Here is a 144,179-nt window from a genome sequence, read left to right on the forward strand (position 1 = left end):
GAGGGAGCTGGAATGGCCGGACAGTCTAGTGAAGGGGAGAGTGTTGGTCTGGAGGGACAGTCTAGTGAAGGTGAGGGAGTTGGAGTAGAGGGACAGCCTAGTGAAGGTGAGAGAGTTGGAGTAGAGGGACAGTCTAGTGAAGGTGATGGAGGTGGAGAGGAGGAACAGGCTAGTGAAGGGGAGGAAGCTGGGCAGGAGGCACAGTCTAGTGAAGGTGAGGAAGATGGGCTGGAGGAACAGTCTAGTGATGGTGAGGAAGCTGGAGAGGAGGAACAGGCTAGTGAAGGTGAGGGAGCTAGAGTGGAAGGACATTCTATTGAAGGTGAGAGAGATGGAATGGAGGGACAGTCTTGTGAAGGTGAGGACGTTGGGCTGGAAGGACAGTCTAGTGAAGGTGAGGGTGCTGGAGTGGAGGGACAGTCTTGTGAATGTGGGGGAGCTGGAGAGGAGGGACAGTGTAGTGAAGATGAGGGAGCTGGGCTGGAGAGACAGTCTAGTGAAGGTGAGGGAGCTGGGGTAGAGGCAGAGTCTAGTGAAGGTAAGGGAGCTGGAGTGGAGGGACAGTCTTGTGAAGGTGAGGGAGCTGGAGTGGAGGGACAGTCTTGTGAAGGTGAGGGATATGGGCTGGAGAGGCGTTATAGTGAAGGTGAGAGAGATGGGCTGGAGGGACAGTCTAGTGAATGTGAGGGTGTTGGAGTGGAGGGGCAGTCTAGCAAAGGTGAGGAAGATGAAGTGGAGGGAAAGTCTATTGAAGGTGAGGGAGCTGGAGTGGAGAGACAGTCTAGTGAAGGTGAGAGTACTGGTCTGGAGGGACAGTCTAGTGAAGGTGAGGGAACTCGAGTGGAGGGACAGTCTAGTGAAGGTGAGGGAGCTGGATTGGAGGGACAGCCTAGTGAAGGTGAGGGAGTTGGAGTGGAGAGACAGTCTAGTGAAGGTGAGGGAGCTGGAGTGGAGGGACAGTTTTGTGAAGGTGAGGGAGATGGGCTGGAGGGACAGTCTAGTGAAGGTGACGGAGCTCAACTGGAGGGACAGTCTAGTGAAGGTGATGGAGCTGGGCAGGAAGGACAATCTAGTGAAGGTGAGAGAGCTGGAATGGAGGGACGGTCTTGTGAAGGTGAGGGAGATGGGCTGGAGGGGCATTATAGTGAAGGTGAGAGAGATGGGCTGGAGGGACAGTCTAGTGAATGGGAGGGAGCTGGATTGGAGGGACAGTTTAGTGAAGATGAGGGAGTTGGAGTGGACGGAAAGTCTAGTGAAGGGTAGGGAGTTGAAGTGGAGAGACAGTCTAGTGAAGGTGAGAGTGCTGGTCTGGAGGGACAGTCTAGCGTAGGTGCAGCAGCTGGTCTGGAGGGACAGCCTAGTGTAGGTGAGGGAGCTGGAGTGGAGGGACAGTCTAGTGCAGGTGAGAGTGCTGGTCTGGAGGGACAGCCTAGTGTAGGTGAGGGAGCTGGAGTGGAGGGGCAGTCTAGTGCAGGTGAGAGTGCTGGTCTGGAGGGACAGCCTAGTGTAGGTGAGGGAGCTGGTGTGGAGGGACAGTCTAGTGTAGGTGCGGGAGCTGGTGTGGAGGGACAGTCTGGTGAGGGTGAGAGAGTTTGGCTGCAGAATAAGCAGGTGAAGGCGTTAGAGGAGGAGGGCCTGGTGGGTCTGGGTGATGAGGAGACACTACAGCGCCAATTCACAGATGACTGCACTGAGGTAAAATATTTCTTGTAAATATAGGATGATTTGTAAACGCACGCACACAGTGTGTGGAATAGTTGCAGCATCTCAAGGTAATATTCCCTCCTAACAGACCAGATACATGTAGAGACATGTACTGAGTGTGGAATAATACAGGAATAGCTGAGTCCTCACTCTGTGTGTCCACCTGAAGCTCAGAATATGCTAGAAGGGAGGAATAATCAGCTAACAATGAGAACTGATTAAAGCTGTCAGTCAGTCAGTCAGTTCCGTGTTCAGTCACTGATCAGTGACCTTTCCTCTGAGTTTTCAAACAACTGCATATGTGGAACATGTCAAATGAATGAGAAATCCATCCATGTGAGCATGTAGTGAACCCCCACCCCCTCCATGATCCTTTGCATACCACAGCAACTTCTGACATTGGTTAAACAAAGGCCATCACAGCAGAGTCAGACCATAACCAAAAGTAGTTACAGCCTCTGCCAATGAGCAACACCGGCGTTTACCTTTAAAAAATGACTTGTCTTTAGATATGTGCGTATCCAGTCACATTACGAACATATTTGTCAGGTTTCTGAAAGCATCACATTTATTCATATAGAGCGTGTTCTGATTGGCTAAGAGGTAGCCTTTGTTATGTAATCTTATTAATCTGCCACTTGAGTCACTTAAGGATAGGGAACATTTTGGTTCACTTTTTCTGTTTTTTCCAATTTAATGCCAGAGAGGTTTAGTCTCTTAAGAGTGATATTAGCAAAAAGTAAACCCCTCCCCCACCCCAGAAGAGTGTACTTGGAGGCATTGTCAGATCGAAGACACCCATAGTCTCTGTGCTCATTATTTACTGGGCCCCGCATCCTTCCGGTAATCTGCACGAGGACAGGTCGTCTACGTCAGAGGTCAGCGGGGGCGTTGAAGTATGCGTGGATGTCAGTGTGCATGGAAGTGCATTCCACCCTCGTCCAGGCTCCAGCATCCTATTTCTGTAGCCTCAGTGTTCATCACTCTACAGCAGGGGATGGATTTACAATGAAGATGTCTTTTTCACCTTTTCTACTCAAGGTTTTTACGTTTTATTTTAGCTTCCAATGCTGCTCTTCTTTCATGTGGACTACGAGTACTTAAAACCACTAACTGAATTGGATGCAATTATTGAAATATTCAATAAAATAATATATTTCTGTTCACATGAAAGCTTAGATGCAGAATTTTCTCCAATGAAGCATGTTTCTTTTATTTTTCTTTGTCCCAGCCTGAAATGAATGTGAGCGACTCATGGTTTCTGTCAGAGACTCTGCATAGCCTTAGATTTCTGCGGGTCGCTCTTTTATTTCAGCTTGTTTGTACCAACAAAAGTATCTAACCTTGGGGAACCCTCTTCAAGGTCATAAGCATGTGTCTAAAACCCTCTTTGTGTTTATAATCCGAGTCTCCCCATCAGTTTCTGGTTGAGATGGATGCTTGCTGTGCTACAGACGTTTCTCCAGCGTGGGATACTTCACACGTGGTTGCCAGAGCAACCATGGAGAATGATCAAGCAAGGATGAGTTAGGAGTTGGAGTGCGTCACCGGGATTGTAAAACTGTCACCTTATCTACTAAATAACAGCTCGTTCTGTTGTTCATCTCGCTGTAAGTGGGGTACCTCAGATCTATCACTGTAGTGGTTTCATGCTGAGTCTTCAGGTAAAATCCACAGCTGTGTTTTGAACCTTGGGATTTGGGTGCACCGATCAGTGCCAAGAGTTGAGCAAGACACAATAATGGAACTCTGTGGGAGTCAGTGGTTGCTCTGGCAGGGGGGAGGTAGTGGGGACTGACATTAACATCAGTCAGGGCCCGATTCACAAAGGTAGACTTAGTCCTGAAGTGTAATTGAAATCTGAAGTCTAACTTTAGACCTGAAGTCCAAACTTAGACTTCAGATCTAGCCTTTACTTTAGGTCTAGCATTAAACTTAAGGTCTAACATGGACTTCAGGTCTAAAGTTGGATTTCAACTCTAAATGTACCTTGTTGAATCAGGCCCTCCGTGTCTGAGTGGTAGACGCAAGGGTAGGTTTGTTTGTAAATCACAACAATAATTTGTATTGTTTACTTTACAGCATCTTGCACCTGAGGCTCTGGAAGAAGGTAATGGCTGTATCTTCTAGAATTCTTTATATTTGTTATTGAAACAAGCATTCTTTGGGACACATAGGACCATCCTTGCTATACTAAGGTCCCCCTTGGAAGAAAAAAGTGAAGTCTGCCTACCACCCATCAACTTAAACAGGGCATAACCATTCACATTTATATAACCAACAGCAGGATATAATTGATTATCTAATAGACAATATAAAGTCCTTGAACTGTGCATATTTCATAGAAATTGCTCTTTATTGTCACAGATGAATGTTCAGTTTGAGAAATGCATTGTCCCAGATCAGTTTCCAATTTGGCATGGTTCTTCTTACAAAATAATACATGACAACCTGGATTCTTCATACAGAGTAATTTTTAACAGCCAACACATGGTTTGTGAAAAATCGCTTCTTCGGGGCTCACTTATGAATACAAATAGAACTATCTTGAGGGCCTAGCTTGAATTTCTTTATCTCCCTTGATAAGGGTATCTGATCCGACTGCTTCAGTATAAAATTACTCTGTATGAAGAATCATGCTCGCCCTGTAATATATTGTAATAAGGATCAGGTCAAATTGGAAATTCATCTGTGACAATGAAAAGACATTTCTCCACCTAACTGGGCTTTGTAGGACTAGCGGCGATAGCCGTGTAAATCAGTGAGGGTCAAGCCATTTTACCAATCTCCTTCAAGGAGACATAACTATTAGTCTTGCTTGTCTAAAAGATTGAGTCAGTCTCCGTTTACTGTGATATTTTTTCTCTTTCTGTCTGTAGTTGCCGGTCGTCTCTCTTTCTCTTTCCTCATTCTTCTCTTCCTCTTTCTATTTTACTATGTCCTATTGCCTCTCTGTCCCCCTTTTGTAGCTCTCCCGCTCTTTCTCTCTTTTTATATCCCTCCCTTCCTCTACCCAACCAAATGCTCTCTAATTTTATTGTATTTATTTTCTTGTGTAGGCAATGGGAAGCAGACTTATGCAACGCTTTCGTAAGTATGCCTGATAACCTTCTGAACTGTTGATGCTGGTGAAAGTGTAAGAGGGTGAACTGACTGCCACCACTTACCAGCACTCACTCTTTTTAGCTTTCACACCCTGTGTGTCACCACCAAGTTCTCTTTGAGCCATATCCCATGTCACACCTCTCACGTGCAGTGCTGGAGCTGTAGTACAGAAAATCAGAGTAGAAAACTGAAGGGGTCCCTGACTAGATAAGGAGAGAAATCGAGGGAGCAACACTCTGAAGGCGACACATGCGTCTCTCCTACTGTATTCACAATATATCACATCAATAGTTGCTCTACATATTTTTAGAAAAAAATGTTATTTTATTCAACAGATAACTACTTCATTATACAGTTTCCAAGCAGAAAAAAACAAAAATTCCCTAAGCTAACCTGAAATAAAAATAAAGCACATCAACATACTTAAGACAAGACAATAATAAAGAAAAACTCCAATTAGGGACCGACAAACACAAAACCACAATAGCAACAGACCAACATACAACAACAAATATCACATAATGATAACCACACCTATATATCAAGCAAAGAGTTCATTACTCATAATTTATCACAGATAATGGCAAATCCATGTTCTATACCAAAACTACAGTTGTCAGTCTTTTGTCCAACTACTAATAGGGGCACATTCAGTGCCAGCAGATGATTATTAATTTTGAGCGCTGCAGCCCTTTCGTGCGCCACTTGGTGATCCTCGAGATTCGCGTACTAGTGATTATTGAAATAGTTGTCCATAGTGAACACTGTAACTCTTTCATGGGCCACTTAGAGATCCTCCAAGATCATGGTAGGCAACATAGACTTCTTACTGCCACTCAGTAACCTTTCGCCAACTCTTGGCCGTTGCCTAGCCGTTGCTATTGGCGACGCGCATTTCGGCTATTGTGGCTTTGCTGGCCCTTAATTGGAGTATTTCTAGATTATTGTCTTGTCTTATGTATGTTGATATGCTTTGTTTTTATTTCTAGTTAGCTTAGGGAACGTTTGCTTTTTTTCTGCTTGGAAACTGTATAATGAAGTATGTATATGTTGAATAAAATAATATTTTTTTCTAAAAATAGTTATAGCAACTGTTAATGTGATATATTGTGAATACAGTGGGAGAGATACATGTGTCGTGTTCAGAGTATAGAAAATCAGATGCAATTAAAATGCAGGTTATATTAGAGATTAAGGGCCTTGTTTATAATTTGATAGACACGATACTCTGTCACAAAAGTGGTGTATGTCCCTCCACTCCACTGCAAATGTATTAGAGGCACTTGTAATTCAGCAGATGGGATATCTTCCACGGTTTCACAGAGTAACAGTCCAACAAACTCTAATTAATACCAAAATGATTTATTTTACTTACTTTATTTTGGGGTTCTGTGGCTTGTGCAAACTGTTCCATCCACAATGCTTTGCAGGTGAGCAATATATAGTAGTTTGGGCTTGTATAATATATAGTTCTCAATGGAGTCAAGTAAAAACAGTTCAATGAATTGGAAGGGGTACCACTTAATGGTGATAGGGCCAGCTGAGATAAGGTTCCGAAAGAAGCGTCCCATCAGGCAGGTGAGATAGTTACTTTTGAGCGTTTGTCTATTGTGTTCAGCACTGTGCAAAGGGGTACAAGGTAGTGACATTAGTATATAAAATTATAGCAGGACCTCAGTCCCCCATTGTGTTAATCGAGCATCATTCATGAGCACTGACTTGAGAAACATTATAAAAAGCACAAAAAGAGAAAGTCTAGATGCTCCCTTGCTCAGAAGTGGAATCTTATTATTTCTGCGATATGAGAGATGGCGCCCTGCACCCTGGTACTCAGTGGTTAGTACTGTTCTCACCTGAGCAGTGAGAGAGGTATGACAGGAGGAACTTCCTTAACTACTGGATTTCATTTTTATAGGGAGTGTACTCTTTGAGAAAGGTGTGTGTGTCTGTGTGTGTTTCTGATGTATACATCTACCTGTGGATTGCTCACCTTTTGAATACCCCCAATGTGCCACCAGAAAAAGCGTTACGAAGGTGAGAAAATTGTTTGTTGGTATAAGCAAAGCCAAAGTTGAATAAAAACTGCAGCTTCTTTTCACATGTTTTGTTTTATAGATCCAGGGAGACGCTGGCCAGAAGAAAATGGTGGCACAGGTATACAACTAATGTGTTAATTAGTATATATTTTAACTGAAAAGAGAAAATGGCGTAACAAACTAGGAGTTTCTTAATTCCTTGAATATAAGTGAGCACAGACTGAGTCACCAGGATATTATGAAGCACACAAACATACACACAAAGAACACAAAAACAGACATGGGGCCTGAGTCACAAAGGTAAACTTACTTTTGTGTAAGTTTAAATATTTTTTGGTATTCACAAACTACGAGTCAATGTTAAGTTTCTGCTGTGGAGAGTCTGCAGTTGGGGCAGAGAACTTCACACATAAAAATTGAGGATAGGCCTATCTTTTGATGTGCATAGCTCTCCCCCCAACTGTTGAGTTTTTGCAGTTGTAAACTTACTAATAGGCCAGGCCTATATTTTTATGTGTGTAGTTCTCTGCTCTGACTGCGGATCCTCCGCAGTCCCAAATTTAGCATTAACTTGTAGTTCGTGACTACCAAAACATGTAACTTACACAAAAGTTTGTTTACCTTTGTGAATCAGGCTCCATGTTTTCTTGTATACTTATTGAGCTTTAGCAGGACCTCTCACAGCAGTGATGTTCGTAGCATCCCAAGAGTGGAAATAACGGAGTTACTTTCTGGGTAGCTACTTTAGGACAACACATGGAATATGGTGGTTGAGTTGTGCTGTGCAGGACAAACAGTCATGTATGCTATGTAAATGTACATACGGAATGGCAGTGAAGGAGGGTCATTTTGTTGATGGACGGCATTGATTGAATGTTGGATACCTTGAGTCCTTAAGAAAAGGGGGTGTATTTTTATTTATCCACTGAGCTCCACTAGGAGGTCATACACACACCTGCAAACACAAATATACTACCACTCATTGTGCTGTGGTCTGTGCACATAAGAAGCATCTGCTAAAAATAAATAGGTTCATTTTTATAAAGGGACTGTGTATTATAGACTTTTTAAGACCTCTAGTTAATACATGTCACCCATGACGAGTACAGTTCAGTGACACACTGGGTTTTATCTAAGTCATACTTTTCTTTTTCGCTTTACAGATTCTTTTGTTGTTGTTTCCACAAGAAGAAATAGGTGTTAATTGGTAGTGGTGCCTTCAGGTGCGTACCTTTCTTGATTTCCACCCTGGAATGATTTAACCATGAGCTGTAGATGTGAGTGATACCCAATAAGTTTCTGACCGTTTCACACAAACCATCAAGTGAAAATGATGGATTTCCCATTTTGCGGTTTTGTGCATCAGTGCTGTTCCTGTACCACTCCTCTAAGAAGATCATAAATTCTGCAGGTACTAGCCTCACCATGTCACACCTGCTCGAAAAAACCTGTTGTGTCACAAGCTCTTATTTTTCAATAACTGCTTGGTTTGTGTGTGGAACCTGTGCAGGTGTGGAGCATCATCTTTGTGATAGCCCAATTGTGGCACCACAGACAACTGTGTCTACTTTAGTCCTATTTTGTTACTGAGGTTCCTTTCTCTGCACTATGACCCCCTGATCCTGCTATTGCTATGTCAAAAAGCACACAGATACTTGTTAACCTTTGTGGTGCTTAATGTCCTAGGGCTTGTGTACTTTGACAGGTACGCAAAAAAGCAAGAAGCATTTTCTCAGAAGTGGTCCCAACTGAGCCTGACTTTGCAGACGTCCCTTCATATATTTTAGTCTATGGTTTCTTTATCTTGATCAAACAGAGAACAGCCTTCTACAAGGGTCATACACGTGGATTTAAATCTTCTTGGTTAGCATGAACCCTGTGACCCAGTGGATGAAGAAGCTATTGAGAAATTGTCATATCTTGTTGTCTAATTAAACATCAGAAAAGTCTGCTTCAGTGAACCACTAAAAAGGAAACTTATGAGCAACAAGAGAACCACACTTTGAAGTACTATCTTGTGCATAAACACAGGATTAATGACTTAGGGCCTCATTTCAACCTTGGCGGTCTTTAAGCAAGACCGCCGAGGTACTGCTGTGCTGAAGACCGCCAGTGCAGGTGGTTTTCCGCACAGCGTTTCATGACTGCTGGCAGCCCTCCACCCTTTTTCGGACAGAGAGCCGCCAGCAGCCATACTGGCGGTCGGTGGGGAAGTGGAGGCTGCTCCACCTCCACCGCCACGTGATCAGAACACCGCCCACCGAATCACGTCCCATGATTTGGTGTGGCGGTGTTCAGGTGACGGGGAGCTGGCGGAGGATGATCACGGAGGATCACCGGACCAGGTAAGGTGATCGTCTATTAGGGGAGGGGGGTGGGGGGTGTTGTGTGCGTGCATGAGGGTGTGAGTGTGTAGAGGGTGTGTGTGAGTGTGTGTATGCATGTGGGGGGTGTGTTGTGTGTTTGGAAAATGTGTGCGTATCTGTGTGTATGTCTGTGTGTATGTGTGCGTGTATGTGAAGTTGTAGTGTAAGTGTGCGTGTAGGGGGTGTGTGTGTCAATGTTAGGGGGGTCCAACCACCTTTGGGGATGGCATGGGGGTCGTGGGTTTGGGGGGAGGACACTGGGGAGGGGGAGAGGGGTGGGGGAGGCCCCTGTCAATGCAAGGGAACAAACTCCCTGGCACTGATAGTGCCTACCGCCATGGATTTTGTGGCGATACAGAACCCCAAGAACTCCAGGGAGGTATGCGGGGTCGTGATGCTGTGTAGTAACGGCCGCCGAACTGGAGACCGAAGCCTCCAGCCCAGCGGTCATTACCACCCTGGCGGTCGGAGTGGAGAAGTGGCGGTTTTTCATGGCTGTCACCGCCATTCTTGTAATCCCAATTGTTTTACCGCCGGCTTGTTTGTGGTATTACCGCCACTTCTCCACTGACCGCCAGGGTTGTAATGAGGGCCTTAGGCTTTACTGCTACTGATCCACCTAAAGCGTAGGGGGCTTTAAGTCTTGCTAGGTACATTATAAGGTATATCCCCTCCTCAGCAAGCAAGACTGTCATGTCTAGCTACCTAGAATGTTGTGGGTGAGACATGCAATCAAAGAACTATTTCCAGCCATTCCTATAGACGGAGAGCCTGATGAAGCAACAGTGATTTGTTTAGGATTACAGACTGACTAACAAAAGAGTACTTTTCCAATTGGTCTTTATTGAAGTTTGGTAATATACAATGGGAAGGCAATATTTTGAGACATTTAGTAGTCTGACAACACTAAAGAATGCAACCTTTTGTCATTAAATATGTGAGCATTTGGAGTGCACTGTGATCTCGGGTATCCATGTACACTGACGTGAAGTATGGGTGAGTTGGCCTGATATGTGCAATACGTTTCTCTGTGTGAGAGGGCGGCCCTCAGCCATAAGAAGTCTGAGTTCGGACCGATGGCCATGACCAGTGTATTGACTCCAAGCTCTGTGTGCCAACTGCCCGAGCAGCCCCAGGACACAAGCCCTGACCAGCAGTCCTTCAGGGTGGCCGCCTGTCCGGGTCAGGCTCCGATGTAAGCAGTATCAAATCCCATCCAGTGATTTGGTTGGCCGAGCCCGCCTGTACTACCAGTCTAGCGGTGGACTTCGTTCTGTCATGCCACCAGAGGAGACTGAATATCAAAGGCATTACCAAGGGTTTCAACTTACACAACAACTTAGAAGACCTGCCTGATCAGGTCTCTTAGACAAAGATGCTGCCATATTACATATCTGGACACAAAAGCATAGTGGCTCTTTGAGACACCAACCAAGAATGGTGAATATTCAATGCACCAAATTGGGTTACTGGTTTAGGGGGGTGAAACCCTACTCAAGCAGTAACCACAATCTTTGTCAGGGTGAAGTCACAGACAAACCCCAAATTAACCTGTGCTCAACCATCTGGTAGCTTCACACAAGAGCAGTCAGACTTAACTTAGAGGCAACGTGTAAAGTATTTATGCAGCACGTCAAACAGTAATAAAGTCAAATACAACACAAGAAAAATCCCACACAAATTACAAAATACAGTAAAACTTAATAAACAATTTAAGATAAAAATAACAAAAATCCAATCAGTAGAACCGGAGATATGCAATTGTAAAGATTTTAGTGAATTTAGCCCCAAAAAGCACTGAACCAAAACTGTGGTTATCTGATTGTACCTGGCTGGGACAAAGTCATATGTTCAGGCCAACTGAAATGGAGCATGGGCCAGCTGCAGGGACCCAGTTATGCCTGCAAAACAAAGTAGCTTAAATCCTGGATGCAGAGCGTTGCGAGGCCTTGTGCCGAGGATGCATAGCGCAGCCGAAGCGATGTGAGGTCCTGGTATGTAGACGCATCGAGCATCGTCTCTTCCAAGGAGCTTCAAGGCGAGGACCTCCATCATCATCAAGGGGGCTATTGACCAGGGGGTTTGTGATGTGAGGGCCTGCGTTGACAATATGTTGCGCTGCGGGGCTTCTGATGCAGAGTCCTGCATTGGCGTCAAGGATGCCATCGAAGAGGGGCTTACAATCTGAGGACCAGCACCAATGATGCTTCACTCACCGGCTCTGATGCAGACTTTTCCAAAGGCAATGTGTCTGTTCCATTGGGAGCAAAGCTGGGCTGACAGAGCACCTTCAGGCTCACTTCCAATGGTCCAGAACTCAGGAGGCACCACTTGGGAGGGTATCACTCACAGCAGGCAAAGTCCAGTTGTGGTGTTCAAAGTGGCTGGAGCCTTCTCTCCCCGAGGCGGTGGTCAGGAGGACAGCCAACTTTCCAACTTGGCGGTCATGGGTTCAAGAAGCAGGTCAAGTCCTTTGTGCAGGCAACACAGCAGTAGATCGGAAGTCCTTGTTGCAGAGCAACACAACAGGCCTCCTTCTGAGTTCCCCCATAGGTCCAGATGTGTACTGAAGAGCTGGGTCTAACAGTCTAATATTTTTATCTGGTGCCCACTTTGAAGTAGGAGAAGGTTTTGGAGGTTTCCACCCTCCCGCCCCCCACCCCAAGGGGTAAGGCATCCCCTTACTCCTTACCCTGACCCCAGCTTGACTTGGTTCACAAAAGACCAGTGTCAGAACCTTTCTGAAAATGCTCCAGAAGAGCCTTTTTAATGTGCAAGCCTGATAGGTAACAGTTCTTCCCTTTCATCAACCCAGAGTGGCCTATCCTACCAATACATATCTTCTCTTCGTCTCACTCTCAGGGAGCAATACGCAGGGACCAAATGCCAGTTGCAACTAGTCATTAGCTGTGACCCAGGGACAGGCTTCTGCCACCAAATGGATAGGCCAAGAAAATGCCAAATTTTGAAAAAGTGACATTTAAGTATTGTGGCTAAAAATGAAACTTTACTATTAAAGTGGACTTTTAATTACAATTCTTTAGAAGCCAAGTTTGATATTCCCACCTGCTGCCAATTGTTAGTTATCTCTTATTAAATGTAATAAGTTGATCCAATGTTATCCTTAAAGAGAGGTAGGCCTCAAAGCAGCTATTTGACTATCAAAACATGTAAAATCTAAAAGTACATGTCAAAACTTTCAAGTATATTGCAATTTGCCCTCTGGGTTATTTAGGATCTACCATAGAAGTGTCTTCCATGTAATAAAACAGAACAGAGGGGAGGGTTGCGCCTGGCAAGAGTTATATTTTGCCAAGTTGAAAAGGAAGTTTTAAATTGCACGCACAGGCTACAATGGCAGACCTGAGACCTGTTTTAAGAACTACTTAAGTGGGTGGTACAATCAGTGCTGCAAACCCACTAGTACCTTTGAATTTACTGGCCCTGGGTGAATATACTACCAATTTACTAGGGATATCCAAGTAAATTAAATATGTCAATAGGATGTAAGCCAATGTTATAATATTTAAAGGAGAGAGAACAAGCACCATAGCACAGGTTAGCAGTGGTAAAGTATGCAAAATTTTAACACCAGCTAAAAAAGTGAGCAAAAACAGAAGGCTGTACAACAAAAAAGTTTGGGTAAATCCACATCAAGGATGTCAGGATCAACAGCACCTTTTTGGAGGAGGCAAACTGGTGTCAGTTCCCTGCCCCTAGTGAAAATGTTTACTGCAATCCTAAAAGGCAAGCTGGGCTCATCTTCAGTGAAAGACAGAGTTGCATTTTATATCTCTCATCTATGCTCTGTCTCCAATTCAAACACTGGAGAAAATGCATTTATTATTTTATTGGGTGGACCATGCTGTCATAGACATGGTACATCAATATAGTGGACTCATTAAAACCCAGACTGTGTAACCAGTCTATAATTGTTCATATAATGTGTGTCACTTAACATTACTTTGTGTTGAAGTGTTTTCAGGTCATTTTGTGGTTTCTATCTCTCGATCTAATTATATGTACCTTTTGTGTTATTTTTATTCAACAGGCTATAGATGGTTGTCATCAGCAGTGGAGAATTTGTTAAATGCCTAACTGATCAGAGGAATCAGATTTTTAACATATACGAATAGATATATTTTCATTTCTGTATTATGCATTTAGTTAATGTTTAGTTTACAATAGTTTTTAATAGTATTTCCTTCTGTATGCATTAGGTCACTAATAGAATAGAGTAATAGGAATAAAAAATTGAGAATATAAAAACCCAAGAAGCAGGAAAAGCAGCGCTACATGCTAGCCACCTTCAAATTCAGGGATAGTATGAAAAATTTATATTTGAAGGGGGTGTTTGCTGAGCGCTTCCTCACCATTCTTAAGAACATAACAAATAACTAAAAAATATAGTGAATAAAGTGTGATTTTAGTATTCTATGAAATTTTTCTAAATATATTTCTGCTGTTTTCAAAGCAAGTCAATACTTGCAATTCTATTTAGGAATGTTAAAATAAACATAAATAGGTACCTTAATTTACTTATCTTTATCCGAATTTCACTAAACTGGAACTTTCAAGCAAGTTTAATGTACTGACATTTAACTAAAATAAATAGGAAGACATTTTGAAAGTAACAAAAAATTTGTGTATGTCTAGGTTAGGTGATGGGAGGACAGAGCTCTGGGGGATCAAAATGTTAGGGTTTCACCATGTAATTAGATGAAACAATGGTCCTGATGTCATTGAGACTTATAGTCCCCAAAATAACATGTAGCCTATCAACTGTAATGATTATGTAGGCTGTACCCTAACCTTTCTCAATAATTCTGATTATGGTGGGTGATCTCACTATATAAGAAATAAATATTTCCACATAATCGCCATACATTTTGGAAACATTATCTTTGTAAGTCCATAAAATACCAGCTTAACATAGAATTATCTTCACCGGATTCCTTCTTATAGTCATAAAAGGTAGAATATCTCTTCACCCGTGCGAGATCCTAGAACGCAAATTTAAAGACAATATACCAGGTTTATCCCATTCAAGAAGAACTAGGGTAAGGTTATCAAAATATATTTGAGAGTTCCCCTCACCCACAACGTTTTGTGGCATTCTTAATCCTCTGCAACATTTTGTGTGTTTAAGCATCATTTTGAATGATTTTTCAAAACAGATGCTTAATTATGCATGTTTCGAACTCTTTCAGTTCATGGATCTTGCACATGTGAATATACATATATTTACAGTTCTAAATCAGGCCCAAAGTTTGTTAACCAAACTATTTTGAAAATAACAAAAACATTCTTTGCATGTTTGCTAACGTAAGTGCTTAGCGATAATTCAACCTAACATTTGTGAAAGGCAATTCGGTGACACTGTAAAAAACATCAACATAAAAATATATAAAACTTTGATTTAATGTTTCATAAAATAAAATCTAGTAATTGGCAAAATGGAACAGAACAAATTAAGTGCATTTACAATTAGATTAAAACATGATTTTGATGCTTTATTGTCTTTACAGTTTTAAGCAAAGCTTGCTAGCAAAATGAAATAACTGTCTTAAATGTAGACAAATATTTGTATTGTATCTCTTCAAAGTGTGCACTAAGTTGGTCTTGATTTAAATAAACTTTACATTAAATGTATAATATTTCTGTCTCAGTGTTTCTCTGTTACTATCAAAGGTTTGTTATCCTAAAGCGAGGCTGTGAACATTGTAAGTAGGTTTTGGAGGTCAACATCCCCATGGCAGGTAACATAATCTTCACTTTTGTCAATTTTATGGTAGAATAATACAATACTTGCTTTTGAAGCCACAGCTGGCTGTTTAGGGAATATGCTTACAAATACATCTGATCGAATATATAGAATGATAAAGAAACTCTTGATAGTTGCTCTTTACCTTTCTTGTGGCCAAGTGTGGCACAGTGGTTACAGCGGCAGACCCTGATGCAGAGATCTGGCCCTGGACCAGGGCTCAATTCCTGCCTCGTGGGTCTTGAGATCAATTCCCTTGGACCAGATAATTCCTGCCACGGTGCCTAATTTAATTAATGGGTCCCACTCTGTAACTCTGGGCAATAGCTTGCTTAATCTCTACAATGGCCCTGACAGCACTTGGATGTCTGGCTTCACCCTGGGGGTTGCCCAGGGGTGGGTGCCTCACAGGGAAAAGCCAGGAGGGGTTCCACAGCGGTATGCATACAGCACCTTGAGACCCTAATGGGTGAGTAGTGCGCTATATAAGTGCGAAGTTTACATTTTACATGAAATGCTATCATTGAGATAGATTGAAGGGCACAATAAAATATGGAACAGAAATGTATTCCATACATTCCTGAGGTTTGTCTCTCATATTCCCATAAGACTTGGGTGTAAGACCTTTATGGTAAGAGAATATTGGGTACTAAATATTGTGCTATAAACATATTAATGAGCGCTGTATCAATAACTTACTATATCTAACTCCACAGACATGTACATTGACAATATATTAATCTTCAAGGTATATAAATGGTGAGCTACTTTGCTGTCGATCATGGGTGTTAACAAAACCCGTGGCAGTATTTTCTGCTCAACTGAAGGGAGAACAAGGTATATATCTCACATCAGTATAGATTCAGAAGAGCAATTGTATGAAGCCCTTTAAGCAGATAGTTCACTCCCCAGACCATAAACCTCTTTCCAGACCTTTAGGGTCTCATTTCTGCTTTGATGGTCATTATCTTCCCTATGAGGGGAAGAAGCAAACAAAATAGAAAGTCAGTACGTTGTTCCCTTGCAGGAAAACAGCCCCCAGGAAGGCAGGTTATCACAGGAAGAAGGCAGATGAAAAGCTATCCTTAATTCCATACTGCCATATCTGCAAGGTACGTTGATGTGGCCTAAAGAATGGTAAATTTATGCTTATATTTACCATGATGATATAGTGGTAGTTGATATTATAGAGTCCATCTATTATCAGGATGATATTAAAAACTGGATAATACATCAGCTACCTGCTTAGCAATGGCCTTCGGCCCAGTGCCCAGCTCCTTTCATGCGTGGCATGAATGCCCTTCAGTTTTACCTGCATATGGTTCAGATGTTTTCAGTTGTTTATCACCTGTTTTATGACAATAAATCCCTTGTTTATGCAGAGCTGAGGGTACTTCACAGCATTTAAAATAAGCCAAATCGTAACTAGGTTGCTTCCATTAAACGCTGTTATAGATCAGAATTAAACACACTTGAAAACTCTACTCAGCCACATTGGTTGAGTAAGCTGATACCATTCTGAAATGTATTTAAACCTTCAACTCTGCTGATATAATAAATATTAATTAATGTTACTGGCACGTATCTTTGCAAATCAGCCAATTGATTAAATTGCTGTTATTCCTCACAGAATGTGAGGGGAATTGCTGATGGAGTGCTCTTGCATAGACACACAGTCAATAAATGGGGAACGCACACTCAAAGACAATTCCAGGTCAATAGGTTTTTATATAGAAAAATATATTTTCTTAGTTTATTTTAAGAACCACAGGTTCAAGATTTACAATCAATACTTCAAATGAAAGGTACTTCACTTAGGTATCGTAGGAACTTTGAATCAGCAAAATAGCATGTACAGTTTTGGCAAAAATGGAAATAAGCTATTTTAAAACTAGACAGTGCAAATTTCAACAGTTCCTGGGGGAGGTAACTATTTGTTAGTTTTGCAGGTAAGTAAACCACCTACAGGGTTCAAAGTTGGGTCCAAGGTAGCCCACCGTTGGGGGTTCAGGGCATCCCAAAGTTACCACACCAGCAGCTCAGGGCCGGTCAGGTGCAGAGGTCAAAGTGGTGCCCAAAACGCATAGGCTTCAATGGAGAAGGGGGTGCCCCGGTTCCAGTCTGCCAGCAGGTAAGTACCCGCGACTTCGGAGGGCAGACCAGGGGGGTTTTGTAGGGCACCGGGGGGGGGACACAAGTCAGCACAAAAAGTACACCCTCAGCGGCACGGGGTCGGCCATGTGCAGAGTGCAAACAGGCGTTGGGTTTGCAATAGGATTCAATGGGAGACCCAGGGGTCTCTTCAGCGATGCAGGCAGGCAAAGGGGGGCTCCTTGGGGTAGCCACCACCTGGGCAAGGAAGAGGGCCGCCTGGGGGTCGCTTCTGCACTGGAGGTCGGATCTTTCAGGTCCTGGGGGCTGCGGGTGCAGTGTCTTTACCAGGCGTCGGGTTCTTTGAAGCAGGCAGTCGCGATCAGGGGGAGCCTCTGGATTCCCTCTGCAGGCGTCGCTGGGGGCGGCTCAGGGGGGTCAACTCTGGCTACTCACAGGGTCGCAGTAGCCGGGGAGTCCTCCCTGTAGTGTTTCTCTGCAGGTCGAGCCCGGGGCGTCGGGTGCAGAGTGTACACTGTAGGGGCATAGTGCTCATGCACCTATGCCCTCACCTGTGGTATAGTGCACCCTGCCTTAGGGCTGTAAGGCCTGCTAGAGAGGTGACTTACTGATGCCACAGGCAGTGTGAGGTTGGCATGGCACCCTGAGGGGAGTGTCATGTCGGCTTAGTCATTTTCTCCCCACCAGCAGACACAAGCTGGCTAGCAGTGTGTCTGTGCTGAGTGAGGGATCCCTATGGTGGCATAAGACATGCTGCAGCCCTTAGAGACCTTTCCTGGCATCAGGGCCCTTGGTACCAGGGGTACCAGTTACAAGGGGCTTACCTGGGTGCCAAGGTTATGCCAATTGTGGAGACAATGGTACATTTTAGGTGAAAGACACTGGTGCTGGGGCCTGGTTATCAGGGTGCCAGCACACTTCTCAGTCAAGTCAGCATCAGTATCAGGCAAAAAGTGGGGGGGGGTAATTGCAAATGGGAGCCATTTCCTTACAATTACCGAAGGTGCAAAACTATCACAGTTCGAAATTGCAGTGAGTTGTCACTAATGCTGAAAGTTGTTGCTTCTGTAATTGATGGTTGCGGAGTCATGCGCAGATCCGCTTTCTAAAGGAACTGTAGAGCATAGGAGGCTGATTACGTAGGGCAAGAACCTCCACCTTAATTCCTGCCTCTTAGTTTATTGTTCAGTTTGCAGTAACTGAACTTTTTAGAGCTTCCGACCCTCGCTCTGAGTGATGGTCAGGAAAAATTAGAGTCCTTCAAAAGACACATGTGCTAGTTCGCATTTGCATGCTATCACAGTTTTAACGGGGCTCACCAGATTTCAGCCCCAACCCTCAGTGACCTTCAACACTGTGAGGCCATGGGTTTCATAAACCTGTCAGTAAGCCAGGGTACACCATACATTTCAGAACTCATCACAGGGTGGGGTTGGACAAGCAAGCTTCCTTAGTCCCACTCTATCCTGAGAGGAGATGGGAAGTGTGCGAAATGCAAACTAGCCTGATACAAGAGGATATTTTGCACAAGTGCTTCATTACGGGGAAAACCTGGACTATGGGCTACTATATACACCTCCGTAGAATCAATATGAGAACATAATATATATTGTGCGCACAATGTGCAACTCTCACCCCTACAAAAAAAGAGTCGTGACAACTTAAAGTATGTGGATCACCCCGCGTAGCCTTTTCATACCAGTATAACACATTAAAACATCATATAGCAAATTGGTGTATGCCACTTGTAATCAATCGACCAAAATACCCCCTCCCCCCAACAAGGGACAGCAGAATTCGACATACAAACGCTTGAGGTATCAGAGATATGAAAGATATGACTGAGCATTTTCAAAATGTTTACAAGGACGGCAGAAAGCAGATTGGTTACAGCACTCTTGGAAACAGTCTTTTGCCACTACGGCTATAATGCGCATTGTGCCGGCAGGCCTCAATCAGCACCACCACCCGTGCATTTAAGTAGAGTTTATCACCATAACCCCACTGGCTCAACAACTTTTGACATCCCTCCAATCTACAAGGGTGCTCCCATCAAATGATCGGGCGACTTATAGCGAATTGGCCCGCCTATGTATCTGAACAATGGCTTAGCCCCCAATGTTCCAACCAGGCATTTAGGGCTAGATAGTCCAAGGCCATCGGAAGGTAAACCATCCTCTCTCGCCAGCCTATTGCCCACAAAATCACACTCCGTTAAGGGGTCAGTCCAGCCAAGAGTCCATACTCTTTCCACAGGGCAAGGAGCTACCCGGCGGAACCCGCCCTCCCCCCAACAGCACTGGGCATGATCGAGTATGGCCCCCAAAATGGTCTGGATAAATAACTCTTGGCCCCTGATGGACAAATGCACTCCATCAGGAAGGAATAACTTGGGTCTGGTTACATGGATCAAGTTGTGCCGGACCGTGCCCATCGATGAACCAGCTAGGATTCTTTGTATTGAACGATTCAACTTTCTCACCAAATCATTGATTGCCCTGGTGGACACCCCTCCAGGCCGCACCCAATCATGGGATAATCTCGGACTACAGCATGGCTGCTGCCGGTAGCCGAATCTGCACCCTTGACAGGGTGGAGAAGAGAGCCTCCCAACCCCCGCCTACCCAATGGCACCATATTGTTGCTTCCCACATGGATGATGATTATGTCAGGAGGGGGACCCTTCCTTCATTCAGGGCCCTCTCAAGATTGTGAAATAAATCTCTTAACTTGAGGCCTCCAATACCCGCCCAATGATGCTGGAACCCTACCTCCCACTGGGCCTTCTCCAGGCCAGAGTCAGTGAAATATTGGGACGCTCTTTGACTGAAGGAGCATGTGCACCAACACACATGAATTGTACAGCGCCCAACAGCGCCCGAGGACTGGAACAGAGGGTAAAAAAGGAACCTAGGCATTAGAGAAGCCTAAACCAAATGGAGGCACACATAGCATTGCGATTTCCACCTGCCAACCCTCTCGATGGCGTCCCCCGATAGGCCTAGTGAGAAGGCGTGGCTGAATAGACTAAGGCCCATATTTATACTTTGTTAATGCCGCATTTGTGCCTCTTTTTGACGCAAAAGTGGCACAAACTTACAAAATACAATTGTATTTTGTACGTTTGCGCCGCTTTTGCATCAAAAAATGATGCAAATGCGGCGCTTACAAAGTATAACTATAGGCCTAAGTTCATAGGGAGGTCAGCATACCCATTTCAAAACTCCCACAATTTGTGCCAGCCTCGCTGCATCAATAGGTCTCCTGGCATCTTCCTTGGGGGGGGGCATACGTTCCCAACCCATGATAGCCCTCCTCACCCTAGGATCTTTGGTCAGGTCTGTCACCCCTTTGAGCCCAGCAAAGAAGACAAATGCAGACAGCTGTCTCCGTACTAGGTACAGAGACTTGCCACCCTCTCTTTGCTTCACCAGGAACTTTAGGATGCCCTGCACCTCTGCCGCAACAGGGGATTCAAAGGAGGCATTGTATATTTGCCAAGCCGACTCATGCGTACCTTTGGTTTTGCGTGCCAAGGATGATATGATCAAGTCAGAGGCGATGAGGCACCAAGCTTCCATAACTCCTGAGGGAAGAATGGCATTGTCTCGTCTGCTTGTGGCGACAGTGCTCTGAACTCTGCCAACTTGGAATGAAACAAGGCATCAGCCCCTGCGTTATTACCCCCCGGGACATGCTTTGCTGAGAAGAACACATTATGCGTTAAGCAACTGCGGACAAGGGCCTTAAGCAAGAGTAACACAAATGGACACTTTGCATTCTGATTATTTATTGCCATGACTGCCGACAAGCTGTCTGAACAGAATACTATCCTGCTGTTGGCCAAAGTGTCTCCTCAGATCTGCACCGCTACAATAATAAGGAAAAGCTCTAGGAAGGTAAAGTTTTGGATGAGCCCAGAGGCCCTTCATTCTTCTAGCCAATGCTGCATGCACCATCTTGTGCCATATATTGCCCCAAAACCCATGCTGCCCGCTGTATCAGTGAACAGGGCCAGCTCAGTGCTGGACCGCAGCAGCTGTTGCTATAGGAGGGTGCCATTTATGTTATCCAGAAAGCATTTCCAGGTCCTCAATTCCTCCCTGACCTCAAAGGACAGTCTGGTGGGGTGATGCTTGGCCTGAAGGCCTGCCATAACCCTGAAGACATCCTTTGAAAAGGCTCTCCCCATAGGAATCACCCGTAATGCAAAATTCAACTGCCCAATCAACACTTCCAACTGGCGCAAGGCGACCTTCCTGCCCACTAGACAAGTCTGAATGGATGCTTTCAATGCCATAACCTTGTCAGCTGGGAGCCTGCACACACGAGCCACTGACTCAATTTCAATACCCAGAAATGTTATCCGCATAGAGGGGCCCTCCATCTTGTCAGCTACCACTGGCACCCCCAGGGCTTGGGCCAACTGTTGGAAGCCCACCAGGGCCTTCTCACAGTATGTAGAGCCTAAGGGTCCCATTAACCGAAAGTCATCCAGATAGTGCACTTGCTTTCGGGGTGCCCCTGGGACCCACAGAAGGAGCAAATGTGTTTATATTTGTATGCTGGCCCGTTACTGCATTCCTTTTTTATATATTGCCACCGTGCAAGTTTATTGTCCCTCTAACTTTTATCAGACCAAAAGGGCTTCCAAGTGATTGACCCATAGGTGGACATGGTGAATTTGGGGTGCTACAGATTATTCTCCCTTTGATCCTAATCCATTTCTGGCATGACCGCCTTCATCCGACTAAACTTAACTTCGTATAGGAGCCAGGAGGAACCCTGAAATTCTGAGGCTGCTCTAGTAATAAGTGTAAGGAAATACCTCCTTGGCATGGTTACCCCCTGACTTTTTGCCTTTGCTGATGCCAAGTTATGATTTGAAAGTGTGCTGAGGCCTGCTAACCAGGCCCCAGCACCAGTGTTCTTCCCTAACCTGTACCTTTGTCACCACAATTGGCACACCCTGGCATCCAGGTAAGTCCCTTGTACCTGGTACCCCTGGTACCAAGGGCCCTGATGCCAGGGAAGGTCTCTAAGGGCTGCAGCATGTCTTATGCCACCCTGGGGACCCCTCACTCAGCACATACACACTGCTTGCCAGCTTGTGTGTGCTGGTGGGGAGAAAATGACTAAGTCGACATGGCACTCCCCTTAGGGTGCCATGCCAACCTCACACTGCCTATGGCATAGACAAGTCACCCCTTTAGCAGGCCTTACAGCCCTAAGACAGGGTGCACTATACCACACGTGAGGGCATAGGTGCATGAGCACTATGCGCCTACAGTGTCTAAGCAAAACCTTAGACATTGTAAGTGCAGGGTAGCCATAAGAGTATATGGTCTGGGAGTCTGTCATACACGAACTCCACAGCACCATAATGACTACACTGGAAACTGGGAAGTTTGGTGTCAAAATTCTCAGCACAATAAATGCACACTGATGCCAGTGTACATTTTATTGTGAAATACACCCAGAGGGCATCTTAGAGATGCCCCCTGAAAACATACCCGACTTCCAGTGTGGGCTAACTAGTTTTGCCAGCCTGCCACACACCAGACATATTGCTGCCCACATGGGGAGAGTGCCTTTGTCACTCTGTGGCTAGTAACAAAGCCTGTACTGGGTGGAGGTGCTTCTCACCTTCCCCTGCAGCAACTGTAACACCTGGCGGTGAGCCTCAAAGGCTCACCCCCTTTTTTACAGCACCACAGGGCATCCCAGCTAGTGGAGATGTCCCCCCCCCCTCTAGCCACTGCCCCACTTTTGGCGGCAAGGCCGGAGGAGATAATGAGAAAAACAAGGAGGAGTCACTGGCCAGTCAGGACAACCCCTAAGGTGTCCTAAGCTGAGGTGACACTGACTTTTAGAAATCCTCCATCTTGCAGATGGAGGATTCCCCCAATAGGATTAGGGATGTGCCCCCCTCCCCTCAGGGAGGAGGTACAAAGAGGGTGTAGCCACCCTCAGGGCTAGTAGCCATTGGCTACTAACCCCCAGACCTAAACACACCCCTAAATCGAGTATTTAGGGGCTCGCCAGAACCTAGCAAGATAGATTCCTGCAACCTGAAGACGAAGAAGGACTGCTGACCTGAAGACCTGCAGAGAAGACGGAGACACCAACTGCTTTGGCCCAAGCCCTACCGGCCTGTCTCCCCACTTCAAGAAAAACTGCAACAGTGACGCGTCCCCCAGGGTCCAGCGACCTCTGAAGCCACAGAGGACCCCTGCATCTAAAAGGACCAAGAAACTCCCGAGAACAGCGGCCCTGTTCCACAAAGACTGCAACTTTGCAACAAAGAAGCAACTTTTAAAGACCACACATTTCCCGCCGGAAGCGTGAGACTTTCTACTCTGCACCCGACGCCACCGGCTCGACCTGCTGAAAACTAACTCTACAGGGAGGACTCCCTGGCGACTGCGAGCCCGTGAGTAGCCAGAGTTGACCTCCCTAAGCCCCCACAAAGACGTCTGCAGAGGGAATCCAGAGGCTCCCCCTGACCACGACTGCCTTCTTCAAATAACCCGATGCCTGGGAAACACACTGCACCCGCAGCCCGCAGGACCTGAAGGATCCGAACTCCAGTGCAGGAGCGACCACTAGGCAGCCCTCTTCCTAGCCCAGGTGGTGGATACCCCGAGGAGCCCCCCCCTTGCCTGCCTGCAGAACTGAAGAGACCCTCGGTCTCCCATTGAATCCTATTGCAAACTCAACGCCTGTTTGCACTCTGCACCAGGCCGCCCCTGTGCCACTGAGTGTGTACTTTCGGTGCCTGCTTGTGTTCCCCCCAGTGCCCTACAAAACGCCCCTGGTCTGCCCTCCGAAGTCGCGGGTACTTACCTGCTGGCTGACTGGAACCGAGGCACCCCTATTTCCATTGAAGCCTATCTGTTTTGGGCACCACTTTGACCTCTGCACCTGACCGGCCCTGAGCTGCTGGTGTGGTAACTTTGTGGTTGCCTTGAACCCCCAACGGTGGGCTACCTTGGACCCAACTTTGAACCCTGCAAGTGCTTTACTTACCTGTGAACCTAAAAAATACTTACCTCCCCCAGGAACTGTTGATTTTTGCGCTGTGTCCATTTTTAAAATAGCTTATTGCCATTTTTGCCAAAAGTGTACATACTATTGTGATGATTCAAAGTTCCTAAGATACCTGAGTGAAATACCTTTCATTTAAAGTATTGTTTGTAAATCTTGAACCTTTGGTTCTTAAAATAAACTAAGAAAAGGTATTTGTCTATGTAAACACCTATTGGCCTGGAATTGTCTGAGTGTGTGTTCCTCATTAATTGCCTGTGTGTATACAACAAATGCTTAACACTACCCTCTGATAAGCCTAGTGCTCGGCCACACTACCACAAAATAGAGCATTAGAATTATCTCTTTTTGCCACTATCTTACCTCTAAGGGGAACCCTTGGACTCTGTGCATGCTATTTCTTACTTTGAAATAGTACATACAGAGTCAACTTCCTACATTGGTGGATAGGCAGTGCGGTACAAAATTTTGCATTTGCTGGACTGCTCAGCCATTACCTGATCACACGACTACATTCCAAAAATTGTCATTAGAAACTGATTTTTGAAATTTGAGCTATTTTTCAAAATTCCTGCTAGGGCCTTGTGTTAGTCCCTGTTAGCATTTCTTTTAGAGTTTAAAAGTTTTGTAAAAGTTTGAATTAAGTTCTAGAGATAGTTTTAGATTCTTAAAACATATTCCAACTTTTAGAAACAAAATATCTGCTGTAGAAGAGATGGTGGTGGAACTCAACCTCACCCCTTACCTGCATCTTAGGATGTCAGAGTTAAGGTCTCTCTGCAAAATCAAAAAGATAAAAACTGGTTCAAACCCTACCAAAGTACAGCTCCAGGAGCTCTTGGCAGAGTTTGCGAGAGACAACCCCTCTGAAGAGATCCTTACAGAGGGGGAAGCTAGTAAAGTGGAGGATGATTTCCCCCCTCCACTCCTAGTTAGGGAAACCAGGGTTTCTCCAACCCTGACTCCACAAGTGATAGTCAGGGATGCTGCTTCTCCCACAGGGGAGTCCAGCAACTCTGGAAGCATTGAGGGCAGCCTCAATGAAGATGACCTCCTGTTAGCCAGGATGGCCAAAATATTGGCTTTGGAGAGACAGCTCCTAGCCCTAGAAAGGGAAAAACAAGAGATGGGCTTAGGTGCCATCAATGGTGGCAGCAATTTAAATAGGGTCAGAGATTCTCCTGACATGCTAAAAATCCCCAAAGGGATTGTAACTAAATATGAAGATGTTGATGACATCACCAAATGGTTCACAGCTTTTGAGAGGGCTTGTGCAACCAGAAAAGTAAACAGATCTCCCTGGGGTGCTCTCCTTTGGGAAATGTTCACTGGAAAGTGTAGGGATAGACTCCTCACACTCTCTGGAAAAGATGCAGAATCCTATGACCTCATGAAGGCTACCCTGATTGAGGGCTTTGGATTCTCAACTGAGGAGTACAGGATTAGGTTCAGGGGGGCTCATAAATCCTCGAGCCAGACCTGGGTTGAATTTGTTGACTTCTCAGTCAAAACACTGGATAGTTGGATTAATGGCTGTGATGTAAATGATTATGATGGGCAGTACAATCTGTTTATGAAAGAACACCTTTTAAGTAATTGTTTCAATGATAAACTGCATCAGCATCTGGTAGACCTAGGACCAATTTCTCCCCAAGAATTGGGAAAGAAGGCGAACCATTGGGTCAAGACTAGGGTGACCAAGACTTCCACAGGGGGTGACCAAAAGAAAGGGGTCACAAAGACTCCCCAGGGGAAGAGCGTTGAGACATCCAACGGTAAAAGTAAAGAGTCTTCTACAGGGCCCCAAAAACCTGCTCAGGAGGGAGGGTCCAAAGCCTCGTCACAATCCAATTTTGGGTACAAGGGTAAAAACTTTGATCCCAGAAAGGCCTGGAGTCGTAGCTGTAATCAGCAGGGACACCAAACTGGAGACAAGGCCTGTCCCAAGAAAGGTTCCACTTCAAACCCTACTCCAGTTAACACTGGAATAGCCAGTCTCCAGGGGGGATCAACAGTGTGCCCAGAGCAAATCAGGGGTCACACTGAAGGTACATTAGTCTCTGAGGGTGGGGTGGACTTAGCCACACTGGCTGCCTGGCTCCCTAATATGCAAAAATACAGGCAGCAACTCCTAATTAATGGGACTAGCGTAGAAGGCCTGAGGGATACAGGTGCCATTGTCACAATGGTGACAGACAAACTGGTTTCCCCAGGACAATACCTGACTGGACAAACTTATCCAGTCACCAACGCTGACAATCAGACTAAAGTACATCCCATGGCTATGGTAATGTTAGAATGAAACAGGTGGTAGTCTCCTCAAATATCCTTGTAGACTGCTTGCTTGGAAATGACCTGGAGTCCTCAGCATGGGCTGAGGTAGAACTCAAAACCCACGCAGCCATGCTGGGTATCCCTGAACTGGTGTGCGTCAAGACAAGGGCACAGTGCAAGGCTCAGGGTGAAAAAGTGGTGTTGGAGCCTGGAATAATGGCCCAACCGTCCAAGAGAAAAGGAAAGAAGACTGGGGAACCAGCTTCAACACAACAAAAGAAAAAGAACCTCTCTTCCCAGTAAGAAGTTCTGCCCTCTGAGGGAACTGAGCCCATGGAGTTGGAACCTTATCAGGTTGAACTCTTAGGCCCAGGGGGACCCACAAGGGAACAGTTGTGTAAGGGGCAAGAAACCTGCCCCTCTCTTGAAGGCCCTAGGCAGCAAGCTGTTGAAGAGACCAAAGGAAAAAATCACTGGAACACATAGGCCCATATTTTTACTTTTTGACGCAAAACTGCGCCGGCGCAGTTTTGCGTCAAAACTTTTACCGCCGGCTAATGCCATTTTGGTGCACCGTGCCGGCGTCATATTTATACTTTGACCCATGGCGGTGCAAACCACAGGTGGGAGTCATTATTTTTGACGCACACCACAGCGTCAAGTCGTAAAGCAAAATGACGTTAACGCAGCGGAAATGACTGTGGATCAATTTATGACCCCGCAAACCGGATATGCGCCGTTTTTTGACGCAATAGCGTAAAAAAAAAACGCAAACGCCGCCATTACACCAGAGGAGAGCCAAAATGGATCCCAGATGTCACTACAGACCCGAGGAAAATGACAGCAGACCAGGAACCAGCCAGGATGACCCACACAAGAACCAGGACACTTTTAAGAAGAAAAGAAAGTGTCGCTTTAGTGCAGAGGTGCAGGAAATTCTGGTTAAAGAGGTGACGGAACACCAGCACCAACTGTTTGTCACATCAAAGTTGCCAATCAGTAGGAGAGAGGCAATATGGCAACAAATTGTCAACAAGATTAACAGTGTGGCTGAAGTACTCAGAACTGTCATCGAGTGCAAGAAACGCTGGCATGACTGCAAGCGCAGGACCAAGGAAAAGATGGCCAGGAACAGGAAGGCAGCACTGCAGACTGGAGGGGGGAGTCCAGCACAACAGGAGGCCCCGGACCACATGGAGGAGATGGTCGCAGCCTTCATCCCTGAAGAGATCGTCACAGGCATTCAAGGATAGGACAGCGCAGACTACCAGGAGACAACGCACATGCAGGGTAAGTCGCATGGGGAATTATAATGCAATAATGTCAACTGTGAGCAGGGGGGGATACCGACCACCAAATGCATGGAAGTCATCTAATACACGGAGCGGCATGGGTAAAGGGGCACGGCATGGGGGCATGGCCCGTTCTGAGAAGACCTGGGGCACACCATTACACAACACCAACAACAGTCCCATAGGGGCAGGCTGTCATGCCAACAATGGAGCAAAGGGAAAGCCACGCCAGGAGGGAAGGCCACAACGTCAAACTGACATCCCGGCACACGTCAGTCACCATACCGCCTACATTAACTAGGGCCCTCTTAACAACCTCTAGCCATACCGACAACTGGAATGTAACTGCGACAACAGTTGCCACTACCACCTCTGCTCTGTGTGTAGCTCAAGTAGCCAATGGCAGTAACTTCCCCATGGATCATACACACCTAAATTAGGGGGTGAGGATGACAACTTCATCAATCCCCAAAAACAAGACAAGGGCCCCAGTACTCTCAAATGTCAATGCCCATAGTTGTCACAAACATCAGCCAATGTAACCAACAATAGGAGCTACACAGCACTAAGGACACACCCATGCTGCATATGTCTGGGTCCATCCTGTGCCTGGGTAACAATGCAACATCCCAAATGTCATACTGCTCAGACAACAGCATTGAGGGGGGGACACATGTAACTGGTCACTGAAATACACCTGCACAGTCAGAGGAGGAAATAGGACACTGATACGATTATCAGGGCAATCCAAAGTAACACACATTCCCCAACATCAGCAGGACACATTACCAATGTCAACATCCATATCAGATCATAACATTGCCATGCATAGGATATGCCACATGTCAATTACATTTAAGTGGATGTGAAAGATCAGAGATTGGGGCAGGTCCAGATTGTCAAGTGTGCTGCCAGGGCCATCAGTACACCCACAGCCAGTCAAAAGGTCTCACCACGAGAATGGATGTAGACTGAGGCTTGAGTAGGAAAAGAAGGTGGCAAATCTCGATTTGGCATAAACCAACACCTAGAGGCGATAAGGCTGACAAGTCTGATAACTCGATAATATACATGTGACATACAGGTGGGCCATAGGCCTGGAAGAATGCCCATCTGAAGGACTGGAGAAATTATCACAAAACAAGATCACAAAGTGAATTCATCAAAAGGCAGGCACGTCACATCAAAATTGCCACAACACAGACACACTAATTGTACCCTGTTTTATTGCAGAAGAAGATGGATCTCCTGCGGATATGCCTGTCCCAGATTTCCCTGATGACATGGATGACGAGCCGATAAACATTCCCCAGGAGACTATCCAAAAGGTCCTGGACAGCCTCCAGACACCACCTTTAGTCACAAGGAGGAGCACAGAACAAGCAGCCATCGCAGAGGATCCACCCACCACCCCAATTGTAAGACCTGCCAGCTCCAATACAGCTGAGGACTCAGACGACACTGGCTCCAGCTTTGAGAGAACTGTAGTTGGAGTACAGCGGGAGCTGGCCAAGGAGGTGCGGGTGGGGATGCAAAATATGGCAGCCAGCCTTGAGGGGATACGTTCGTGCATGTCATCTGCTGATCAGGCAGCAGCTATGCAAGCCCTAACATCTATACTGCAAGGACTACAAGAAACTGTCAAGGAATTTACCACTGCAGTAAGGGAGTTGCCACAATACCTCGCACCCCAAACCTTCCAGTGCATGCACAAATGCAATCATGACCCCCTCAGGGCAGACCTGGCTGCCTACCATCGTGATGTGGCTGCTATTCTCAAGAACCAGCAGACCCTCCTTGCTGCAGTACTGCCCTTAAGACCTTCACAGGGAGCAGCGACCAGGATGTCTGACTCCATGTCTTCTAACACTGAGGTGTGTGTTGCCCCTTCACAACCAACAACAATTACAAGGACAGAGGAGACAACACACACATCAGAAGAAGAAGACATGGAACAGATCACATTCACAAGGAAAATGACCCGGAAGCACTAGTCCCTGCCACATGGCCCACATTTACCAAGGTCCTGCGCTTTGTATCTTCCCAGTCTTGCAACAACTTTACTCAAACACTGTTCTGCAAACCACTGTATGTCTTGTCACCCAGCCCAGTGATTGTCTCTCTCCTACTCATTGGCAAATCCTGTCCCTCTGCACTGTCTGAAACATCAACCCCAGCATGTCAAAAGCATTTCCGTAACCCCTTGTGTAGGATCACAATGTAAGATGTCACTATAATGGACTCACAATCATGGACAATGTACAGATAGCACTACAGCACTTTTCAATAAATAGCACTTACACAACAAATCTGTCTCTGGGTAATGTGACATATCAACTGTGCAGTAGATAACTGAAATGTGCCTACTGTCAAATTACGTAGCTTGTCAATACAACCGTCCTGATAATATGTAGTCAGAGAATTCTGCACAGTGCCCATGATTGCATCATACTCTGCCCATCCTGAGGGACAAATCTGATGAAGTGAGAAACCATACACCATCATGCTGTGTTGGACAGAAGCATGCTTCCTCAGGGGATAACTAAGTCATGAAACAGTGCCCGGAAAATGTTGTCAACATGGAAAAATAACACAAATAACATGCCACACAAATCTAAGTAAACACTACAAAAACTGCATAAATGAAGGTGTCCGAGTTAACATACAAATAGGTAATCATGCCGAACTGTGTCACAAATGATGTATGAGGGTCATGAAGACAAGAATACAAGATTGCCAATGAGAACTCATCTTATAAGGGTGTGCATGATCATCACACTGCAGTCAGACCTAAAACTGTTTCCCCAATAACAAGTCTGGAATCACTGTTTGTGACTTTGAAAACACACTTATCAACAGAACCACATTGTCATCCATATTAACTGTGATTGGTGGTTGCAACAAAGGGTTGAAACTTTGCAAGGTAGCTCTGGGCTAGCTGCCAATCGTACAGCTCAGTTGGGATTTGTTTGTAGCATAGGACACAGATGTTATAGTACAAAATTGATGTACACTGAATCCAAACCCACGATCAAGTACCATTCAACACATACTATTAAGGGTTAACCAAATATTTATTAAATGCTAATCACAAAGGAGGAAACTGAGGGAAAAATCTTACCTACCCTAATCTACCCTGACTACTCATTACCCACAACTGTCCCTAACTAACCTAAGCTACACTTACTTATCACATGTAACAAAACGTTCTAAACATCTACCCCCCTCCCCCCTTATGAGACGGGACATATGGAGGACAACACATACTAACCTAAACACATACTATACTATCCTATACAAATATCAGTTTTTTAGTTTTTTTTTTGTGTAATTTTGTTTTTGTTTTTTGGAATTTGTTTTTTAAACAAACAAGAACACCAACATAGCCCGCCACCCACCCACCCACACAAGTAATAAGTAAAAATAGAAACAATCAGGACCCCCCACCCACTAACACTAACTAAACTAACAGCCTATACTAACCTAACACTAAGCCCCCTAAGCACACTAACTATAAGAACAAGGAAAGAGGAGGGAGGGGAGGGAATCATGTCCATATCAAAAAGTTTAGAGGTTGGCCTTCCGGAGGGTCCTCTTAATGGACTTAACACGCCAGTTAATGTGGCGCACATCCTGGCTCAGGTGGCTCAACTTGTGCAGCACTTTGTCCATCTTACGGTCCATTTGGTTGAAGGCTGCAGGGTCAACAGATGGAGCAGTGGCAGTCTGGGTACCGGTGGAGGAGGTCTGTGTGGGTGTGGTGCCAGGCCTAGTGGGCTGTCCTGCACCGGTGGCAATGCTGGGGCCTGGAAGTCCAGCAGATGTCGGACCAACAGTGGCAGCTGTGGGTGGGGCCACCTGGCTCGGATTGGTGGTTGTGCTGGCGGTGGCTGTGGTGGGCAAAGTAGGCCCACCCTGTGGGAAGGCTCTCCATGCGCTGGAGGCCCCTTCATGGCGACATCGCCGGGCCATCCTTCGGAACCATGACTCCACCAGAAGGATGTGCTGGTATCGCATGGCCCGGCGCTGAAATTCACGGACCTGGTCTGGAGTCATGTTAGCAGCTGTGAAGACAAATGCAGATATTCTACATTAGTAACTGCATTGTGTGAAATGGCACAGGAAGTTAATCAGACAATACATCTACTGTACTTGTAACAGCTCATATCACAATACAGATCATTGAATGTCCCTGAGGAAGTACATGGCAAGCCAGACTACAAAGGTCACATCACACATAGCACATCCATAACCTACAAGATGGGTAACAACTGGCTTTGACTTGCAATCTGAGTTCTGGCAGTTATCAGCTAAGAATCATGCTGCATTTCCTCCGCCAAGACCTGGGCTACAAATGTCAGTGTAACGGAAAGCAAAACTAAAGCCACATGGTCTGCAAGTTGTAAAAGGACATGTATGGGTAACATACTGGTAGCATCAGTACTTGGTACCCCATTCACAAACCCATGCCCGTGTTTAAGGGGGGGTGGATAAACAACTATAATTTGCCAACAACATGTACACTGAGGAGTGTATAGAAAACTCCACACATTTTTGTCTCTACAGACACACCACAGGTAAGGTCTATCAACAATTAGGAGTCAGCAAACCCTAGAGCACTCATAGGGCCACACATGTCAGGAAATGCAGAACTTGGTACACAACATATACCTCCAGGGAGGCCTGACTTACATCAGACACAGAGTTGCTAGAACACCCATGATCATGAATTGCATGCACACCTAGGCCATTGCACTCAAGTTCAACATACTTGCAGCACTCCATGTGGAAGTACATGCTGCTAGGAGGTTCTACCTACTGTTTCATAATTACGTAGGTAAATAGGGAAGCAGATGTCTATTGGAAAGCAATTTGCTATACCAATCTTAGAGAATGAGGGTCTGACAGGCTGACTTAATCGGATCTGACTTCCAGTGCGACTCTTGGTGATACAAGTGTCATCCACATGACTAACCCCTGTACTCACAGTGGGGCCTACAGGAATGGCCTACAATCCCTACATGATACCACTGGAGACGCATTGGCCAACTCAAAACATGTGAGAAACTGAATTCCCACTCATGGAACACGAGAAAAGCTTGCCCAACGCATCACACCTTGCTATGAGTCCAACTCACACAAGTCCATAACCAGCAAACACAACACATAACAGAACTATCAACACTTACTGGAGTGGTCGGGGTCCTCAAATGTTGCCACCTCTCCCACAGTGTAGGGTGCCGGTCCACCTGTAATGTATGGAAGGAAGAAATGTGCTCAAAATCTGTGCACAGCGCAACAATTTCATAAACATACACAATGTGTAGGCTGAATAAGGAACTGGCAGCCATTCAGACATGACGGTGCTGCATCTGATATATCACGGCCAACATGTACACAGCATGGGTCTCCTGTGACAGTTACACATATATCTGCACACATACATTGGCCCTAACTATCATGTGGTTGAAAACATGCCCCGTAATTGGTGAGCAGAAAAAAATATGGAGTGTAATCGTCTCTTCATGTGCATCCAAGAGAGACATCCAAAGTCTGATTACTTGAGGACTGCATTACCAGTCAAACATGCCTTGTGGCCATGACACACTAATGACACATAGGTCCAATGTACAGAGGGAGGGGCAGGGACTTTTGTAAGCCATCCTGTTACAGTTTATTCAATTGATGTGGCCCAGCTATGGTGATTTGCACCAACCATGGAGATGTGAAGCCATGTGCATACACTTGGACTGCCATACATATTTGGAATGTGGCACAACTAACTCCAGCAAACATTCTAAGATGTTAGCTGAGGGCACCTTACACCTTTTCACAATGTTTTCAAATCCGGATCTGACATGTATCCAAAAAGATCAAGGAACACAATAATCCCACACATTCATAGTACTTCCATGAACGCTTTCCTTCCACACTCACCAGACTCACATGAGACATACGTCTGAGCCACTTTGCTATTATCAATTGACGTGAAGGCAGCACTCATTTTCTGCATCATGTAGTGATTCTAAAGTCAGTCTAGCAATTGCGTCAACAAAGTTGGCCTAAATGTTGGTACATCGGTACTTCTCTGTCAATAGTACCCTATATAGACATCATTGGCTCCTATTTTGTTTGCTTTTCTGACAAAAAGGCTGCACCAATTTCCTTCATGGAAAAGTAACCCGTAAGTTTGCTGAGCACGTGCTACCTGACAGCTAGCAATTGTGATCCTTGCCATAGTGCATCAATTTTCCCTTTATATTTCCCCAGCATTACACACAGTCAGCAAGGTAGCTGGCAGACATTGTACTAATCCCCTTATGTCACTACAGAGCATTTAATCGTGCACATTAACATGATCGTACTCACCAACAGTGCCACCAATCATGATTCCCAGGTGGTCCAAGAGATCCTGCTCCCTGGTGATGAGGTCAGCCCACCGGTGCTTCAGCTGGTGGTCACTCCTCTGGCTGGCACACACACGCTGCAGGTAATGCAGCACCTTTCCCCATCGGATTCTGCGCGCCTCTGTTGGATACCCCTGTATCACCCTGCCTGGATCATGAGCGGCAAGAAATGCAACACAAGCCAGATGAACCCCCCCCCAACCCCTCTCCCCCCATCCTGCCAAGCCGTGGCCTAGCAGACATACTTGGACGTGAAAGGGAATAGGGGTAAAAGAAATAGAAAGGGGAAAAGGGGGAAAGTAGGGGTACAAAGACAGATGGAAAGTAAACTTAACCACTAAAAGAGCCCAACTATCCCCAAACTAACACTACCCACAACAGACTCCCACAAACAACAAAAACACAAGATAAATGGACAAATGTAGACAAAACACAGTAGTACAGTATACAGCAACAATATGTATTTCACAAATTGACAATACAGATAGCACACAGGACAAAAAAGCACAAAATCTCAGGACAACACTCTCTACACAGTCACACAGTCTAGAAGAATCACAGCCTGCAAATTGAAAGTGAAAGTACACCCACTGTACATGATCTGTAAACAGGATATCCTATTACATCACTTCCTGAATAAAATGTCCACCCTTTTTCGCGTTAAGCGTCAGATTTTTTTCATGTATACAGTTTGAGCGTCATTTTTTTTTATGCACAGGAGTGAAAATTAGCCCGCATCCACATATTAGTACATGGCCTGTACAAATATCTGGATGCGGGCTAAGTTTCACTCCTGTGCGTAAAAAAAAATGACGTAAATACAGTTTTGGTAGACAAAAAATGACGCATAACGCTACAAACGTCAAAATTACAGTGCATTAACTGGTTTTGGGCAATTTTTCTTGTTTTTGGGTTATGTTACATTTGGGACACATCAGAGATAGGCTGATTGAAGACAGTATGGTGTTGATGGTGTATGTTCACATGTGTGACATCATACTGCAGCGGACCATGATCCGCTACTCCCTTCACAGTATTTTTACGGTTGGCTGACGCAATAGTTGGTCATAAGTGTGGCCTACATATATGTGTTGCAGAAATTGTGCATGTTTGGCATAAGGAGAGGATAGCAATGTGACACACATATGTACAATACCTAAATGCCTTTGGCTCAAAGTGTGTGTTTGGCAACTAATGTATTTGTTGACCAAGTGTGTGTGTATCACATGAAGCATATTTGTACATATGCTTGTATGAATGTGACATCCATGTGTCCAATCCTTAGATGCAAGTCATTGTGGAAATGAGCGAGGGCATGTGTTAGTCATACATGTAACAACACCCGTAAAGTGGACTTCCAAGATTTAGGGTCAAGTAGACACTACATGTGACATAGCATGCACCAGATGGCTGGCAGAAGCTTGTTCATGTGAATGGTCCACATTTTCTACATCCTATGTCCTAGAGTATTAGTAAGAGCTTCCTAGGCACTAGTTGGTGAATCCCACAGTGAGTCATACACATGCATTGAGGAAGTGGGTACCATGTTGTTTGCACAAACAGACAAGGGTGAATCTCAAATGTATGATGACACCACAGTTGAGGCCATAGAAGTGAGCCCCAACTATCAAGTGGCTGTGGTGGACCAGCATACAAGACAGCACGTGTCCATATATTTCCAGTGATCAATTGCACATAGGTGTCTTGTTCATGTGTGTGGTCCAATGATGATCCTGTATATTGTTTGGGGTGTAATTTGTTACAGTTCGGTCCAGGACTCATCATGAGTCAGTGGCAGCTATTCCTGTATCTACTGAGTATCCTTGGTTGATCAATGTGAGTAAAGTGGATGTGGACATATGAACCAACATTTGGATGGTCCCACCCTGTCACTAAAGACGTGTAATGAGACAGTCAACAGGGCAACCTTGGTGTGCTGAGTGAGATAATTTCTCAGGTGTCATGTTCCGGCAGGTGTCATTACAACATTTGTACACAGGTTGGCTTCTGCACTTCCCACTGCATCTGGGAACATCATAGCCTCTGTGCTGATTATTCTCTCAGCTATTCACCACACACGGCCCATAACTATGTTGTGAGCACTGTGATTTTGTGTGTGAACTATCATGGTCCTGATATTTGTGTATTTTTCATGGACATTATCAGAGGTTGCTGGTTGTGCTGAAAGCCCTGTACCCAATCCCTGCCTACGGCCCTAGGACACTGTCACACTTTGTCATTCATGCATAAATGCAACCCAGACAAGGGCTGGGCCATGAATTTTGCTTTCCCAGAGGACTTAACTCAAATGGTACAGTTAAAAGGCAGATGATGCTATACAATGTATTTGCGTATGCATTGAAAAAGCCCATGCCCAATACCCCCTGATGAATGAGAGGTTTGCTAACGCAAGTGTGGTACTTATGTAGACACAGGGATACTTTAGTGTGACGCACAGACAGTTGCTAGTCAGGCTGACAGAATGCAAGGTGATTCAGGATCCAGCTACTTGACAAGTTACATAATCATTGGTCTGACTAAGACTGTTTGGAGGACAAACTAGAGAGCTGACATGTCAAACTGTGTATGTCCTGTGTTTTTGAAGGTGACAAATGAACCCAATGGCTGTGTTACACGGCTTAATTAGTATCAATGCTTAACGGTGTATTTGACATAATGGCAACTCCTATGCTGTTCCAGGCATCAGCAGGGGCAGTGCTTTTTGAAATGGGTGGTGTGCATGGAGGTGATCACAGGTGTGGGCACCATCTGTTTCTCATCCAGTCCTGTAGGTGAGACTTGCATTCTAAGGGCCAAAAGACATTTTCACAAGGGGAAGCAATCTACATGTGCTAACAGGGCTTTGAAACTAGAAGACAGTGTATAAATTAACCTGATGTCCATGCAGTCAGATATTCTATGACAAAGCCATACCATAGGAAAGGGGGTAGCACACTGGTTTGCTAATGTTGGTCTGTGTGTGTAGAGGAGGGAATATCAGGGAACACATTTTAGTATTCCAGGGACCTCTTCCGACAGGTGGGTTGTGACCAGGTGCATGGGTGTGTCAGGAGTTAGGAAATGGGCTGACATGTACATGGAATGTCATGTGTGCAATGCTGCTCATATGTGTGGCACTTGTGTTGTCTATGTTCTGCTTCTATGGGACTCTGGTCACAGATATTCCTTGCAAATATTGGATGCAGTTGGACTTACTTCTGTCAAGGGTCTGGTCAGGCATTCCTGTTACTGATGCCAAAGCACATTGACTGCCTCATGTATGAGGCTTGTTTTCCCCTTATTGAGTGATGGTGTCTTAGTTGTGTGCCATATGCTGCGTTGGATCTTGATTTCAACATGTATGTGTGAAATAGTTGTGGTCCTCTGCTATTGGCCTTCAAAGGAGAAATGTACATGATATATGCCATTAACCCCTTCTCTGCCAGGCCTTTTCCCCCTCCTGTGCCGAGCCTTTTTTTGGCTATCTGGGGCAGTTCGCGCTTAGGCCCTCATAACTTTGTTCACATAAGCTACCCACACCAAATTTGCGTCCTTTTCTTCCAACATCCTAGGGATTCTAGAGGTACCCAGACTTTGTGGGTTCCCCAGAAGGAGGCCAAGATGTTAGCCAAAATACAGTGAAAATTTTCTTTTTTTCAAACAAATGGGAAAAAGGGGCTGCAGAAGAAGGCTTGTGGTTTTTTCCCTGAAAAGGGCATCAACCAAAGGTTTGCGGTGCTAAAATCACCAGCTTCCCAGCTTTCAGGAACAGGCAGACTTGAATCAGAAAACCCAATTTTTCAACACAATATTGGCATTTTACTGGGACATGCCCCATTTTTACAATTTTTTGTGCTTTCAGCCACCTTCCAGTCAGTGACAGAAATGGGCATGAAACCAATGCTGGATCCAAGAAACCGCAACATTTCTGAAAAGTAGACAACATTTTGAATTCAGCCAGGGGCAATTTGTGTAGAAACAGAAAATAACAACTGAAAAAGAAAAATATTGAAATTGAGGTGAAAAAAACATCAATTTTTCTCTACGTCTTACTCTAACTTTTTCCTGCAATGTCAGATTTTCAAAAGCAATATACCGTTACGTCTGCTGGAGTCTTCTGGTTGCGGGGATATATAGCGCTTCTAGGTTCATCAAGAACCCTAGGTACCCAGAGCCAATAAATGAGCTGCACCCTGCAGTGCATTTTCATTCTATACCGGGTATACAGCAATTAATTTGCTGAAATATAAAGAGTGAAAAATAGCTATCAAGAAAACCTTTGTATTTCCAAAAAGGGCACAAGATAAGGTGTTGAGGAGCAGTGGTTATTTGCACATCTCTGAATTCCGGGGTGACCATACTAGCATGTGAATTACAGGGCATTTCTCAAATAGATGTCTTTTTTACACACTCTCTTATATTTGGAAGAAAAAAATGTAGAGAAAGACAATGGGCAATAACACTTGTTTTGCTAATCTATGTTCCCCCAAGTCTCTCGATAAAAATGATACCTCACTTGTGTGGGTAGGCCTGGCGCCCACGACAGGAAATGCCACAAAATGCAACGTGGACACATCAAATTTTTTTTTTTTTTTAAAAAGGTGTTTTTTGCAAAGTGCCTACCTGTAGATTTTGGCCTCTAGCTCAGCCGGCAACTAGGGAAACCTACCAAACCTGTGCATTTTTGAAAACTAGACACCTAGGGGAATCCAAGATGGGGTGACTTGTGGGGCTCTGACCAGGTTATGTTACCTAGAATCCTTTGCAAACCTTAAAATTTGGCTAAAAAAAAAAACACATTTTCCTCACATTTCAGTGACAGAAAGTTCTGGAATCTGAGAGGAGCCACACATTTCCTTCCACCCAGCGTTCCCCCAAGTCTGCCGATAAAAAAGATACCTCACTTGTGTGGGTAGTCCTAGTGCCGGCGACAGGAAATGTCCCAAAACTTGTAGAGATAGAGGGGATAGCACAGCGAGTTTATAAGGACATATTCTTCTTTTATACATCTTTAGACTGACTCTGCTTTGGGGACCCACATAAGTGAGGTGTCATTTTACTTGGGAGACTGAGGGGAACACGGAGGAGTAAGAATTTTGTGCTGGAGCGGTGATCCTACTAAGAAAAGTCAGGAAAATATGCTTTTTTAAGCAAATTTTGAGGTTTACAGAGGAGTCTGGGTAAGAAAATGTTGGGGGATCCACGCAAGCCACACCTCCCTGGACTCCTTGGGGTGTCTAGTTTTAAAAAATGTCTGGGTTTGGTAGGTTTCCCTAGATGAAGGCCGCACCCAGGACCAAAAACATAGGTGCCCCCTCCCCCCCAAACACAGGTAGTTTTGTAATATATCATTTTGATGTGTCCACATACGTCTGTGATGTGCCAAACACTAAAATTGTGAAAAGAAACACACTTAGGTTATGTGAAAAAGGCCCCTCACCAACCAACCAAGTTGGTGGCATGCTTCATCATCGGGGTCCCACCCGAGGCACCTAGCGTGTCACAGGTGTGCTGCGACGCCTGATTACAGCGGAGCAGGTTTTGTCATTTTTACCACACATACTGGTTGGATTTGGCACGAGGGTGAGTGATGGTTCAGTGGATCAAATTTTATTAACAAGAGATTTCACAAAAATGAAATGCACTGTTAACTGAAAGGCAAAAAACGGAACCAAAGACTCACAGCTCGTGAGCTGTAAAGCCGCGACAAGGCACCAACCGCTTTACAGTCCATTCACACACCTTTCATACATGACACGCACAAGACCATTCACACCGCCAGCCACGGGCCCAGCACATTACAACACTCACATCGACAGACAGCGCCAGTCAAGGGCCCATCACTTACATACGCCCACATGCCTGATACAACAATCACACCAGCTGATGGGAGTGTGTGGACTGGTGTTTGGCTGGCAGTGTGTTGCAGTAGACAACAGCAAGTCAATATGTACACTCTCAGCCAAGACCCACTCCACACACAATGGCATTTTATTTATTTTTTTAAACAGAGGAGCCCCTAACTAAGTAGAAAGAATTACAAAACTACAAACACAAAAGCTCTAACTAAGTACATGACAGAAATGCTAACCATGAAACTGAACACATGAAAATACAAAATAGACATGAGTTTACACTCATGGTTGTTCCCAGAAATTCTTCTGGGTGTGGTAATTCTTAAAACAACCACCCACACACAGCCCAGGCTTTGAAGGACAATCTGGGCAGTACATTCGAGTCTCCCTCCGGATACCTCTTCGAAAACACACTCTACATTTCTTAGCTGGAAAGTCTTTTTTGGGTGTGGGAGGAATGTGCTCAGCAAAGAGGCGATCTTTCAATCTAGCCACATCCTCCACCACTGCTTCTCTAGGAACTCTGGCCTGTTCCACCACAATAAGGCTCCCTATCACTGACTCCTGAAATTTCACAAATGTCATCTTTGACTCTGGAGACCTATCCCTAAACACAATAAAAGCATTAAAGGTTGCTAAGTGGAAGAGGTGAATTGCTAACTTCTTATACCAAACGTAAGACTTACAAATAGCAGTATAAGGTTCCAACCTCTGATCAACTCTATCTACACCTCCCATGTGCCTATTATAATCTAAAATGCACACAGGTTTGCGCACTTCAGCAACCTGGCCCCAAACAGTCACGGGGGAAGTACTCTCATCATGGATGGTACTTAGCATGTAGACATCTCTCTTGTCTGAAAATTTCAAAGCTAACAGCTCATCATTCCGCAAGGCACAGCACTGTCCCCTCTCAAGTTTTTTTTTTTACAAACAAGCTCCCTTGGATAGCCTTTCCGGTTACAACGAATTGTGCCACAAGCAACAGTGTCCACTTTAAACAATTCCTTGAACAACTGCACTCCAGTGTAGAAGTTATCTACATACAAATGGTGACCTTTGTTAAACAGTCGTCTACCAAGATCCCACACAATTTTCTCAGTAACTCCAAAAGTGGGAGGACAACCAGGGGGGTCAATATTGGAATCCCTACCAGTGTAGACACGGAAACTATACACATATCCTGTACTACTTTCAGACAGCATATACAATTTAATTCCATATCGTGCCCTTTTGCTAGGAATGTACTGCCTAAAAAACAAACGACCCTTGAAGAGGACCAAAGACTCATCCACACTTATCTCTTTGCCTGGAACATAGACCTCCGAAAACCGATCTACAAAATGATCAAGGACAGGCCTAATCTTAAAAAGATGGTCAGAATCTGGGTGAACTCGTGGCAAGGCTAATGCATTGTCAACAAAATGCAGCATCCTAAGAAGAAGCAAATACCGATTATGACTCATGGTCGCAGGAAATATAGCTGTTGCCATCAAGGGACTAGTAGACCAATAAAAAGCCAGTGACGGCTTCCTTATCAACCCCATCAAAAAAGTCAAACCCAAAAACTTTTTAATCTCCTCCAAATTTGTGGGAATCCACTGGGCAGCTCTAGAGTGTGGCCTAAGTCTAGCAGCGTTGTCCCTCAAATGCTGCTCCGCATACAAATTAGTCTGCTCAACAATCTCTTCCAAAAACACATCATCCATGAATAACTCAAAGAAATTGACAGGCAAAAAGTTCTCTGTATTGGCGCTACACCCCGGGAGACCAGTAAAGGCAGGCAACTCTGGCTGCTCCATGTTTGGGGCAACCCAGAGATCAGGTCTTATAGCGGGAAACCTTTCAGCCCCAGGTTGCTGCACTAATGGCACATCAGTGTCCTCTAAAACAGGCCCTTCATCTGCACTGAGTGTGGCTTCCTCATCAAAAGATTCCCCTCCAACAGAAACATCACTGCCAGAATCTCTCACTTCCTCCTCTGCCTCAGATGCATAGGCCGTCTCATAATCATGATCAGACAATGACTCAAAAAGCATACCAACCACCTGCTGACCGGTCATCCTGCGGCTAGCCATGATCTTTTCTACTAAAATTAACTGGACAAATTCACCACCAACAACCAGCACTGTGTAAGATAAGTAACAAAATGTAGCTTTGTTAGTAAGAGTTATAAACTCAAAAACTAAACCGCTCACTTGCCTGAAAAAGCTTGATTCACCAGCAACTACTCTGCACAGACACAGCAATCACCAATGATATCCCACTAAAAAGAAAGAAAGAAAGGCAAATTAGAAATAAGACAAAGTAAATATAATTGTGCACAAATCTAAGGACAATTTCACACACAATCCTGCATTTAGTACACCCCCTACAAACATGTCATTCATGCATGGCAACAATACTCCTTTGGAGTGATTTGTTTTTACTTACCTAAAACATGCAACTGTGCAAACCGCAGGTCAACCACCGCCAAAACCGCAAGGAGCCAAAGCAAATAAGCAAAAGCTTTGCACTAGAACAAAAAGGAGGAAAACATTTTTTATCACAAATGCAAATACTTCATCAGTTGACAAACACCCCACCATCAAACATTTAGAAATTGGTGCCAAAGTGGATTCTGTCATAGGGGCCGATGGGCCTACAAACAAAATAGGCCTATCTGCCCCAAGGAGGGCAGAAAATACCTTTAGTAGTGTGTCTCCATGGAGAGCGACCCTTGCCCAAGGGGACAGCCCCCAAACAAAAAAAACAAAACACACACAACACTATCCCTGGTGCCTAAGTGGCTTCTGCTCCCCTTGGGGGCAGATGGACCTATAAAAAAATAGGTCGATCTTCCCCCAAGGGGGGGCAGAAAAGGCCAACAGTTCTATGCCCCCTTGGGGGGGGCGCCCCTTGCCCAAGGGGGCACCCCCCCATTTAAATACACAAAAAAAAACATCCCTGGCGTTCCAGTGGTTTCTACCCCCCTTGGGGGCAGATCAGCCTAAAACCCTTTCCCCTGGTGCCTCTTTTTGCAAACCCCCCCACCCATCGGGAAGAGAAACTCACCTCTTCCTCCCTCGCCGCACAGGAAGCAAATGACTTCCTGTGCGACGGGCACCCTGTAATGAAGTCAGCGCGCGTCTGCGTGCTGACGTCATTATGGGGTGTGGGGGGGTTGGGGGTGGAAGGGAAAGGGCTTCCCCTTCCATCCCTGCCTTTGGGGGGGTGGGGGGAAGCACACAGAGGGAGCGAGAGCGCTCCCTCTGGGCTGTGTGCTGAGGACGTAATGGTTACGTCCTCTGCACAGCAACACTGTGCCACAGGATGTAACCATTACGTCCGCGGCACAGAACCGGTTAAGAGTGTGTGTGTATGTGACCATTGTATGTTAGGCATCACATTAGCTCTGTGATGTTCTGTGTCCCTCTCAGTATATCAGCAATGCTCCATGAGGCAACACTCTTATTCTGATAGTAGAGATGAAGGTGTGCAAAAAGGAATAGCCAGACCATTATATGGTGATTAGAATAGGTATTTATTTAAATTTGTTAACTAAAGTGGTGAAGGTGATCATAATCAAAAGAAATTGTTGACGATCTGTTGCCACCTGCGTATACCAGCGGCCGTGTTCTGTAGTTCCCCCCTCATGTTGCAGGCCAGCATCCTCTCCTTCCTCCTCTTTAGGCATGTGTGGCTCTGGTTCCAGGAGGGGAATGTTTCTTTTGATGCAAATGTTGTGCAATATTGCACATGTTAGGATGATCTTACAGACCATCTCCGGGGAATATAGGAGGCTACCACCAGTGATGTCGAGGCACCGGAACCTTGACTTGAGGATGCCAAAGGTCCTCTCGACAATGCTGCGTGTCCTATGTGCATCGTTGTAGGTACGCTCTGCAGCAGTACTTGGGTTGCCAAGTGGTGTCATAATCCATGGCTGGATGCCATACCCCGGATCAGCTGCACGATATAATGATTGGGATCATGTTGCTATAGCTGGCACTATTGAAATGACCTTTCATGGCAGTAGTTGTCTTGTGTTGTCTGTGACTCTTTTGTGTAATAATGTAGCATCCTATGCCTGTAGGATGTACCATCTGCATTGTGTTGTTTCCTTGGCTGAACGAGTGTGTCTGCTAACCGTTTGTCAGCAGTATGTTTTGGGATTTGCAGTACAGTGTGCCCTCCCTAGCATTGTGACTTGTGATACAGGTGTCCGTGTGTCTTCACTGGGAGTGAGATGATAGTTCCATACACAGTTATAATTGACAGTGTTGTTAACACGTTCATATCAATGTACCCTGGACATCCCATACCTTTTCACTAAGGCAATGGATTAATGTAAAGGTCATTGGGACACTTACATTTTGCAAGGTGACATTTGGGCAACCCACTCCACACGTTGTGATCTTTGACGTCTTAACATTAGGCTGTACAGTAATTTCCGATGTGTGACAGGTTCAATGGTGACCTAAGAAACATGGCTAGCGATGTCACGACCTCAGTATGTTCCTGTTCACATGTTGCTGTTGTGGTGTATGTCCTAGAGGGTTGCTGTGCAGTGTGTATATAAGTAGGTTCTTGTACTTACCAACAAGTAGTCCATTGCCATACGATCCATCCTGGAAGTGTTCATTGATGGTGCAGTGACGGAAGATGAATGAGTCATGTACACTCCCAGGATATTTAGCCACGATGTTGGTGATAAATCCCTGGTGATCGACTATGGCCTGCACGTTGATGGAATGTGTGTGCTTCCTTTTGCGGTAGAGGTGTTCAGTTGCAGCAGGTGGCACAAGGCGTACATGTGTGCAGTCGATTGCACCAAGGACGTGTGAGAAGCCACTGATGAGGTAGAACCCCTGTTTTGTTTCCTGCTGCTTCTGCAGTGTGGTAGGGAAGCAGATGTGGCAGGGTGTCAGTCCAATGATGGCATCCAGTACTTTGGGCAAAAAGGCGGAGAATGATGGTTGTGATATTCCGGCAACCAGGGCAACAGTTGTTTGGAAAGAGCCACTTGCCAGCATATGAAGTACGGAAAGCAGATTGGTTTCTGTTGGGATGGTGCGGGTTGTCACCAAAGTGGGGGCCAGCAGCGGTTCAATGTAGCGCAGCAGCTGCTGAATGGCCTGCCAGTTCAACCGGTACCTCTGGATGATGTCGTGTTCCCTGAGGCCCTAAAGGGTGGTTCTCGGGCGGAATATCCTCTCCTGCCTTCTGTGCTACCTTTGGGGTCCCTGCTGGTGTTGTTGTAGCTGCTGTTGTTGCTGCTGAGCTCTGCGTCTGCGTGCACGCTGGATTAGAATCACCTCCATGGCTCCCTGTTGTTGCTCTGCTGCTTGTTCTGTGTGTTCTGATTAAATACAGGTGTGTTTGCCCCATTTTAATGCCTGCCCTGACCCAGGCTATCATTTTGACGCAAATCGGGCTGTGCGACATTTTCTGGCTACGCATCCCGGCCGTGCGTCATTTTTGCCCGAAAGCATAAATACGACGCACAGCCGTTTAAGCCATTTTTTGGACGGGAACGCCTACCTGGCATATAATTAAGGCAAGGCGGGTTGCCGCATCCAAAAAATAATGCACACGGCTGGATTTTGTCGTCCGCGGGCTCGGGCAAAGTTTAAATACAGGGCAACGTTTGCACGTAAAAAATTTTGATGCACAATCGGCGCAGACGGAGTATAAATATGCCCCATAGGGTCTATTGGGAAGATGGACTCGTCTACACTGAGGCAAGAGATTCCAAACCTGGTGGCACTAGGAGAGTGGTAGTGCCTCAGGAGTTTAGGAAGTTCATTCTGACCTTAGCCCATGACATTCCACTTGCTGGGCATTTGGGACAAACCAAGACTTGGGAGAGGTTAGTCAACCATTTCTATTGGCCTAACATGTCCCAGAAAGTAAAGGGGTTTTGTGTCTCCTGTGCCACCTGTCAAGCCAGTGGTAAGACAGGTGGACACCCAAAGGCCCCACTCATTCCACTTCCAGTGGTGGGGGGGTCCCCTTTGAAAGAGTGGGTGTGGACATAGTGGGTCCACTTAAACCTCCCACAGCCTTAGGGAACCATTATATCCTAGTGGTAGTGGATCATGCCACTAGGTACCCTGAAGCAATTCCCCTTAGGTCCACTACTGCCCCTGCAGTAGCTAGAGCACTCATAGGTATTTTTACCTGAGTGGGATTTCCTAAGGAGGTGGTGTCTGACAGGGGCACCGACTTCATGTCAGCATACCTGAAAAACATATGTGGAATGAGTGTGGGGTGACTTACAAAATCACCACACCATACCATCCACAAACCAATGGTCTTGTAGAAAAATTTAACAAGACATTGAAAGGCATGATCATGGGGCTCCCTGAAAAGCTCAAAAGGAGATGGGATGTCGTCTTGCCATATCTGCTTTTCGCCTACAGAGAGGTGCCGCAGAAGGGAGTAGGGTTTTCCCCCTTCGAACCTCTGTTTGGCCATCCTGTCAGGGGACCACTAGTTCTTGTAAAGTAAGGCTGGGAGAGACCTCTTCATGAGCCTAAGCAAGATATAGTGGAGTATGTACTAGGCCTACGTTCCAGGATGGCAGAGTACACGGAAAAGGCAAATAAAAACCTTGAGGCCAGCCAACAACTCAAGAAGATGTGGTATGACCAAAAGGCTGCTATGGTTGAATTTCAGCCATGGCAGAAAGTCTGGGTTCTGGAGCCTGTGGCTCCCAGGGCACTTCAGGACGGATGGAGTGGCCCTTACCCAGTGCTAGAGAGAAAGAGTCAGGTCACCTACCTGGTAGACCTAGGCACTAGCAGGACCACCAAAAGGGTGATCCATGTGAACCGCCTCAAACTCTTTCATGACAGGGCAGATGTGAATCTGTTGATGGTGACAGATGAGGACCAGGAAGCTGAGAGTGAATCTCTCCCTGATCTCCTCTCCACTGACCCTAAAGATGGCTCAGTAGATGGAGTGATCTATTCAGACACCCTCTCTGGCCAACAGCAAGCTGACTGTAGGAAAGTCCTACAACAGTTTGCTGAGCTCTTTTCCCTAACCCCTGGTCAGACACACCTGTGTACCCATGATGTAGACACAGGAGACAGCATGCCTGTCAAAAACAAAATTTTCAGACAGTCTGACCAAGTTAAGGAAAGCATCAAAGTGGAAGTCCACAAATGCTATCAGGGACTAACACAAGGCCCTAGCAGGACTTTTAAAAATTTAGAAAAATAGCTCAAATTTCATAAATCAGTTTCTAATGACAACTTTTAGAATTTTAGTTGTGTGATCAGGTATTGGCTGAGTAGTCCAGCAAATGCAAAGTCTTGTACCCCATCGCTGATCCACCAATGTAGGAAGTTGGCTCTGTATGTACTATTTCAAAGTAAGAAATAGCATGCACAGAGTCCAAGGGTTCCCCTTAGACGTAAGATAGTGGCAAAAAGAGATAATTCTAATGCTCTATTTTGTTGTAGTGTGGTCAAGCAGTAGGCTTATCAGAGGTTAGTGTTAAGCATTTGTTGTACACACACAGGCAATAAATGAGGAACACACACTCAAAGACAATTCCAGGCCAATAGGTTTTTATATAGAAAAATATATTTTATTAGTTTATTTTAAGAACCACAGGTTCAAGATTTACAAACAATACTTTAAATGAAAGGTATTTCCCTCAGGTATCTTATGGACTTTGAATTATCACAATAGCATGTACGGTTTTGGAAACAATGGCAATAAGCTATATTAAAAATGGACACTGCAAAAATTAGCAGTTCCTGGGGGAGGTAAGTATTTGTTAGTTTCACAGGTAAGTAAAGCACTTACAGGGTTCAAAGTTGGGTCCAAGGTAGCCCACCGTTGGGGGTTCAAGGCAACCCCAAAGTTACCACACCAGCAGCTCAAGGCTGGTGAGGTGCAGAGGTCAAAGTGGTGCCCAAAACACTTAGGCTTCAATGGAAATAGGGGTGCCCCGGTTCCAGTCTGCCAGCAGGTAAGTACCTGCGACTTCGGAGGGCAGACCAGGGGGGTTTTGTAGGGCACCAGGGGGGACACAAGCAGGCACAGAAAGTACACCCTCAGCGGCACAGGGGCGGCCGGGTGCAGAGTGCAAACAGGCATTTGGTTTCCAATAGGATTCAATGGGGAGACCCGGGGGTCTCTTCAGCGATGCAGGAAGGCAAGGGGGGGGCTCCTCAGATAGCCATCACATGGGCTACGAAGAGGGCTACCTGGGGGTCGCTCCTGCACTGGAGTTCGGTTCCTTCAGGTCCTAGGGGCTGCGGGTGCAGTGTGTTTTCCAGGCGTCAGGTTCCTTGAAGCAGGCAGTCACGGTCAGGGGGAGCCTACGGATTCCCTCTGCAGGCGTCGCTGTGGGGCTCAGGGGGGTCAACTCTGGCTACTCACGGGCTCGCAGTCGCCGGGGAGTCCTCCCTGTAGAGTTACTTTTCCGCAGGTCGAGCCGGGGTGTCGGGTGCAGAGTGGAAAGTCTCACGCTTCCGGCGGGAAACATGTGGTCTTTAAAGGTTGCTTCTTTGTTGCAAAGTTGCGGTTTCTGGTGAACAAGGCCGCTGTCCTCGGGATCTTTTTGGTCCTTTTAGACGCAGGGTAGTCCTTAGGTTTCAGAGGTTGCTGGACCCTGGGGGACGCGTCACTGTTGCAGTTTTTCTTGAAGTGGGGAGACAGGCCGGTAGGGCTGGGGCCAAAGCAGTGGGGGTCTCGGTCGTCTCTGCAGGGCTTCAGGTCAGCAGTACTTCTTCATCTTCAGGTTGCAGGAATCTATCTTCCTAGGTTCTGGGGCCCCCTAAATACTCAATTTAGGGGTGTGTTTAGATCCGGGTAGATATTAGCAAATGGCTACCAGCCCTGAGGGTGGCTACACCCTCTTTGTGCCTCCTCCCATTGGGAAGGGGGTCACATCCCTAATCCTATTGGGGGAATCCTCCATCTTCAAGATGGAGGATTTCTATAAGCCAGAGTCACCTCAGCTCAGAACACCTTAGGGGCTGTCCTGACTGGGGAGTGACTCCTCCTTGTTTTTCTCATTATCTCCTAAAGCCTTGCTGCCAAAAGTGGGGGCAGTGGCCGGAGGGGCGGGCATCTCCACCAGCTGGGATGCCCTGTGGCGCTGTAACAAAGGGGGTGAGCCTTTGAGGCTCACCACCAGGTGTTACAGTTCCTGCAGGGGGAGGTGAGAAGCACCTCCACCAAGTACAGGTTTTGTTCCTGGCCACAGAGTGACAAAGGCACTCTCCCCATGTGGCCAGCAACATGTCTGGTGTGTGGCAGGCTGGCAAAATTAGTTAGCCCACACTGGACGTCGGGTATGTTTTCAGGGGGCATCTATAAGATGCCCTCTGGGTGTATTTTTACAGTAAAGTGCACACTGGCATCAGTGTGCATTTATTGTGCTGAAAAGTTTGATACCAAACTTCACAGTTTTCAGTGTAGCCATTATGGTGCTGTGGAGTTCGTGTATGACAGACTCCCAGACCATATACTCTTATGGCTACCCTGCACTTACAATGTCTAAGGTTTTGCTTATACACTGTAGGGGCATAGTGCTCATGCACTTATGCCCTTACCTATGGTATAGTGCACCCTGCCTTAGGGCTGTAAGCCCTACTAGAGGGGTGAGTTATCTATGCCATAGACAGTGTGAGGTTGGCATGGCACCCTGAGGGGAGTGCCATGTCGACTTAGTCATCTTGTCCCCACCAGCACACACAAGCTGGCAAGCAGTGTGTCTGTGCTGAGTGAGATGTCTCCAGGGTGGCATAAGATATGCTGCAGCCCTTAGAGACCTTCCCTGGCATCAGGGCCCTTAGGGGCTTACCTGGATGCCAGGGTGTGCCAATTGTGGAAACAAAGGTACAGGTTAGGGAAAGAAAACTGGTGCTGGGGCCTGGTTAGCAGGCCTCAGCACACTTTCAAATCATAACTTGGCATCAGCAAAGGCAAATAGTCAGGGGGTAACCATGCCAAGGAGGCATTTCCTTACACAACCCCCTCCCCCCCCAAACGAAAGAGGATGAGACTAACCTTTCCCAAGAGAGTCTTCATGTTCTTAGTGGAAGAACCTGGAAAGGCTAACTGCATTGGCATGGGCAGTCCCAGGTCTGTGTTCCACTATAAAGTCCATTCCCTGTAGGGAGATGGACCACCTCAACAGTTTTGGATTTTCACCTTTCATTTGCACTAGCCATCTGAGAGGTCTGTGGTCAGTCTGAACTACAAAGTGAGTACCAAAGAGGTATGGTCTCAGCTTCTTCAGGGACCAAACCACAGCAAAGGCCTCCCTCTCAATGGCACTCCAACGCTGCTCCCTGGGGAGTAACCTCCTGCTAATGAAAGCAACAGGCTGGTCAAGGCCATAATCATTTGTTTGGGACAAAACTGCCCCTATCCCATGTTCAGAGGCATCAGTCAGCACAATGAACTGCTTGGAGTAATCTGGAGCTTTGAGAACTGGTACTGTGCGCATTGCTTGTTTCAGGGTGTCGAAGGCCTGTTGGCATTCTACAGTCCAGTTTACCTTCTTGGGCATTTTCTTGGAGGTAAGTTCTGTGAGGGCTGTCACTATAGATCCATATCCCTTCACAAACCTCCTGTAGTACCCAGTCAAGCCAAGGAATGCCCTGAATTGAGTCTGGGTTTTTGGAGCTGCCCAGTCCAGAATAGTCTAGATCTTGGGCTGGAGTGGCTGAACTTGGCCTCCACCTACAAGGTGTCCCAAGTAAACCACAGTTCCCTGCCCTATCTGACATTTGGATGCCTTGATAGAGAGGCCTGCTGCTTGCAGGGCCTTCAAAACCTTCTTCAGATGGACCAGGTGATCCTGCCAGCTGGAGCTAAAGACAGCAATATCGTCAAGATAAGCTGCACTAAAGGACTCCAAGCCAGCGAGGACTTGATTCACCAACCTTTGGAATGTGGCAGGGGCATTCTTTAAACCGAAGGGCATCACAGTGAACTGATAGTGCCCATTAGGTGTAGAGAATGCTGTCTTTTCTTTTGCTCCTGGTGCCATTTTGATTTGTCAGTACCCTGCTGTCAAGTCAAAGGTAATTAAGTATTTGTCAGCACCTAGTTTGTCAATCAATTCATCTGCCCTTGGAATATGGATGGGCATCTGTCTTGGTGACAGAATTACGTCCTCTGTAGTCCACACAAAACCTCATCTCTCTCTTACCATCTTTGGTGTGAGGTTTGGGGACTAAGACCACTGAGCTTGCCCAGGGTCTGTGAGTGTGCTCAATGAATACAAATCCCAGCATCTTGTGGACTTCCACTTTGATGCTTTCCTTAACTTGGTCAGACTGTCTGAAAATGTTGTTCTTGATAGGCATGCTGTCTCCTGTGTTCACATCATGGGTACACAGGTGTGTCTGACCAGGGGTTAGGGTAAAGAGCTCAGCAAACTGTTGTAAGAGTTTCCCACAGTCAGCTTGCTGTTAGCCAGAGAGGGTGTCTGAATAGATCACTCCATCAACTGAGCCATCTTTAGGGTCTGTGGAGAGGAGATCAGGGAGAGGTTCACTCTCAGCTTCCCGATCCTCATCTGTTACCATCAACAGATTCACATCTGCCCTGTCATGGAAGAGTTTGAGGCGGTTCACATGGATCACCCTTTTGGGGGTCCTGCTAGTGCCTAGGTCTACCAGGTAGGTGACCTGACTCTTCTTCTCTAGCACTGGGTGAGGGCCACTCCATCTGTCCTGAAGTTCCCTGGGAGCCACAGGTTCCAGAACCCAGACTTTCTGCCCTGGCTGAAACTCAACCATAGCAGCCTTTTGGTCATACCACATCTTCTGGAGTTGTTGGCTGGCCTCAAGGTTTTTACTTGCCTGTTCCATATACTCTGCCACCCTTGAACGTAGGCCTAGTACATAGTCCACTATATCTTCTTTAGGCGCATGAAGAGGTCTCTGCCAGCCTTCTTTTACAAGAGTTAGTGGTCCCCTTACAGGATGGCCAAACAGAAGTTCCAAGGGGGAAAACCCTACTCCCTTCTGAGGCACCTCTCTGTAGGCGAAAAGCAGACATGGCAAGAGGACATCCCATTTCCTTTTGAGTTTTTCAGGGAGCCCCATGATCATGCCTTTAAATGTCTTGTTAAATCTTTCTACAAGACCATTGGTTTGTGGATGGTATGGTGTGGTGAATATGTAAGTCACCCCACACTCATTCCACATATGTTTCAGGTATGCTGACATGAAGTTGGTACCTCTGTCAGACACCACCTCCTTAGGAAATCCCACTCTGGTAAAAATACCAATGAGTGCTTTGACTACTGCAGGGGCAGTAGTCGACCTAAAGGGAATTGCTTCAGGGTATCTAGTAGCATGATCCACTACTACTAGTATGTATTGGTTCCCTGAGGCTGTGAGAGGTTCAAGTGGGCTCACTATGTCCACACCCACTCTTTCAAAGGGGACCCCCACCACTGGAAGTGGAATGAGGGGGGCCTTTGGGTGTCCACCTGTCTTACCACTGGCTTGACAGGTGGCACAGGAGACACAAAACTACTTGACCTTCTGGGACATGTTGGGCCAATAGAAGTGGTTGACTAATCTCTCCCACATCTTGGTCTGTCCCAAATGCCCAGCAAGAGGAATATCATAAGGTCAGAATGAACTCCCTAAACTGCTGAGGCACTACCACTCCCCTAGTGGCACCAGGTTTGGGATCTCTTGCCTCAGTGTAAAGGAGTCCTTCTTCCCAATAGACTAGGGGGGTGATTCCAAGTTTGTCTGGCGGCGGGCGCCGCCAGCCAAACGGGAACCGACAGAATACCGCTGCGCGGTCAAAAGACCGCCGCGGTTATTCTGAGTTTCCCGCTGGGCGGGCGGGTGACTGCCAGAAGGCCGCCCGCCCGCCCGCCCAGCGGGAAACCCCTTCCCACGAGGATGCCGGCTCCGAATGGAGCCGGCAGAGTGGGAAGGGTGCGACGGGTGCAGTTGCACCCATCGCGATTTACAGTGTCTGCTATGCAGACACTGAAAATCTTAGTGGGGCCCTGTTAGGGGGCCCCTGCAGTGCCCATGCCATTGGCATGGGCACTGCAGGGGCCCCCAGGGGCCCCACGAAACCCGTTACCGCCTGCCAGGTTCTGGCGGTCAAAACCGCCAGAACCAGGCTGGCGGTAAGGGGGTCGGAATCCCCATGGCGGCGCTGCCTGCAGCTCCGCCATGGAGGATTCCTCAGGGCAGCGGGAAACCGGCGGGACACCGCCGGTTTTCCGTTTCTGACCGCGGCTGTACCGCTGCGTTCAGAATGCCCTGGGATGCACCGCCAGCCTGTTGGCGGTGCATCCGCGGTCCCCTACCCTGGCGGTCTTGGACCGCCAGGGTAGGAATGACCCCCTATGTGTTCCTGTTATTTTTCCTTTGGACTCTTCAGCAGCTTGCTGCCTAAGGCCTTCAAGAGAGGGACAGGTTTCTTTCCCCTTACACAACCGTTCCCTTGAGGGTCCCCCTGGGCCTAGGAGCTCAACCTGATAAGGTTCTAACTCCATGGGCTCATTTCCCTCAGAGGGCAGAACTTCTTCCTGGGAAGAGAGGTTCTCTTTCTCTTGTTGTGTTGAAGCTGGTTCCCCAGTCTTCTTTCTTTTTCTCTTGGAGGGTTGGGCCCTTTTTCCAGGCTCCAACACCACTTTTTCACCCTGAGCTTTGCACTGTGCCCTTGTCTTGACACACACCAGTTCAGGGATACCCAGCATGGCTGCATGGGTTTTGAGTTCTACCTCAGCCCATGCAGAGGACTCCAGGTCATTTCCAAGCAAACAGTCTACAGGGATATTTGAGGAGACCACCACCTGTTTCAGGCCATTGACCCCTCCCCACTCTAAAGTTACCATAGTCATGGGATGTACTTTAGTCTGATTTTCAGCGTTGGTGACTGGATAAGTTTGTCCAGCCAGGTATTGACCAGGGGAAACCAGTTTCTCTGTCACCATGGTGACACTGGCACCTGTATCCCTCAGGCCTTCTACACTTGTCCCATTAATTAAGAGTTGCTGCCTGTATTTTTGCATATTAGGGGGCCAGGCAGTCAGTGTGGCTAAATCCACCCCACCCTCAGAGACTAATATACCTGGGCAAGGGAGAGGGCCACCTTGGGGTCGCTCCTGCACTGCAGGTCGGATCCTTCAGGTCCTGGGGGCTGCGGGCGCAGTGTGTTTCCCAGGCGTCGGGTTCTTAGAAGCAGGCAGTCGCGGTCAGGGGGAGCCTCTAGATTCCCTCTGCAGGCATCGCTGGGGGAGCTAAAGGGGGTCAACTCTCACCCCCTTTGTTACAGCGCCACATGGCATCCCAGCTAGTGGGGATGCCCGCCCCCTCCGACCACGGCCCCACTTTTGGCGGCAAGGCCGGAGGAGATAATGAGAAAAACAAGGAGTAGTCACTCCAGAGTCAGGACAGCCCCTAAGGTGTCCTGAACTGAGGTGACTCTGACTTTTAGAAATCTTCCATCTTGCAGATGAAGGATTCCCCCCAATAGGATTAGGGATGTGACCCCCTCCCCACCGGGAGGAGGCACAAAGAGGGTGTAGCCACCCTCAGGGCTAGTAGCCATTGGCTACTAACTCTCCAGACCTAAACACACCCCTAAAACGAGTATTTAGGGGCTCCCAGAACCTAGGTAACTAGATTCCTGAAACCTAAGACGAAGAAGGACTGCTGAGCTGAAAATCCTGCAGAGAAGACGGAGACATCAACTGCATTGGCCCCAGCCCTACCGGCCAATCTCCCCACTTCAAGAAAAACTGCAACAGCAACGCGTTCCACAGGGTCCAGCGACCTCTGAAGCCTCAGGACTACCTTGCATCTATAAGGACCAAGAACTCCAGAGGACAGCGGCTCTGCTCCAAAGAAGAAACATCTATACAACAAAGAAGCAACTTTTAAAGAACACATGTTTCCCGCCGAAAGCGTGAGACTTTGCACTCTGCACCCGAAGCCCCCGGCTCGACTTGTGGAGAACCAACACTACAGGGAGGACTCCCCAGCGACTGCGAGCCAGTGAGTAGCCTGAGTTGACCCCCCTGATCCCCCACAGCGACACCTGCAGAGGGAATCCAGAGGCTCCCCCTGACCAAGACTGCCTGCTTCCAAGAACCGGAACGCCTGGTAAGGACACTGCACCCGCAGCCCCCAGGACCTGAAGGATCCAACCTCCAGTGCAGGAGCGACCCCCCAGGTGGCCCTATACCTTGCCCAGGTGGTGGCTACCCCGAGGAGCCCCCCCCTTGCCTGCCTGCATCGCTGAAGAGACCCCTAGGTCTCCCTTTGAACTCCATTGCAAACCCTACGCCTGTTTGCACACTGCACCTGACCGCCCCATGCCGTTGAGGGTGTACTTTTTGTGCTGACTTGTGTCCCCCCCCAGTGCCCTACAAAAACCCCCTGGTCTGCTCTCCGAAGATTCAGGTACTTACCTGCTGGCAGGCTGGAACCGGGGCACCCCCTTCGCCATTGAAGCCTATTACTTTTGGGCACAACTTTGACCTCTGCACCTGACCGGCCCTGAGCTGCTGGTGTGGTAACTTTGGGGTTGCCCTGAACCCCCAATGGTGGGCTACCTTGGACTCAACTTTGAGCCCTGTAGGTGGTTCACTTACCTGCAAAACTAACAAACACTTACCTCCCCCAGGAACAGTTGAAAATTGCGGTGTCTAGTTTTAAAATAGCTTATTGCCATGTGTGTGAAGACTGTATATGCTATTTTGCTAATTCAAAGTTCCTAAAGTTCCTAAGTGAAATACCTTTCATTTAAAGTATTGTTTGTAAATCTTGAACCTGTGGTTCTTAAAATAAACTAAGAAAATATATTTTTCTATATAAAAACCTATTGGCCTGGAATTGTCTTTGAGTGTGTGTTCCTCATTTATTGCTTGTGTGTGTACAACAAATGCTTAACACTACCCTCTGATAAGCCTACTGCTCGACTACACTACCACAAAATAGAGCATTAGAATTATCTCTTTCTGCCACTATCTTACCTCTAAGGGGAACCCTTGGACTCTGTGCATACTGTTTCTTACTTTGAAAGAGTACATACAGAGCCAACTTCCTACATTGGTGGATCAGCGGTGGGGTACAAGACTTTGCATTTGCTGGACTACTCAGCCAATACCTGATCACACGACTAAATTCAAAAAATTGTCATTAGAAACTGATTTTTGAAAATTGGAGCTATTTTTCTAAATTTTTAATAGTCCTGCTAGGGCCTTGTGTTAGTCCCTGTTAGCATTTCTTTTAGAGTTTAAACGTTTTGTGAAAGTTTGAATTAAGTTCTAGAGATAGTTTTAGATTCTTAAAAAGTATTCCAACTTTTAGAAACATAATGTCTGCTGCAGAAGAGATTGTGGTGGAACTCAACCTTACCCCTTACCTGCATCTTAGGATGTCAGAGTTAAGGTCTCTCTGCAAAATCAAAAAGATTAAAACTGGTTCAAACCCTACCAAAGTACAGATCCAGGAGCTTTTGGTACTCCTTGCTAAGAACAACCCCTCTGAGGATACCTTCCCAGAGGGGGAAGCTAGTGACGTGGAGGATTTCCCACCCCCACTCCTAGTTAGGGAGAACAGGGTCCCTCAAACCCTGTCTCCACAAGTGATAGTCAGAGATGCTGCTTCTCTCACAGGAGAGTCCAGCAACTCTGGAAGCATTGAGGGCAGCCTCAATGAAGATGACCTCCAGTTAGCCAGGATGGTCAAAAGATTGGCTTTAGAAAGGCAGATCCTAGCCATAGAATGGGAAAGACAAGGTCCCATCAATGGTGGCAGCAACATAAATAGGGTCAGAGATTCTCCTGAAATGTTGAAAATCCCCAAAGGGATTGTAACTAAATATGAAGATGGTGATGACATCACCAAATAGTTCACAGCTTTTGAGAGGGCTTGTGGAACCAGAAAAGTAAAGAGATCTCACTGGGGTGCTCTCCTTTGGGAAATGTTCACTGGAAAGTGTAGGGATAGACTCCTCACACTCTCTGGAAAAGATGCAGAATCCTATGATCTCATGAAGGCTACCCTGATTGAGGGCTTTGGATTCTCCACTGAGGAGTATAGAATTAGGTTTAGGGGGGCTCAAAAATCCTCGAGCCAGACCTGGGTTGATTTTGTTGACTACTCAGTAAAAACCCTGGATGGTTGGATTCAAGGCAGTGGTGTAAATGATTATGATGGGCTGTACACTTTATTTGTGAAAGAACACCTGTTAAGTAATTGTTTCAATGATAAACTGCATCAGCATCTAGTAGACCTAGGTCCAATTTCTCCCCAAGAATTGGGAAAGAAGGTGGACCATTGGGTCAAGACTAGGGTGACCAAGACTTCCACAGGGAGTGACCAAAGGAAAGGGGTCACAAAGACTCCCCAGAGGAAGAGTGTTGAGACATCCAAGGGTAAAAGTAAAGAGTCTTCTACAGGGTCCCAAAAATCTGCTCAGGAGGGAGGGTCCAAAGCCTCTTCACAATCCAATTTTGGGTACAAGGGTAAAGACTTTGATCCCAAAAAGGCCTGGTGTTGTAGCTGTAATCAGCAGACACCAAACTGGACACAAGGCCTGTCCCAAGAAAGGTTCCACTTCTACTACTACTCCAGTTAGCACTGGAATAGCCAGTCTCCAGGTGGGATCAACAGTGTGCCCAGAGCAAATTCAGGGTTCACACTGAAGCTACATTAGTTTCTGAGGGTGGGGTGGATTTAGCCACACTGGCTGCCTGGCCGCCTAATATGCAAAAATATAGGCAGCAGCTCTTATTTAATGGGACTAGTGTAGAAGGCCTGAGGGATACAGGTGCCAGTGTCACCATGGTGACAGAGAAACTGGTTTCCCCTGGTCAATACCTGCCTGGACAAACTTATCCAGTCACCAACGCTGACAATCAAACTAAAGTACATCCCATGGCTATGGTAACTTTAGAGTGGGGAGGGGTCAATGGCCTGAAACAGGTGGTGGTCTCCTCAAATATCCCTGTAGACTGTTTGCTTGGAAAAAACCTGGAGTCCTCAGCATGGGCTGAGGTAGAACTCAAAACCCATGCAGCCATGCTGGGTATCCCTGAACTGGTGTGTGTCAAGACAAGGGCACAGCGCAAAGCTCAGGGTGAAAAAGTGGTGTTGGAGCCTGGAATAATGGCCCAACCCTCCAAGAGGAAAGGAAAGAAGACTGGGGAACCAGCTTCAACACAACAAAAGAAAGGGAACCTCTCTTTCCAGGAAGAAGTTCTGCCCTCTGAGAGAACTGAGCCCATGGAGTTGGAACCTTATCTGGTTCAACGTTTAGGCCCAGGGGGACCCACAAGGGAACAGCTGTGTAAGGGGCAAGAAACATGTCCCTCTTTTGAAGGCCTTAGGCAGCAAGCTGCTGAAGAGACCAAAGGAAAAATCACTGGAACAAATAGAGTCTATTGGGAAGATGGACTCCTCTACACTGAGGCAAGAGATCCCAAACCTGGTGCCACAAGGAGAGTGGTAGTGCCTCAGGGGTTTAGGAAGTTCATTCTGACCTTAGCTCATAATATTCCACTTACACGGAATTTGTGACAGACCAAGACTTGGGAGAGGTTAGTCAACCATTTCTATTGGCCCAACATGTCCCAGAAAGTAAAGGAGTTTTGTGTCTCCTGTGCCACCTGTCAAGTCAGTGGTAAGACAGTTGGACACCCAAAGGCCCCCCTCATTCCACTTACAGTGGTAGGAGTCCCCTTTGAAAGAGTGGGTGTGGACATACTGGTTCCACTTGAACCTCCCACAGCCTCAGGGAACCAGTATATCCTAGTGGTAATGGATCATGCCACTAGGTACCCTGAAGCAATTCCCATTAGGTCCACTACTGCCCCTGCAGTAGCTAAAGCACTCATTGGTATCTTTACCAGAGTGGGATTTCCTAAGGAGGTGGTGTCTGACAGGGGTATCAACTTTATGTCAGCATACCTGAAGCATATGTGGAATGAGTGTGGGGTGACTTACAAATTCATCACACCATACCTTCCATAAACCAATGGTCTTGTAGAAAGATTTAACATGACATTGAAACATGATCATGGGGCTCCCTGAAAAGCTCAAAATGAGATGGGATGTCCTCTTGCCATGTCTGCTTTTCTCCTAGAGAGGTGCCTCAGAAGGGAGTAGGGTTTCCCCCTTTGAACTTCTGTTTGGCCATCCTGTCAGGGGACCACTAGCTCTTGTAAAAGAAGGCTGGGAGAGACCTCTTCATGAGCCTAAACAAGATATAGTGGACTATGTACTAGACCGACGTTCCAGGATGGCAGAGTACATGGAAAAGGCAAATAAAAACCTTGAGGCCAGCCAACAGCTCCAGAAGATGTGGTATGACCAAAAGGCTGCTATGGTTGAATTTCAGCCAGGGCAGACAGTCTGGGTTCTAGAGCCTGTGGCTCCCAGGGCACTTCAGGACAGATGGAGTGGCCCTTACCCACTGCTAGAGAGAAAGAGTCAGGTCACCTTCCTGGCAGTCCTGGGCACTAGCAGGACCCCCAAAAGGGTGATCCATGTGAACCGCCTCAAACTCTTTCATGACAGGGCAGATGTGAACCTCTTGATGGTGACAGATGAGGACCAGGAAGCTGAGAGTGAACCTCTCCCTGATCTCCTCTCCACAGACCCTAAAGATGGCTCAGTTGATGGAGTGATCTATTCAGACACCCTCTCTGGGCAACAGCAATCTGACTGAAGGAAAGTCCTACAACAGTTTGCTGAGCTCTTTTCCTTAACCCCTAGTTAGGCACACCTGTGGACCCATGATGTGGACACAGGAGACAGCATGCCTGTCAAAAACTAAATATTCAGACAGTCTGACCAAGTAAAGGAAAGCATCAAAGTGGAAGTCCACAAGATGCTGGAATTGGGAGTCATTGAGCACTCTGACAGCCCCTGGGCTAGCCCAGTGGTCTTAGTCCCCAAACCTCACACCAAAGATGGAAAGAGAAGGATGAGGTTTTGTGTGGACTACAGAGGACTTAATTCTGTCACCAAGACAGATGCCCATCCCATTCCAAGGGCAGATGAATTAATTGACAAACTAGGTGCTGCCAGATTCTTAAGTACCTTTGACTTGACAGCAGGGTACTGGCAAATCAAAATGGCACCAGGAGCAAAAGAAAAGACAGCATTCTCTACACCTGATGGGCATTATGAGTTTACGGTTATGCCCTTTGGCTTAAAGAATGCCCCTGCCACCTTCCAAAGGTTGGTGAATCAAGTCCTTGCTGGCTTGGAGTCCTTTATTGCAGCTTATCTTGACGATATTGCGGTCTTTAGCTCCAGCTGGCAGAATCACCTGGTCCACCTGAAGAAGGTTTTGAAGGCCCTGCAAGCAGCAGGCCTCTCTATCAAGGCATCCAATTGTCAGATAGGGCAGGGAACTGTGGTTTACTTGGGACACCTTGTACGTGAAGGCCAAGTTAAGCCACTCCAACCCAAGATCCAGACTATTCTGGACTGGGTAGCTCCAAAAACCCAGACTCAAGTCAGGGCATTCCTTGGCTTGACTGGGTACTGCAGGAGGTTTGTGAAGGGATATGGATCAATAATGACACCCCTCACAAAACTTACCTCCAAGAAAATGCCTAAGAAGGTAAACTGGACTATAGAATGCCAACAGGCCTTTGACACCCTGAAACAAGCTATGTGCACAGCACCAGTTCTAAAAGTTCCAGATTACTCCAAGCAGTTCATTGTGCAGAGAGATGCCTCTGAACATGGGATAGGGGCAGTTTTGTCCCAAACAAATGATGATGGCCTTGACCAGCCTGTTGCTTTCATTAGCAGGAGGTTAAACCCCAGGGAACAGCGTTGGAGTGCCATTGAGAGGGAGGCCTTTGCTGTGGTTTGGTCCCTGAAGAAGCTGAGACTATACCTCTTTGGTACTCACTTTGTAGTTCAAACTGACCACAGACCTCTCAGATGGCTAATGCAAATGAAAGATGAAAATCCAAAACTGTTGAGGTGGTCCATCTCCCTACAGGGAATGGACTTTATAGTGGAACACAGACCTGGGACTGCCCATGCAAATGCAGATGGCCTTTCCAGGTTCTTCCACTTAGAAAATGAAGAATCTCTTGGGAAAGGTTAGTCTCATCCTCTTTCGTTTGGGTGGGGGGGGGGTTGTGTAAGGAAATGCCTCCTTGGCATGGTTACCCCCTGACCTTTTGCCTTTGCTGATGCCAAGTTATGATTTGAAAGTGTGCTGAGGCCTGCTGACCAGGCCCCAGTACCAGTGTTCTTTCCCTAACCTGTACCTTTGTCTCCACAATTGGCACACCCTTGCATCCTGATGCCAGGGAAGGTCCCTAAGGGCTGCAGCATGTCTTATGCCACCCTGGGACCACTCACTCAGCACAGACACACTGGGTGCCAGCTTGGGTGTGCTGGTGGGGAGAAAATGACTAAGTCGACATGGCACTCCCCTCAGGGTGCCATGCCAACCTCACACTGCCTATGGCATAGACAAGTCACCCCTCAAGCAGGCCTTACAGTCGTAAGGCAGGGTGCACTATACCACAGGCGAGGGCATAGGTGCATGAGCACTATGCCCCTACAGTGTCTAAGCAAAATCTTAGACATTGTGAGTGCAGGGTAGCCATAAGAGTATATCGTCTGGGAGTCTGTCATACACGAACTCCACAGCACCATAATGGCTACACTGAAAAATGGGAAGTTTGGTATCAAACTTCTCAGCACAATAAATGCACACTGATGCCAGTGTACATTTTATTGTGAAATACACCCAGAGGGCATCTTAGAGATGTCACCTGAAAAAACACATCTGACTTCCAGTGTGGGCTGACTAGTTTTGCCAGCCTGCCACACACCAGACATGTTGCTGGCCACATGGGGAGAGTGCCTTTGTCACTCTGTGGCTACTAACAAAGCCTGTACTGGGTGGAGGTGCTTCTCACCTCCCCCTGCAGGAACTGTAACGCCTGGCGGTGAGCCTCAAAGGCTCACCCCCTTTGTTACAGCGCCACAGGGCATCCCAGCTAGTGGAGATGCCCGTCCCTTCCGGCCACGGCCCCACTTTTGGCGGCAAGGCCGGAGGAGATAATGCGAAAAAACAAGGAGGAGTCACTGGCCAGTCAGGACAGCCTCTAAAGTGTCCTGAGCTGAGGTGACTGATGTAAGGAAATGCCTCCTTGGCATGGTTGCCCCCTGACTTTTTGCCTGTGCTGATGCTATGTTTACAATTGAAAGTGTGCTGTGGCCTGCTAACCAGGCCCCAGCACCAGTGTTCTTTCCCTAACCTGTACTTTTGTATCCACAATTGGCAGACCCTGGCATCCAGATAAGTCCCTTGTAACTGGTACTTCTAGTACCAAGGGCCCTGATGCCAAGGAAGGTCTCTAAGGGCTGCAGCATGTCTTATGCCACCCTGGAGACCTCTCACTCAGCACAGACACACTGCTTGCCAGCTTGTGTGTGCTAGTGAGGACAAAACGAGTAAGTCGACATGGCACTCCCCTCAGGGTGCCATGCCAGCCTCTCACTGCCTATGCAGTATAGGTAAGACACCCCTCTAGCAGGCCTTACAGCCCTAAGGCAGAGTGCACTATACCATAGGTGAGGGTACCAGTGCATGAGCATGGTACCCCTACAGTGTCTAAACAAAACCTTAGACATTGTAAGTGCAGGGTAGCCATAAGAGTATATGGTCTGGGAGTCTGTCAAACACGAACTCCACAGCACCATAATGGCTACACTGAAAACTGGGAAGTTTGGTATCAAACTTCTCAGCACAATAAATGCACACTGATGCCAGTGTACATTTTATTGTAAAATACACCACAGAGGGCACCTTAGAGGTGCCCCCTGAAACTTAACCGACTGTCTGTGTAGGCTGACTAGTTCCAGCAGCCTGCCACACCAGAGACATGTTGCTGGCCCCATGGGGAGAGTGCCTTTGTCACTCTGAGGCCAGTAACAAAGCCTGCACTGGGTGGAGATGCTAACACCTCCCCCAGGCAGGAGCTGTAACACCTGGCGGTGAGCCTCAAAGGCTCACCCCTTTGTCACAGCCCAGCAGGGCACTCCAGCTTAGTGGAGTTGCCCGCCCCCTCCGGCCACGGCCCCCACTTTTGGCGGCAAGGCTGGAGGGAACAAAGAAAGCAACAAGGAGGAGTCACTGGCCAGTCAGGACAGCCCCTAAGGTGTCCTGAGCTGAAGTGACTCTAACTTTTAGAAATCCTCCATCTTGCAGATGGAGGATTCCCCCAATAGGGTTAGGATTGTGACCCCCTCCCCTTGGGAGGAGGCACAAAGAGGGTGTACCCACCCTCAGGGCTAGTAGCCATTGGCTACTAACCCCCCAGACCTAAACACGCCCTTAAATTTAGTATTTAAGGGCTACCCTGAACCCTAGAAAATTAGATTCCTGCAACTACAAGAAGAAGGACTGCCTAGCTGAAAACCCCTGCAGAGGAAGACCAGAAGACGACAACTGCCTTGGCTCCAGAAACTCACCGGCCTGTCTCCTGCCTTCCAAAGATCCTGCTCCAGCGACGCCTTCCAAAGGGACCAGCGACCTCGACATCCTCTGAGGACTGCCCCGGCTTCGAAAAGACAAGAAACTCCCGAGGACAGCGGACCTGCTCCAAGAAAAGCTGCAACTTTGTTTCCAGCAGCTTTAAAGAACCCTGCAAGCTCCCCGCAAGAAGCGTGAGACTTGCAACACTGCACCCGGCGACCCCGACTCGGCTGGTGGCGATCCAACACCTCAGGAGGGACCCCAGGACTACTCTAAGACTGTGAGTACAAAAACCTGTCCCCCCTGAGCCCCCACAGCGCCGCCTGCAGAGGGAATCCCGAGGCTTCCCCTGACCGCGACTCTTTGAATCCTAAGTCCCGACACCTGGCAGAGACCCTGCACCCGCAGCCCCCAGGACCTGAAGGACCGGACTTTCACTGGAGAAGTGACCCCCAGGAGTCCCTCTCCCTTGCCCAAGTGGAGGTTTCCCCGAGGAACCCCCCCCTTGCCTGCCTGCAGCGCTGAAGAGATCCCTAGATCTCCCATTGACTTCCATTACAAACCCAACGCTTGTTTCTACACTGCGCCCGGCCGCCCCCGCGCTGCTGAGGGTGAAATTTCTGTGTGGGCTTGTGTCCCCCCCGGTGCCCTACAAAACCCCCCTGGTCTGCCCTCCGAAGACGCGGGTACTTACCTGCAAGCAGACCGGAACCGGGGCACCCCCTTCTCTCCATTCTAGCCTATGTGTTTTGGGCACCACTTTGAACTCTGCACCTGACCGGCCCTGAGCTGCTGGTGTGGTGACTTTGGGGTTGCTCTGAACCCCCAACGGTGGGCTACCTTGGACCAAGAACTAAGCCCTGTAAGTGTCTTACTTACCTGGTTAACCTAACAAATACTTACCTCCCCTAGGAACTGTGAAAATTGCACTGTGTCCACTTTTAAAACAGCTATTTGTGAATAACTTGAAAAGTATACATGCAATTTTAATGATTTGAAGTTCCTAAAGTACTTACCTGCAATACCTTTCGAATGAGATATTACATGTAGAATTTGAACCTGTGGTTCTTAAAATAAACTAAGAAAAGATATTTTTCTATATAAAAACCTATTGGCTGGATTTGTCTCTGAGTGTGTGTACCTCATTTATTGTCTATGTGTATGTACAACAAATGCTTAACACTACTCCTTGGATAAGCCTACTGCTCGACCACACTACCACAAAATAGAGCATTAGTATTATCTCTTTTTGCCACTATCTTACCTCTAAGGGGAACCCTTGGACTCTGTGCATGCTATTCCTTACTTTGAAATAGCACATACAGAGCCAACTTCCTACATTGGTGGCAGCGGTGGGATACAAGACTTTGCATTTGCTGGACTACTCAGCCAATACCTGATCACACGACAAATTCCAAAATTGTCATTAGAAATTCATTTTTGCAATTTGAAATTTTTCTAAATTCTTAAAAGTCCTGCTAGGGCCTTGTGTGTTAAGTCCCTGTTTAGCATTGTCTTTTTAGAGTTTAAAAAGTTTGTTAAAAGTTTGAATTAGATTCTAGAAACAGTTTTAGATTCTTAAAAAAGTATTCAAACTCTTAGCAGAATAATGTCTGATACAGAGATGCGGTTGGTGGAACTCGACACCACACCTTACCTCCATCTTAAGATGAGGGAGCTAAGGTCTCTCTGTAATATCAAAAAAATAACCATTGGCTCCAGACCTACCAAAAGTCAGCTCCAGGAGCTATTGGCAGAGTTTGAAAAAGCCAACCCCTCTGATGATGACCTCACAGAGGAAGAAATTAGTGACTTGGAGGCCAATGTCCCTCCTCCAGTCCTAAATAGGGAGAACAGGACCCCTCAAGTCCTGTCTCCAACTGTGTTAGTCAGAAATAGTGAGTCCCTCACAGGAGGGTCCCACATTTCTGAAATCACTGAGGATGCTCTCAGTGAAGATGACCTCCTGTTAGCCAGGATGGCCAAAAGATTGGCTTTAGAGAGACAGCTCCTAGCCATAGAAAGGGAAAGACAAGAGATGGGCTAGGACCCATCAATGGTGGCAGCAATATAAATAGGGTCAGAGATTCTCCTGACATGTTAAAAATCCCCAAAGGGATTGTGACAAAATATGAAGATGGTGATGACATCACCAAGTGGTTCACAGCTTTTGAGAGGGCTTGTGTAACCAGAAAAGTGAACAGATCTCACTGGGGTGCTCTCCTTTGGGAAATGTTCACTGGAAAGTGTAGGGATAGACTCCTCACACTCTCTGGAAAAGATGCAGAATCTTATGACCTCATGAAGGGTACCCTGATTGAGGGCTTTGGATTCTCCACTGAGGAGTACAGGATTAGGTTCAGGGGGGCTCAAAAATCCTCGAGCCAGACCTGGGTTGACTTTGTTGACTACTCAGTGAAAACACTAGATGGTTGGATTCAAGGCAGTGGTGTAAGTAATTATGATGGGCTGTACAATTTATTTGTGAAAGAACACCTATTGAGTAATTGTTTCAATGATAAACTGCATCAGCATCTGGTAGACCTAGGACCAATTTCTCCCCAAGAATTGGGAAAGAAGGTGGACCATTGGGTCAAGACAAGGGTGTCCAAGACTTCCACAGGGGGTGACCAAAAGAAAGGGGTCACAAAGACTCCCCAGGGGAAGGGTGATGAGACAACCAAAACTAAAAATAGTAAAGAGTCTTCTACAGGCCCCCAAAAACCTGCACAGGAGGGTGGGCCCAGAGCCTCTTCACAAAACAATGGGTACAAGGGTAAAAACTTTGATCCCAAAAAGGCCTGGTGTCATAGCTGTAAACAGCATGGACACCAAACTGGAGACAAGGCCTGTCCCAAGAAAGGTTCCACTCCAAACTCCCATCCAGGTAACACTGGTATGGCTAGTCTCCAAGTGGGATCAACAGTGTGCCCAGAGCAAATCAGGGTCCACACTGAAGCTACTCTAGTTTCTGAGGGTGGGGTGGATTTAGCCACACTAGCTGTCTGGCCGCCTAACATGCAAAAATACAGACAGCAACTCTTAATTAATGGGACTAGAATAGAGGGCCTGAGGGATACAGGTGCCAGTGTCACCATGGTGACAGAGAAACTGTTTTCCCCTGGCCAATACCTGACTGGAAAAACTTACACAGTCACCAACGCTGACAATCAGAGAAAAGTACATCCCATGGCAATGGTTACTTTAGAATGGGGAGGGGTCAATGGCCTGAAACAGGTGGTGGTCTCCTCAAATATCCCAGTGGACTGTCTGCTTGGAAATGACCTGGAGTCCTCAGCATGGGCTGAGGTAGAGCTAAAAACCCATGCAGCAATGCTGGGTATCCCTGAACTGGTGTGTGTGAAAACAAGAGCACAGTGCAAGGCACAGGGTGAAAAAGTAGAGCTGGAGTCTGGAAAAATGGCCCAGCCTACCAAGAGAACAGGAAAGTCAGTTGGGAAACCAACTGCAACACAGCAAAAGAAAGGGAACCTCTCTTCTCAGGAAGAAGTTCTGCCCTCTGAGGGAACTGAGCCTTTGGGGCTTGAACCTTATCAGGTTGAGCTCTTAGGCCCAGGGGGACCCTCAAGGGAGGAGCTGTGTAAGGGACAAGAAACCTGTCCCTCTCTTGAAGGCCTTAGGCAGCAAGCTGCTGAAGAGTCCAAAGGCAAGAAAAATGGAACACATAGGGTCTATTGGGAAGATGGACTCCTGTACACTGAGGCCAGAGACCCCAAACCTGGTGCCACTAGGAGAGTGGTAGTGCCTCAGCTGTTCAGAGAGTTCATCCTAACATTGGCCCATGACATTCCCCTTGCTGGACATTTGGGACAAACCAAGACGTGAGAGAGGTTAGTTAACCACTTCTACTGGCCCAATATGTCCAACATGGTTAAGGAGTTTTGCCTCTCCTGCCCCACCTGTCAAGCCAGTGGTAAGACAGGTGGGCATCCAAAGGCCCCCCTCATTCCACTTCCAGTGGTGGGGGTTCCCTTTGAAAGAGTGGGTGTGGACATAGTTGGTCCACTAGAACCTCCCACAGCCTCAGGAAATATGTATATCCTGGTAGTAGTGGATCATGCTACCAGGTATCCTGAAGCTATTCCCCTTAGGTCGACTACTGCCCCTGCAGTAGCCAAGGCCCTCATTGGTATCTTTACCAGAGTGGGTTTCCCTAAGGAGGTGGTGTCTGACAGAGGTGCCAACTTCATGTCAGCATACCTAAAGCACATGTGGAATGAGTGTGGAGTGACTTATAAATTCACTACACCATACCATCCACAAACTAATGGCTTGGTTGAGAGATTCAACAAGACATTAAAAGGCATGATCATGGGGCTCCCAGAAAAACTCAAAAGGAGATGGGATGTCCTCTTGCCATGTCTGCTTTTCGCTTACAGAGAGGTGCGACAGAAGGGAGTAGGATTCTCACCCTTTGAACTTCTGTTTGGTCATCCTGTAAGGGGACCACTTGCCCTTGTTAAAGAAGGCTGGGAGAGACCTCTCCATGAGCCTAAACAGGACATAGTGGACTATGTACTTGGCCTTCGCTCTAGAATGGCAGAGTACATGGAAAAGGCAACCAAAAACCTTGAGGCCAGCCAACAGCTCCAGAAGTTTTGGTATGACCAAAAGGCTGCACTGGTTGAGTTCCAACCAGGGCAGAAAGTCTGGGTTCTGGAGCCTGTGGCTCCCAGGGCACTCCAGGACAAATGGAGTGGCCCTTACCCAGTGCTAGAAAGGAAGAGTCAGGTCACCTACCTGGTGGACCTGGGCACAAGCAGGAGCCCCAAGAGGGTGATCCATGTGAACCGCCTTAAGCTCTTCCATGACAGGGCTGATGTGAATCTGTTGATGGTAACAGATGAGGATCGGGAGGCAGAGAGTGAACCTCTCCCTGATCTTCTGTCATCAGACCCAAAAGATGGCACAGTAGATGGAGTGATCTACTCAGACACCCTCTCTGGCCAACAGCAAGCTGATTGTAGGAGAGTCCTACAACAGTTTCCTGAACTCTTCTCCTTAACCCCTGGTCAGACACACCTGTGTACCCATGATGTGGACACAGGAGACAGCATGCCTGTCAAAAACAAAATCTTTAGACAGTCTGACCATGTTAAGGAAAGCATCAAGGTGGAAGTCCACAAGATGCTGGAATTGGGAGTCATTGAGCGCTCTGACAGCCCCTGGGCTAGCCCAGTGGTCTTAGTCCCCAAACCTCACACCAAAGATGGAAAGAAAGAGATGAGGTTTTGTGTGGACTACAGAGGGCTCAATTCTGTCACCAAGACAGATGCTCATCCAATTCCAAGAGCTGATGAGCTCATAGATAAATTAGGTGCTGCCAAATTCTTAAGTACCTTTGACTTGACAGCAGGGTACTGGCAAATAAAAATGGCACCTGGAGCAAAAGAGAAAACAGCATTCTCCACACCTGATGGGCATTATCAGTTTACTGTTATGCCCTTTGGTTTAAAGAATGCCCCTGCCACCTTCCAAAGGTTGGTGAATCAAGTCCTTGCTGGCTTGGAGTCCTTTAGCACAGCCTATCTTGATGATATTGCTGTCTTTAGCTCCACCTGGCAGGATCACCTGGTCCACCTGAAGAAGGTTTTGAAGGCTCTGCAATCTGCAGGCCTCTCTATCAAGGCATCCAAATGCCAGATAGGGCAGGGAACTGTGGTTTACTTGGGCCACCTTGTAGGTGGAGGCCAAGTTCAGCCACTCCAACCCAAGATCCAGACTATTCTGGACTGGGTAGCTCCAAAAACCCATACTCAAGTCAGGGCATTCCTTGGCTTGACTGGGTATTACAGGAGGTTTGTGAAGGGATATGGATCCATTGTGACAGCCCTCACTGAACTCACCTCCAAGAAAATGCCCAAGAAAGTGAACTGGACTGTGGAATGCCAACAGGCCTTTGACACCCTGAAACAAGCAATGTGCTCAGCACCAGTTCTAAAAGCTCCAGATTATTCTAAGCAGTTCATTGTGCAGACTGATGCCTCTGAACATGGGATAGGGGCAGTTTTGTCCCAAACAAATGATGATGGCCTTGACCAGCCTGTTGCTTTCATTAGCAGGAGGTTACTCCCCAGGGAGCAGCGTTGGAGTGCCATTGAGAGGGAGGCCTTTGCTGTGGTTTGGTCCCTGAAGAAGCTGAGACCATACCTCTTTGGGACTCACTTCCTAGTTCAAACTGACCACAGACCTCTCAAATGGCTGATGCAAATGAAAGGTGAAAATCCTAAACTGTTGAGGTGGTCCATCTCCCTACAGGGAATGGACTTTATAGTGGAACACAGACTTGGGACTGCCCATGCCAATGCAGATGGCCTTTCCAGGTTCTTCCACTTAGAAAATGAAGACTCTCTTGGGAAAGGTTAGTCTCATCCTCTTTCGTTTGGGGGGGGTTGTGTAAGGAAATGCCTCCTTGGCATGGTTGCCCCCTGACTTTTTGCCTGTGCTGATGCTATGTTTACAATTGAAAGTGTGCTGTGGCCTGCTAACCAGGCCCCAGCACCAGTGTTCTTTCCCTAACCTGTACTTTTGTATCCACAATTGGCAGACCCTGGCATCCAGATAAGTCCCTTGTAACTGGTACTTCTAGTACCAAGGGCCCTGATGCCAAGGAAGGTCTCTAAGGGCTGCAGCATGTCTTATGCCACCCTGGAGACCTCTCACTCAGCACAGACACACTGCTTGCCAGCTTGTGTGTGCTAGTGAGGACAAAACGAGTAAGTCGACATGGCACTCCCCTCAGGGTGCCATGCCAGCCTCTCACTGCCTATGCAGTATAGGTAAGATACCCCTCTAGCAGGCCTTACAGCCCTAAGGCAGGGTGCACTATACCATAGGTGAGGGTACCAGTGCATGAGCATGGTACCCCTACAGTGTCTAAACAAAACCTTAGACATTGTAAGTGCAGGGTAGCCATAAGAGTATATGGTCTGGGAGTCTGTCAAACACGAACTCCACAGCACCATAATGGCTACACTGAAAACTGGGAAGTTTGGTATCAAACTTCTCAGCACAATAAATGCACACTGATGCCAGTGTACATTTTATTGTAAAATACACCACAGAGGGCACCTTAGAGGTGCCCCCTGAAACTTAACCGACTGTCTGTGTAGGCTGACTAGTTCCAGCAGCCTGCCACACCAGAGACATGTTGCTGGCCCCATGGGGAGAGTGCCTTTGTCACTCTGAGGTCAGTAACAAAGCCTGCACTGGGTGGAGATGCTAACACCTCCCCCAGGCAGGAGCTGTAACACCTGGCGGTGAGCCTCAAAGGCTCACCCCTTTGTCACAGCCCAGCAGGGCACTCCAGCTTAGTGGAGTTGCCCGCCCCCTCCGGCCACGGCCCCCACTTTTGGCGGCAAGGCTGGAGGGAACAAAGAAAGCAACAAGGAGGAGTCACTGGCCAGTCAGGAGAGCCCCTAAGGTGTCCTGAGCTGAAGTGACTCTAACTTTTAGAAATCCTCCATCTTGCAGATGGAGGATTCCCCCAATAGGGTTAGGATTGTGACCCCCTCCCCTTGGGAGGAGGCACAAAGAGGGTGTACCCACCCTCAGGGCTAGTAGCCATTGGCTACTAACCCCCCAGACCTAAACACGCCCTTAAATTTAGTATTTAAGGGCTACCCTGAACCCTAGAAAATTAGATTCCTGCAACTACAAGAAGAAGGACTGCCTAGCTGAAAACCCCTGCAGAGGAAGACCAGAAGACGACAACTGCCTTGGCTCCAGAAACTCACCGGCCTGTCTCCTGCCTTCCAAAGATCCTGCTCCAGCGACGCCTTCCAAAGGGACCAGCGACCTCGACATCCTCTGAGGACTGCCCCGGCTTCGAAAAGACAAGAAACTCCCGAGGACAGCGGACCTGCTCCAAGAAAAGCTGCAACTTTGTTTCCAGCAGCTTTAAAGAACCCTGCAAGCTCCCCGCAAGAAGCGTGAGACTTGCAACACTGCACCCGGCGACCCCGACTCGGCTGGTGGCGATCCAACACCTCAGGAGGGACCCCAGGACTACTCTAAGACTGTGAGTACAAAAACCTGTCCCCCCTGAGCCCCCACAGCGCCGCCTGCAGAGGGAATCCCGAGGCTTCCCCTGACCGCGACTCTTTGAATCCTAAGTCCCGACACCTGGCAGAGACCCTGCACCCGCAGCCCCCAGGACCTGAAGGACCGGACTTTCACTGGAGAAGTGACCCCCAGGAGTCCCTCTCCCTTGCCCAAGTGGAGGTTTCCCCGAGGAACCCCCCCCTTGCCTGCCTGCAGCGCTGAAGAGATCCCTAGATCTCCCATTGACTTCCATTACAAACCCGACGCTTGTTTCTACACTGCACCCGGCCGCCCCCGCGCTGCTGAGGGTGAAATTTCTGTGTGGGCTTGTGTCCCCCCCGGTGCCCTACAAAACCCCCCTGGTCTGCCCTCCGAAGACGCGGGTACTTACCTGCAAGCAGACGGGAACCGGGGCACCCCCTTCTCTCCATTCTAGCCTATGTGTTTTGGGCACCACTTTGAACTCTGCACCTGACCGGCCCTGAGCTGCTGGTGTGGTGACTTTGGGGTTGCTCTGAACCCCCAACGGTGGGCTACCTTGGACCAAGAACTAAGCCCTGTAAGTGTCTTACTTACCTGGTTAACCTAACAAATACTTACCTCCCCTAGGAACTGTGAAAATTGCACTGTGTCCACTTTTAAAACAGCTATTTGTGAATAACTTGAAAAGTATACATGCAATTTTAATGATTTGAAGTTCCTAAAGTACTTACCTGCAATACCTTTCGAATGAGATATTACATGTAGAATTTGAACCTGTGGTTCTTAAAATAAACTAAGAAAAGATATTTTTCTATATAAAAACCTATTGGCTGGATTTGTCTCTGAGTGTGTGTACCTCATTTATTGTCTATGTGTATGTACAACAAATGCTTAACACTACTCCTTGGATAAGCCTACTGCTCGACCACACTACCACAAAATAGAGCATTAGTATTATCTCTTTTTGCCACTATCTTACCTCTAAGGGGAACCCTTGGACTCTGTGCATGCTATTCCTTACTTTGAAATAGCACATACAGAGCCAACTTCCTACAACTGACTTTTATAAATCCTCCATCTTGCAGATGGAGTATTCCCCCAATAGGATTAGCGATGTGCCCCCCTCCCCTCAGGGAGGAGGCACAAAGAGGGTGTATCCACCCTCAGGGCTAGTAGCCATTGGCTACTAACCCTCCAGACCTAAACACACCCCTAAATTGAGTATTTAGCTGCACCCAGAACCTAGGAAGATAGATTCCTGCAACCTGAAGACGAAGAAGGACTGTTGACCTGAAGCCCTGCAGAGAAGACGGAGACACCAACTGCTTTGGAGCCAGCCCTACTGGCCTGTCTCCCCACTTAAAGAAAAACTGCAACAGCGACACGTCCCCTGGGTCCAGCGACCTCTGAAGCCTCAGAGGACTACCCTGCCTCTAAAAGGACCAAGAACTCCAGAGGACAGCGGCCCAGTTCCAAAAAGACTGCAACTTTGCAACAAAGAAGCAACTTTTAAAGCCCACACGTTTCCTGCCGGAAGCGTGAGACTTTCCACTCTACACCAGACACCCCCGGCTCGACCTGCAGAGAACAAACACTACAAGGAGGACTCCCCGGTGACTGTGACCCTGTGAGTAGCCAGAGTTGACCCCCCTGACCACCCCAGCGATGCCTGCAGAGGGAATCCAGAGGCTCCCCCTGACTGCGACTGCCTGCTTCTAAGAACCCGACACCTGGGAAACACACTGCACCCGCAGCCCCCAGGACCTGAAGGATCCGACCTCCAGTGCAGGAGCGACCCCCAGGTGGCCCTCTCCCTTGCCCAGGTGGTGGCTACCCCGAGGAGCCCCCCCCCTTGCCTGCATCGCTGAAAAGACCCCTGGGTCTCCCATTGAAACCTATTGCAAACCCAACGCCTGTTTGCACTCTGCACCCGGCCGCCCCTGTGCCGCTGAGAGTGTACTTTTTGTGCTCACTTGTGTCCCCCCCGGTGCCATACAAACCCCCCTGGTCTGCCCTCCTTAGTAGCAGGTACTTACCTGCTGGCAGACTGGAACCGGGGCACTTCCATCTCCATTGAAGCCTATGCGTTTTGGGTACCACTTTGACCTCTGCACCTGACCAGCCCTGAGCTGCTGGTGTGGTAACTTTGGGGTTGCCCTGAACCCCCAACAGTGGGCTACCTTGGACCCAACTGGAACCCTATAAGTGCTTTACTTACCTGAAAAACTAACAAATACTTACCTCCCCCAGGAACTGTTGAATTGTGCAGTATCCAATTTTAAAATAGCTTATTGCGATTTTTGCCAAAACTGTACATGCTATTGTGATGATTCAAAGTTCCTAAGATACCTGAGTGAAATACCTTTCATTTAAAATATTGTTTGTAAATTTTGAACCTGTGGTTCTTAAAATAAACTAAGAAAATATATTTTTCTATAAAAAAACCTATTGGCCTGGAATTGTCTTTGAGTGTGTATTACTCATTTATTGCCTGTGTGTGTACAACAAATGCTTAACACTACCCTCTCATAAGCCTACTGCTCGATCACACTACCACAAAATAGACCATTAGAATTATCTCTTTTTGCCACTATCTTACCTCTAAGGGGAACCCTTGGACTCTGTGCATGCTATTTCTTACTTTGAAATAGTACATACAGAGGCAACTTCCTACAATGAGATTCCTACCAGTCGGGAAGAGTCAAGATGAGATGAGTTGAGATGAGATTCCTACTTGTCGAGATGAGTCAAGATGAGATGAGATTCCTACCTGTCCAGCAGAATCGAGATGAGATGAGTCGAGATGAGATGAGGCGAGATGAGGTGAGAGTCCTACCTGTCGAGTAGAGCCGAGATGAGTCCAGAGGAGATGAGATCAGTCGAGATCAGACGAGTCGAGATGAGATGAGATTCCTACATGTCCAGTAGAGTCGAGATGAGTTGAGATGAGATTCCTACCTGTCGAGTAGTCGAGATGAGTTGAGTCGAGATGAGTTGAGTCGAGTCGAGTTGAGTCGAGATGAGATTTGTAGGAAGTTGGCTCTGTATGTACTATTTCAAAGTGAAAAATAGCATGCACAGAGTCCAAGGGTTCCCCTTAGAGTCAAGATAGTGGCAAAAAGAGATAATTCTAATGCACTATTTTGCAGTAGGGTGGTCGAGCCGTAGGCTTATCAGAGGGTAATGTTAAGCATTTGTTGTACACACACAGGCAATAAATGGGGAACACACACTCAAAGACAATTCCAGGCCAATAGGTTTTTATATAGAAAAATATATTTTCTTAGATTATTTTAAGAACCACAGGTTCAAGATTTACAATCAATACTTTAAATGAAAGGTATTTCACTCAGGTATCAGGGGAACTTTGAATCAGCAAAATAGCATGTATAGTTTGCACAAAAATGGCGATAAGCTATTTTAAAACTAGACAGTGCAAATTTTCAACAGTTCCTGGGGGAGCTAAGTATTTGTTAATTTTGCTGGTAAGTAAACCACCTACAGGGCTCAAAGTTGGGTCCAAGGTAGCCCACCGTTAGGGGTTCAGGGCAACCCCAAAGTTACCACACCAGCAGCTCAGGGCCGGTCAGGTGCAGAGGTCAAAGAGGTGCCCAAAACGCATAGGCTTCAATGGAGAAGGGGGTGCCCCGGTTCCAGTCTGCCAGCAGGTAAGTACCTGCTACTTTGGAGGGCAGACCAGGGGGGTTTTGTGTGTTGCACCGGGGGGGGGACACAAGTCAGCACAAAAAGTACACCCTCAGCGGCACAGGGGCGGCGTGCAAACAGGTGTCGGGTTTGCACTGGAGTTCAATGGGAGACCCAGGGGTCTCTTCAACAAAGCAGGCAGGCAAGGGGGGGGGCTCCTTGGAGCTGCCATCACCTGGGCAAGGGAGAGGGCCACCTGGGGGTCGCTTCTGCACTGGAGGGGGCTCAGGGGTTCAAATCTGGCTACTCACAGGGTCGCAGTTGCCCGGGAGTCCTCCCTGTAGTGTTGTTTCTCCGCAGGTCGAGCCGGGGGCGTCGGGTACAGAGTGGAAAGTCTCACGCTTCCGGCGGGAAACGTAGAGTCCTTTTAAAGTTGTTGCTTTGTTGCAAGTTGTAGTTTCTTTGGAACAGGGCCGCTGTCCTCGGGAGTTCCTGGTCCTTTTAGATGCAGTGTAGTCCTCTGAGGCATCAGAGGTCGCTGGACCCTGGGGGACGCGTCGTTATTGCAGTTTTTCTTGAAGTGGGGAGACAGGCTGGTAGGGCTGGGGCCGAAGCAGTTGGTGTTGCCGTCTTCTCTGCAGGGCAGCAGTCCTTCTTCGTCTTAGGTTGCAGGAATCTATCTTACTAGGTTCTGGAGGCCCCTAAATACTCAATTTAGGGGTGTGTTTACATCTGAGGGGTTGTAGCCAATGGCTACTAGCCCTGATGGTGGCTATACCCTCTTTGTGCCTCCTCCATGAGGGGAGGGAGGCACATCCCTAATCCTATTGGGGGAATCCTCCATCTGCAAGATGGAGGATTTCTAAAAGTCAGAGTCATCTCAGCTCAGGACACCTTAGGGGTTGTCCTGACTGGCCAGTGACTCCTCCTTGTTTTTCTCATTTTCTCCTCCGGCCTTGCTGCCAAAAGTGGGGCCGTGGCCGGAGGGGGCGGGAATCTCCACTAGCTGGAATGTCCTGTGTTGCTGTAATAAAAGGGTGAGCCTTTGAGGCTCACCGCCAGGTGTTACAGTTCCTGCTGGGGGAGGTGAGAAACACCTCCACCCAATACAGGCTTTGTTACTAGCCACAGAGTGACAAAGGCACTCTCCCCATGAGGCCAGCAACATGTCTGGTGTGTGACAGGCTGGCAAAACTAGTCAGCCCACCCTGGAAGTCGGGTATTTTTTCAGGGCGCATCTCTAAGACGCCCTCTGGGTGTATTTCGCAATAAAAAGTACACTGGCATCAGTGTGTATTTATTGCGCTGAGAAGTTTGATACCAAACTTCCCAGTTTTCAGTGTAGCCATTATGGTGCTGTGGAGTTCATGTATTGGAGACTCCCAGACCATATACTCTTATGGCTACTCTGCACTTACAATGCTTTGCTTAGACACTGTAGGAGCATAGTGCTCATGCACCTATGCCCTCACATGTGGAATAGTGCACCCTGCCTTAGGGCTGTAAGGCCAGCTAGAGGGGTGACTTAGCTATGCCATAGGCAGTGTGAGGCTGGCATGGCACCCTGAGGGGAGTGCCATGTCGACTTAGTCATTTTGTCCCCACCAGCACACACAAGCTGGCAAGCAACGTGTCTGTGCTGAGTGAGGGGTCCCCAGGGTGGCATAAGATATGCTGCAGCCCTTAGAGATCTTCCCTGGCATCAGGGCCCTTGGTACCAGGGGTAGCAGTTACAAGGGGCTTACCTGGATGCCAGGATGTGCCAATTGTGGAAACAAAGGTACAGGTTAGGGAAAGAAAACTGGTGCTGGGGCCTGGTTAGCAGGCCTCAGCACACTCTCAAATCATAACTTGGCATCAGCAAAGGCAAAAAGTCAGGGGGTAACCATGCCAAGGAGGCATTTCCTTACACAACCCCCCCCCCAACCAAACAAAATAGGATGAGACTAACTTTTCCCAAGAGAGTCTTCATTTTCTAAGTGGAAGAACCTGGAAAGGCCATCTGCATTGGCATGGGCAGTCCCAGGTCTGTGTTCCACTATAAAGTCGATTCCCTGTAGGGAGATGGACCACCTCAACAGTTTTGGATTTTCACCTTTCATTTGCATTAGCCATCTGAGAGGTCTGTGGTCAGTCTGAACTACAAAGTGAGTACCGAAGAGGTATGGTCTCAGCTTCTTCAGGGACCAAACCACAGCAAAGGCCTCCCTTTCAATGGCACTCCAACGCTGCTCCCTGGGGAGTAACCTCCTGCTAATGAAAGCAACAGGCTGGTCAAGGTGATCATCATTTGTTTGGGACAAAACTGCCCCTATCCCATGTTCAGAGGCATCAGTCTGCACAATGAACTGCTTGGAGTAATCTGGAGCTTTTAGAACTGGTACTGTGCGCATTGCTTGTTTCAGGGTGTCGAAGGCCTGTTGGCATTCTACCATCCAGTTTACCTTCTTGGGCATTTTCTTGGAGGTATGTTCTGTGAGGGCTGTCACTATAGATCCATATCCCTTCACAAATCTCCTGTAGTACCCAGTCAAGCCAAGGAATGCCCTGAATTGAGTCTGGGTTTTTGGAGCTACCCAGTCCAGAATAGTCTAGATCTTGGGCTGGAGTGGTTGAACTTTGCCTCCACCTACAAGGTGTCCCAAGTAAACCACAGTTCCCTGCCCTATCTGACATTTGGATGCCTTGATAGAGAGGCCTGCTGCTTGCAGGGCCTTCAAACCCTTCTTCAGGTGGACCAAGTGATCCTGCCAGCTGGAGCTAAAGACTGCAATATCGTCAAGATAAGCTGCACTAAAGGACTCCAAGCCAGCAAGGACTTGATTCACCAACCTTTGGAAGGTGGCAGGGGCATTCTTTAAACCAAAGGGCATCACAGTGAACTGATAGTGCCCATCAGGTGTGGAGAATGCTGTCTTTTCTTTTGCTCCTGGAGCCATTTTGATTTGCCAGTATCCTGCTGTCAAGTCAAAGGTAATTAAGTATTTGGCAGCACCTAGTTTGTCAATCAATTTATCTGCCCTTGGAATGGGCATCTGTCTTGGTGACAGAATTAAGTCCTCTGTAGTCCACACAGAACCTCATCTCTCTCTTTCCATCTTTGGTGTGAGGTTTGGGGACTAAGACTACTGGGCAAGCCCAGGGGCTGTCAGAGTACTCAATGACTCCCAATTCCAGCATCTTGTGGACTTCCACCTTGATGCTTTCCTTAACTTGGTCAGACTGTCTGAAAATGTTGTTTTTGACAGGCATGCTGTCTCCTGTGTCCACATCATGGGTACACAGGTGTGTCTGACCAGGGGTTAGGGAAAGGAGCTCAGCAAACTGTTGCAGGACCTTTCTACAGTAAGATTGCTGTTGGCCAGAGAGGGTGTCTGAATAGGTCACTCCATCAACTGAGCCATCTTTAGGGTCTGTGGAGAGGAGATCAGGGAGAGGTTCACTCTCAGCTTCCCGGTCCTCATCTGTTACCATCAACAGATTCACATCTGCCCTGTCATGGAAGAGTCTGAGGCGGTTCACATGGTTCACCCTTTTGGGGGTCCTGCTAGTGCCTAGGTCTACCAGGTAGGTGACCTGACTCTTCTTCTCTAGCACTGGGTAAGGGCCACTCCATCTGTCCTGAAGTGCCCTGGGAGCCACAGGTTCCAGAACCCAGACTTTCTGCCCTGGCTGAAATTCAGCCATAGCAGCCTTTTGGGCATACCACATCTTCTGGAGTTGTTAGCTGGCCTCAAGGTTTTTACTTGCCTTTTCCATATACTCTGCCACCCTTGAACGTAGGCCTAGTACATAGTCCACTATATCTTGTTTAGGCGCATGAACAGGTCTCTCCCAGCCTTCTTTTACAAGAGCTAGTGGTCCCCTTACAGGATGGCCAAACAGAAGTTCAAAGGGGCAAAACCATACTCCCTTCTGAGGCACCTTTCTGTAGGCGAAAAGCAGACATGGCAAGAGGACATCCCATCTCCTTTTGAGTTTTTCAGGGAGCCCCATGATCATACCTTTAAATGTCTTGTTAAATCTTTCTACAAGACCATTGGTTTGTGGATGGTATGGTGTGGTGAATTTGTAAGTCACCCCACACTCATTCCACATATGTTTCAGGTATGCTGACCTGAAGTTGGTACCTCTGTCAGACACCACCTCCTTAGGAAATCCCACTCTGGTAAAAATACCAATGAGTGCTTTGGCTACATGCAGGGGCAGTAGTCGACCTAAGGGGAATTGCTTCAGGGTATCTAGTAGCATGATCCACTACTACTAGTATGTACTGGTTCCCTGAGGCTGTGAGAGGTTCAAGTGGACTCACTATGTCCACACCCACTCTTTCAAAGGGGACCTCCACCACTGGAAGTGGAATGAGGGGGGCCTTTGGGTGTCCACCTGTCTTACCACTGGCTTGACAGGTGGCACAGGAGACACAAAACTACTTGACCTTCTGGGACATGTTGGGCCAATAAAAGTGGTTGACTAATCTCTCCCACGTCTTGGTCTGTCCCAAATGCCCAGCAAGAGGAATATCATAAGGTCAGAATGAACTCCCTAAACTGCTGAGGCACTACCACTCCCCTAGTGGCACCAGGTTTGGGATCTCTTGTCTCAGTGTAAAGGAGTCCTTCTTCCCAATAGACTATGGCCCTCATTCTGACCTTGGCGGGCGGCGGAGGCCGACCGCCAAAGTCCCGCCGTCAGGTTACCGTTCCGCGGTCGAAAGACCGCGGCGGTAATTCTGACTTTCCCGCTGGGCTGGCGGGCGGTCGCCTTCAGACCGCCAGCCAGCCCAGCGGGAAAGAGGCTTCCACGATGAAGCCGGCTCGGAATCGAGCCGGCGGAGTGGAAGCTGTGCGACGGGTGCAGTTGCACCCGTCGCGTATTTCACTGTCTGCGCAGCAGACAGTGAAATACATTTAGGGGCCCTCTTACGGGGGCCCCTGCAATGCCCATGCCAGTGGCATGGGCACTGCAGGGGCCCCCAGGGGCCCCGCGACCCCCCCTACCGCCATCCGGATCTCGGCGGTCCGACCGCCGGGATCTGGATGGCGGTAGGGGGGGTCGGAATCCCCGCGGCGGTGCAGCAAGCTGCGCCGCCGCGGAGGATTCAATGGGGCCGCGGTACACTGGCGGGACCCCGCCAGTGGTGCCGGTCCGACCGCGGCTTTACCGCCGCGGTCGGAATCCCCATTGGAGCACCGCCGGCCTGTCGGCGGTGCTCCCGCGGTCCTCCGCCCTGGCGGTCAAAGACCGCCAGGGTCAGAATGACCACCTATGTGTTCCTGTTATTTTTCCTTTGGACTCTTCAGCAGCTTGCTGCTTAAGGCCTTCAAGAGAGGGACGGGTTTCTTGCTCCTTAAACAACTGTTCCCTTGAGGGTCCCCCTGGGCCAAGGAGTTCAACCTGATCAGGTTCTAACTCCATGGGCTCATTTCCCTCAGAGGGCAGAACTTCTTCCTGGGAAGAGAGGTTCTCTTTCGTTTGTTGTGTTGAAGCTGGTTCCCCAGTCTTCTTTCTTTTTCTCTTGGAGGATTGGGCCCTTTTTCCAGGCTCCAACACCACTTTTTCACCCTGAGCTTTGCACTGTGCCCTTGTCTTGACACACAGCAGTTCAGGGATACCCAGCATGGCTGCATGGGTTTTGAGTTCTACCTCAGCCCATGCAGAGGACTCCAGGTCATTTCCAAGCAAACAGTCTACAGGGATATTTGAGGATACCACCACCTGTTTCAGGCCATTGACCCCTCCACACTCCAAAGTTACCATAGCCATGGGATGTACTTTAGTCTGATTGTCAGCGTTGGTGACTGGATAAGTTTGTCCAGCCAGGTATTGACCAGGGGAAACCAGTTTCTCTGTCACCATGGTGACACTGGCACCTGTATCCCTCAGGCCTTCTACACTTGTCCCATTAATTAAGAGTTGCTGCCTGTATTTTTGCATATTAGGGGGCCAGGCAGTCAGTGTGGCTAAATCCACCCCACCCACAGAGACTAATATACCTTCAGTGTGATCCCTGATTTGATCTGGGCGTACCGTTGATCTCACTTGGAGACTGGCCCTTCCAGTGTGAGCTGGAGTAGAGTTAGAAGTGGAACCTTTCTTGGGACAGGCCTTGTCTCCAGTTTGGTGTCCTTGCTGATTACAGCTACGACACCAGCCCTTTTTGGGATCAAAGGTTTTACCCTTGTACCCAAAATTGGATTGTGAAGAGGCTCTGGACCCTCCCTCCTGAGCATGTTTTTGGGGCCCTGTAGAAGACTCTTTACTTTTTTCCTTGGATGTCTCAATACTCTTCCCCTGGGGAAAATTTGTGACCCCTTTCTTTTGGTCACCCCCTGTGGAAGTCTCGGTCACCCTAGTCTTGACCCAATGGTCCGCCTTCTTTCCCAATTCTTGGGGAGAAATTGGTCCTAGGTCTACCAGATGCTGATGCAGATTATCATTGAAACAATTACTTAACAGGTGTTCTTTCACAAATAAATTGTACAGCCCATCATAATCATTTACACCACTGCCTTGAATCCAACCATCCAGTGTTTTTACTGAGTAGTGAACAAAATCAACCCAGGTCTGGCTCGAGGATTTTTGAGCCCCCCTAAACCTAATTCTATACTCCTCAGTGAAGAATCCAAAGCCCTCAATCAGGGTAGCCTTCATGGGGTCATAGGATTCTGCATCTTTTCCAGAGAGGGTGAGGAGTCTATCCCTACACTTTCCAGTGAACATTTTCCAAAGGAGAGCACCCCAGTGAGATCTGTTTACTTTTCTGGTTGCACAAGCCCTCTCAAAAGCTGTGAACCATTTGGTGATGTCATCACCATCTTCATATTTAGTTACAATCCCTTTGGGGATTTTCAACATGTCAGGAGAATCTCTGACCCTATTTATGTTGCTGCCACCATTGATGGACCTAAGCCCATCTCTTGTCTTTCCCTTTCTATGGCTAGGATCTGCCTTTCCAAAGCCAATCTTTTGACCATCCTGTCTAACTGGAGGTCATCTTCATTGAGACTGCCCTCAATGCTTCCAGAGTTGCTGGACTCTCCTGTGAGAGAAGCAGCATCTCTGACTATCACTTGTGGAGACAGGTTTTGAGGCACCCTGTTCTCCCTAATTTGGAGTGGGGGTGGGAAATCCTCCACATCACTAGCTTCCCCCTCTGGGAAGGTATCCTCAGAGGGGTTGTTCTTAGCAAACTCTACCAAAAGCTCCTGGACCTGTAGTTTGGTAGGGTTTGAACCAGTTTTAATCTTTTTGATTTTGCAGAGAGACCTTAACTCTGACATCCTAAGATGCAGGTAAGGGGTAAGGTTGAGTTCCACCACAATCTCTTCTGCAGCAGACATTATGTTTCTAAAAGTTGGAATACTTTTTAAGAATCTAAAACTATCTCTAGAACTTAATACAAACTTTCACAAAACGTTTAAACTCTAAAAGAAAGGCTAACAGGGACAAACACAAGGACCTAGCAGGACTAATAAAAATTTAGAAAAATAGCTCAAATTTCAAAAATCAGTTTCTAATGACAATTTTTGGAATTTAGTCGTGTGATCAGGTGTTGGCTGAGTAGTCCAGCAAATGCAAAGTCTTGTACCCCACCGCTGATCCACCAATGTAGGAAGTTGGCTCTGTATGTACTATTTCAAAGTAAGAAATAGCATGCACAGAGTCCAAGGGTTCCCCTTAGAGATAAGATAGTGGCAAAAAGAGATAATTCTAATGCACTATTTTGTAGTAGGGTGATCGAGCAGTAGGCTTATCAGAGGGTAGTGTTAAGCATTTGTTGTACACACACAGTCAATAAATGGGGAACACACACTCAAAGACAATTCCAGGCCAATAGGTTTTTATATAGAAAAATATATTTTCTTAGTTTATTTTAAGAACCACAGGTTCAAGATTTACAATCAATACTTTAAATGAAAGGTATTTCACTCAGGTATCAGAGGAACTTTGAATCAGCAAAATAGCATGTACAGTTTTCACAAAAATGGTAATAAGCTATTTTAAAACTAGACAGTGCAATTTTTCAACAGCTCCTGGGGGATCTATGTATTTGTTAATTTTGCAGGTAAGTAAACCACCTACAGGGCTCAAAGTTGGGTCCAAGGTAGCCCGCCGTTAGGGGTTCAGGGCAACCCCAAAGTTACCACACCAGCAGCTCAGGGCCAGTCAGGTACAGAGGTCAAAGTGGTGCCCAAAACGCATAGGCTTCAATGGAGAAGGGGGTGCCCCGGTTCCAGTCTGCCAGCAGGTAAGTACCTGCTACTTCGGAGGGCAGACCAGGGGGGTTTTGTAGGGCACCAGGGGGGACAAAAGTCAGCACAAAAAGTACACCCTCAGCGGCACGGGGGCGGCGGGTGCAGCATGCAAACAGGTGTCGGGTTTGCACTGGAGTTCAATGGGAGACCCAGAAGTCTCTTCAACAAAGCAGGCAAGCAAGGTGGGGGGGGGGGGCTCCTTGGAGCAGCTACCACCTGGGCAAGGGAGAGGGCCACCTGGGGGTCGCTTCTGCACTGGAGGTCAGATCCTTCAGGTCCTGGGGGCTGCTGGTGCAGTGTCTTTACCAGGCATTGGGTTCTTAGAAGCAGGCAGTCGCGGTCAGGGGGAGCCTCTGGATTCCCTCTGCAGGCATCGCTGGGGGGGGCTCAGGGGTTCAACTCTGGCTACTCACAGGGTCGCAGTTGCCAGGGAGTTCTCCCTGTAGTGTTGTTTCTCTGCAGGTCGAGCCGGGGGCGTCGGGTGCAGAGTGGAAAGTCTCACGCTTCCGGCGGAAAACGTAGAGTCCTTTTAAAGTTCTTGCTTTGTTGCAAGTTGTAGTTTCTTTGGAACAGGGCCGCTGTCCTCAGGAGTTCTTGGTCCTTTTAGATGCAGGGTAGTCCTCTGAGGCATCAGAGGTCGCTGGACCCTGGGGGACGCGTCGTTGTTGCAGTTTTTCTTGAAGTGGGGAGACAGGCTGGTAGGGCTGGGGCCGAAGCAGTTGGTGTTGCCGTCTTCTCTGCAGGGCAGCAGTCCTTCTTCGTCTTAGGTTGCAGGAATCTATCTTACTAGTTTCTGGAGGCCCCTAAATACTCAATTTAGGGGTGTGTTTACATCTGAGGGGTTGTAGCCAATGGCTACTAGCCCTGATGGTGGCTATACCCTCTTTGTGCCTCCTCCATGAGGGGAGGGAGGCACATCCCTAATCCTATTGGGGGAATCCTCCATCTGCAAGATGGAGGATTTCTAAAAGTCAGAGTCATCTCAGCTCAGGACACCTTAGGGGTTGTCCTGACTGGCCAGTGACTCCTCCTTGTTTTTCTCATTTTCTCCTCCGGCCTTGCTGCCAAAAGTGGGGCCGTGGCCGGAGGGGGCGGGAATCTCCACTAGCTGGAATGTCCTGTGTTGCTGTAATAAAAGGGTGAGCCTTTGAGGCTCACCGCCAGGTGTTACAGTTCCTGCTGGGGGAGGTGAGAAACACCTCCACCCAATACAGGCTTTGTTACTAGCCACAGAGTGACAAAGGCACTCTCCCCATGAGGCCAGCAACATGTCTGGTGTGTGACAGGCTGGCAAAACTAGTCAGCCCACCCTGGAAGTCGGGTATTTTTTCAGAGCGCATCTCTAAGACGCCCTCTGGGTGTATTTCGCAATAAAAAGTACACTGGCATCAGTGTGTATTTATTGCGCTGAGAAGTTTGATACCAAACTTCCCAGTTTTCAGTGTAGCCATTATGGTGCTGTGGAGTTCATGTATTGGAGACTCCCAGACCATATACTCTTATGGCTACTCTGCACTTACAATGCTTTGCTTAGACACTGTAGGAGCATAGTGCTCATGCACCTATGCCCTCACATGTGGAATAGTGCACCCTGCCTTAGGGCTGTAAGGCCAGCTAGAGGGGTGACTTAGCTATGCCATAGGCAGTGTGAGGCTGGCATGGCACCCTGAGGGGAGTGCCATGTCGACTTAGTCATTTTGTCCCCACCAGCACACACAAGCTGGCAAGCAACGTGTCTGTGCTGAGTGAGGGGTCCCCAGGGTGGCATAAGATATGCTGCAGCCCTTAGAGATCTTCCCTGGCATCAGGGCCCTTGGTACCAGGGGTAGCAGTTACAAGGGGCTTACCTGGATGCCAGGATGTGCCAATTGTGGAAACAAAGGTACAGGTTAGGGAAAGAAAACTGGTGCTGGGGCCTGGTTAGCAGGCCTCAGCACACTCTCAAATCATAACTTGGCATCAGCAAAGGCAAAAAGTCAGGGGGTAACCATGCCAAGGAGGCATTTCCTTACACAACCCCCCCCCAACCAAACAAAATAGGATGAGACTAACTTTTCCCAAGAGAGTCTTCATTTTCTAAGTGGAAGAACCTGGAAAGGCCATCTGCATTGGCATGGGCAGTCCCAGGTCTGTGTTCCACTATAAAGTCGATTCCCTGTAGGGAGATGGACCACCTCAACAGTTTTGGATTTTCACCTTTCATTTGCATTAGCCATCTGAGAGGTCTGTGGTCAGTCTGAACTACAAAGTGAGTACCGAAGAGGTATGGTCTCAGCTTCTTCAGGGACCAAACCACAGCAAAGGCCTCCCTTTCAATGGCACTCCAACGCTGCTCCCTGGGGAGTAACCTCCTGCTAATGAAAGCAACAGGCTGGTCAAGGTGATCATCATTTGTTTGGGACAAAACTGCCCCTATCCCATGTTCAGAGGCATCAGTCTGCACAATGAACTGCTTGGAGTAATCTGGAGCTTTTAGAACTGGTACTGTGCGCATTGCTTGTTTCAGGGTGTCGAAGGCCTGTTGGCATTCTACCATCCAGTTTACCTTCTTGGGCATTTTCTTGGAGGTATGTTCTGTGAGGGCTGTCACTATAGATCCATATCCCTTCACAAATCTCCTGTAGTACCCAGTCAAGCCAAGGAATGCCCTGAATTGAGTCTGGGTTTTTGGAGCTACCCAGTCCAGAATAGTCTAGATCTTGGGCTGGAGTGGCTGAACTTTGCCTCCACCTACAAGGTGTCCCAAGTAAACCACAGTTCCCTGCCCTATCTGACATTTGGATGCCTTGATAGAGAGGCCTGCTGCTTGCAGGGCCTTCAAACCCTTCTTCAGGTGGACCAAGTGATCCTGCCAGCTGGAGCTAAAGACTGCAATATCGTCAAGATAAGCTGCACTAAAGGACTCCAAGCCAGCAAGGACTTGATTCACCAACCTTTGGAAGGTGGCAGGGGCATTCTTTAAACCAAAGGGCATCACAGTGAACTGATAGTGCCCATCAGGTGTGGAGAATGCTGTCTTTTCTTTTGCTCCTGGAGCCATTTTGATTTGCCAGTATCCTGCTGTCAAGTCAAAGGTAATTAAGTATTTGGCAGCACCTAGTTTGTCAATCAATTTATCTGCCCTTGGAATGCGCATCTGTCTTGGTGACAGAATTAAGTCCTCTGTAGTCCACACAGAACCTCATCTCTCTCTTTCCATCTTTGGTGTGAGGTTTGGGGACTAAGACTACTGGGCAAGCCCAGGGGCTGTCAGAGTACTCAATGACTCCCAATTCCAGCATCTTGTGGACTTCCACCTTGATGCTTTCCTTAACTTGGTCAGACTGTCTGAAAATGTTGTTTTTGACAGGCATGCTGTCTCCTGTGTCCACATCATGGGTACACAGGTGTGTCTGACCAGGGGTTAGGGAAAGGAGCTCAGCAAACTGTTGCAGGACCTTTCTACAGTAAGATTGCTGTTGGCCAGAGAGGGTGTCTGAATAGGTCACTCCATCAACTGAGCCATCTTTAGGGTCTGTGGAGAGGAGATCAGGGAGAGGTTCACTCTCAGCTTCCCGGTCCTCATCTGTTACCATCAACAGATTCACATCTGCCCTGTCATGGAAGAGTCTGAGGCGGTTCACATGGTTCACCCTTTTGGGGGTCCTGCTAGTGCCTAGGTCTACCAGGTAGGTGACCTGACTCTTCTTCTCTAGCACTGGGTAAGGGCCACTCCATCTGTCCTGAAGTGCCCTGGGAGCCACAGGTTCCAGAACCCAGACTTTCTGCCCTGGCTGAAATTCAGCCATAGCAGCCTTTTGGGCATACCACATCTTCTGGAGTTGTTAGCTGGCCTCAAGGTTTTTACTTGCCTTTTCCATATACTCTGCCACCCTTGAACGTAGGCCTAGTACATAGTCCACTATATCTTGTTTAGGCGCATGAACAGGTCTCTCCCAGCCTTCTTTTACAAGAGCTAGTGGTCCCCTTACAGGATGGCCAAACAGAAGTTCAAAGGGGCAAAACCATACTCCCTTCTGAGGCACCTTTCTGTAGGCGAAAAGCAGACATGGCAAGAGGACATCCCATCTCCTTTTGAGTTTTTCAGGGAGCCCCATGATCATACCTTTAAATGTCTTGTTAAATCTTTCTACAAGACCATTGGTTTGTGGATGGTATGGTGTGGTGAATTTGTAAGTCACCCCACACTCATTCCACATATGTTTCAGGTATGCTGACCTGAAGTTGGTACCTCTGTCAGACACCACCTCCTTAGGAAATCCCACTCTGGTAAAAATACCAATGAGTGCTTTGGCTACATGCAGGGGCAGTAGTCGACCTAAGGGGAATTGCTTCAGGGTATCTAGTAGCATGATCCACTACTACTAGTATGTACTGGTTCCCTGAGGCTGTGAGAGGTTCAAGTGGACTCACTATGTCCACACCCACTCTTTCAAAGGGGACCTCCACCACTGGAAGTGGAATGAGGGGGGCCTTTGGGTGTCCACCTGTCTTACCACTGGCTTGACAGGTGGCACAGGAGACACAAAACTACTTGACCTTCTGGGACATGTTGGGCCAATAAAAGTGGTTGACTAATCTCTCCCACGTCTTGGTCTGTCCCAAATGCCCAGCAAGAGGAATATCATAAGGTCAGAATGAACTCCCTAAACTGCTGAGGCACTACCACTCCCCTAGTGGCACCAGGTTTGGGATCTCTTGCCTCAGTGTAAGGGAGTCCTTCTTCCCAATAGACTATGTGTTCCTGTTATTTTTCCTTTGGACTCTTCAGCAGCTTGCTGCTTAAGGCCTTCAAGAGAGGGACGGGTTTCTTGCTCCTTAAACAACTGTTCCCTTGAGGGTCCCCCTGGGCCAAGGAGCTCAACCTGATCAGGTTCTAACTCCATGGGCTCATTTCCCTCAGAGGGCAGAACTTCTTCCTGGGAAGAGAGGTTCTCTTTCGTTTGTTGTGTTGAAGCTGGTTCCCCAGTCTTCTTTCTTTTTCTCTTGGAGGATTGGGCCCTTTTTCCAGGCTCCAACACCACTTTTTCACCCTGAGCTTTGCACTGTGCCCTTGTCTTGACACACAGCAGTTCAGGGATACCCAGCATGGCTGCATGGGTTTTGAGTTCTACCTCAGCCCATGCAGAGGACTCCAGGTCATTTCCAAGCAAACAGTCTACAGGGTTTTTTGAGGATACCACCACCTGTTTCAGGCCATTGACCCCTCCACACTCCAAAGTTACCATAGCCATGGGATGTACTTTAGTCTGATTGTCAGCGTTGGTGACTGGATAAGTTTGTCCAGCCAGGTATTGACCAGGGGAAACCAGTTTCTCTGTCACCATGGTGACACTGGCACCTGTATCCCTCAGGCCTTCTACACTTGTCCCATTAATTAAGAGTTGCTGCCTGTATTTTTGCATATTAGGGGGCCAGGCAGTCAGTGTGGCTAAATCCACCCCACCCACAGAGACTAATATACCTTCAGTGTGATCCCTGATTTGATCTGGGCGTACCGTTGATCTCACTTGGAGACTGGCCCTTCCAGTGTGAGCTGGAGTAGAGTTAGAAGTGGAACCTTTCTTGGGACAGGCCTTGTCTCCAGTTTGGTGTCCTTGCTGATTACAGCTACGACACCAGCCCTTTTTGGGATCAAAGGTTTTACCCTTGTACCCAAAATTGGATTGTGAAGAGGCTCTGGACCCTCCCTCCTGAGCATGTTTTTGGGGCCCTGTAGAAGACTCTTTACTTTTTTCCTTGGATGTCTCAATACTCTTCCCCTGGGGAGAATTTGTGACCCCTTTCTTTTGGTCACCCCCTGTGGAAGTCTCGGTCACCCTAGTCTTGACCCAATGGTCCGCCTTCTTTCCCAATTCTTGGGGAGAAATTGGTCCTAGGTCTACCAGATGCTGATGCAGATTATCATTGAAACAATTACTTAACAGGTGTTCTTTCACAAATAAATTGTACAGCCCATCATAATCATTTACACCACTGCCTTGAATCCAACCATCCAGTGTTTTTACTGAGTAGTGAACAAAATCAACCCAGGTCTGGCTCGAGGATTTTTGAGCCCCCCTAAACCTAATTCTATACTCCTCAGTGAAGAATCCAAAGCCCTCAATCAGGGTAGCCTTCATGGGGTCATAGGATTCTGCATCTTTTCCAGAGAGGGTGAGGAGTCTATCCCTACACTTTCCAGTGAACATTTTCCAAAGGAGAGCACCCCAGTGAGATCTGTTTACTTTTCTGGTTGCACAAGCCCTCTCAAAAGCTGTGAACCATTTGGTGATGTCATCACCATCTTCATATTTAGTTACAATCCCTTTGGGGATTTTCAACATGTCAGGAGAATCTCTGACCCTATTTATGTTGCTGCCACCATTGATGGACCTAAGCCCATCTCTTGTCTTTCCCTTTCTATGGCTAGGATCTGCCTTTCCAAAGCCAATCTTTTGACCATCCTGTCTAACTGGAGGTCATCTTCATTGAGACTGCCCTCAATGCTTCCAGAGTTGCTGGACTCTCCTGTGAGAGAAGCAGCATCTCTGACTATCACTTGTGGAGACAGGTTTTGAGGCACCCTGTTCTCCCTAATTTGGAGTGGGGGTGGGAAATCCTCCACATCACTAGCTTCCCCCTCTGGGAAGGTATCCTCAGAGGGGTTGTTCTTAGCAAACTCTACCAAAAGCTCCTGGACCTGTAGTTTGGTAGGGTTTGAACCAGTTTTAATCTTTTTGATTTTGCAGAGAGACCTTAACTCTGACATCCTAAGATGCAGGTAAGGGGTAAGGTTGAGTTCCACCACAATCTCTTCTGCAGCAGACATTATGTTTCTAAAAGTTGGAATACTTTTTAAGAATCTAAAACTATCTCTAGAACTTAATACAAACTTTCACAAAACGTTTAAACTCTAAAAGAAAGGCTAACAGGGACAAACACAAGGACCTAGCAGGACTAATAAAAATTTAGAAAAATAGCTCAAATTTCAAAAATCAGTTTCTAATGACAATTTTTGGAATTTAGTCGTGTGATCAGGTGTTGGCTGAGTAGTCCAGCAAATGCAAAGTCTTGTACCCCACCGCTGATCCACCAATGTAGGAAGTTGGCTCTGTATGTACTATTTCAAAGTAAGAAATAGCATGCACAGAGTCCAAGGGTTCCCCTTAGAGATAAGATAGTGGCAAAAAGAGATAATTCTAATGCACTATTTTGTAGTAGGGTGATCGAGCAGTAGGCTTATCAGAGGGTAGTGTTAAGCATTTGTTGTACACACACAGTCAATAAATGGGGAACACACACTCAAAGACAATTCCAGGCCAATAGGTTTTTATATAGAAAAATATATTTTCTTAGTTTATTTTAAGAACCACAGGTTCAAGATTTACAATCAATACTTTAAATGAAAGGTATTTCACTCAGGTATCAGAGGAACTTTGAATCAGCAAAATAGCATGTACAGTTTTCACAAAAATGGTAATAAGCTATTTTAAAACTAGACAGTGCAATTTTTCAACAGCTCCTGGGGGATCTATGTATTTGTTAATTTTGCAGGTAAGTAAACCACCTACAGGGCTCAAAGTTGGGTCCAAGGTAGCCCGCCGTTAGGGGTTCAGGGCAACCCCAAAGTTACCACACCAGCAGCTCAGGGCCAGTCAGGTGCAGAGGTCAAAGTGGTGCCCAAAACGCATAGGCTTCAATGGAGAAGGGGGTGCCCCGGTTCCAGTCTGCCAGCAGGTAAGTACCTGCTACTTCGGAGGGCAGACCAGGGGGGTTTTGTAGGGCACCAGGGGGGACAAAAGTCAGCACAAAAAGTACACCCTCAGCGGCACGGGGGCGGCGGGTGCAGCATGCAAACAGGTGTCGGGTTTGCACTGGAGTTCAATGGGAGACCCAGAAGTCTCTTCAACAAAGCAGGCAAGCAAGGTGGGGGGGGGCTCCTTGGAGCAGCTACCACCTGGGCAAGGGAGAGGGCCACCTGGGGGTCGCTTCTGCACTGGAGGTCAGATCCTTCAGGTCCTGGGGGCTGCTGGTGCAGTGTCTTTACCAGGCATTGGGTTCTTAGAAGCAGGCAGTCGCGGTCAGGGGGAGCCTCTGGATTCCCTCTGCAGGCATCGCTGGGGGGGCTCAGGGGTTCAACTCTGGCTACTCACAGGGTCGCAGTTGCCAGGGAGTTCTCCCTGTAGTGTTGTTTCTCTGCAGGTCGAGCCGGGGGCGTCGGGTGCAGAGTGGAAAGTCTCACGCTTCCGGCGGAAAACGTAGAGTCCTTTTAAAGTTCTTGCTTTGTTGCAAGTTGTAGTTTCTTTGGAACAGGGCCGCTGTCCTCAGGAGTTCTTGGTCCTTTTAGATGCAGGGTAGTCCTCTGAGGCATCAGAGGTCGCTGGACCCTGGGGGACGCGTCGTTGTTGCAGTTTTTCTTGAAGTGGGGAGACAGGCTGGTAGGGCTGGGGCCGAAGTAGTTGGTGTTGCCGTCTTCTCTGCAGGGCAGCAGTCCTTCTTCGTCTTAGGTTGCAGGAATCTATCTTACTAGGTTCTGGGGAGCCCCTAAATACTCAATTTAGGGGTGTGTTTAGGTCTGGGGGGTGAGTAGCCAATGGCTACTAGCCCTGATGGTGGCTATACCCTCTTTGTGCCTCCTCCATGAGGGGAGGGGGGCACATCCCTAATCCTATTGGGGGAATCCTCCATCTGCAAGATGGAGGATTTCTAAAACTCAGAGTCATCTCAGCTCAGGACACCTTAGGGGTTGTCCTGACTGGCCAATGACTCCTCCTTGTTTTTCTCATTATCTCCTCCGGTCTTGCCGCCAAAAGTGGGGCCGTGGCCGGAGGGGGCGGGCATCTCCACTAGCTGGAATGTCCTGTGGCGCTGTAACAAAGGGGGTGAGCCTTTGAGGCTCACCGCCAGGTGTTACAGTTCCTGCTGGGGGAGGTGAGAAACACCTCCACCCAATACAGGCTTTGTTACTAGCCACAGAGTGACAAAGGCACGCTCCCCATGTGGCCAGCAACATGTCTGGTGTGTGACAGGCTGGCAAAACTAGTCAGCCCACCCTGGAAGTCGGGTATGTTTTCAGGGGGCATCTCTAAGACGCCCTCTGGGTGTATTTCACAATAAAATGTACACTGGCATCAGTGTGTATTTATTGTGCTGAGAAGTTTGATACCAAACTTCCCAGTTTTCAGTGTAGCCATTATGGTGCTGTGGAGTTCGTGTATGACAGACTCCCAGACCATATACTCTTATGGCTACTCTGCACTTACAATGTCTAAGTTTTTGCTTAGACACTGTAGGAGCATAGTGCTCATTCACCTATGTCCTCACCTGTGGCATAGTGCACCCTGCCTTAGGGCTGTAAGGCCTGCTAGAGGGGTGACTTACCTATGCCATAGGCAGTGTGAGGTTGGCAAGGCACCCTGAGGGGAGTGCCATGTCGACTTAGTCATTTTCTCCCCACCAGCACACACAAGCTGGCAAGCAGTGTGTCTGTGCTGAGTGAGGGGTCCCCAGGGTGGCATAAGACATGCTGCAGCCCTTAGAGACCTTCCCTGGTACCAGGGGTACATGTTACAAGGGACTTACCTGGAAGTCAGGGTGTGCCAATTGTGGAGACAATGGTACAGTTTAGGGAAAGAACACTGGTGCTGGGGCCTGGTTAGCAGGCCTCAGCACACTTTCAAATCATAACTTGGCATCAGCAAAGGCAAAAAAGTCAGGGGGTAACCATGCCAAGGAGGCATTTCCTTACAGTTGAGATGAGTCGAGATGAGATGAGTCGAGATGAGATGAGTCAAGATGAGATGAGTCTAGATGAGATGAGTCTAGATGAGATAATATGAGATTCTTACCTGTTGAGTAGAGTCAAGATGAGATGAGTCGAGATGAGAGGAGTCGAGATGAGAGGAGTCGAGATGAGAGGAGTCGAGATGAGTCGAGATCAACCATTGGATTTGTAAAGAGCGCTACGTACCGGTGAGGGTTTCAAGGCGCAGAGGGGTGAGCTGATGGTACTGATCGAAGAGCCAGGTCTAGAGGAGTCTTCTGAAGGTGAGTAGGTCTTGGGTCTGTCGCAGGTTGGTAGGGAGCGTGTTCCAGGTTTTGGGGGCGAGGTATGAGAAGGATCTGCCGCCGGAGGTTTTCAGTTGGATGCGGGGGGACGACGGCGAGGGCGAGGTTTGTGGAGTGGAACTGACGGGTGGGGGTGTAGAAGCTGTGTCTGTTGTTCAGGTAGGTTGGTCCGGTGTCGTGGAGTGCTTTGTGAGCGTGGGTAAGAAGCTTGAAAGTTATCCTCTTGTCCACGGGGAGCCAGTGAAGGTTTCTCAGGTGGTGGGAGATGTGGCTGCAGTGGGGTACGTCAAGGATCAGCCGAGCGGAGGTGTTTTGGATGCGTTGGAGGTGTAGTAGGTCTTTTGCTGGGATGCCTGTGTAGAGTGCGTTGCGGTAGTCTAGCCTGCTGCTGACTAGGGCCTGTGTCACCGTTCTTGTTTCTGTCTGGATCCACGTGAAGATCCTACGGAGCATGCGGAGTGTGTTGTAGCAAGAGGAGGAGACTGCGTTGACCTGTTTAGACATGGTGAGGGAGGAGTCAAGGATGAAGCCCAGGTTGCGTGCGTGGTTGGTTGGTGTCAGTGAGGTTCCTAGTGCGGTAGGCCACCAGGAGTCGTTCCAGGCAGAGGGGGTGGGTACTAGGATGAGGACCTCCGTCTTGTCCGAATTGAGTTTCAGACGGCTGCTATTCAGCCATTCGGCAATGGATTCCATTCCCTCGTGGAGGTTGGTTTTGGCTGTGCGTGGGTGTAAGGAAATGCCTCCTTGGCATGGTTACCCCCTGACTTTTTGCCTTTGCTGATGCCAAGTTATGATTTGAAAGTGTGCTGAGGCCTGCTAACCAGGCCCCAGCACCAGTGTTCTTTCCCTAACCTGTACCTTTGTTTCCACAATTGGCACACCCTGGCATCCAATTAAGACCCTTATAACTGGCACCCCTGGTACCAAGGGCCCTGATGCCAGCGAAGGTCTCTTAGGGCTGCAGCATGTCTTATGCCACCCTGGAGACCCCTCACTCAGCACAGACACACTGCTTACCAGCTTGGGTGTGCTGGTGGGGATAAAATGACTAAGTCGACATGGCACTCCCCTCAGGGTGCCATGCCAACCTCACACTGCCTATAGGTATAGTTAAGTCACCCCTCTAGAAGGCCTTACAGCCCTAAGGCAGGGTGCACTATACCATAGGTGAGGGCATAGGTGCATGAGCACTATGCCCCTACAGTGTCTAAGCAAAACCTTAGACATTGTGAGTGCAGGGTAGCCATAAGAGTATATGGTCTGGGAGTCTGTCATACACGAACCCCACAGCACCATAATGGCTACACTGAAAACTGGGAAGTTTGGTATCAAACTTCTCAGCACAATAAATGCACACTGATGCCAGTGTACATTTTATTGTAAAATACACGCCAGAGGACATCTTAGAGATGCCCCCTGAAACCATACCCGACTACCAGTGTGGGCTGACTAGTTTTAGCAGCCTGCCACACACCAGACATGTTGCTGGCCACATGCAGAGAGTGCCTTGGTCACTCTGTGACTAGTAACAAAGCCTGTACTGGGTGGAGGTGCTTCTCACCTCCTCCTGCAGGAACTGTAACACCTGGCAGTGAGCCTCAAAGGCTCACCCCCTTTGTTACAGCACCCCAGGGCACTCCAGCTAGTGGAGTTGCCCGCCCCCTCCGGCCACGGCCCCACTTTTGGCAGCAAGGCCGGAGGAGATAATGAGAAAAGCAAGGAGGAGTCACTGGCCAGTCAGGACATCCCCTAAGGTGTCCTGAGCTGAGATGACTGACTTTTATTCCCCCAATAGGATTAGGGATGTACCCCCCTCCCCTCAGGGAGGAGGCACAAAGAGGGTGTAGCCACCCTCAGGGCTAGTAGCCATTGGCTACTAACCCCCAGACCTAAACACACCCCTAAATAGAGTATTTAGTGACTCCCAGAACCTAGGTAACTAGATTCCTGCAACCTGAAGACGAAGGACTGCTGGCCTGAAGCCCTGCAGAGAAGATGGAGACACCAACTGCTTTGGCCCCAGCTCTACCGGCCTGTCTCCCCACTTCACAAAAAGTGCTCCAGCGATGCGTTCCACAGTGTCCAGCGACCTCTGAAGCCTCAGAGGACTACCCTGCATCTAAAAGGACCAAGAACTCCTGAGGACAGTGGCTCTGCTGCAAAGAAGAAACATCTTTGCAACAAAGAAGCAACTTTGAAAGAACACACCTTTCCTGCCGGTAGCGTGAGAATTTGCACTCTGCCCCCGACGCCCCTGGCTCGACTTATGGAGAACCAACGCTACAGGTAGGACACCCCAGTGACTGCGAGCACGTGAGTAGCCAGAGTTGACCCCCCTGAGCCCCCACAGCGACGCCTGCAGAGGGAATCCAGAGGCTCCCCCTGACCGCGACTGCCTCCTTCAAAGACCCGACGCCTGGTAAGGACACTGCTTCCGCAGCCCCCAGGACCTGAAGGATTCACCCTCCAGTGCAGGAGCGACCCCCAGGTGGCCCTCTCCCTTGCCCAGTTGGTGGCTACCCCGAGGAGCCCCCTACTTGCCTGCATCGCTGAAGAGACCCCTAGGTCTCCGATTGGACTACATTGCAACCCGACGCCTGTTTGCATACTGCACCCGGCCGCCCCCGTGCCGCTGAGGGTGTACTTTTTGTGCTGACTTGTGTCCCCCCCCCCAGTGCCCTACAAAACCCCCCTGGTCTACTCTCCGAAGACGCGGGTACTTACCTGCTGGCAGACTGGAACCGGGGCACCCCATTCTCCATTTAAGCCTATGCGTTTTGGGCACCACTTTGACCTCTGCACCTGACCGGCCCTGAGCTGCTGGTGTGGTAACTTTGGGGTTGCCCTGAACCCCCAATGGTGGGCTACCTTGGTCCCAACTTTGAACCCTGTAGGTGGTTTACTTACCTGCAAAACTAACAAACACTTACCTACCCCAGAAACAGTTGAAAATTGCACTGGGCCCAGTTTTAAAATAGCTTATTGCCATTTGTGTGACAACTGTATATGCTATTTTGCTAATTCAAAGTTCCTAAAGTTCCTAAGTGAAATACCTTTCATTTAAAGTATTGTTTGTAAATCTTGAACCTGTGGTTCTTAAAATAAACTAAGAAAAGATATTTTTCTATATAAAAACCTATTGGCCTGGAATTGTCTTTGAGTGTGTGTTCCTCATTTATTGCCTGTGTGTGTACAACAAATGCTTAACACTACCCTCTGATAAGCCTACTGCTCGACCACACTACCACAAAATAGAGCATTAGAATTATCTCTTTTTGCCACTATCTTACCTCTAAGGGGAACCCTTGGACTCTGTGCATGCTATTTCTTACTTTGAAATAGTACATACAGAGCCAACTTCCTACAGTGGGTCTTTGGTGAGCGAGAGGATGAGCTGGGTGTCGCAGGCGTAGGTAAGAATGTTGAGGTTGTGTTGATGGGCTACTTGTGCGAGGGGGGCCATGTAGATGTTGAACAGCGTCGGGCTGAGGGATGAGCCTTGGGGTACGCTGCACATGCTGACTTGTGTCCCCCCCCCCCCAGTGCCCTACAAAACCCCCCTGGTCTACTCTCCGAAGACGCGGGTACTTACCTGCTGGCAGATTGGAACCGGGGCACCCCATTCTCCATTAAAGCCTATGCGTTTTGGGCACCACTTTGACCTCTGCACCTGACCGGCCCTGAGCTGCTGGTGTGGTAACTTTGGGGTTGCCCTGAACCCCCAATGGTGGGCTACCTTGGTACCAACTTTGAACCCTGTAGGTGGTTTACTTACCTGCAAAACTAACAAACACTTACCTACCCCAGAAACAGTTGAAAATTGCACTGGGCCCAGTTTTAAAATAGCTTATTGTCATTTGTGTGACAACTGTATATGCTATTTTGCTAATTCAAAGTTCCTAAAGTTCCTAAGTGAAATACCTTTCATTTAAAGTATTGTTTGTAAATCTTGAACCTGTGGTTCTTAAAATAAACTAAGAAAAGATATTTTTCTATATAAAAACCTATTGGCCTGGAATTGTCTTTGAGTGTGTGTTCCTCATTTATTGCCTGTGTGTGTACAACAAATGCTTAACACTACCCTCTGATAAGCCTACTGCTCGACCACACTACCACAAAATAGAGCATTAGAATTATCTCTTTTTGCCACTACCTTACCTCTAAGGGGAACCCTTGGACTCTGTGCATGCTATTTCTTACTTTGAAATAGTACATACAGAGCCAACTTCCTACAGTGGGTCTTTGGTGAGCGAGAGGATGAGCTGGGTGTCGTCGGCGTAGGTAAGAATGTTGAGGTTGTGTTGATGGGCTACTTGTGCGAGGGGGGCCATGTAGATGTTGAACAGCGTCGGGCTGAGGGATGAGCCTTGGGGTACGCTGCACATGATGTCGGTGCCTTCCGAGCGGAAGTGGGGGGTGGACTCTCTGCGTTCTGCCGGAGAGGAATGAGATGATCCAGTTGAGGGCTTTTCCTTGGATTCCGATTTCGTGGAGGCGTGTTTTTAGGGTGCGGTGGCAGACTGTCGAAGGCGGAAGATAGGTCCAGGAGGATGAGGGCTGATGTTTCGCCGTTGTCCATTTGACGTCTGATGTCGTCTGTGGCTGCGAGAAGGGCGATTTCAGTGCTGTGGTTTCGCCTGAAGCCAGATTGGGAGGGAGACAGGATGTTGTTGTCTTCGAGGTGGCTGGTTAGTTGTGTGCTGACTATTTCTCCAATCACCTTCGCTGGGAAGGGGAGTAGGGAGATCGGTCAGAAGTTTTTGAGGTCGTTGGGGTCTGTTTTGGGCTTCCTGAGGAGGGCTCGGATTTCAGCGTGCTTCCAACTTTACGGGAAGGTCGCTGTTTCGAAGGAGATGTTGATGACCTTCCGTAGTTGGGGGGGGGGGCGCGATGGTGGAATCGGCCTTGTATACGTGGTGGGGGCAGGGGTCTGACTGAGATCCTGAGTGGATGGAGTTCATGATCTTGCATGTCTGTGTCGTTGACGTTGGTCCAGGAGGTCAGGCGGTTTGCACAGGTGGAGCTTTCAGGGGTGGGGTCTGGCGTCAGAGTGGCGTTGAAGCTGTCTTGGATGTCGGTGATCTTTCGGTGGAAGAAGGTGGACAGTGCGTTGCAGAGTTCTTGGGATGGAGGGATGTCGTTGACGTTGGCGCTGGGGTTGGAGAGTTCTTTTACGATGCTGAAGAGCTCTTTGCTGTCATGTGCGTTGTCCAGGCGGTCTTTGAAGTGGGATCGTTTGGCTTGTCTGATGAGTTGGTGGTGTCTGCGGGTGGCGTCCTTGTGGGCTGTGAGGCTGTCAGGTGTGCGTTTGAGGAGCCATTCCTTTTTTAGTTTGACAGTCGCGCTTGGAGTTTAGGAGCTCGTCAGTGAACCAGGCGTTTTTTCTTCTGGCTTGGTTGTTGGTGGGTTTCTTGAGTGGCGCGAGGATGTTGGCGCAATCGTTGATCCACAGAGTGAGGTTGTGGGCAGCGGTGTCTGGGTCAGAGGATGGGTTCTGGGCGAGGGTGTTGGTAAGCTGGTCTTCTGTAATTTTGCTCCAGCGTCAGCGGGGTGGTTGTTGGGTGCGATGGTGCTCGGTGTGTTTCTTGTAGGTGAAGTGTATGTGGTGGTGGTCGGTCAATTGGAGTACGGTGGTGTGGTTGAAGGTGACGTGGGCGCTTGAGGAGAAGATGGGAGCAAGCGTGTGGCCGGCGATGTGGGTTGGTGTGTTTACGAGTTGTCTGAGTCCGTGGTTTGTGAGGTTGTCGATCAGAGTAGTAGAGTTGGTGTTGTCGTTCTCCAGCTGGAAATTTAGGTCCCCGCAGAGGATGTAATCTGTTGATTTGAGTGTGTGGGCGCTGGTGAGGTCGGCAATGGATTCGCTGAAGGGTGCTCGTGGTCCGGGAGGTGTGTAGATGAGCATTCCTCTGAGAGTGGTGTTGGGGTCGGTGTGGATGCGGAAGTGTAGGTGTTCGCCGGTCTTGAGGGTGTCGTCAGTGTGGCTGTGGACCTTGAGGGTGGATTTGTGGGCGATGGCTATTCCTCCTCCGATTCAGTTGGTGCGGTCCTTTTGGATGATCTTGTAGCCATTTGGGATGGCTATTGCGATGTCGGGTGCCGAGAAGTCGTTCCACCAGGTCTCGGTCAGGAAGGCTATGTCTGGGGCGGTGGAGTCGAGTAGGTCCCAGAGCTTGATGGCGTGCTTCCGTGCGGAGTGGGTGTTGAGGAGTATGCAGTGGAGGTGGTTTGTTCCGGTCTTTGTAGGTTTCCTTGTTCTGTCGCAGGTGAATTTGCAGGAGCAGCAGGAGAAGGGTCCGTTGGTGTTCATCAGTGAGGACTGGAAGCATGCTGTGATGTGGCCGATGTGGAGATGAGATGAGTCTAGATGAGATGAGTTGAGATAAAATAAGATGAGATTCTCACCTGTTGAGTAGAGATTAGATGAGATGAGTCGAGATGAGATGAGTCGAGACGATATTTCTACCTGTCCACTAGATTCGAGATGAGAAAAGATTCCTACCTGTCGAGTAGATTCGAGATGAGATGAGTCGAGATGAGATAAGATGAGATTCTTACATATTGAGTACAGTCGAGATGAGTTGAGATGAGTTGAGATGAGTCGAAATGAGATGAGTCGAGAATCCGACCTGTTGAGAAGTCAAGAGAAGTTGAGATTCCTACCTGTCGAGTAGAGTTGAGATGAGTCAAGATGAGATGAGTCGAGATGAGATTCTTACCTGTTGAGTAGAGTCGAGTCGAGGTGAGATGAGTCGAGTCGAGTCGAGATTCCTACCTGTCGAATAGTAGAGATGAGATCAGTCGAGTAGAGTCAAGATAAGTTGAGTTGAGATTCTTACCTGTTGAGTAGAGTTGAGACGAGTCGAGGTGAGATGAGTAGAGTCGAGACGAGTCAAGGTGAGATGAGTCGAGGTGAGATGAGTCGAGGTGAGATGAGTCGAGATTCCTACCTGTCGAATAGTAGAGATGAGATCAGTCGAGTAGAGTCAAGATAAGTTGAGTTGAGATTCTTACCTGTTGAGTAGAGTCGAGACGAGTTGAGGTGAGATGAGTCGAGGTGAGATGAGTCGAGTCGAGTCGAGATGAGATTCCTACCTGTCGAATAGTAGAGATGAGATCAGTCGAGAAGAGACAAGATAAGTTGAGATGAGATTCTCACCTGTTGAGTAGAGTTGAGATGAGATGAGATTCCAACCTGTCCAGAAGAATCAAGATGAGTTGCAATTCCCACCTGTCGAGTAGATTCGAGTTAATTTGAGATGAGATTCTTACCTGTTGAGTAGAGTTGAGCTGAGTCAAGATGAGCTGAGTCGAGTTGAGATGAGATTCTTACCTGTTGGGTAGAGTCAAGATGAGTCGAAATGAGATTATTACCTGTTGAGTAGTTGAGATGAGTCGAGATGAGAAGAAATTCCTACCTGTCGAGTAGAGTCGAGATGAGTTGAGATGAGTCGAAATGAGATGAGTCGAGATTCCGACCCGTTGAGTAGTCAAGAGGAGTTTAGATTCCTACCTGTCGAGTAGAGTTGAGATGAGTCAAGATGAGATGAGTCGAGATGAGATTCTTACCTGTTGAGTAGAGTCGAGACGAGTCGAGGTGAGATGAGTCGAGTCAAGTCGAGATTCCTACCTGTCGAATAGTAGAGAGGAGATCAGTCGAGTAGAGTCAAGATAAGTTGAGTTGAGATTCTTACCTGTTGAGTAGAGTCGAGTCGAGGTGAGATCAGTCGAGTCGAGATGAGTCGAGATGAGATTCCTTCCTGTTGAGTAGCGTTGAGATGAGATTCCTACCTGTCCAGTAGAGTCGAGATGAGATGAGTCTAGATGAGGAGTCTAGATGAGATGAGATTCTTACCTGTTGAGTAGAGTCGAGATGAGACGAGATGAGATGAGATGAGATGAGTCTAGTGGAGATGAGATTCTTACTTGTTGAGTAGAGTCGAGATGAGATGAGATGAGTCGAGATGAGATAAGATTCCTACCTGTCAAGTTGAGATGAGTCGAGATGAGGTTCCTATCTGTCCAGTAGAGTCGAGATGAGATGAGATGAGTCGAGATGAGTCGAGATGAGATGAAATTCCTACCTGTCGAGTAGAGTCGAGATGAGTCGAGATGAGTCGAAATGAGATGACTCGAGATTCCGACCTGTTGAGTAGTCAAGAGGAGTTGAGATTCCTACCTGTCGGGTAGAGTTGAGATGAGTCAATATGAGATGAGTCGAGATGAGATGAGTCGAGATGAGATGGGATTCTTACCTGTTGAGTAGAGTCGAGACGAGTTGAGGTGAGTAGAGTCGAGACGAGTCAAGGTGAGATGAGATGAGTCGAGGTGAGATGAGTCGAGGTGAGATGAGTCGAGGTGAGATGAGTCGAGATTCCTACCTGTCGAATAGTAGAGATGAGATCAGTCGAGTAGAGTCAAGATAAGTTGAGTTGAGATTCTTACCTGTTGAGTAGAGTCGAGACGAGTTGAGGTGAGATGAGTCGAGGTGAGATGAGTCGAGGTGAGATGAGTCGAGTCGAGTCGAGATGAGATTCCTACCTGTCGAATAGTAGAGATGAGATCAGTCGAGTAGAGACAAGATAAGTTGAGATGAGATTCTCACCTGTTGAGTAGAGTTGAGATGAGATGAGATTCCAACCTGTCCAGTAGAATCAAGATGAGTTGCAATTCCCACCTGTCGAGTAGATTCGAGTTAATTAGAGATGATATTCTTACCTGTTGAGTAGAGTTGAGCTGAGTCAAGATGAGCTTTGTCGAGTTGAGATGAGATTCTTACCTGTCGGGTAGAGTCAAGATGAGTCGAAATGAGATTATTACCTGTTGAGTAGTTGAGATGAGTCGAGATGAGAAGAAATTCCTACCTGTCGAGTAGAGTCGAGATGAGTTGAGATGAGTCGAAATGAGATGAGTCGAGATTCCGACCTGTTGAGTAGTCAAGAGGAGTTTAGATTCCTACCTGTCGAGTAGAGTTGAGATGAGTCAAGATGAGATGAGTCGAGATGAGATTCTTACCTGTTGAGTAGAGTCGAGACGAGTCGAGGTGAGATGAGTCGAGTCAAGTCGAGATTCCTACCTGTCGAATAGTAGAGAGGAGATCAGTCGAGTAGAGTCAAGATAAGTTGAGTTGAGATTCTTACCTGTTGAGTAGAGTCGAGTCGAGGTGAGATGAGTCGAGTCGAGATGAGTCGAGATGAGATTCCTTCCTGTTGAGTAGCGTTGAGATGAGATTCCTACCTGTCCAGTAGAGTCGAGATGAGACGAGTCTAGATGAGGAGTCTAGATGAGATGAGATTCTTACCTGTTGAGTAGAGTCGAGATGAGATGAGATGAGATGAGTCTAGAGGAGATGAGATTCTTACTTGTTGAGTAGAGTCGAGATGAGATGAGATGAGTCGAGATGAGATGAGATTCCTACCTGTCAAGTTGAGATGAGTCGAGATGAGGTTCCTATCTGTCCAGTAGAGTCGAGATGAGATGACTCGAGATGAGATGAAATTCCTACCTGTCGAGTAGATTCGAGATGAGTCGAGATGAGTCGAAATGAGATGACTCGAGATTCCGACCTGTTGAGTAGTCAAGAGGAGTTGAGATTCCTACCTGTCGGGTAGAGTTGATATGAGTCAATATGAGATGAGTCGAGATGAGATGAGTCGAGATGAGATGAGTCGAGATGAGATGGGATTCTTACCTGTTGAGTAGAGTCGAGACGAGTCGAGGTGAGATGAGCAGAGTCGAGACGAGTCAAGGTGAGATGAGTCGAGGTGAGATGAGTCGAGATTCCTACCTGTCGAATAGTAGAGATGAGATCAGTCGAGTAGAGTCAAGATAAGTTGAGTTGAGATTCTTACCTGTTGAGTAGAGTCGAGACGAGTTGAGGTGAGATGAGTCGAGGTGAGATGAGTCGAGTCGAGTCGAGATGAGATTCCTACCTGTCGAATAGTAGAAATGAGATCAGTCGAGTAGAGACAAGATAAGTTGAGATGAGATTCTCACCTGTTGAGTAGAGTTGAGATGAGATGAGATTCCAACCTGTCCAGTAGAATCAAGATGAGTTGCAATTCCCACCTGTCGAGTAGATTAGAGTTAATTTGAGATGAGATTCTTACCTGTTGAGTAGAGTTGAGCTGAGTCAAGATGAGCTGAGTCGAGTTGAGATGAGATTCTTACCTGTCGGGTAGAGTCAAGATGAGTCGAAATGAGATTATTACCTGTTGAGTAGTTGAGATGAGTCGAGATAAGAAGAAATTCCTACCTGTCGAGTAGAGTCGAGATGAGTTGAGATGAGTCGAAATGAGATGAGTCGAGATTCCGACCTGTTGAGTAGTCAAGAGGAGTTTAGATTCCTACATGTCGAGTAGAGTTGAGATGAGTCAAGATGAGATGAGTCGAGATGAGATTCTTACCTGTTGAGTAGAGTCGAGACGAGTCGAAGTGAGATGAGTCGAGTCAAGTCGAGATTCCTACATGTCGAATAGTAGAGATGAGATCAGTCGAGTAGAGTCAAGATAAGTTGAGTTGAGATTCTTACCTGTTAAGTAGAGTCGAGTCGAGGTGAGATGAGTCGAGATGAGACTCCTTCCTGTTGAGTAGCGTTGAGATGAGATTCCTACCTGTCCAGTAGAGTCGAGATGAGATGAGTCTAGATGAGGAGTCTAGATGAGATGAGATTCTTACCTGTTGAGTAGAGTCGAGATGAGATGAGATGAGATGAGTCTAGAGGAGATGAGATTCTTACTTGTTGAGTAGAGTCGAGATGAGATGAGATGAGTCGAGATGAGATGAGATTCCTACCTGTCAAGTTGAGATGAGTCGAGATGAGGTTCCTATCTGTCCAGTAGAGTCGAGATGAGATGAGATGACTCGAGATGAGTCGAGATGAGATGAAATTCCTACCTGTCGAGTAGAGTCGAGATGAGTCGAGGTGAGTCGAGGTGAGATGAGGTGAGATGAGTCGAGTCAAGTCGAGATTCCTACCTGTCGAATAGTAGAGATGAGATCAGTCGAGTAGAGTCAAGATAAGTTGAGTTGAGATTCTTACCTGTTGAGTAGAGTCGAGGTGAGATGAGTCGAGTCGAGATGAGATTCCTTCCTGTCGAGTAGCGTTGAGATGAGATTCCTACCTGTCCAGTAGAGTCGAGATGAGATGAGTCTAGATGAGGAGTCTAGATGAGATGAGATTCTTACCTGTTGAGTAGAGTCGAGATGAGATGAGTCTAGATGAGATGAGATTCTTACTTGTTGAGTAGAGTCGAGATGAGATGAGTCGAGATGAGATGAGTCGAGATGAGATGAGATTCCTACCTGTCAAGTTGAGATGAGTCGAGATGAGGTTCCTATCTGTCCAGTAGAGTCGAGATGAGATGAGTCGAGATGAGATGAAATTCCTACTTGTCGAGTAGAGTCGAGATGAGTCGAGATGAGTCGAAATGAGATGACTCGAGATTCCGACCTGTTGAGTAGTCAAGAGGAGTTGAGATTCCTACCTGTCGAGTAGAGTTGAGATGAGTCAAGATGAGATGAGTCGAGATGATATTCTTACCTGTTGAGTAGAGTCGAGTCGAGGTGAGATGAGTCGAGTCGAGACGAGTCAAAGTGAGATGAGTCGAGGTGAGATGAGTCGAGATGAGATGAGTCGAGATTCCTACCTGTCGAATAGTAGAGATGAGATCAGTCGAGTAGAGTCAAGATAAGTTGAGTTGAGATTCTTACCTGTTGAGTAGAGTAGAGACGAGTCGAGGTGAGATGAGTCGAGTCGAGATGAGATTCCTACCTGTCGAATAGTAGAGATGAGATCAGTCGAGTAGAGACAAGATAAGTTGAGATGAGATTCTCACCTGTTGAGTAGAGTTGAGATGAGATGAGATTCCAACCTGTCCAGTAGAATCAAGATGAGTTGCAATTCCCACCTGTCGAGTAGATTCGAGTTAAGTTGAGATGAGATTCTTACCTGTTGAGTAGAGTTGAGCTGAGTCAAGATGAGCTGAGTCGAGTTGAGATGAGATTCTTACCTGTCGGGTAGAGTCAAGATGAGTCGAAATGAGATTATTACCTGTTGAGTAGTTGAGATGAGTCGAGATGAGAAGAAATTCCTACCTGTCGAGTAGAGTCGAGATGAGTTGAGATGAGTCGAAATGAGATAAGTCGAGATTCTGACCTGTTGAGTAGTCAAGAGGAGTTTAGATTCCTACCTGTCGAGTAGAGTTGAGATGAGTCAAGATGAGATGAGTCGAGATGAGATTCTTACCTGTTGAGTAGAGTCGAGGTGAGATGAGATGAGTCGAGTCAAGTCGAGATTCCTACCTGTCGAATAGTAGAGATGAGATCAGTCGAGTAGAGTCAAGATAAGTTGAGTTGAGATTCTTACCTGTTGAGTAGAGTCGAGTCGAGGTAAGATGAGTCGAGTCGAGATGAGTCGAGATGAGATTCCTTCCGGTCGAGTAGCGTTGAGAAGAGATTCCTACCTGTCCAGTAGAGTCGAGATGAGATGAGTCTAGATGAGGAGTCTAGATGAGATGAGATTCTTACCTGTTGAGTAGAGTTGAGATGAGATGAGTCGAGATGAGATGAGTCTAGATGAGATGAGATTCTTACTTGTTGAGTAGAGTCGAGATGAGATGAGTCGAGATGAGATGAGATTCCTACCTGTCAAGTTGAGATGAATCGAGATGAGGTTCCTATCTGTCCAGTAGAGTCGAGATGAGATGAGATGAGTTGAGATGAGTCGAGATGAGATGAAATTCCTACCTGTCGAGTAGAGTCGAGATGAGTCGAAATGAGATGAGTCGAGATTCCGACCTGTTGAGTAGTCAAGAGGAGTTGAGATTCCTACCTGTCGGGTAGAGGTGAGATGAGTCAAGATGAGATGAGTTGAGATGAGATTCTTACCTGTTGAGTAGAGTCGAGGTGAGATGAGTCGAGGTGAGATGAGTCGAGTCGAGATTCCTACCTGTCGGATAGTAGAGATGAGATCAGTCGAGTAGAGTCAAGATGAGTTGAGTTGAGATTCTTACCTGTTGAGTAGAGTCGAGACGAGTCGAGATGAGATGAGTAGAGTCGAGACGAGTCAAGGTGAGATGAGTCAAGGTGAGATGAGGCGAAGTGAGATGAGGCGAAGTGAGATGAGGCGAGGTGAGATGAGGCGAGGTGAGATGAGTCGAGATTCCTACCTGTCGAATAGTAGAGATGAGATCAGTCGAGTAGAGTCAAGATAAGTTGAGTTGAGATTCTTACCTGTTGAGTAGAGTCGAGACGAGTCGAGGTGAGATGAGTCGAGGTGAGATGAGTCGAGATGAGATTACTACCTGTCGAATAGTAGAGATGAGATCAGTCGAGTAGAGTCAAGATAATTTGAGATGAGATTCTCACCTGTTGAGTAGAGTTGAGATGAAATGAGATTCCAACCTGTCCAGTAGAATCAAGATGAGTTGCAATTCCCACCTGTCGAGTAGATTCGAGTTAAGTTGAGATGAGATTCTTACCTGTTGAGTAGATTTGAGCTGAGTCAAGATGAGCTGAGTCGAGTTGAGATGAGATTCTTACCTGTCGAATAGTAGAGATGAGATCAGTCGAGTAGAGTCAAGATAAGTTGAGTTGAGATTCTTACCTGTTGAGTAGAGTCGAGACGAGTCGAGGTGAGATGAGTCGAGGGGAGATGAGTCGAGTCGAGATGAGATTCCTACCTGTCGAATAGTAGAGATGAGATCAGTCGAGTAGAGTCAAGATAAGTTGAGATGAGATTCTCACTTGTTGAGTAGAGTTGAGATGAAATGAGATTCCAAACTGTCCAGTAGAATCAAGATGAGTTGCAATTCCCACCTGTCGAGTAGATTCGAGTTAAGTTGAGATGAGATTCTTACCTGTTGAGTAGAGTTGAGCTGAGTCAAGATGAGCTGAGTCGAGTTGAGATGACATTCTTACCTGTCGAGTAGAGTCAAGATGAGTCAAAATGAGATTATTACCTGTTGAGTAGTTGAGATGAGTCGAGATGAGAAGAAATTCCTACGTGTCAAGTAGAGTCGAGATGAGTTGAGATGAGTCGAAATGAGATGAGTCGAGATTCCGACCTGTTGAGTAGTCAAGAGGAGTTTATATTCCTACCTGTCGAGTAGAGTTGAGATGAGTCAAGATGAGATGAGTCGAGATGAGATTCTTACCTGTTGAGTAGAGTCGAGACGAGTCGAGGTGAGATGAGGTGAGATGAGTCGAGTCAAGTCGAGATTCCTACCTGTCGAATAGTAGAGATGAGATCAGTCGAGTAGAGTCAAGATAAGTTGAGTTGAGATTCTTACCTGTTGAGTAGAGTCGAGGTGAGATGAGTCGAGTCGAGATGAGATTCCTTCCTGTCGAGTAGCGTTGAGATGAGATTCCTACCTGTCCAGTAGAGTCGAGATGAGATGAGTCTAGATGAGGAGTCTAGATGAGATGAGATTCTTACCTGTTGAGTAGAGTCGAGATGAGATGAGTCTAGATGAGATGAGATTCTTACTTGTTGAGTAGAGTCGAGATGAGATGAGTCGAGATGAGATGAGTCGAGATGAGATGAGATTCCTACCTGTCAAGTTGAGATGAGTCGAGATGAGGTTCCTATCTGTCCAGTAGAGTCGAGATGAGATGAGTCGAGATGAGATGAAATTCCTACCTGTCGAGTAGAGTCGAGATGAGTCGAGATGAGTCGAAATGAGATGAGTCGAGATTTTGACCTGTTGAGTAGTCAAGAGGAGTTGAGATTCCTACCTGTCGGATAGAGTTGTGATGAGTCAAGATGAGATGAGTCGTGATGAGATGAGTCGAGATGAGATGAGTCGAGATGAGATTCTTACCTGTTGAGTGGTAGAGTCGAGGTGAGATGAGTAGAGATGAGATGAGTCGAGGTGAGATGAGTCGAGTCGAGATTCCTACCTGTCGAATAGTAGAGATGAGATCAGTCGAGTAGAGTCAAGATGAGTCGAGGTGAGATTCTCACCTGCTGAGTAGAGTCGAGTTAAGATGAGATGAGTCGAGATTAGATTCTTACCTGTTGAGTAGAGTCGAGGTGAGATGAGTCGAGGTGAGATGAATCGAGTCGAGATTCCTAACTGTCGAATAGTAGAGATGAGATCAGTCGAGTAGAGTCAAGATAAGTTGAGTTGAGATTCTTACCTGTTGAGTTGAGTTGAGGTGAGATGAGATGAGTCGAGATGAGATGAGTCGAGGTGAGATGAGGTGAGATGAGTCGAGGTGAGATTCCTACCTGTCGAATAGTAGAGATGAGATCAGTCGAGTAGAGTCAAGATAAGTTGAGTTGAGATTCTTACCTGTTGAGTAGAGTCGAGGTGAGATGAGTCGAGGTGAGATGAGTCGAGGTGAGATGAGTCGAGGTGAGATGAGTCGAGATTCCTACGTGTCGAATAGTAGAGATGAGATCAGTCGAGTAGAGTCAAGATAAGCTGAGTTGAGATTCTTACCTGTTGAGCAGAGTTGAGACGAGTCGAGGTGAGATGAGTCGAGGTGAGATGAGTCGAGGTGAGATGAGTCGAGGTGAGATGAGTCGAGGTGAGATGAGTCGAGGTGAGAGTCCTACCTGTCGAATAGTAGAGATGAGATCAGTCGAGTAGAATCAAGATAAGTTGAGTTGAGATTCTTACCTGTTGAGTAGAGTTTTGTCGAGGTGAGATGAGATGAGTCGAGGTGAGATGAGTCGAGGTGAGATGAGTCGAGATGAGATGAGTCGAGATGAGATGAGTCGAGATGAGATTCCTACCTGTCGAATAGTAGAGATGAGATCAGTCGAGTAGAGTCAAGATAAGCTGAGTTGAGATTCTTACCTGTTGAGCAGAGTTGAGACGAGTCGAGGTGAGAGGAGTCGAGGTGAGATGAGTCGAGGTGAGATGAGTCGAGATGAGATGAGTCGAGATGAGATGAGTCGAGATGAGATTCCTACCTGTCGAATAGTAGAAATGAGATCAGTCGAGTAGAGTCAAGATAAGTTGAGATGAGATTCTTACCTTTTGAGAAGAGTTGAGTCGAGATGAGATGAGTCGAGGTGAGATGAGTCGAGGTGAGATGAGTCGAGGTGAGATGAGTCGAGATGAGATTCCTACCTGTCGAATAGTAGAGATGAGATCAGTCGAGTAGAGTCAAGATAAGTTGAGTTGAGATTCTTACCTGTTGAGTATAGTCGAGGTGAGATGAGTCGAGATTCCTATCTGTCGAATAGTAGAGATGAGATCAATCGAGTAGAGTCAAGATAAGCTGAGTTGAGATTATGACCTGTTGAGTAGAGTTGAGAGGAGTCGAGGTGAGATGAGTCGAGGTGAGATGAGTCGAGGTGAGATGAGTCGAGGTGAGATTCCTACCTGTCGAATAGTAGAGATGAGATCAGTCGAGTAGAGTCAAGATAAGTTGAGTTGAGATTCTTACCTGTTGAGTAGAGTTGAGTCGAGCTGAGATGAGATAAGTCGAGATGAGATTCCTACCTGTCGAATAGTAGAGATGAGATCAGTCGAGTAGAGTCAAGATAAGTTAAGTTGAGATTCTTACCTGTTGAGTTGAGGTGAGGTGAGATGAGATGAGTCGAGGTGAGATGAGTCGAGGTGAGATGAAATTCCTACCTGTCGAGTAGAGTCGAGATGAGTCGAGATGAGTCGAAATGAGATGAGTCGAGATTCCGACTTGTTGAGTAGTCAAGAGGAGTTGAGATTCCTACCTTTCGGGTAGAGTTGAGATGAGTCAAGATGAGATGAGTCGAGATGAGATTCTTACCTGTTGAGTAGAGTCGAATCGAGGTGAAATGAGTCGAAGTGAGGTGAGGTGAGTCGAGGTGAGATGAGTCGAGGTGAGATTCCTACCTGTCGAATAGTAGAGATGAGATCAGTCGAGTAGAATCAAGATGAGTTGAGATTCTTACCTGTTGAGTAGAGTTGTGTCGAGGTGAGATGAGATGAGTCGAGGTGAGATGAGTCGAGGTGAGATGAGTCGAGATGAGATGAGTCGAGGTGAGATGAGTCGAGTCGAGATTCCTACCTGTCGAATAGTAGAGATGAGATCAGTCGAGTAGAGTCAAGATGAGTCGAGGTGAGATTCTCACCTGCTGAGTAGAGTCGAGTTAAGATGAGATGAGTCGAGATTAGATTCTTACCTGTTGAGTAGAGTCGAGGTGAGATGAGTCGAGGTGAGATGAGTCGAGTCGAGATTCCTAACTGTCGAATAGTAGAGATGAGATCAGTCGAGTAGAGTCAAGATAAGTTGAGTTGAGATTCTTACCTGTTGAGTTGAGTTGAGGTGAGATGAGATGAGTCGAGATGAGATGAGTCGAGGTGAGATGAGGTGAGATGAGTCGAGGTGAGATTCCTACCTGTCGAATAGTAGAGATGAGATCAGTCGAGTAGAGTCAAGATAAGTTGAGTTGAGATTCTTACCTGTTGATTAGAGTCGAGGTGAGATGAGTCGAGGTGAGAGTCCTACCTGTCGAATAGTAGAGATGAGATCAGTCGAGTAGAATCAAGATAAGTTGAGTTGAGATTCTTACCTGTTGAGTAGAGTTTTGTCGAGGTGAGATGAGATGAGTCGAGGTGAGATGAGTCGAGATGAGATGAGTCGAGATGAGATGAGTCGAGATGAGATTCCTACCTGTCGAATAGTAGAGATGAGATCAGTCGAGTAGAGTCAAGATAAGCTGAGTTGAGATTCTTACCTGTTGAGCAGAGTTGAGACGAGTCGAGGTGAGAGGAGTCGAGGTGAGATGAGTCGAGGTGAGATGAGTCGAGATGAGATGAGTCGAGATGAGATGAGTCGAGATGAGATTCCTACCTGTCGAATAGTAGAAATGAGATCAGTCGAGTAGAGTCAAGATAAGTTGAGATGAGATTCTTACCTTTTGAGAAGAGTTGAGTCGAGATGAGATGAGTCGAGGTGAGATGAGTCGAGGTGAGATGAGTCGAGGTGAGATGAGTCGAGATGAGATTCCTACCTGTCGAATAGTAGAGATGAGATCAGTCGAGTAGAGTCAAGATAAGTTGAGTTGAGATTCTTACCTGTTGAGTATAGTCGAGGTGAGATGAGTCGAGATTCCTATCTGTCGAATAGTAGAGATGAGATCAATCGAGTAGAGTCAAGATAAGCTGAGTTGAGATTATGACCTGTTGAGTAGAGTGGAGAGGAGTCGAGGTGAGATGAGTCGAGGTGAGATGAGTCGAGGTGAGATGAGTCGAGGTGAGATTCCTACCTGTCGAATAGTAGAGATGAGATCAGTCGAGTAGAGTCAAGATAAGTTGAGTTGAGATTCTTACCTGTTGAGTAGAGTTGAGTCGAGCTGAGATGAGATAAGTCGAGATGAGATTCCTACCTGTCGAATAGTAGAGATGAGATCAGTCGAGTAGAGTCAAGATAAGTTAAGTTGAGATTCTTACCTGTTGAGTTGAGGTGAGGTGAGATGAGATGAGTCGAGGTGAGATGAGTCGAGGTGAGATGAAATTCCTACCTGTCGAGTAGAGTCGAGATGAGTCGAGATGAGTCGAAATGAGATGAGTCGAGATTCCGACCTGTTGAGTAGTCAAGAGGAGTTGAGATTCCTACCTTTCGGGTAGAGTTGAGATGAGTCAAGATGAGATGAGTCGAGATGAGATTCTTACCTGTTGAGTAGAGTCGAATCGAGGTGAAATGAGTCGAGGTGAGGTGAGGTGAGTCGAGGTGAGATGAGTCGAGGTGAGATTCCTACCTGTCGAATAGTAGAGATGAGATCAGTCGAGTAGAATCAAGATAAGTTGAGTTGAGATTCTTACCTGTTGAGTAGAGTTGTGTCGAGGTGAGATGAGATGAGTCGAGGTGAGATGAGTCGAGGTGAGATGAGTCGAGATGAGATGAGTCGAGGTGAGATGAGTCGAGTCGAGATTCCTACCTGTCGAATAGTAGAGATGAGATCAGTCGAGTAGAGTCAAGATGAGTCGAGGTGAGATTCTCACCTGCTGAGTAGAGTCGAGTTAAGATGAGATGAGTCGAGATTAGATTCTTACCTGTTGAGTAGAGTCGAGGTGAGATGAGTCGAGGTGAGATGAGTCGAGTCGAGATTCCTAACTGTCGAATAGTAGAGATGAGATCAGTCGAGTAGAGTCAAGATAAGTTGAGTTGAGATTCTTACCTGTTGAGTTGAGTTGAGGTGAGATGAGATGAGTCGAGATGAGATGAGTCGAGGTGAGATGAGGTGAGATGAGTCGAGGTGAGATTCCTACCTGTCGAATAGTAGAGATGAGATCAGTCGAGTAGAGTCAAGATAAGTTGAGTTGAGATTCTTACCTGTTGATTAGAGTCGAGGTGAGATGAGTCGAGGTGAGATGAGTCGAGGTGAGATGAGTCGAGGTGAGATGAGTCGAGGTGAGATGAGTCGAGATTCCTACCTGTCGAATAGTAGAGATGAGATCAGTCGAGTAGAGTCAAGATAAGCTGAGTTGAGATTCTTACCTGTTGAGCAGAGTTGAGACGAGTCGAGGTGAGACGAGTCGAGGTGAGAGGAGTCGAGGTGAGATGAGTCGAGGTGAGATGATTCGAGGTGAGATGAGTCGAGGTGAGATGAGTCGAGGTGAGATGAGTCGAGGTGAGAGTCCTACCTGTCGAATAGTAGAGATGAGATCAGTCGAGTAGAATCAAGATAAGTTGAGTTGAGATTCTTACCTGTTGAGTAGAGTTTTGTCGAGGTGAGATGAGATGAGTCGAGGTGAGATGAGTCGAGGTGAGATGAGTCGAGATGAGATGAGTCGAGATGAGATGAGTCGAGATGAGATTCCTACCTGTCGAATAGTAGAGATGAGATCAGTCGAGTAGAGTCAAGATAAGCTGAGTTGAGATTCTTACCTGTTGAGCAGAGTTGAGACGAGTCGAGGTGAGAGGAGTCGAGGTGAGATGAGTCGAGGTGAGATGAGTCGAGATGAGATGAGTCGAGATGAGATGAGTCGAGATGAGATTCCTACCTGTCGAATAGTAGAAATGAGATCAGTCGAGTAGAGTCAAGATAAGTTGAGATGAGATTCTTACCTTTTGAGTAGAGTTGAGTCGAGATGAGATGAGTCGAGGTGAGATGAGTCGAGGTGAGATGAGTCGAGATGAGATTCCTACCTGTCGAATAGTAGAGATGAGATCAGTCGAGTAGAGTCAAGATAAGTTGAGTTGAGATTCTTACCTGTTGAGTATAGTCGAGGTGAGATGAGTCGAGATTCCTACCTGTCGAATAGAAGAGATGAGATCAATCGAGTAGAGTGAAGATAAGCTGAGTTGAGATTATGACCTGTTGAGTAGAGTTGAGAGGAGTCGAGGTGAGATGAGTCGAGGTGAGATGAGTCGAGGTGAGATGAGTCGAGGTGAGATTCCTACCTGTCGAATAGTAGAGATGAGATCAGTCGAGTAGAGTCAAGATAAGTTGAGTTGAGATTCTTACCTGTTGAGTAGAGTTGAGTCGAGCTGAGATGAGATAAGTCGAGATGAGATTCCTACCTGTCGAATAGTAGAGATGAGATCAGTCGAGTAGAGTCAAGATAAGTTAAGTTGAGATTCTTACCTGTTGAGTTGAGTTGAGGTGAGGTGAGATGAGATGAGTCGAGGTGAGATGAGTCGAGGTGAGATGAAATTCCTACCTGTCGAGTAGAGTCGAGATGAGTCGAAATGAGATGAGTCGAGATTCCGACCTGTTGAGTAGTCAAGAGGAGTTGAGATTCCTACCTTTCGGGTAGAGTTGAGATGAGTCAAGATGAGATGAGTCGAGATGAGATTCTTACCTGTTGAGTAGAGTCGAATCGAGGTGAGATGAGTCGAGGTGAGGTGAGTCGAGGTGAGATGAGTCGAGGTGAGATTCCTACCTGTCGAATAGTAGAGATGAGATCAGTCGAGTAGAATCAAGATAAGTTGAGTTGAGATTCTTACCTGTTGAGTAGAGTTGTGTCGAGGTGAGATGAGATGAGTCGAGGTGAGATGAGTCGAGGTGAGATTAGTCGAGATGAGATGAGTCGAAATGAGATTCCTACCTGTCGAATAGTAGAAATGAGATCAGTCGAGTAGAGTCAAGATAAGTTGAGATGAGATTCTTACCTGTTGAGTAGAGTTGAGTCGAGATGAGATGAGTCGAGGTGAGATGAGTCGAGGTGAGTCGAGGTGACATGAGTCGAGATGAGATTCCTACCTGTCGAATAGTAGAGATGAGATCAGTCGAGTAGAGTCAAGATCAGTTGAGTTGAGATTCTTACCTGTTGAGTAGAGTCGAGGTGAGATGAGTCGAGGTGAGATGAGTCGAGATTCCTACCTGTCGAATAGTAGAGATGAGATCAATCGAGTAGAGTCAAGATAAGCTGAGTTGAGATTCTGACCTGTTGAGTATAGTTGAGAGGAGTCGAGGTGAGATGAGTCGAGGTGAGATGAGTCGAGGTGAGATGAGTCGAGGTGAGATTCCTACCTGTCGAATAGTAGAGATGAGATCAGTCGAGTAGAGTCAAGATAAGTTGAGTTGAGATTCTTACCTGTTGAGTAGAGTTGAGTCGAGGTGAGATGAGATGAGTCGAGATGAGATTCCTACCTGTCGAATAGTAGAGATGAGATCAGTCGAGTAGAGTCAAGATATGTTGAGTTGAGATTCTTACCTGTTGAGTTGAGGTGAGATGAGATGAGTCGAGGTGAGATGAGTCGAGGTGAGATGAAATTCCTACCTGTCGAGTAGAGTCGAGATGAGTCGAAATGAGATGAGTCGAGATTCCGACCTGTTGAGTAGTCAAGAGGAGTTGAGATTCCTACCAGTCGGGTAGAGTTGAGATGAGTCAAGATGAGATGAGTCGAGATGAGATGAGTCGAGATGAGATTCCTACCTGTCGAATAGTAGAGATGAGATCAGTCGAGTAGAGTCAAGATAAGTTAAGTTGAGATTCTTACCTGTTGAGTTGAGTTGAGGTGAGGTGAGATGAGATGAGTCGAGGTGAGTTGAGTCGAGGTGAGATGAAATTCCTACCTGTCGAGTAGAGTCGAGATGAGTCGAGATGAGTCGAAATGAGATGAGTCGAGATTCCGACCTGTTGAGTAGTCAAGAGGAGTTGAGATTCCTACCTTTCGGGTAGAGTTGAGATGAGTCAAGATGAGATGAGTCGAGATGAGATTCTTACCTGTTGAGTAGACTCGAATCGAGGTGAGATGAGTCGAGGTGAGGTGAGTCGAGGTGAGATGAGTCGAGGTGAGATTCCTACCTGTCGAATAGTAGAGATGAGATCAGTCGAGTAGAATCAAGATAAGTTGAGTTGAGATTCTTACCTGTTGAGTAGAGTTGTGTCGAGGTGAGATGAGATGAGTCGAGGTGAGATGAGTCGAGATGAGATGAGTCGAGGTGAGATGAGTCGAGTCGCAATTCCTACCTGTCGAATAGTAGAGATGAGATCAGTCGAGTAGAGTCAAGATGAGTCGAGGTGAGATTCTCACCTGCTGAGTAGAGTCGAGTTAAGATGAGATGAGTCGAGATTAGATTCTTACCTGTTGAGTAGAGTCGAGGTGAGATGAGTCGAGGTGAGATGAGTCGAGTCGAGATTCCTAACTGTCGAATAGTAGAGATGAGATCAGTCGAGTAGAGTCAAGATAAGTTGAGTTGAGATTCTTACCTGTTGAGTTGAGTTGAGGTGAGATGAGATGAGTCGAGATGAGATGAGTCGAGGTGAGATGAGGTGAGATGAGTCGAGGTGAGATTCCTACCTGTCGAATAGTAGAGATGAGATCAGTCGAGTAGAGTCAAGATAAGTTGAGTTGAGATTCTTACCTGTTGAGTAGAGTCGAGGTGAGATGAGTCGAGGTGAGATGAGTCGAGGTGAGATGAGTCGAGGTGAGATGAGTCGAGGTGAGATGAGTCGAGGTGAGATGAGTCGAGGTGAGATGAGTCGAGGTGAGATGAGTCGAGATTCCTACCTGTCGAATAGTAGAGATGAGATCAGTCGAGTAGAGTCAAGATAAGCTGAGTTGAGATTCTTACCTGTTGAGCAGAGTTGAGACGAGTCGAGGTGAGAGGAGTCGAGGTGAGATGAGTCGAGGTGAGATGAGTCGAGGTGAGATGAGTCGAGGTGAGATGAGTCGAGGTGAGAGTCCTACCTGTCGAATAGTAGAGATGAGATCAGTCGAGTAGAATCAAGATAAGTTGAGTTGAGATTCTTACCTGTTGAGTAGAGTTTTGTCGAGGTGAGATGAGATGAGTCGAGGTGAGATGAGTCGAGGTGAGATGAGTCGAGATGAGATGAGTCGAGATGAGATGAGTCGAGATGAGATTCCTACCTGTCGAATAGTAGAGATGAGATCAGTCGAGTAGAGTCAAGATAAGCTGAGTTGAGATTCTTACCTGTTGAGCAGAGTTGAGACGAGTCGAGGTGAGAGGAGTCGAGGTGAGATGAGTCGAGGTGAGATGAGTCGAGGTGAGATGAGTCGAGATGAGATGAGTCGAGATGAGATGAGTCGAGATGAGATTCCTACCTGTCGAATAGTAGAAATGAGATCAGTCGAGTAGAGTCAAGATAAGTTGAGATGAGATTCTTACCTTTTGAGTAGAGTTGAGTCGAGATGAGATGAGATGAGTCGAGGTGAGATGAGTCGAGGTGAGATGAGTCGAGATGAGATTCCTACCTGTCGAATAGTAGAGATGAGATCAGTCGAGTAGAGTCAAGATAAGTTGAGTTGAGATTCTTACCTGTTGAGTATAGTCGAGGTGAGATGAGTCGAGATTCCTACCTGTCGAATAGTAGAGATGAGATCAATCGAGTAGAGTCAAGATAAGCTGAGTTGAGATTATGACCTGTTGAGTAGAGTTGAGAGGAGTCGAGGTGAGATGAGTCGAGGTGAGATGAGTCGAGGTGAGATGAGTCGAGGTGAGATGAGTCGAGGTGAGATGAGTCGAGGTGAGATTCCTACCTGTCGAATAGTAGAGATGAGATCAGTCGAGTAGAGTCAAGATAAGTTGAGTTGAGATTCTTACCTGTTGAGTAGAGTTGAGTCGAGCTGAGATGAGATAAGTCGAGATGAGATTCCTACCTGTCGAATAGTAGAGATGAGATCAGTCGAGTAGAGTCAAGATAAGTTAAGTTGAGATTCTTACCTGTTGAGTTGAGTTGAGGTGAGGTGAGATGAGATGAGTCGAGGTGAGATGAGTCGAGGTGAGATGAAATTCCTACCTGTCGAGTAGAGTCGAGATGAGTCGAGATGAGTCGAAATGAGATGAGTCGAGATTCCGACCTGTTGAGTAGTCAAGAGGAGTTGAGATTCCTACCTTTCGGGTAGAGTTGAGATGAGTCAAGATGAGATGAGTCGAGATGAGATTCTTACCTGTTGAGTAGAGTCGAATCGAGGTGAGATGAGTCGAGGTGAGGTGAGTCGAGGTGAGATAAGTCGAGGTGAGATTCCTACCTGTCGAATAGTAGAGATGACATCAGTCGAGTAGAATCAAGATAAGTTGAGTTGAGATTCTTACCTGTTGAGTAGAGTTGTGTCGAGGTGAGATGAGATGAGTCGAGGTGAGATGAGTCGAGGTGAGATGAGTCGAGATGAGATGAGTCGAGATGAGATTCCTACCTGTCGAATAGTAGAAATGAGATCAGTCGAGTAGAGTCAAGATAAGTTGAGATGAGATTCTTACCTGTTGAGTAGAGTTGAGTCGAGATGAGATGAGTCGAGGTGAGATGAGTCGAGGTGAGTCGAGGTGACATGAGTCGAGATGAGATTCCTACCTGTCGAATAGTAGAGATGAGATCAGTCGAGTAGAGTCAAGATCAGTTGAGTTGAGATTCTTACCTGTTGAGTAGAGTCGAGGTGAGATGAGTCGAGGTGAGATGAGTCGAGGTGAGATGAGTCGAGATTCCTACCTGTCGAATAGTAGAGATGAGATCAATCGAGTAGAGTCAAGATAAGCTGAGTTGAGATTCTGACCTGTTGAGTATAGTTGAGAGGAGTCGAGGTGAGATGAGTCGAGGTGACATGAGTCGAGGTGAGATGAGTCGAGGTGAGATTCCTACCTGTCGAATAGTAGAGATGAGATCAGTCGAGTAGAGTCAAGATAAGTTGAGTTGAGATTCTTACCTGTTGAGTAGAGTTGAGTCGAGGTGAGATGAGATGAGTCGAGATGAGATTCCTACCTGTCGAATAGTAGAGATGAGATCAGTCGAGTAGAGTCAAGATATGTTGAGTTGAGATTCTTACCTGTTGTGTTGAGGTGAGATGAGATGAGTCGAGGTGAGATGAGTCGAGGTGAGATGAAATTCCTACCTGTCGAGTAGAGTCGAGATGAGTCGAAATGAGATGAGTCGAGATTCCGACCTGTTGAGTAGTCAAGAGGAGTTGAGATTCCTACCTGTCGGGAAGAGTTGAGATGAGTCAAGATGAGATGAGATGAGTCGAGATGAGATGAGTCGAGATGAGATTCCTACCTGTCGAATAGTAGAGATGAGATCAGTCGAGTAGAGTCAAGATAAGTTAAGTTGAGATTCTTACCTGTTGAGTTGAGTTGAGGTGAGGTGAGATGAGATGAGTCGAGGTGAGATGAGTCGAGGTGAGATGAAATTCCTACCTGTCGAGTAGAGTCGAGATGAGTCGAGATGAGCCGAAATGAGATGAGTCGAGATTCCGACCTGTTGAGTAGTCAAGAGGAGTTGAGATTCCTACCTTTCGGGTAGAGTTGAGATGAGTCAAGATGAGATGAGTCGAGATGAGATTCTTACCTGTTGAGTAGAGTCGAATCGAGGTGAGATGAGTCGAGGTGAGGTGAGTCGAGGTGAGATGAGTCGAGGTGAGATTCCTACCTGTCGAATAGTAGAGATGAGATCAGTCGAGTAGAATCAAGATAAGTTGAGTTGAGATTCTTACCTGTTGAGTAGAGTTGTGTCGAGGTGAGATGAGATGAGTCGAGGTGAGATGAGTCGAGGTGAAATGAGTCGAGATGAGATGAGTCGAGATGAGATTCCTACCTGTCGAATAGTAGAAATGAGATCAGTCGAGTAGAGTCAAGATAAGTTGAGATGAGATTCTTACCTGTTGAGTAGAGTTGAGTCGAGATGAGATGAGTCGAGGTGAGATGAGTCGAGGTGAGATGAGTCGAGGTGAGTCGAGGTGACATGAGTCGAGATGAGATTCCTACCTGTCGAATAGTAGAGATGAGATCAGTCGAGTAGAGTCAAGATCAGTTGAGTTGAGATTCTTACCTGTTGAGTAGAGTCGAGGTGAGATGAGTCGAGGTGAGATGAGTCGAGGTGAGATGAGTCGAGGTGAGATGAGTCGAGATTCCTACCTGTCGAATAGTAGAGATGAGATCAATCGAGTAGAGTCAAGATAAGCTGAGTTGAGATTCTGACCTGTTGAGTATAGTTGAGAGGAGTCGAGGTGAGATGAGTCGAGGTGAGATGAGTCGAGGTGAGATTCCTACCTGTCGAATAGTAGAGTTGAGATCAGTCGAGTAGAGTCAAGATAAGTTGAGTTGAGATTCTTACCTGTTGAGTAGAGTTGAGTCGAGGTGAGATGAGATGAGTCGAGATGAGATTCCTACCTGTCGAATAGTAGAGATGAGATCAGTCGAGTAGAGTCAAGATATGTTGAGTTGAGATTCTTACCTGTTGAGTTGAGGTGAGATGAGATGAGTCGAGGTGAGATGAGTCGAGGTGAGATGAAATTCCTACCTGTCGAGTAGAGTCGAGATGAGTCGAAATGAGATGAGTCGAGATTCCGACCTGTTGAATAGTCAAGAGGAGTTGAGATTCCTACCTGTCGGGTAGAGTTGAGATGAGTCAAGATGAGATGAGTCGAGATGAGATGAGTCGAGATGAGATTCTTACCTGTTGAGTAGAGTCGAATCGAGGTGAGATGAGTCGAGGTGAGATGAGTCGAGGTGAGATGAGTCGAGATTCCTACCTGTCGAATAGTAGAGATGAGATCAGTCGAGTAGAGTCAAGATGAGTCGAGGTGAGATTCTCACCTGTTGAGTAGAGTCGAGTTGAGATGAGATGAGATGAGTCGAGATGAGATTCTTACCTGTTGAGTAGAATCGAGTCGAGGTGAGATGAGTCGAGGTGAGATGAGTCGAGTCGAGATTCCTACCTGTCGAATAGTAGAGATGAGATCAGTCGAGTAGAGTCAAGATAAGTTGAGTTGAGATTCTTACCTGTTGAGTTGAGTTGAGGTGAGATGAGATGAGATGAGATGAGTCGAGGTGAGATGAGGTGAGATGAGTCGACGTAAGATGAGTCGAGGTGAGATGAGTCGAGGTGAGATTCCTACCTGACGAATAGTAGAGATGAGATCAGTCGAGTAGAATCAATATAAGTTCAGTTGAGATTCTTACCTGTTGAGTAGAGTTGTGTCGAGGTGAGATGAGATGAGTCGAGGTGAGATGAGTCGAGGTGAGATGAGTCGAGATGAGATTCCTACCTGTCGAATAGTAGAGATGAGATCAGTCGAGTAGAGTCAAGATAAGCTGAGTTGAGATTCTTACCTGTTGAGCAGAGTTGAGACGAGTCGAGGTGAGAGGAGTCGAGGTGAGATGAGTCGAGGTGAGATGAGTCGAGGTGAGATGAGTCGAGGTGAGATGAGTCGAGGTGAGATTCCTACCTGTCGAATAGTAGAGATGAGATCAGTCGTGTAGAATCAAGATAAGTTGAGTTGAGATTCTTACCTGTTGAGTAGAGTTGTGTCGAGGTGAGATGAGATGAGTCGAGGTGAGATGAGTCGAGATGAGATGAGTCGAGATGAGATTCCTACCTGTCGAATAGTAGAAATGAGATCAGTCGAGTAGAGTCAAGATAAGTTGAGATGAGATTCTTACCTGTTAAGTAGAGTTGTGTCGAGGTGAGATGAGATGAGTCGAGGTGAGATGAGTCGAGGTGAGATGAGTCGAGATGAGATTCTTACCTGTCGAATAGTAGAAATGAGATCAGTCGATTAGAGTCAAGATAAGTTGAGATGAGATTCTTACCTGTTGAGTAGAGTTGAGTCGAGATGAGATGAGTCGAGGTGAGATGAGTCGAGCTGAGATGAGTCGAGGTGAGATGAGTCGAGGTGAGATGAGTCGAGATGAGATTCCTACCTGTCGAATAGTAGAGATGAGATCAGTCGAGTAGAGTCAAGATAAGTTGAGTTGAGATTCTTACCTGTTGAGTAGAGTCGAGGTGAGATGAGTCGAGGTGAGATGAGTCGAGGTGAGATGAGTCGAGATTCCTACCTGTCGAATAGTAGAGATGAGATCAATCGAGTAGAGTCAAGATAAGCTGAGTTGAGATTCTGACCTGTTGAGTAGAGTTGAGAGGAGTCGAGGTGAGATGAGTCGAGGTGAGATTCCTACCTGTCGAATAGTAGAGATGAGATCAGTCGAGTAGAGTCAAGATAAGTTGAGTTGAGATTCTTACCTGTTGAGTAGAGTTGAGTCGAGGTGAGATGAGATGAGTCGAGATGAGATTCCTACCTGTCGAATAGCAGAGATGAGATCAGTCGAGTAGAGTCAAGATAAGTTGAGTTGAGATTCTTACCTGTTGAGTTGAGTTGAGGTGAGATGAGATGAGTCGAGGTGAGATGAGTCGAGGTGAGATGAGTCGAGGGGAGATGAGTCGAGGTGAGATGAGTCGAGGTGAGATGAAATTCCTACCTGTCGAGTCGAGATGAGTTGAGATCGGTCGAAATGAGATGAGTCGAGATTCTGACCTGTTGAGTAGTCAAGAGGAGTTGAGATTCCTACCTGTTGGGTAGAGTTGAGATGAGTCAAGATGAGATGAGTCGAGATGAGATGAGTCGAGATGAGATTCTTACCTGTTGAGTAGAGTGGAATCGAGGTGAGATGAATCGAGGTGAGATGAGTCGAGGTGAGATGAGTCGAGGTGAGATGAGTCGAGGTGAGATGAGTCGAGGTGAGATGAGTCGAGGTGAGATGAGTCGAGGTGAGATTCCTACCTGTCGAATAGTAGAGATGAGATCAGTCGAGTAGAATCAAGATAAGTTGAGTTGAGATTCTTACCTGTTGAGTAGAGTTGTGTCGAGGTGAGATGAGATGAGTCGAGGTGAGATGAGTGGAGGTGAGATGAGTGGAGGTGAGATGAGTGGAGGTGAGATGAGTGGAGGTGAGATGAGTCGAGATGAGATGAGTCGAGATGAGATTCCTACCTGTCGAATAGTAGAAATGAGATCAGTCGAGTAGAGTCAAGATAAGTTGAGATGAGATTCTTACCTGTTGAGTAGAGTTGAGTCGAGATGAGATGAGTCGAGGTGAGATGAGGTGAGATGAGTCGAGGTGAGATGAGTCGAGATGAGATTCCTACCTGTAAATAGTAGAGATGAGATCAGTCGAGTAGAGTCAAGATAAGTTGAGTTGAGATTCTTACCTGTTGAGTAGAGTCGAGGTGATATGAGTCGAGGTGAGATGAGTCGAGGTGAGATGAGTCGAGATTCCTACCTGTCGAATAGTAGAGATGAGATCAATCGAGTAGAGTCAAGATACGCTGAGTTGAGATTCTGACCTGTTGAGTAGAGTTGAGAGGAGTCGAGGTGAGATGAGTCGAGGTGAGATTCCTACCTGTCGAATAGTAGAGATGAGATCAGTCGAGTAGAGTCAAGATAAGTTGAGTTGAGATTCTTACCTGTTGAGTAGAGTTGAGTCGAGGTGAGATGAGATGAGTCGAGATGAGATTCCTACCTGTCGAATAGAAGAGATGAGATCAGTCGAGTAGAGTCAAGATAAGTTGAGTTGAGATTCTTACCTGTTGAGTTGAGTTGAGGTGAGATGAGATGAGTCGAGGTGAGATGAGTCGAGGTGAGATGAGTCAAGGTGAGATGAAATTCCTACCTGTCGAGTAGAGTCGAGATGAGTCGAAATGAGATGAGTTGAGATTCCGACCTGTTGAGTAGTCAAGAGGAGTTGAGATTCCTACCTGTCGGGTAGAGTTGAGATGAGTCAAGATGAGATGAGTCGAGATGAGATGAGTCGAGATGAGATTCTTACCTGTTGAGTAGAGTCGAATCGAGGTGAGATGAGTCGAGGTGAGATGAGTCGTGTCGAGATTCCTACCTGTCGAATAGTAGAAATGAGATCAGTCGAGAAGAGTCAAGATGAGTCGAGGTGAGATTCTCACCTGTTGAGTAGAGTCGAGTTGAGATGAGATGAGATGACATGAGTCGAGATGAGATTCTTACCTGTTGAGTAGAGTCGAGTCAAGGTGAGATGAGTCGAGGTGAGATGAGTCGAGGTGAGATGAGTCGAGTCGAGATTCCTACCTGTCGAATAGTAGAGATGAGATCAGTCGAGTAGAGTCAAGATAAGTTGAGTTGAGATTCTTACCTGTTGAGTTGAGTTGAGGTGAGATGAGATGAGTCGAGGTGAGATGAGTCGAGGTGAGATGAGTCGAGGTGAGATGAAATTCCTACCTGTCGAGTCTAGATGAGTTGAGATGAGTCGAAATGAGATGAGTCGAGATTCCGACCTGTTGAGTAGTCAAGAGGAGTTGAGATTCCTACCTGTCGGGTAGAGTTGAGATGAGTCAAGATGAGATGAGTCGAGATGAGATTCTTACCTGTTGAGTAGAGTGGAATCGAGGTGAGATGAGTCGAGGTGAGATGAGTCGAGGTGAGGTGAGTCGAGGTGAGATGAGTCGAGGTGAGATTCCTACCTGTCGAATAGTAGAGATGAGATCAGTCGAGTAGAATCAAGATAAGTTGAGTTGAGATTCTTACCTGTTGAGTAGAGTTGTGTCGAGGTGAGATGAGATGAGTCGAGGTGAGATGAGTCGAGGTGAGATGAGTGGAGGTGAGATGAGTCGAGATGAGATGAGTCGAGATGAGATTCCTACCTGTCGAATAGTAGAAATGAGATCAGTCGAGTAGAATCAATATAAGTTCAGTTGAGATTCTTACCTGTTGAGTAGAGTTGTGTCGAGGTGAGATGAGATGAGTCGAGGTGAGATGAGTCGAGGTGAGATGAGTCGAGATGAGATTCCTACCTGTCGAATAGTAGAGATGAGATCAGTCGAGTAGAGTCAAGATAAGCTGAGTTGAGATTCTTACCTGTTGAGCAGAGTTGAGACGAGTCGAGGTGAGAGGAGTCGAGGTGAGATGAGTCGAGGTGAGATGAGTCGAGGTGAGATGAGTCGAGGTGAGATGAGTCGAGGTGAGATGAGTCGAGGTGAGATTCCTACCTGTCGAATAGTAGAGATGAGATCAGTCGTGTAGAATCAAGATAAGTTGAGTTGAGATTCTTACCTGTTGAGCAGAGTTGAGTCGAGATGAGATGAGTCGACGTGAGATGAGTCGAGGTGAGATGAGGTGAGATGAGTCGAGGTGAGATGAGTCGAGATGAGATTCCTACCTGTAAATAGTAGAGATGAGATCAGTCGAGTAGAGTCAAGATAAGTTGAGTTGAGATTCTTACCTGTTGAGTAGAGTCGAGGTGAGATGAGTCGAGGTGAGATGAGTCGAGATTCCTACCTGTCGAATAGTAGAGATGAGATCAATCGAGTAGAGTCAAGATACGCTGAGTTGAGATTCTGACCTGTTGAGTAGAGTTGAGAGGAGTCGAGGTGAGATGAGTCGAGGTGAGATGAGTCGAGGTGAGATTCCTACCTGTCGAATAGTAGAGATGAGATCAGTCGAGTAGAGTCAAGATAAGTTGAGTTGAGATTCTTACCTGTTGAGTAGAGTTGAGTCGAGGTGAGATGAGATGAGTCGAGATGAGATTCCTACCTGTCGAATAGAAGAGATGAGATCAGTCGAGTAGAGTCAAGATAAGTTGAGTTGAGATTCTTACCTGTTGAGTTGAGTTGAGGTGAGATGAGATGAGATGAGTCGAGGTGAGATGAGTTGAGGTGAGATGAAATTCCTACCTGTCGAGTAGAGTCGAGATGAGTCGAAATGAGATGAGTCGAGATTCCGACCTGTTGAGTAGTCAAGAGGAGTTGAGATTCCTACCTGTCGGGTAGAGTTGAGATGAGTCGAGATGAGATGAGTCGAGATGAGATTCTTACCTGTTGAGTAGAGTCGAATCGAGGTGAGATGAGTCGAGGTGAGATGAGTCGAGGTGAGATGAGTCGAGGTGAGATGAGTCGAGTCGAGATTCCTACCTGTCGAATAGTAGAGATGAGATCAGTCGAGTAGAGTCAAGATGAGTCGAGGTGAGATTCTCACCTGTTGAGTAGAGTCGAGTTGAGATGAGATGTGATGAGTCGAGATGAGATTCTTACCTGTTGAGTAGAGTCGAGTCAAGGTGAGATGAGTCGAGGTGAGATGAATCGAGGTGAGATGAGTCGAGTCGAGATTCCTACCTGTCGAATAGTAGAGATGAGATCAGTCGAGTAGAGTCAAGATAAGTTGAGTTGAGATTCTTACCTGTTGAGTTGAGTTGAGGTGAGATGAGATGAGTCGAGATGAGATGAGTCGAGATGAGATGAGTCGAGATGAGATGAGTCGAGGTGAGATGAGGTGAGATGAGTCGAGGTGAGATGAGTCGAGGTGAGATGAGTCGAGGTGAGATGAGTCGAGGTGAGATGAGTCGAGGTGAGATGAGTCGAGGTGAGGTGAGTCGAGGTGAGATGAGTCGAGGTGAGATGAGTCGAGATTCCTACCTGTCGAATAGTAGAGATGAGATCAGTCGAGTAGAGTCAAGATAAGCTGAGTTGAGATTCTTACCTGTTGAGAAGAGTTGAGACGAGTCGAGGTGAGAGGAGTCGAGGTGAGATGAGTCGAGGTGAGATGAGTCGAGGTGAGATTCCTACCTGTCGAATAGTAGAGATGAGATCAGTCGAGTAGAATCAAGATAAGTTGAGTTGAGATTCTTACCTGTTGAGTAGAGTTGTGTTGAGGTGAGATGAGATGAGTAGAGGTGAGATGAGTCGAGGTGAGATGAGTCGAGATGAGATGAGTCGAGATGAGATTCCTACCTTTCGAATAGTAGAGATGAGATCAGTCGAGTAGAGTCAAGATAAGCTGAATTGAGATTCTTACCTGTTGAGCAGAGTTGAGAGGAGTCGAGGTGAGAGGAGTCGAGGTGAGAGGAGTCGAGGTGAGATGAGTCGAGGTGAGATGAGTCGAGGTGAGATTCCTACCTGTCGAATAGTAGAGATGAGATCAGTCAAGTAGAATCAAGATAAGTTGAGTTGAGATTCTTACCTGTTGAGTAGAGTTGTGTCGAGGTGAGGTGAGATGAGTCGAGGTGAGATGAGTCGAGGTGAGATGAGTCGAGATGAGATGAGTCGAGATGAGATTCCTACCTGTCGAATAGTAGAAATGAGATCAGTCGAGTAGAGTCAAGATAAGTTGAGATGAGATTCTTACCTGTTGAGTAGAGATGAGTCGAGATGAGATGAGTCGAGATGAGATGAGTCGAGGTGAGATGAGTCGAGGTGAGATGAGTCGAGGTGAGATGAGTCGAGGTGAGATGAGTCGAGATGAGATTCCTACCTGTCGAATAGTAGAGATGAGATCAGTCGAGTAGAGTCAAGATAAGTTGAGTTGAGATTCTTACCTGTTGAGTAGAGTCGAGGTGAGATGAGTCGAGGTGAGATGAGTCGAGGTGAGATGAGTCGAGGTGAGATGAGTCGAGGTGAGATGAGTCGAGGTGAGATGAGTCGAGATTCCAACCTGTTGAATAGTAGAGATGAGATCAATCGAGTAGAGTCAAGATAAGCTGAGTTGAGATTCTGACCTGTTGAGTAGAGTTGAGAGGTGTCGAGGTGAGATGAGTCGAGGTGAGATGAGTCGAGGTGAGATGAGTCGAGGTGAGATTCCTACCTGTCGAATAGTAGAGATGAGATCAGTCGAGTAGAGTCAAGATAAGTTGAGTTGAGATTCTTACCTGTTGAGTTGAGTTGAGGTGAGATGAGATGAGTCGAGGTGAGATGAGTCGAGGTGAGATGAGTCGAGGTGAGATGAAATTCCTACCTGTCGAGTAGAGTCGAGATGAGTCGAAATGAGATGAGTCGAGATTCCGACCTGTTGAGTAGTCAAGAGGAGTTGAGATTCCTACCTGTCGGGTAGAGTTGGGATGAGTCAAGATGGGATGAGTCGAGATGAGATGAGTCGAGATGAGATTCTTACCTGTTGAGTAGAGTCGAATCGAGGTGAGATGAGTCGAGGTGAGATGAGTCGAGGTGAGATGAGTCGAGTCGAGATTCCTACCTGTCGAACAGTAGAGATGAGATCAGTCGAGTAGAGTCAAGATAAGTTGAGTTGAGATTCTTACCTGTTGAGTTGAGTTGAGGTGAGATGAGATGAGTCGAGATGAGTCGAGGTGAGATGAGGTGAGATGAGTCGAGGAGAGATGAGTCGAGGTGAGATTCCTACCTGTCGAATAGTAGAGATGAGATCAGTCGAGTAGAGTCAAGATAAGTTGAGTTGAGATTCTCACCTGTTGAATAGTGTCGAGTTGAGATGAGATGAGTCGAGATGTGATTCTTACCTGTTGAGTAGAGTCGAGTCAAGGTGAGATGAGTCGAGGTGAGATGAGTCGAGGTGAGATGAGTCGAGTCAAGATTCCTATCTGTCGAATAGTAGAGATGAGATCAGTCGAGTAGAGTCAAGATAAGTTGAGTTGAGATTCTTACCTGTTGAGTTGAGTTGAGGTGAGATGAGATGAGTCGAGATGAGATGAGTCGAGGTGACATGAGGTGAGATGAGTCGAGGAGAGATGAGTCGAGGTGAGATTCCTACCTGTCGAATAGTAGAGATGAGATCAGTCGAGTAGAGTCAAGATAAGTTGAGTTGAGATTCTTACCTGTTGAGTAGAGTCGAGGTGAGATGAGTCGAGGTGAGATGAGTCGAGGTGAGATGAGTCGAGATTCCTACCTGTCAAATAGTAGAGATGAGATCAGTCGAGTAGAGTCAAGATAAGCTGAGTTGAGATTCTTACCTGTTGAGCAAAGTTGAGACGAGTCGAGGTGAGAGGAGTCAAGGTGAGATGAGTCGAGGTGAGATGAGTCGAGGTGAGATGAGTCGAGGTGAGATGAGTCGAGGTGAGATTCCTACCTGTCGAATAGTAGAGATGAGATCAGTCGAGTAGAATCAAGATAAGTTGAGTTGAGATTCTTACCTGTTGAGTAGAGTTGTGTCAAGGTGAGATGAGATGAGTCGAGATGAGATTCCTACCTGTCGAATAGTAGAAATGAGATCAGTCGAGTAGAGTCAAGATAAGTTGAGATGAGATTCTTACCTGTTGAGTAGAGTTGAGTCGAGGTGAGATGAGATGAGTCGAGGTGAGATGAGTCGAGGTGAGATGAGGTGAGGTGAGATGAGTCGAGGTGAGATGAGGTGAGATGAGTCGAGATGAGATTCCTACCTGTCGAATAGAAGAGATAAGATCAGTCGAGTAGAGTCAAGATAAGTTGAGTTGAGATTCTTACCTGTTGAGTAGAGTCGAGGTGAGATGAGTCGAGGTGAGATGAGTCGAGGTGAGATGAGTCGAGGTGAGATGAGTCGAGATTCCTACCTGTCGAATAGCAGAGATGAGATCAATCGAGTAGAGTCAAGATAAGCTGAGTTGAGATTCTGACCTGTTGAGTAGAGTTGAGAGGAGTCGAGGTGAGATGAGTCGAGGTGAGATTCCTACCTGTCGAATAGTAGAGATGAGATCAGTCGAGTAGAGTCAAGATAAGTTGAGTTGAGATTCTTACCTTTTGAGTCGAGGTGAGATGAGATGAGTCGAGATGAGATTCCTACCTGTCGAATAGTAGAGATGAGATCAGTCGAGTAGAGTCAAGATAAGTTGAGTTGAGATTCTTACCTGTTGAGTTGAGTTGAGGTGAGATGAGATGAATCGAGGTGAGATGAGTCGAGATGAGTCGAGGTGAGATGAGTCGAGGTGAGATGAAATTCCTACCTGTCGAGTAGAGTCGAGATGAGTCGAGATGAGTCGAAATGAGATGAGTCTAGATTCCGACCTGTTGAGTAGTCAAGAGGAGTTGAGATTCCTACCTGTCGGGTAGAGTTGAGATGAGTCAAGATGAGATGAGTCGAGATGAGATGAGTCGAGATGAGATTCTTACCTGTTGAGTAGAGTCGAATCGAGGTGAGATGAGTCGAGGTGAGATGAGTCGAGGTGAGATGAGTCAAGGTGAGATGAGTCAAGGTGAGATGAGTCAAGGTGAGATGAGTTGAGGTGAGATTCCTACCTGTCGAATAGTAGAGATGAGATCAGTCGAGTAGAATCAAGATAAGTTGAGTTGAGATTCTTACCTGTTGAGTAGAGTTGTGTCGAGGTGAGATGAGATGAGTCGAGGTGAGATGAGTCGAGGTGAGATGAGTCGAGGTGAGATGAGTCGAGGTGAGATGAGATGAGTCGAGGTGAGATGAGTCGAGATGAGATTCCTACCTGTCGAATAGTAGAAATGAGATCAGTCGAGTAGAGTCAAGATAAGTTGAGATGAGATTCTTACCTGTTGAGTAGAGTTGAGTCGAGATGAGATGAGTCGAGGTGAGATGAGTCGAGGTGAGATGAGGTGAGATGAGTCGAGGTGAGATGAGTCAAGATGAGATTCCTACCTGTCGAATAGTAGAGATGAGATCAGTCGAGTAGAGTCAAGATAAGTTGAGTTGAGATTCTTACCTGTTGAGTAGAGTCGAGGTGAGATGAGTCGAGGTGAGAGGAGTCGAGATTCCTGCCTGTCGAATAGTAGAGATGAGATCAATCGAGTAGAGTCAAGATAAGCTGAGTTGAGATTCTGACCTGTTGAGTAGAGTTGAGAGGAGTCGAGGTGAGATGAGTCGAGGTGAGATGAGTCGAGGTGAGATGAGTGGAGGTGAGATTCCTACCTGTCGAATAGTAGAGATGAGATCAGTCGAGTAGAGTCAAGATAAGTTGAGTTGAGATTCTTACCTGTTGAGTAGAGTTGAGTCGAGGTGAGATGAGATGAGTCGAGATGAGATTCCTACCTGTCGAATAGTAGAGATGAGATCAGTCGAGTAGAGTCAAGATAAGTTGAGTTGAGATTCTTACCTGTTGAGTTGAGGTGAGATGAGATGAGTCGAGGTGAGATGAGTCGAGGTGAGATTAATTCCTACCTGTCGAGTAGAGTCGAGATGAGTCGAAATGAGATGAGTCGAGATTCCAACCTGTTGAGTAATCAAGAGGAGTTGAGATTCCTACCTGTCGGGTAGAGTTGAGATGAGTCGAGATGAGATGAGTCGAGATGAGATTCTTACCTGTTGAGTAGAGTCGAATCGAGGTGAGATGAGTCGAGGTGAGATGAGTCGAGGTGAGATGAGTCGAGTCGAGATTCCTACCTGTCGAATAGTAGAGATGAGATCAGTCGAGTAGAGTCAAGATGAGTCGAGGTGAGATTCTCACCTGTTGAGTAGAGTTGAGTTGAGATGAGATGAAATGAGATGAGATGAGTCAAGATGAGATTCTTACCTGTTGAGTAGAGTCGAGTCAAGGTGAGATGAGTCGAGGTGAGATGAGTCGAGGTGAGATGAGTCGAGTCGAGATGAGTCGAGTCGAGATTCCTACCTGTCGAATAGTAGAGATGAGATCAGTCGAGTAGAGTCAAGATAAGTTGAGTTGAGATTCTTACCTGTTGAGTTGAGTTGAGGTGAGATGAAATGAGTCGAGATGAGATGAGTCGAGGTGAGCTGAGGTGAGATGAGTCGAGGTGAGATGAGTCGAGATTCCTACCTGTCGAATAGTAGAGATGAGATCAGTCGAGTAGAGTCAAGATAAGCTGAGTTGAGATTCTTACCTGTTGAGCAGAGTTGAGAGTGGAGGTGAGAGGAGTCGAGGTGAGATGAGTCGAGGTGAGATGAGTCGAGGTGAGATGAGTCGAGGTGAGATTCCTACCTGTCGAATAGTAGAGATGAGATCAGTCGAGTAGAATCAAGATAAGTTGAGTTGAGATTCTTACCTGTTGAGTAGAGTTGTGTCGAGGTGAGATGAGATGAGTCGAGGTGAGATGAGTCGAGAAGAGATGAGTCGAGATGAGATTCCTACCTGTCGAATAGTAGAAATGAGATCAGTCGAGTAGAGTCAAGATAAGTTGAGATGAGATTCTTACCTGTTGAGTAGAGTTGAGTCGAGGTGAGATGAGATGAGTCGAGGTAAGATGAGTCGAGGTGAGATGAGGTGAGATGAGTCGAGGTGAGATGAGTCGAGATGAGATTCCTACCTGTCGAATAGTAGAGATGAGATCAGTCGAGTAGAGTCAAGATAAGTTGAGTTGAGATTCTTACCTGTTGAGTAGAGTCGAGGTGAGATGAGTCGAGGTGAGATGAGTCGAGGTGAGATGAGTCGAGGTGAGATGAGTCGAGATTCCTACCTGTCGAATAGTAGAGATGAGATCAGTCGAGTAGAGTCAAGATAAGCTGAGTTGAGATCCTGACCTGCTGAGTAGAGTTGAGAGGAGTCGAGGTGAGATGAGTCGAGGTGGGATGAGTCGAGGTGGGATGAGTCGAGGTGAGATTCCTACCTGTCGAATAGTAGAGATGAGTTCAGTCGAGTAGAGTCAAGATAAGTTGAGTTGAGATTCTTACCTGTTGAGTAGAGTTGAGTCGAGGTGAGATGAGATGAGTCGAGATGAGATTCCTACCTGTCAAATAGTAGAGATGAGATCAGTCGAGTAGAGTCAAGATAAGTTGAGTTGAGATTCTTACCTGTTGAGTAGTGTTCAGATGAGTCGAGATGAGATGAGTCGAGGTGAGATGAGGTGAGATGAGTCGAGGTGAGATGAGTCGAGGTGAGATGAGTCGAGGTGAGATTCCTACCTGTCGAATAGTAGAGATGAGATCAGTCGAGTAGAGTCAAGATAAGTTGAGATTCTTACCTGTTGAGTAGAGTTGAGATGAGATGAGATGAGATTCCAACCTGTCCAGTAGAATCAAGATGAGTTGCAATTCCCACCTGTCGAGTAGATTCGAGTTAAGTTGAGATGAGATTATTACCTGTTGAGTAGAGTTGAGCTGAGTCAAGATGAGCTGAGTTGAGTCGAGTTGAGATGAGATTCTTACCTGTTGAGTAGAGTCAAGATGAGTCGAAATGAGATTCTTACCTGTTGAGCAGAGTTGAGATGAGTCGAGATGAGTCGAGATGAGTCGAGATGAGAAGAAATTCCTACCTGTCGAGTTGAGAAGAGTCTAAATGAGATGAGTCGAGATTCCGACCTGTTGAGTAGTCAAGAGGAGTTGAGATTCCTACCTGTCGAGTAGACTTGAGATGAGTCAAGATGAGATGAGTCGAGATGAGATGAGTCGAGATGAGATTCTTACCTGTTGAGTAGCGTCGAGACGAGTTGAGGTGAGCTGAGTTGAGGTGAGCTGAGTCGAGGTGAGCTGAGTCGAGGTGAGCTGAGTCGAGTCGAGATTCCTACCTGTCGAATAGTAGAGATGAGATCAGTCGAGTAGAGTCAAGATAAGTTGAGTTGAGATTCTTACCTGTTGAGAAGAGTCGAGACGAGTCGAGGTGAGACGAGTCGAGGTGAAATGAGTAGAGTCGAGATGAGTCGAGATGAGATTCCTACCTGTCGAATAGTAGAGATGAGATCAGTCGAGTAGAGTCAAGATAAGTTGAGTTGAGATTCTTACCTGTTGAGTAGAGTTGAGATGAGTTGAGATTCCAACCTGTCCAGTAGAATCAAGATGAGTTGCAATTCCCACCTGTCGAGTAGATTCAAGTTAAGTTGAGATGAGATTCTTACCTGTTAAGTAGAGTTGAGATGAGTCGAGTCGAGTCGAGATGAGATTCTTACCTGTCGAGTAGAGTCAAGATGAGTCGAAATGAGACTCTTACCTGTTGAGTAGAGTTTAGATGAGATGAGTCGAGATGAGTCGAGATGAGATAAGATAAGATTCCTACCTGTCCAGTAGACTCGAAATGAGATGAGTCAAGATGAATCGAGATGAGATTCCTACCTGTCCAGTAGAGTTGATATGAGTCTAGATGAAATAAGATGAGATTCTTACCAGTTGAGTAGTCGATATGAGATGAGTCGAGATGAGACGAGTCGAGATGAGATTCCTACCTGTCAAGTAGTGTAGAGATGAGATGAGTCGAGATGACATGAGTCGAGATGAGTGCAGGAAGTAGGCTCCTTATGTACTATTTCAAAGTAAGAAATAGCATGCACAGAGTCCAAGCGTTCCCCTTAGAGGTAAGATAGTGGCAAAAAGAGATAATTTTAATGCTCTATTTTGTGGTAGGGTGGTTGAGCAGTAGGCTTATCAGAGGGTAGTCTTAAACATTTGTTGTACACACACAGGCAATAAATGAGGAACACACACTCAAAGACAATCCCAGGCCAATAGGTTTTTATATAGAAAAATATATTTTCTTATTTTAGGAACCTCAGGTTCAAGATTTAAAATCAATACTTCAAATGAAAGGCACTTCACTTAGGTACCATAGGAACTTTGAATCAGCAAAATAGCATTTACAGTTTTTACAAAAATGGCAATAAGCTGTTTTAAAACTAGACAGTGCAAATTTCAACAGTTCCTGGGGGAGGTAAGTATTTGTTAGTTTTGCAGGTAAGTAAACCACCTACAGGGTTCAAAGTTGGGTCCAAGGTATCCCACCGTTGGGGGTTCAGGGCAACCCCAAAGTTACCACACCAGCAGCTCAGGGCCGGTCAGGTGCAGAGGTCAAAGTGGTGTCCCAAACGCATAGGCTTCAATGGAGAAGGGGGTGCCCCGGTTCCGGTCTGCCAGCAGGTAAGTACCCGCAACTTCGGAGGGCAGACCAGGGGGGTTTTTTGGGCACAGGGGGGGACACAAGTCAGCACAAAAAGTACACCCTCAGCGGCACGGGGGTGGCCGGGTGCAGAGTGCAAACAGGCGTCGGGTTTGCAATAGAGTTCAATGGGAGACCCAGGGGTCTCTTCAGCGAAGCAGGCAGGCAGGCAAGGGGGGGGGCTCCTCGGGGTAGCCACCACCTGGGCAAGGGAGAGGGCCACCTGGGGGTCGCTCCTGCACTGGAGGTCGGATCCTTCAGGTCCTGGGGGCTGCGGGTGCAGTGTCTTTACCAGGCATCGGGTCTTTGAAGCAGGCAGTTGCGGTCAGGGGGAGCCTCAGGATTCCCTCTGCAGGCGTCGCTGTGGGGGCTCAGGGGGGTCAACTCTGGCTACTCAAGGGCTCGCAGTTGCCGGGGAGTCCTCCCTGTAGCGTTGGTTCTCCACTAGTCGAGTTGTGGGCGTCGGATGCAGAGTGCAAAGTCTCACGCTTCCAGCGGGAAACGTGTGTTCTTTCAAAGTTGCTTCTTTGTTGCAAAGATGCTTCTTTCTTGGAGCAGAGCCGCTGTCCTCAGCAGTTCTTGGTCCTTTTAGATGCAGGGTAGTCCTCTGAGGCTTCAGAGGTCGCTGGACACTGTGGAATGCGTTGCTGTTTCAGTTTTTCTTTAAGTGGGGAGACAGGCCGGTAGAGCTGGGGACAAAGCAGTTGGTGTCTCCGTCTTCTCTGCAGGTTTTTCAGCTCAGCAGTCCTTCTTTGTCTTAGGTTGCAGGAATCTAGTTTCCTAGGTTGTGGGGAGCCCCTAAATACTGAATTTAGGGGTGTGTTTAGGTCTGGGAGGGCAATCGTAAATGGCTACTGTCCTTGAGGGTGGCTACACCCTCTTTGTGCCTCCTCCCTGAGGGGAGGGGGGCACATTCCTATTCCTATTGGGGGAAACCTCCAAAATCAAGATGGAGGATTTCTAAAGGCAATGGTCACCTCAGCTCAGGACACCTTAGGGGCTGTCCTGACTGGTGGGTGACTCCTACTTGTTTTTCTCATTATCTCCCCTGGACTTGCCGGCAAAAGTGGGGGCTGTGTCCAGGGGCAGGCATCTCCACTAGCTGGAGTGCCCTGGGGCATTGTAACACGAAGCCTGAGCCTTTGAGGCTCAGTGCTAGGTGTTACAGTTCCTGCAGGGGGGAGGTGTGAAGCACCTCCACCCAGAGCAGGCTTTTGTTTCTGTCCTCAGAGCACAAAGGCCCTCACCACATGGGGTCAGAAACTCGTCTCTCAGCAGAGACCAGTCAGTCCTGCACTGAACAATTGGGTAAAATACAGGGGGCATCTCTAAGATGCCCTCTGTGTGCATTTTTTTATAAATCCAACACTGGCATCAGCGTGGGTTTATTTTTCTGAGAAGTTTGATACCAGACTTCCCAGTATTCAGTGTAGCCATTATGGAGCTGTGGAGTTCGTTTGTGACAGACTCTCAGACCATATACTCTTATGGCTACACTGCACTTACAATGTCTAAGGTTTTGGTCAGACACTGTAGGGGCATAGTGCTCATGCACTTATGCCCTCACCTGTGGTATAGTGCACCCTGTCTTAGGGCTGTAAGGCCTGCTTGAGGGGTGACTTACCTATGCCATAGGCAGAAAGTTGGCATGGTACTCTGAGGAGAGTGCCATATCGATTTAGTCATTTTCTCCCCACCAGCACACACAAGCTGGCAAGCAGTGTGCATGTGCTGAGTGAGGGATCCCTAGGGTGGCATAAGACAGGCTGCAGCCCTTTGGGACCTTTCCTGGCATCAGGGCCCTTGGTACCAGGGGTACCAGTTACATGGGACTTACCTGGATGCCAGGGTGTGCCACTTGTGGAGATAAAGGTACAGTTTAGGGAAAGAACACTGGTGCTGGGGCCTGGTTAGCAGGCCTCCGCACACTTTCAAATCATAACTTGGCATCAGCAAAGGCAAAAAGTCAGGGGGTAACCATGCCAAGGAGGCATTTCCTTACACAAGTCCCCCCCGCCCCCACAAACGAAAGAGGATGAGACTAACCTTTCCCAAGAGAGCCTTCGTTTTCTAAGTGGAAGAACCTGGAAAGGCCATCTGCTTTGGCATGGGCAGTCCTAGGTCTGTAGGGAGATGGACCACCTCAACAGTTTTGGATTTTCACCTTTTATTTGCATTAGCCATCTGAGAGGTCTGTGGTCAGTTTGAACTGCAAAGTGAGTACCAAAGAGGTATGGTCTCAGCTTCTTCAGGGACCAAACCACAGCAAAGGCCTCCCTCTCAATGGCACTCCAACGCTAGAACTGGTGCTGTGTCCATAGCTTGTTTCAGGGTGTCAAAGGCCTGTTGGCATTCTATAGTCCAGTTTACCTTCTTAGGCATTTTCTTGGAGGTAAGTTCTGTGAGGGATATCACTATGGATCCCTACCCCTTCACAAACCTCCTGTAGTAGCCAGTCAAGCCAAGGAATGCCCTGACTTGAGTCTGGGTTTTTGGAGCAACCTTGCTAGCCACTTTGGGTTGGAGTGGCTGAACTTGGCCTCCACCTACAAGGTGTTGTAAGTAAACCACAGTTCCCTGCCCTATCTGACATTTGGATGCCTTGATAGAGAGGCCTGCTGCTTGCAGGGCCTGCAAAACCTTCTTCAGGGGGACCAGGTGATCCTTCCAGCTGGAGCTAAAGACAGCAATATCGTCAAGATAAGCTGCACTAAAGGACTCCAAGCCAGCAAGGACTTGATTCACCAACCTTTGGAAGCTGGCAGGGGCATTCTTTAAGCCAAAGGGCATTACAGTGAACTGATAATGCCCATCAGGTGTGGAGAATGCTGTCTTTTCTTTCGCTCCTGGTACCATTTTGATTTGCCAGTACCCTGCTGTCAAGTCACAGGTACTCAAGTATCTGGCAGCATCTAGTTTGTCAATTAACTCATCTGCCCTTGGAATGGGATGGGCATCTGTCTTGGTGACAGAATTAAGTCCTCTGTAGTCCACACAAAACCTCATCTCTCTTACCATCTTTGGTGTGAGGTTTGGGGACTAAGACCACTGGGCTAGCCCAGGGACTGTGAGAGTGCTCAATGACTCCAAATTCCAGCATGTTGTGGACTTCCACTTTGATGCTTTCCTTAACTTGGTCAGACTGTCTGAAAATGTTGTTCTTGATAGGCATGCGGTCTCCTGTGTTCACATCATGGGTACACAGGTGTGTCTGACCAGGGGTTAGGGTAAAGAGCTCAGCAAACTGTTGTAAGAGTTTCCCACAGTCAGCTTGCTGTTAGCCACAGAGGGTGTCTGAATAGATCACTCCATCTACTGAGCCATCTTTAGGGTCAGTGGAGAGGAGATCAGGGAGAGGTTCACTCTCAGCTTCCTGGTCCTCATCTGTCACCATCAACAGATTCACATCTGCCCTATCATGATAGAGAATGAGGCGGTTCACATGGATCACCCTTTTGGGGGTCCTGCTAGTGCCTAGGTCTACCAGGTAGGTGACCTGACTCTTTCTAGCACTGGGTAAGGGCCACTCCATCTGTCCTGAAGTGCCCTGGGAGCCACAGGCTCTAGAACCCAGACTGTCTGCCCTGGCTGAAATTCAACCATAGCAGCCTTTTGGTCATACCACATATTCTGGGGTTGTTGGCTGGCCTCAAGGTTTTTACTTGCCTTTTCCATGTACTCTGCCATCCTGGAACGTAGGCCTAGTACATAGTCCACTATATCTTGTTAAGGCTCATGAAGAGGTCTCTCCCAGCCTTCTTTTACAAGAGCTAGTGGTCCCCTGACAGGATGGCCAAACAGAAGTTCAAAGGGTGAAAACTCTATTCCCTTCTGAGACACATCTCTGTAGGCGAAAAGCAGACATGCAAGAGGACATTCCATCTCCTTTTGAGCTTTTCGGGGATCCCCATGATCATGCCTTTCAATGTCTTGTTAAATCTTTCTACAAGACCATTGGTTTGTGGATGGTACGGTGTGGTGAATTTGTAAGTCACCCCACACTCATTCCACATGTGTTTCAGGTATGCTAAGAGTTGGTACCCCTGTCAGACACCACCTGCTTAGGAAATCCCACTCTGGTAACGATACCTATGAGTGCTTTAGCTACTGCAGGGGCAGTAGTGGACCTAAAGGGAATTACTTCAGGGTACCTAGTGGCATGATCCACTACCACTAGGATATACTGATTCCCTGAGGCTCTGGGAGGTTCTAGTGGACCCACTATTTCCACACCCACTCTTTCAAAGGTGACCCCCACCACTGGAAGTGGAATGAGGGGGGCCTTTGGGTGTCTACCTGTCTTACCACTGGCTGGACAGGTGGCACAGGAGACACAACACTCCTTTACTTTCTGGGACATGTTGGGCCAATAGAAATGGCTGACTAACCTCTCCCAAGTCTTGGTTTGTCCCAAATGCCCAGCAAGTGGAATATCATGAGCTAAGGTCAGAATGAACTTCCTAAACTCCTGAGGCACTACCACTCTCCTAGTGGCACCAGGTTTGGATCTCTTGCCTCAGTGTAAAGGAGTCCATTTTCCCAATACACCCTGTGGGTTCTGCTGACATTTCTTTGGTTTCCTCAGCAGCTTGCTGCCTTAGGCCTTCAAGAGAGGGACATGATTCTTGTCCCTTGCACAGTTGTTCCCTTGTGGGTCCCCCTGGGCCCAAGAGCTCAACCTGATAAGGTTCTAACTCCATAGGCTCAGTTCCCTCAGGAGATAGAACTTCTTCCTGAGAAGAGAGGTTCGTTTTATTTTTCTGTGCTGAAGCTGGTTCCTCAGTCTTCTTTTGTTTTCTCTTGGAAGGTTGGGCCATTATTCCAGACTCCAACACTTCTTTTTCACCCTGAGCCTTGCACAGTGCCCTTGTCTTGACACACACCAGTTTAGGGATACCCAGCATGGCTGCATGGATTTTGAGTTCTACCTCAGCCCACGCCGAGGACTCCAGATCATTTCCAAGCAGACAGTCTACTGGTATAGCAGAAGAGACTACCACCTGTTTCAGGCCAGTGACCCCTCCCCGTTCTAAAGTTACCATAGCCATGGGATTTACTTTAGTCTGATTGTCAGCGTTGGTGACTGGATATGTTTGTCCTGTCAAGTATTGTTCTGGGGAAACCAGTTTATCTGTCAACATTGTGACACTGGCACCTGCATCCCTCAGGCCTTCTACACTTGTCCCATTAATTAAGAGTTGCTGCCTGTATTTTTGCATGTTAGGCGGCCAGGCAGCCAGTGTGGCCAAGTCCACCCCACCCTCAGAGACTAATGTAGCTTCAGTGTGGACCCTGATTTCTTCTGGGCACACTGTTGATCCCACCTGGAGACTGGCTATTCCAGTGCTAACTGGAGTAGTGGTAGAAGTGGAACCTTTCTTGGGACAGGCCTTGTCTCAGTTTGGTCTCCTTGATGATTACAGCTACGACACCAGGCCTTTTTGGGATCAAAGTTTTTACCCTTGTCCCCAAATGAGGATTGTGAAGAGCCTTTAAACCCCACCCTCCTGAGCAGGTTTTTGGGGCCCTGTAAAAGACTCTACCTTTTTGCTTGTATGTCTCAACACTCTTCCCCTGGAGAGTCTTTGTGACCCCTTTCTTTTGGTCACCCCCTGTGGAAGTCTTGGTCACCCTTGTCTTGACCCAGTGGTCTGCCTTCTTTCCCAATTCTAGGGGAGAAATTGCACCTAGGTCTACCAAATGCTGATGCAGTTTATCATTTAAAAAAATACATAAAAGGTGTTCCTTCATAAACAAATTATACAGCCCTTCATAATCATTTACACCACTGCCATTAATCCAACCATCCAGTGTTTTGACTGAGAAGTCAACAAAATCAACCCAGGTCTGGCTCGAGGATTTCTGGGCCCCCCCTGAACCTAATCCTGTACTCCTCAGTTGAGAATCCAAAGCCCTTAATCAGGGTACCCTTCATGAGGTCATAGGATTCTGCATCTTTACCAGAGAGTGTGAGGAGTCGATCCCACACTTTCCAGTGAACATTTCCCAAAGGAGTGCACCCCAGTGAGATTTGTTTACTTTTCTGGTCGCACAAGCCCGCTCAAAAGCTGTGAACCATTTGGTGATGTCATCACCATCTTCATATTTTGTCACAATCCCTTTGGGGGATTTTTAGCATGTCAGTATTCTCTCTGACCCTATTTAATTTGATGCCACCATTGATGGGAGCTAAACCCATCTCTGGGCTTTCCCTCTCTATGGCTAGGAGCTGTCTCTCCAAAACCAATCTTTTGGCCATCCTGGCTAACAGGAGGTCTTCTTCATTGAGGCTGCTCTCAATGCTTCCAGAATTGCTGGACTCCCCTGTTGGAGAAGCAGCATCTCTGACTATCACTTGTGGAGTTAGGGTTTGAGGGACCCTGGTCTCCCTAACTAGGACAGGAGGGAGGGCGTTATCCTCCAGGTAACTAGTTTCCCCCTCTGTAAGGTTGTCTTCAGAGGGGTGGTCTCTAGCAAACTCTGACAAAAGCTCCTGGAACTGTACTTTGGTAGGATTTGATCCAGTTTTTATATTTTTTATTTTACAGAGTCTCCTTAACTCGGACATCCTAAGATGCAGGTAAGGGGTGAGGTTGAGTTCCACCACCATCTCATCTGTGCTAGACATTATTTCTCTAAAAGATGGGATACTTTTTAAGAATCTAAAACTATCTCTAGAACTTAATCCAAACTTTTACAAAACTTTTAAACTCTAAAAGAAATGCTAACAGGGACTAGCAAGGCCCTATCAGGACTTTTAAAAATTTAGAAAAATAGTTCAAATTGCAAAAATCAGTTTCTAATGACAATTTTTGGAATGTAGTCATGTGATCAGGTATTGGCTGAGTAGTCTAGCAAATACAAAGTCTTAGACCCCTCCGCTGATCCACCAATGTAGAAAGTTGGCTCTGTATATACTATTTCAAAGTAAGAAATAGTGTGCACAGAGTCCAAGGGTTCCCCTTAGCGGTAAGATAGTGGCATAAGTAGATAATTCCAATGCTCTATTTTGTGGTAGTGTGGTCAAGCAGTAGGCTATCAGAGGGTAGTGTTAAGCATTTGTTGTACACACACAGGCAATAAATTAGGGACACACACTCAGACAATTCCAGGCCAACAGGTTTTTATATAGAAAAATATATTTTCTTAATTTATTTAAAGAACCACAGGTTCAAGATTTACATTCAACACTTTAAATGCAAGGTACTTCACTTAGATACTTAAGGAACTTTGAATGAACACAATATCATATACAGTCTTTGTAAAAATGGCAATAATCTATTTAAAAAGTGGACACAGTGGAAAAATCAACAGTTTCTGTTGGAGGTAAGTGAAGGTTAGTTTTGAAGGTAAGTAAAGCACTTACAAGTCTCAAACTTGGGGCATAGGCAGCCCACCGTTGGGATTCAAGGCAACCCCCTAAGTTACTGCACCAGCAGCTCAGGGCAGGTCAGGTGCAGAGGTCAAAAAGGTGCCCATGGAGAAGAGGGGAGCCCCGGGTTCCAGTCTGCTAGCAGATAAGTACCTGCATCCTCAGGGTCAGACCAGGGGGGTTTTGTAGGGCACCGGGGGGGGACACAAGAAGGCACAGAAAGTACACCCTCAGCAGCACAGGGGTGGCCGGGTGCAGTGTGCAAACGGGCGTCTGGTTCTGTATAGAAAGCAATAGAGAGACCCAGGGGTCACTTCAACGATGTGGGCAGGCACGGGGGGGCTCCTTGGGGCAGCCACCACCTGGGCTAGGCAGAGGGTCGCCTGGTGGTTGCTCTTGCACTGGAGTTCAGTTCCCTCAGGTCCTGGGGGCTGCGGGTGCAGTGTTGGTTCCAGGCGTCTGGTCCCTTGTTACATGCAGTCGCGGTCAGGGGGAGCCTCTGGATTCCCTCTGCAGGAGTCACTGTGGGGGCTCAGGGGGGTTGTCTCTGTTTACTCACGGACTCGCAGTCGCCGGGGAGTCCTCCCTGAGGTGTTGGTTTTCTGCAGGTCAAGCCGGGGTGTCGGGTGAAGTCTCACGCTTCTGGCAGGAAACGTGAAGTCTTTGGAAGTTCCTTCTTTGTTGCCAAAAAGTAGCTGGTTTTGAACAGAGCCGCTGTTCACAGGAGTTTCTTGGTCCTTGAGTGCAGGGCAGTCCTCGGGTGCAGGGCAGTCCTCTGAGGCGTCAGAGGTCGCTGGTCCCGGTTGGATGCGTCGCTGTTGCAGTTTTCTTCAAAGCTGGGAGACAGGCTGGTAGGGCTGGGGCCCAGGCAGTTGCCGTCTCCGTCTTCTCTGCAGGGCTTCAGATCAGCAGTCCTTTGTTAAGGTTGCAGAAATCTGGTTTCCTAGGTTCTGGGGAGCCCCTAAATACTGAATTTAGGTGTGTGTTTAGGCCTGGGAGGGCAGTAGACAATGGCTACTCTCCTGGAGGGTGGCTACACCCTCTTTGTGCCTCCTCCCTGTGGGGAGGGGGGCACATCCCTAATCCTATTTGGGGAATCCTCCACTCTCAAGATAGAGGATTTCTAAAAGCCAGAGTCACCTCAGCTTAGGACACCTTAGGGGTTGTCCTGACTGGTGGGTGGATCCTCCTTTTTCTAATTATCTCCTCCAGCCTTGCTGCCACAAAAGTGGGGGCAGTGGCCAGAGGGGCGGGCATCTCCACTAGCTCGGATGCCCTGTAATGCTGTAACAAAAGGGGTGAGCCTTTGAGGCTCACTGCCAGGTGTTACAGTTCTTGCAGGAGGAGGTGAGAAGAACCTCCACCCAGTACAGGCTTTGTTCCTGGCCATAGAGTGACAAAGGTACTCTCCCCATGTGGCCAGCAACATGTCTGGTGTGTGGCAGGCTGGCAGAAACTAGTCCGCTTACACTGGAAGTCGGGTTGGTATTCAGGGGGCACCTCTAAGGTGCCCTCTGGGTGTACGTTACAATAAATTGCACACTGGCATCAGTGTACATTTATTGTGCTGAGAAGTTAAATACCAAACTTCCCAGTTTTCAGTGTAGCCATTATGGAACTGTGGAGTTTGTGTCTGACAAACTCCCAGACCATATACTCTTAGGGCTACCCTACACTTACAACGTCTAAGGTTTTGCTTGGACACTGTAGGGGCATAGTGCTCATGCACATATCACCTGTGGTATAGTGCACCCTGCCTTAGGGCTGTAAAGCCTGCTAGAGTGGTGACTTATCTATGCCATGGGCAGTGTGAGGTTGGCATGGCACCCTGAGGGGAGTGCCATGTTGACTTAGTCATTGTCTCCCCACCAGCACACACAAGCTGGCAAGCAGTGTGTCTGTGCTGAGTGAGGGGTCTCCAGGGTGGCATAAGATATGCTGCAGCCCTTAGAGACCTTTCCTGGCATCAGGGCCCTTGGTACCAGGGGTACCAGTTACAAGGGACTTACCTGGATGCCAGGGTGTGCCTATTGTGGAGACAAAGGTACAGGTTAGGGAAAGAACACTGGTGCCGGGGCCTGGTTAGCAGGCCTCCGCACACTTTATATCATAACTTGGCATCAGCAAAGGCAAAAAGTCAGGGGGTAACCATGCCAAGGAGGCATTTCCATACAAGCGGCATATAGGTATTGACCTATATGTAGTACACACGTGTAATGGTGTCCCCTGTAAGAAGTTGGTTCTATATATACTATTTCAAAGTAAGAAATAGTATGCAGAGTCTAAGGGTTCCCCATAGCGGTAAGATAGTGACAAAAATAGATAATTCTAATGTTCTATTTTGTGGTGGTGTGGTCGAGCAGTAGGCTTATCAGAGGGTAGTGTTAAGCATTTGTTGTACACACAGGCAATAAATGAGGGACACACACTCAAAGACTTACTCCAGGCCAATAGGTTCTTAAAATAAAATAAGAAAATATATTTTTCACTATAAAAGAATCACAGGTTCAAGATTTACAGTTATACTTTAAATGTAAGGTACTTCACTTAGATACTTTAGGAACTTTGAATGAAAGCAATATCACATGCAGTCTTTGTAAAAATGGCAATAAGTTATTTTCAAAGTGGACACTGCACAAATCAACAGTTCCTTGGGGGAGGTAAGTAAACGTTAGTTTTGAAAGTAAGTAAAACACTTACAAGTCTCAAGTTTGGGGCATAGGCAGCCCACCATTGGGGGATCAAGG

The sequence above is a fragment of the Pleurodeles waltl genome, chromosome 9, assembly GCF_031143425.1.
Source record: "Pleurodeles waltl isolate 20211129_DDA chromosome 9, aPleWal1.hap1.20221129, whole genome shotgun sequence".
Lineage (NCBI taxonomy): Eukaryota > Metazoa > Chordata > Amphibia > Caudata > Salamandridae > Pleurodeles > Pleurodeles waltl.